We start from the raw sequence: 138,504 nt of genomic DNA on the forward strand, positions 1-138,504 counted from the left end.
ATCCTTACATTAATTAAATTGTCAAAAAAATTAATTCTGGGGTACAGATGAAACATAAAAATTGAAAATAGAATATAATTGAAAATTTTCCTAGGTCATGGTATAAATGAAAAAAAGTTACAAGGTGGATGGGTTTTTACATAATTAGGCCTAAAATTTAATAAAGTAATTATAGAAAATGTATAGGTAAGTTGGCAGAATTATTTTATCTTGGCAAGAGCTTGGCGTTTGTAATTGTGGCCGAAGCATTAAGATCTCAAATGTTGATAGAGGAGATGTTATTCAAAGACTATCATCATGTCATGATATCGGAAGTTCTTCCTTTAATGATGATAGAACTATTTGGGTGGTAGCTTATTGAACAAAGGATTACTTTATCCCCTAAACTTGGCACAAAGTATCAAAAACGTCCAAATTGAGAAAAATGGATCGCTTTTACCCTGAACTTGGCAAAATTGGTACAAAAACCCCCTCCCCACTCTCACTCAAGAGAGTGAGATACACTCTCCGGTATTTAAGGTGTTTTTTTTTCTAAAATGGTTTTTAATAGAAAAAGGTTTAAAATGGTCCTACTTTTTTTTCAAAATTTAAAATTAATACCTAATAACTAAAAAAAACAATTAGAATCCCTTTAATTTAAAACCTTTATATAACAAATTAACCCTAAAAATTTATATACATAACAATCTAACCCCAAAAATCAAATTTTTAACAAAAAAAAATCTTAAATTTTTCCGGCAGGCCGCCATTTTTCCCCGCCGGCCACCCGCTTTTCCGGCTGTTCTTCACGGATCGTGAAGAACAGAGCTCGTTCTTCACGATCCGTGAAGAACAGAGGTTCTTGACGAAGAACACTGTTCTTCGTCAAGAACAGAAGCTGTTGCTCCTTGCCTGCTGCTCCTCTTTCCGGCGAGAAGCTTCTCGCCGGAAAATTTATTTTTTTATTTTTTGATTTTTTTTTGGAAAAAGTTCAAAAAGACCCTCTGATTAATTAAAGTATAATTTTGATTATTAATTAGAGTTAATTATGAGTAATTAGAAACCCACTCTCCAATTAAGGTGCCACGTCAGCATAGGGGTGTTTTTGAGCCGGTTTTGCCAAGTTCAGGGTAAAAGCGATCCGGTTTCGCTAATTTGGACGTTGTTAATACTTTGCGCCAAATTCAGGGGGTAAAATGATCCTTTGTTCATAGCTTTTTTTACTATATTGTTACTATAATTGGGTGACCCACTGGTGGCTAAAAAACCCTTCTGGGTGACTATTTTTACAGTATCCTCATTTATTTATAGACTAGCTCACTCAGCTTGTTGAGAAGCCATATATTTTTGTAATTCTGACAATTTTATTAATGGAAATTAGCCTTTGTTAAAAAAAACAAAAAAAAATTATGATCGTTAGATCTGAATTCGAGCAAAATTTGAAGCGATTTAATTACGAATTAAAATTTCGAGTGGCCCGGAAATTAAATTTGAAATTCGTAATAAATTTTCAAGAAGTTATGATAGAATTAAAGAAATCAGTTTGTTAAATTGTTATGAGTTGAAGATTTTGAATTGCTTGATTAAATTGCTAGTAATTTATCTTTGAATGAATTGAAGAAGAAAAAGAAAAAAAAGAAAAAAAAATAGTTGTAACCACTGTTTTAAAAACCGGACCAGTTGGTTGAGCCGGTTAAACCAGGAACTGACCAATGATCCGGTCTAAAACTGTAAAAAAAACAGATCTTTTGGCTGAACTGAGTGAGACCGTATTTTGTCGGATCAAACCGGTAAAAATCTGGTGAACCGGAGAATGAACCGGTAAAAATTGATGAACCAAAATTTTTAATTTTTTAAAACTTATTAAACTGGTTGAATCGGTTAAACCGAGAACCAGTAGCCTCACCGGTTCGGCCATCGATTCGATTTTTAATACGGGCTATAATTAAAACATGTAAAGTATATATAAAATATAAAAACAAACAGGCAGATGAAAAGAATAAATACATGACACGCTCATATATATAAATCAAGTTGAAATTTTGAATTTAACAAATGCTAATTTTCTCGTCAAAAAAAAAATCTGATATTTTATCTATTTAGGTAGTTTGCAAATTTGTCCTTAAATGTACAAGTTTTACTTCATAAATGTACAACAAGTTTTACTTCATATGGATGCAGATAGGGACGTTCAAATATGGGTTATATAACCCATGAACTTTGAAGGATAATCTACACAAATCCTCCAAAAGTGGTCTTATCTAATATTTTTACCTCAGGTTTTTGGTTTTTGCAGTAATCTCTCAATAAAATAGAAAAGTTTACACAATTCCCTCATAACCCAAAATAAACTAAAAAAATATAACAAATAGGACAATTATAACCCCTGGCATGAAACCGTGTAAAACAAAGAGAATATTTATGCTTCTTCTTAACTAAAACATAAAAGAAAAACTGAAGAACTCCGGCGCTATTATAATAGTCGGACCACGGTGGTCGGACCGGCGGCACGGTGGTCACCTACCGCTGGAGAGATAAAGATCCATGGCCGGAGAGAGATAAAGAGAATCGGAAATACAACTTCAATTGATATATGCAATTTGTTCTTTATATATATACTAGTCATTCAAATGGAAAAAAAAATCACCATTTGTTTGATATGTTGCTTCTTTCACCGATGATGTAATTCTTCCATTGTATTGCTCTATTTTGTTGTAATGGCTAATCCTACTGCCATACTGTAGTCCGAAGCTGAGTTCGAATCGTTGATAGCAGGGATTGAAGATAAAATTTGAAGCTGCAGATTGTGAAAAATTAGAGTTTTCGATTTACATCTCTAGATCTAGGATTTATCTTTTTAGGCAATGTGCATTTGGTTGGTTTATAAGATAAAAAGAAACAACAAATCAATGGCTGGGTTTATTGAATCTTAAATTGCATGTTATGTGTTTGTTGAAATGTGTATACGAAGAATATTTGGCTTTCTTGTTTGCTTGTGTTGGGCAATACCAACTTTTTTTATGCAAAGACTAATAACAGTTCAATTGTTATACTTATTGGCTAAACTTTTACTAGTTCATTGCATTTTTGTTATTTATATTCTATAGTGTGAGTTTTTCTAAAGGTATATGAAAAGAAAGCTTAAAGAATAATTTCAGCTATAGGAAATATCATATGATATTGCAGATTTCTATAATTTTCATTGATTTTCTCATTTTTCTTTTGCCAAATGATTGTCTCATAATTAATTTAATTGTGATAAATTAGACAATTAAAATGAGTATTATAAAGGGTTTTTTTGTGGTGCGTTTATTTTGGCGTTTGCTGAGCATTTGATCTAGAACCGACCAATTCTGACAGATTAATTTTGATTATAAAGAGCAGTAAAATAAATTTTATTAAAAACTGATTTAATGTAGTTCAGTTGATATAAGTTCACATCAAGTTCACATCAAGTCGATTTTCGGTTTTATACACTGTCTACTTATTGGCTAAACTTTTACTAGTTCATTGCATTTTTGTTATTTATATTCTATAGTGTGAGTTTTTCTAAAGGTATATGAAAAGAAAGCTTAAAGAATAATTTCAGCTATAGAAAATATCATATGATATTGCAGATTTCTATAATTTTCATTGATTTTCTCATTTTTCTTTTGCCAAATGATTGTCTCATAATTAATTTAATTGTGATAAATTAGACAATTAAAATGAGTATTATAAAGGGTTTTTTTGTGGTGCGTTTATTTTGGCGTTTGCTGAGCATTTGATCTAGAACCGACCAATTCTGACAGATTAATTTTGATTATAAAGAGCAGTAAAATAAATTTTATTAAAAACTGATTTAATGTAGTTCAGTTGATATAAGTTCACATCAAGTTCACATCAAGTCGATTTTCGGTTTTATACACTGTCAAATACATTTCATTTAAAAAGAGATATTCAATTTGTATATTAAACTAAATCTCAAAATTCTCTCGATATAAAATGTCAGTTAAAATTGTAAAGAGCAGCAAGACAAATTTTATTAAAAATTGAATTAATGTAGTTCAGTTGATACAAGTTCACATCAGGTTGATTTACGGTTTTATAGACTGTCGAATGCATTTCACTTAAAAGCGATATTCAATTTGTATATTACACTAAATTTCAAAAATTGTCTCTATATAAAACATATATAAGATTGTAAAGAGCAGTAAGATAATTTTTATTAAAAATTGAATTAAGGTAGTTCAGTTGATATAGGTTCATATAAGGTTCACATCAGGTTGATTTACGGTTTTATAAACTGTCGAATGTATTTCACTTAAAAGAAATATTCAATTTGTATATTATACTAAATCTAAAAATTCTCTTTATATAAAATGTATTTGAGATCGTAAAGAGTAGTAAGATAAAATTTATTAAAAATTGAATTAAGGTAATTCAGTTGGTATAATTTCATATTCGGTTCACATCAGGTTGATTTTAGGTTTTATAGACTGCCAAATACATTTTAGTTAACAGATATCCAATTTGTATATTAAACTAAATCTCAAAATTCTCTCTATATAAAATTCAGTTAAGATTGTAAAGAGCAGTAAGACAAAAATTATTAAAAACTGAATTAAGTTAGTTCAGTTTATGTCAGTTAAGATTCTAAAGGAGTTTTGAAAATTAACAATTCCTCTGCATATTTATTGTGTAAAACACGATTCCATTCATTTCATATTTATATAGGTTCACATCAGGTTCACATTAGGTTGATTTTTTGTTTTATAGATTGTCAAATATATTTTAGTTAAAAGAGATATGCAATTTGTATATCACCAAATCTCAAAATTCTCTCTACATAAAATGTCAGTTAAGATTGTAATGGGCAGTAAGACAAATTTTATTAAAAACCGAGTTAAGGTAATTCAGCTTATATAGGTTTACATCAGGTTGATTTTCGATTTTATAGAGTGTCAACTACATTTCACTTAAAAATATATTCTATTACGCTAAATCTCAAAATTCTCTCCATATAAAATTCCAGTTAAGATTGCAAAGAGCAATAAGATAAATTTTATTAAAAACTGGATTAAAGTAGTTCAGTTTATGTCAATTAAGATTTTAAAGGAGTTTTGAAAATAACAATTTCTCTGCATATCTATCATGTAAAACATGATTCCATTCATTTTATATTTCAGAAAGTCTAAATTTTCAGCTGTTCATATTTAGAATATGTCTCAATCCTTTCATAAATATAAAAATCTGTGTACTCTTCCAATACTAAGAACAAATTTGGCTCTAAACTGTAGACTCTAATTTTGGCTAAATCTATAATTATAACACAAAATTAATATAAAACAAATAGCACAATTAGAATTGTATTATCATCAATTACTACAATAACATTCAGTTTAATTAAAGAGAACAAACAACCACCACAACCAAAAATGGCTATTTTCACTAATGAACCACCACCACAAAGCACCTGAACTCTAACCCAATCTGAACTCCACTTCTTTCCTATTCTTTTTTTTTTTTTTTTACCAAAGATAGAATTCATTGATGAAGAGTAAATTACATTGGAAAGTCATATAACAAAGTTAATATATGATCTTTCAATTTTGATCTAAAATACTAACAAACAACCCAAGATACAAGCAAAAAATAAATCGAAATTAAGCAAATCTAAACATCGATTCCGCATAAAAGGACCGAACAAGAACTTAAGAGTGAAGTTCCGTTGGAGCGGGTCTTCGATTTGTCCTTCCGATTTGACCGGCAAACCGCTTGATCCGTTGAAGCTAAGTATTTCCGATCCTCATCTTCAATGAAGTTCTAAAAAGTTAGAACAATACCCATCCAAAATTTTTAGATCTACAAAAAATTGACTATGAAGCTTGAACAATCACTTGAGATTCTTGATAGATCTAAAAACACACACCATAAAAACATAAAAACATAAACTTTCAAGCAAAAAAACACTAAAATCCATACCGAAAAAGCTATTAAACGGATAAATTTATTGAAATAAGGCTTAAGTTTATAAAAGATTAAACTTTTATGGGCGGAGAGGAGGCGATTTCCGATTGAGATCGGAAAATCACCTCCTCCCACCCTTTAAGAGATGAAGTAGAGAGGAAGAAACTCTAATTAAAATATCGCCATCTTACTAGTCACCATCGATCGTATAATTTTCAACGAGAGTGTTGGTTTCTACTGTCAAACCTACTCTCGTCCATCCTCTCATCACCACCGCTGCCATCTTCTCGCCGGAATTTCATAACCTCAAAATTTGACGTTGATCTAACTTAAAACGCCACCTCAAATGACAGCCACCACAATCATTTGAAATTAAATTTGATGCTCAAGAAGCTGTAATTAAGAAACCGTAGTACCTATGGCCGATTAGAAGTAAAGAACGATGGGATTAATAAAGAAAGAAGAAGCAGAGATTGAAATGATTTATACAGTGAGAACCTCTATCATTGAAATAGATCTTTCTCTCCGATTTGACAGTCTGACCAGCACCGCCGTTGATGCCGTCGTTGATACCATTGGCCACCGTCGGTCGGGTAACCGTAAACTAGAACATAGTCCCTTGAGTTTTGGTTGACGGGACCAGGTAAGCAGCACCTGTAGACACACATGACAACCATTTCTAACTCACAAGTGAGGGGTAAATTAGGACAACGATTATATTGAGGTATACTATAGAAATAGATTTTAAAAATTGAGAGATTTCTGCAAAAAATAAAAAGCTGGGTCACTAACATAAACTTTTGAATTTTTGGGTTATATGGTATAATTTTCTCAACTTTGAATTTGATAGTATTTGATAGTTACAGAGGCCCATATTAGTCTTACATAGCATTGAAGTGGGCTTCATTTAATCACAAATTTCAAATTTACGATGTATATCCATTTTGTTGAAGCAGCCTAACGGTCTTCTACACAATTTCCACCGCACTGTAATCGCCACTTGCCCAAACACAGACGAAATTTTAAAATTTAGCTTTTCAATTTCCAGTAGCACAGAAAAATTGAAGAAGGAAAAGAGATGGGAAATGGTACAAAGACAGAGGTAGCCATAGAAATTTCACCGTCGCCGTCATCGGAAGACGGGACGCCGCTCCGACCGATATTTTGCCTGAAAAACAAAATGGATACGAAGCCATTTGATGATGCTTACGACTGTTTCATACTCGATTTTGATCAGCAAGACTCTCCTCTTAATCGCATTTCTCTTTCTTTTCATGATGACGATGATCTCGCGGTAGTTGCTGAAAAGGGTCAGGTTAGGGTTTCTTTTTAATTCGCTTTTATTATAGTCTGCGCTTCGTTAATTAGTTTAAAAATTGGTTAAATTTGTTTGTTTTACTGTAATTTATAGGTAGCTTGTAGAGATTACCCACATTCAAGACATCTCTGTGTGAAGTTTCCATTTGAGACAACGCCTCATGAGAAATTCTGCCCACTGGTGATTTCACTTGATTTCTCTCATTTGATTTGTTAATAGCTATGTAGCACGGAAACGGAAACGGAAACGATAAAATAGAAAACTAGAAATGAAAAAAATAAAGAAATGATATTTTTAATAAGTAATTAAAAATGTAGGATTGTATAAGTTTTCGCGAAATATAGATTAATATGATTCGTTTGATTTCTCTGTTTTTGATACAAATGTGAATATTGATTGATTGAATGACTGAATAATTGATTGATAATAGTGTTATTGCTACGTTTGCGATTTGGCTGCACCGTGCAAGCTCTGGAAAGATCCTAGATCGGCGCATTGTCATGCTACGGGAAACGTTGATGCTTGGAAATCGGAGAGGAGGTCGAGAAGAAAGCAGCAGTCTCCACCCTCAAGTTCAAGTGAATGGAGCTCCTGACTCTATTGTTCATTCTGATCCTTTTTTTTGAAGGCAATGGGTATGTAAAACATGATTTATCAACTTGGGTTGCAAATTCTGCTGTCAGTTAATCAAATTCATGCTTTGAATTTGATTCTTTTTGGTAATATAGGTAGTTTTAGTGTGTGGGATATTACTGATTTAAGGAGAATTTTGTGCTCCTTCACTTAATTTAGATGAGAAGAACTCTATTCAAATTTAGTTATGTTCAGTTTTAGTATGTGGAATATGACTGGTTTGAAGGAGAATTTTGTTCTCCTTTGCTTAATTTGTATGAAAAGAACACTAATCAAATCTAGTTATGTCTGTAGTTACCGGGAACTTGATGGTACATGTATGGAAATAGGATACGCCACTTATGTTTTTCCAGCGAAACAAAGGATATTTCAATCGGACGAATCTGTATGGTCCGATATATCACACAAGTCGCACTGGAATCGTGAGGGTTAGGATACGTCAATCTAAATGGAATCGTGAGGGTAGGGGGTAGTTAGTACGCCAATCTGGTAGCACGATAACTTTGACTATGTTGATTTTTCGCTCCTATAACTTTAAATATCAGGAACATGATCTAATTGTTAATGCACAGCAGTTGGCTAAACTGAGTTAGTAGATATGAAAGATAACGAGCAAATCAAGCTAAGAACACAAACTTGATAAATTTACTATTATCGGTTAGCAAATTCTTTGTATTTTTAATTTTTACATCATCTGTGTTAGTTTCTTCGTTTATGCAATTTAAGTTTGCAAGCTTTCATATTAACTCTAAGCAATTTATTTTGAGCATGACCTTGAAGTACTTTCCGGATAATTCAAAATTTTTAATTGTTTAAAGTTGAAATCAGATTATCAAATTGAGACTGTACTCTCTAGCATACCTGTAAAAATTGCATGTGTTCTGAATAAAATAAATTGTTTTGACATGCCTATTTTTTTTTTTTGTTGACATGCCTAGTTGAACACTGTTATGTCATACTATAAATTATTGGGTTAATGTCAAAAAAAAAATCACGAACTTTACATGTTTTCTCATTTTAATCATGAAGTTTTAAATTTTCTCATTTTCATACACGAATTACCACTTTTTTTCAAATTATACACGGTGTTGAGGTGACACTCATTCATTGGTGTAAAATGACCTTCACCTCAGCGAATTACATCAATGGAACCGTGACACCTCAGCATCGTGCATGAATTTGAGAAAAAGTGGTAGTTCATCATAAAAATGAGAAAATTTAAAGTGCATGATTAAAATGAGAAAACATGTAAAGTTCGTGAATTTTTATGACATTACCCCTAAATTATTTTGACATGAAGGTGAAATATTTTTTGCTCCTATAACAATAACAATAGAAAAATACTTTCATTCCTGATATGATCGAATATTATGTATATGTTAAAATACTTTGAATACTATTGAAATCAAAAATAAATGCAATGTATATCAAAATATTAGATATATTGTAATTTTTCTTATGCAACTCGCAATTAATTTTAAAATATAGTAAAAATAAACTAAAATTTATTAATAAATAAACCATTGTAAAGAAATACATTAGTTTATACTTTAGACAATTTATAAAAACTTCTAATAAACATCAAACAGATATAAAAATAAATTGTTACACTTGCATATAAGGATGTAGTCATGAATTGAAATTAAGGGGTACAAAATATAATAATTTTTATGTAATATATAAAACTTATTGAAATGAAAGAGGTCGTCCTGTAATATTTTTTTTAGATAACAATGAAAAATTAAAATCGATTTTATTTATGAATTTAATAAAAAAATCAAGGGGAACAAATGTCTTCTTTATCCACCATGTGACCACGTCATTGCATACATAAAATAAAAGTATATTTATATACACTAACAACACGAAATGTATTATATTGTAATAACGCTACACGTACATAAAATAACTATAATTTATAAAAATAGATATAATATATATCAAAAATAAAATATGGTAATTATATTGTAATTTCTCTTTGTACCTCCAAATTAGGTTTTAAATATACTAAAAATAAGTTCTAACAAGAAAAATATTAATTGTTTTTTTCATTTTTAATTGGGATTTTTAGACAAATACCTATAAAACACCAAAATATTCTCAACAATACCTTTTGACCAAAATTAGTTAAAATTTACGGTTTGACTAAATATTTTTATAAAAATACTTTTTTTATTTGCAAAAATACGATTTCAGTCTACTAACGGTTTACTAACGGTTTACCAAAAATCTGTTCACTATAAGTTCACTAACAGTTTACTAACAGTCTGTTATCGGTTTACTTAAAAATCAAATTACTATTTTTTAGTTCTAAATTATAAAATGTTAAAATGAACTATTACTTAATTTACTATCAGTTTACCAACAGGATTATAAAAAATGCATTAAATTAGTTTCAACTTTTTTATTTTTATTTTACAATAAAAACTAGTTTACTCTAGATTTAATTAAAAAAAATTTTACTAATGGTTTACTAAAAAAGTTAAGTTAGTTTACTAACAGTTTACTAACTATCAGTTTGCAAAAAAAATAATCAGTTACTAACAGTTAACTATCTGTTTACTACCGATATATAAAAGAAACTAAATTTTAGTAATTAAATTGAAATATATAAAGTTTACAGCCATCTATAAAAGGAGTGATAGTTTAGGTATCCGATAATCAATTACCTATAAAAAAGAGATGCTAAACAGTAATTTGTTTATTAATGAATTAAGGATCTTGAATAGTGGTATAGCAGCCTTCTGCTTCTTTGACCTTCGAAAATTCTATAGCTTCTTTTAATGGTTCAAACCAACCCAAAAACAAGCTTTTAACATAAGGCAAATTAGGAGCCAACATTTCCTTCACTAAACCCTTATATTCCTCCACCATTCCCTCCCATGCCTCAGTCTCTTCTCTAATTTGCCTCCTCAATAAATTATACTTCGTTTCTCAATAATTTTGAACTCCAATTTCACCTCTTTATTAGCTACTTTATAAAACTTTTGAAAAAAGAGCTGAAATCCAAAGTGGGTCTTCGATAAAAACTCTTTTAGGTGATTCTTGATGCAAAAGTTGGTGATTGTGGTTAGTGGGTAATTCAAAAATTCAAGCTTTTGACGGTTTTTAATAGGGTTTTCTAGAACCGTGGCCGGTAATGAGCGGCGCCGATTTGCAGAAGTGTAAATTCCAGTCACTGTACAACTTCGGAGATTTGAAGTCGGACACAGGTGAAATATCTGCTGGATTATCTGAACTTACACAACCAAATGGAGAAGAAACAGCATGAGCTCCCGCGACAGAAACGGGAAAAGCGGGCGCCGTCGAAGAAGGGCAAGAATCTCTGCTAATCGTATTTATTAATTTTATTAACAGTAAAATTAGAAAACAAAAGCACAAAAATTGAAAGAAATTGAAACTGTACCATATTTTTGCAACAAAGCAACCCGCGTCGTAATCTTGAGAATATTTATGGTTTTGGCGGTGTACTGTCTAATTACCTCTTCTTTTTTTTGAAAATGGGCTGGAGGCCCAGTTAGAAAAAAGCCCTTTCCCTTACCTATCGTAAACCCCAAACACACAGCAATAAAGCAGAGACACCGAAAGGCAGATAAAAACAGAAACAACTCTATCTATCCCTAAACCACCTCTTCTCACTCGTCTCGTCTCTCCGGCAGTAACCATGTCTCCAGCTCCCGTTGTTGAGGTTGACGCCGCTAAACCAGAAGTTTCCGACCAGATCTCTTCTCTCGAAGAAGTTGTCACCCAGAAACACCTCAAGGTTCTTTCATTTCTCTGTTTTTACTTCACTTTAATCTTCTCTGTTGTCAACTTTTCAATTCATTTTTTTTGTTTGTTTTAATTGTCTTTAGAATGAGGATGAACCTGTTGTTGAGGACGTGAAGGATGATGAGGATGATGACGAGGACGACGATGACGACGATGATGATGACGACGATGAGAAGGACGATGGTACTCCCGGTGAGTTTTTTGTTTTTTTCCTTTTTTATGTGATTATGGTGATAATAGTTTTTTTTCAGTTCTGTTGTGTTTGGGCGAATCTGGGTTTTTTTGCTTGTTAAATTTGAGTTAATATCTACTTAATTTTAGCTCTTACTTGACCTTGTAACTATAGATATGCGGATGATTATAATTGGATAATTTTGGGGAAATGTTTCGGAGCTCGGTTTTGATTTTGTTGGTGTGCCTATGGCTTTGCAAAATGTTTGGAATCTGAAAATGTGATAGAATGCTAAGAGTTGTTAAGTGCATTGTCTCACTATTCAATGCTAAACTGATTCCCATGGTGTGGTGCCTATATTAATTGCCTGATAATTGGACTTGGTAGAATTTTCATACAGTGCCAAAAGAGTCATAGAAAAGTTCTTTTAGCAAAATGACAAGTAGCCATACTTTTAGTTTTTATGGGCTTATTAGTCGTTCATCGCTTTAAACATATCGTCACTTTTCTTTAGTTCACATAGAGTGGAAATATTAAACCCGTGAATTTGATTTTAAGACTTTTGGATGGTTGTCTTGTTCTATTGCTTCTCTTAGAGTTGTTGGAGGCATTCACTTGTTTGGTTACTGGAAGACAACTTGTTTTTGGCAACGGTTTTGCACCTTTGGTTGGGGGAATATTGTAATCTGTATGTTTTTTTTTTTTTTTATATATCTTAGATAGTTTAGAAAAAAAACAAACTAGTTCCTAAAAATAAGTAAATTTGTGTATTTTTGCACGGGGAAATGCATAGCATGCTCACATCTTGCCATGGTTCAATTCGCTTGTTTATGTGGTTATCATTTATTGTCTAGACTTCTGGACTGGCAATTGCTTGCTTGTTGCGTCTTGTCTGGTGTCAGCTCATCTTTTATGTCTAATATTATAACAATCTGTTCTGACAGATGTACAAGGCAGATTCGCGGCTGTTTTTTAGAGATGCTTATAATGATCTTATTAGAGTTTTTGTAAAAGGCATTTGTCAATTTAATCAGTTTCATGCATTTCCTTGTAATTTAAATGGATGTAATCTTGTTTGTTTTTTATTTTTCTGTCTCAAGTTACTTATTAGATAGTACGATGCAGGTGCCAATGGGAGCTCAAAGCAGAGCAGAAGTGAAAAGAAAAGTCGTAAGGCAATGTTGAAGCTTGGGATGAAACCGGTTACCGGTGTTAGCAGAGTCACCATCAAGAGAACCAAAAATGTTAGTTTTCTTTCGGCATTGACTTCATTTAGTTTCTTTGCTTATTTGGTCTGTGTTAATTTCCTCGAATTTCTTGGTCTTGCAGATTTTGTTTTTCATCTCAAAACCAGATGTTTTTAAGAGCCCGAACTCTGAGACATATGTCATATTTGGGGAAGCTAAGATTGAGGATTTGAGCTCTCAGCTGCAGACACAGGCTGCTCAACAGTTTAGGATGCCAGATATGGCATCTGTGCTTCCAAAATCTGATGCTTCTGGAGCAGCTGCGGCGGCCCAGGCTGATGAAGAAGAGGAAGAAGTTGATGACACAGGAGTTGAGCCTCGAGACATTGATCTAGTTATGACACAAGCAGGAGTACCGAGGGGCAAGGCTGTTAAGACGCTCAAGGCACATGATGGAGACATTGTTAGTGCTATCATGGAGCTTACTACATAGGTGGGTTTTAAATTAGCAACCAGATTGTTTTATCCTGAAAACTTGTCTTATGCCATGTTCTTGGAACATTTAGTTAAAAATTGTAGTCAAATTGGCTCGCTTGTCGTCTGGCGACTGAATTATTTGTCTTCCAAACTTGCGAATTTTGTGGCGATTCAGTTTTCGAGCAGTAATATCAGATTTTTTTAGTTTTTTATTTCCTAAGCCATCTCCAACTATGTGCTAGTCTATGGATCGAAAAAGATTTGGATTGGAACAGCTTAAGAAGAATTTGCAATTATAATTTTCAATCAGTATGATTTTGCAGAGCCATTACTGGCAGCATCCCATTTTGTGCAGGGCAAGAAAGTATTTTAAGTTTAAGGCACCATTTGAATTGAGCAATTTTAAATTAAGAGTTGTATGAAATTTATAATTTAAATAAAATCAGCTGAGTTATTAGAATTTATGGATTATTAAAAATCCATCTCTCTTCGTGATTTCTTTAAGTTGGTAGCAAATTTTAAATTCATTATTTGTATGGGTGATAAGTTATTGTAGTGTTTGATTATTTTAAAATAAATTATAAAATTTATTTACTTAAATTTTACTAATTTTAGCAAGATATATAAATTATAAATTCTGAATTCAAGCAATAATCATTCTATGTGCTTTCATTTGCCAAATTAGATGTGTCATGTTCCGCATTCTAAGAGTTCGAGATGCAAATTAAGCTTAATAAAAAAAAGGAAACTAAAAAAAATACTTGTCATTACTCAGAGGACATGTAAAATACACTACAAACGAGTATCAAATGATTTTCAATATAAATTGATTTATGAAGTCTAATGTAAATTGTGTGAGATGTTAAGTAGTTTATTGTTTCATGAATGAAAGCTATATATATTACATTCTTCTGTATATTATGTATAAATATATAAAAAATTGAAATATTGGAGTAAACTATAAAATTGTTAAAAACCAATTTATATATATATATTTATTTACACTGATTTAAACAGATGCAAACCAAAAATTCAATTCATAGAAGTTTGGAAGAGTGGTCAATCCAAAAGTAAAATAGCTCAGTCCAAACGAGGATTATTTATAAAACCATATCTAAGTAGAGAGTAGAGAGTACTAATGTCTAGATTAAATTAGAATTTTTTTTATGTTTATTATCAAATAAAAGAGTTTTTAATTATTTATAAAATGAAAAGTTCTTTTATTGTATTTAATGATTATATATTTACTTTCATTGTATTTACAATAAAATCAGTTACTATAAAATTATAAAATTTAACATTTTACAATGCTGTGAAACTCATAATATATACAATATTTAATAGTTTGCTATTTTTTACAAAAACAAAGAAAGAATACAACATATGTTGGATGTTATTTAGCTCCAATGAACTAGGGAAAACTACACAATTCCCTCAAAATCACCATCCTATTATATTTATACCTCAAGATTTTTCTTTTTGCAAAAATCTCTCAACTGATCTAAGATCTTTGTAAAAATCCCTCATAACTAAATATACAGCAAATATAGACAAAATAATGACCATTATAATCCTGTTCTAATTTGGTGGTTGCGAGAATAACCGTCACCAACCACCAGAAATCCGACGACTTAGGAAGCACTTTGATTACTGTGGTAATCACGCGAAACCATAAATCGCGGTGTAGAAATCGTCTCATTTGCTTCTGCCATGGAGGCAGATCTATGAAGTGAGCTCAAACAAGAATGGAAGAACAAATTTTTTGAAATTGAAAGCGAGGGAATGGTATAAAATCGGAGAAGATGAAGCAGGTTGATGACGTCAAAAGGAGTAATGACATTATAAATGAGGTGGTGCATTAACTGTTAACATTTTGATTTTCCAACACTATGTGAGAATTCCATGTGACGCGCACTCTTTGGAAATATCAAAGGACTAATGGCATTATAAGTTATAAAATGGTTTTAAATACATTATTAATTATAATAGATTAATTTTAATTTTATAATCAATGTACTAAAAATTACTATTAATTTATTTTAAATTTTATTGAGTCGGCATTGAGTCGACATTTGAATTTACATTAAATTTGTGCAAAACGCCATAAAAAATCTTGAAACATTATTTCCAAACTACTATTATTTTATTTTTGATGGTATAAATTTTTTAAAAAATAATTTTTAAAACAATTATTAAATTCTGAATCTTAAAAGAAATGCTCAATTTGTATATTACATTAAATCTCAAAATTTTATCTATATAAAATATCAGTTAATATTGTAAAGAGCAGTAAGATAAATTTTATAAATAAATGAATTAAGGTAGTTCAGTTGATATAGGTTCACATCAGGTTAATATCAGGTTGATTTTCGGTTTTATAAATCGTCATATATAGTAAACCTAAAAGAGATATTCAATTTGTATAGTACACTAAATTTTAAAATCCCCTCTATATCAAATGTTATTTAAAATTATAAAAAGCATTAAGACGAATTATATTAAAAATTAAATTAAACTAGTTCGGTTGATATAAGTTCACATCTCTTTCACATCAGGTTAATTTTCGGTTTTATAGAATGTCATATACACTAAACCTAAAAGAAATATTCAATTTGTATAGTACATTAAATTTTAAAATTCTCTCTATATCAAATAGTATTTAAAATTGTAAAGTGTTGTAAGACAAATTGAATTCACATTGAGTTCACATTAGGTTTAAATTAAATTTATTAAATTTTATTTTGGTTAAAATTTTTATTATTTACTTTCAATTTACAATTAATTTATTTGTCAATTTATAAAAGGTTGATTTGTGGTTACAAAAACAAATGATATATTTTAAAAAATATTAAAAGATGTTATTTGAAGTTTACTTCTAGTTGATATTTAGTTGATATTAAGTCCATATTGAGTTGATATTAAATTTACATTAAATTTACACATACTACCACGATGTGTAAATTTAATTAAGGTAGTTAAGTACGTTCACATCCGGTTCACATCAGGCTGATTTTTGGTTTTATAGACTGTCAAATATATTTCATTTAAAAGAAATATTCAATTTGTGATTACACTAAATCTCAAAATTCTCTCTCTATAAAATGTTATTTAAAATTATAAAAAACTACAATATAAATTTTATTAAAAATTGAATTAAGGTAGTTCAGTTAGGTTCACATCTGGTTAATTTCCGGTTTTATAGATTGTTAATATATTTCACTTAAAATAGATATTCAATTTGTGATTACACTAATCTCAAAATTTTCTCTATATAAAATGTCATTTAAGAGTTTAAAAAGCAGTAAGACAAATTTTATTAAAAATTGAATTAAGATAGTTTAGTTGATAGGTTTACATCCGGTTCACATCAGGTTGATTTTTGGTTTTATAAAGTGTCAAATATATTTCAGTTAAAAAAAATATTCAATTTGTGGTAATACTAAATTTTAAAATTCTCTCTATATAAAATGTCATTTAAGATTGTAAAGAACATCAAGACAAATTTTATTAAAAATTGAATTAGGGTAGTTCAGTTGATATAGGTTCACATCCGGTTCACATCTGGTTGATTTTTGATATTATAGACTGCTAAATATATTTTATTTAAAAGAGAAATTCAATTTGTACATCACACTAAATCTCAAATTCTCTCCATATAAAACATCATTTAAGATTGTAACTTTATGATAAACTTTAATTAATTCAATATTTATACCAAATAAAAAGTTAAAAAATATGATAGCATGTATTATGATAAAATGGTAACTTTTCTTTAATAATTGTAAAAATATCAATTTAACATCATGACTAAAATGATACTACTTTTTACATCATCTTCAACCTCTATTTTTTTCTTTTCCGGTAAAACAAACCATTACTAGAATGCACAAGAAGGGTTGATATAATTCAATCATGATGTAAGTTAGTGTTCAATTTTTATTGCAAAATCTGTAACATAGCATATGTCTTTTAATGTATATTTCAGCTGCTAATTCTCTTCGAACATTCACTAAGACGGCCAAATAATGCGTTTTATAGTAAGACATTGCATTGACCCAGCTTCAAATGCCTTCTTTTGTATGTTTAGTATGTAGTAATTAATTAACCTGCTTTCATGATTAATGATTTCTAATTGTAATTAAAAGGACAAACAATGTTGGACAAAGAGAAGAAGGGTGTCAAATGACAACCACGTCACTGCTGTAAATCTGCTTAATTAGAGCCACTTTGAATTTTCTTTTTATTGACGGAACATTAGGTATTAATTAGCTAATCTGTTGTATTGATCTCTGATTGGAATTTAACTTTGCAATCTTTGATGGTATTCCTTAAATTTCAAAAGATACATTCAAAATAGTAACTACAATTCTACAAATCTCATTTCACTTGATTTAAATTTCTTTAGAACAATATACAGAAAATTCTATTAAATAGTATCGGAGGGAACAGTGCCGGCGGTTTGGCTACCAACCACCACAAGTCTAGCAATCCGGCCACCGACCACCAAAGGTCCGGCTACTTGTTCCCATCTCTGCATGATAAAGAAATTGGGGAAAAGTAAAGTTACAGTAATGGAAAAGTGAGGGAGAAGAAGGAAGTGGGGCCGGAGAAAATGTGGAGAAATTAACTAAATCAGGTACACAATAATAATAATAGGAAGGGTTAATTTAGTAACTTCTTACTGAAAGAGGTAGAGCTGAAAAGGAACAATTAAAAAAAGGGGATTTTTGTCAAAAATATTATGTTGGGTCACTAACATAATATTTTCAATTTTTGGGGTATATGGTGACATTTTCTCAATGAACTATTTAGCTTAAATCATAATAGAAAATGTTAGCTTTGTATCTTATGCAAAATAATTAAGCTCTGAAATTATGTTGAAAATATAAAAAGTATAAATTGTTTGTTGATATTTTATTTGTCTAGATCAGTGTTCTAAAAACCGGACCGGACCAACCGATCGAACTGGAATCCAATTTTAAAACAGTAAAAACCGGAATTTCGGTTGAATCGGGTTGGAATGGATCGAACCGGCCAAATCGGATAAAAAGAATTAGCGACGGATCTAAAATCCCAAAATGTGTCACTAATTTTAATTACATTATTTAAAAAAATTATTAAACCTGTTGAACCGGTCCAGTTTGGTTTTTGAAAACACTGGTTTAAATAATACTCCCTCCGTCCCGTAAAGATAGAAAAAGCGCCCATTTTACAAGAATTAAGAAAGTAGTTATTTATAGGTAATTTGTGATAATTTGTCTAAATTACCCTTTGTAATCAATTAGTTATGTACATTTCCCAAAGCCACTTTACTAAATATAACACTTACAACTTCTTTTTTTTATTTTTTCAAAATATGCATTTAATGTTTTATGATAAGTATGTAGGGGTATTTTGATAATTTTTGACTTAACTAATTCTATTTTTTCTATTTTTATGGGACTAAAAAAGGTGATACTTTTTCTATCTTTACGGGACGGAGGGAGTATTGTTTCTACATTTAATACGGTTTATCCGATCGTTGTGCAGATCAACTCATTCATTACAAGTAGTATTTCCTTTCGCAAATTTAAGATAATATTCTTCCACAAACTGTAAAAACAATTTCACTCTTTAAAAAAACAGTAGTATCTATTTGCATCCAAAAACCAATGTTCTAACTCCTATCAGTGTGATCCTTTAATAAGGCAGTTTTTCCAAAATCAAACCAAAAACTTTGATTTGTAATATGCCAAAAATAAAATTGAAACCTAATCAGACTCTGAATCAGTTGAAGGATATTCTCCATCACTATCATTACTACTACCATAGTCATCAATCCAGGGTCCATTGAAAAACCGAAGCTTCGTGCACCTATCTTCCAGATCACCTTCCAGCCTCACATTCCAGCAGCCTCGAATGTCAAGGTGTGATAGAGCCTTACACTCGGTGAGGATTGCGTCGAGACCAGAGTCTCCGAACGTGCCAAACCCGAGTTCAAGATGCTGAAGCCCTGGCATTATATTGGCAATGGCCATTGCCTCAATATCATTAGAGCGGGAAGCGTTTCCTTGCGCCGGTCTCTCCCACTCTGGTGGGGGCATATTTCTCCTCAGATGAATCAAGGATTTGCAGTTCTTCCCCAATGCTTCAATACCTTTCGATGTGATCTTCAAACAATAGGTTATGTCTAGAACTGTCAAGTGTAGTAGTGAGGCTGCGTGCTTTTCGACTATCTTGTCGGTGACTTCACTCATCGGAATCTGCAGTACTTTGAGGTATTTCCCACTATTATAAAAGAATAAGACAAGACATTCAAATACACATACTATGGCAATTCAGGATTCATTCAGGTAACTATATATATATATATATATAAAGCTGTAGCAAGTTCTAAAAGTTCTCAAGTCCCAGCATCCCTAAAAATCAGAAATAGAAAATCTTAATAGTCACCTAAACACTGATGTAGCAGTAGTACTGTAACGAAAATTCTAAAACGGGAAATAGCGAGACAGAAAACAGCGGAACTATAGTTTTTCTTACAAAAATGAATTATAAGAGATCAAGTTTCGTAGTTTCCGAAGTGTTTCTGAAAATGAAAATCAGAAATACAAAAGCTTTCAATAGCCTAAACATCAATGCAGTACAAATATGGTAGCAAAACCACATTTTTTATAAGAATAGCTCAAAATATCGAGTTTCAAAGTTTTAGAAACGTAAAACTCGAGATGTTTCCGTGCAACATCGTAAACACCCTTTTGTAAGGTTGCAAAACAGGGGATAAGAAAGAAAACTTCTTCCCCAAACAATGTTTCAGCAACTATTATGACTACATATATAAATGGCGCTCCAATTGACAAGACTTAAGAACCTACTTAACTTAATCTCAACAAAACAATGAGAGCAACAAAGGAGACATCAAACAACAAATTCAACATCAAAATTAAAAATTAAAAAAAAAACAGAAAGACAAACAAATTAATATCCTGTTCAGAGCATACAATAAGACATGTTTAAGTTTTATTTAAAACTAAAACATCTCAGTTTCCCAGATTTTAGGTTATAACCTGACTCTGTTAGCTATTTTAGGATTTGCATCAGACTCCATGTCCATACAAGAAGGTTGTCTTTAAGAACTTGAAACTCTTTAATATTTGAAAATCTTGAAACCCTTTTGAAAACTTTCCTTCCATTAAAATGGGTTCATTTCATTTCATTTTCTTTTCGTTTTAAATGGACAAGAAACCGATTTCTTTGAAGAAAAGTCACAGCTTTTTACAAAATAAAAGTAAATAAAAAATGGCGCACCAGTTAGCAGCAAAAGCAAAACCAGCATCCCCAAGCTTGTGTGCAGACAGCAAGCGAAATGCGCCTCTACTACGCTTAATGAGCTTACGCACGGCCGAGTCAACTCGATCAGCGGACCGAAACTGACGGCGACACCATTGTTGGATGTCTATTTCAGACCAGCAGTAAGGTCCATAAACACAAGCCAGCCATGACTTACACACCAATGACACGTGTCCTACTCTCTCTTCAGCTGGGATACGGACTAGTATGAGTGCCAGTATTTCAGGGTTGAGCTCCTCCCACCTGGCGGAGGCCGCGGTGGTTAAGCTGCCGTTTCTTTTGGGAGAAGAAAGAGTGGCCATTGTGTCTGAAAATGTAAAACCACAAAAAAGGTGTCACCTTTTGTTTTCTGTATATTTCGCTTCTCTGTCTCAGTCTGTCGGCTAATAATCATCGACGGTCCTCGACCTGTACCCTTAGCTTCCGTAAACCCCCCAACCTTTCAAAAGCTTCCCTAAACCCCTCAACCTTTGTGGCGGCGCCATTCACGGTCCTTATGGACGAAAACACCCTTACAAAAAAAAAAAAAATTGGCGGCTGGCGGCGCCACGTCATCTGACATGTCAGAATTTTTTAAAAAAAATGAAAGCCCCAAAATACCCCTAAAATAAGCTAATCAAACCAAAATTCAATCATATTCGATCCAACCAAACCAAAAAAAAAATGAACCAAACTAACCAAACCACCATCCACCATCCACCCGCCGCCGGTACAGTCGCCGGTCGTCATCTCCGGCGACCATCTGTTCTAAGAACAGATCTGAAAACCCAGATCTGTTCTTAGAACAGATCAACAGATCTTAGTTTGTTCCGTTCCCTGCTATGGAGTGATCTTTTCCTGAAATACAGGTATCAAAGTCCAATACATGTGAACTCTTAAAGTCAATTTCTGGGCTGAAAGTAGAGCCAGTGGAGAATGTCGCATCCAAATTATTTGTTCAGTGCTCTCGGCAGAAAGGACTGATAAAAATCTACAGACATTTACTTAATTATAGAAGTAATGTACACAAATTTCTTTTGAATGTTGCGTTTATAGTATCACTTTCGTCCTGTTTGTTTGTGCAAGTATGAGTATTTGAGAGATAGAGAGAGAAGACTGGTAAAGAGTTTCTATACTGTTTTGTCTGGTGTATTTCAAAAGTAACAAACACAATCAGATAGAGACAAAGCAAGAGCTGGTTTTACATGTGGCTTTGCATGATAGAACAATAAATCACGCCAATAGACCAGTGTAGTGATCTGTCAATTCTATACAGTTAATTTCAAATCCTTTATTAACTAATCACATATTTGCTGATGAAACACTGATCGTTATCCCGTTTACTTATTGCAGAAAATGTATTTAACCTTTGCAGTTTTCCTAATCTGGCTGGAATTAAATTTAGGAAACTAAGACGTGGATTCCAGGAGGTAATGTGGTCGTTCAGGAAAATAGCATCCAACGGACGATCAAACAGATTAGAAGGAACAGACCCTTCAAACTCATTAAACCGCAGATCCAAGTACCGTCTTCTCAGTTCGTCTGAGAAGACGAACAGATCTGTTCTTAGAACAGATCTGATTTCCAGATCTGTTCTAAGAACAGATCACATCTGTTCTTCAAGAACAGATGTGAAATCTGTTCTTGAAGAACAGATCAGAACAGACGGTGGCGACCGGAGGTGGCGGCCGAGGTGGCGGCCGGAGGTGGTGGCCGGACCGGCGGCGGTTGTTGGCCATATGGTCTGATTAGGCTGTTTTGGGTTTGGTTAGATTAGACTAGGGTGTTTTGGTTTGATTTTGATTTGGTTAAATTAAGGGTGTTTTGGGGTTTTTGAATATTTTTGGACCTATGATGACGTGGCGCCGTCAAATTTTTTTTTTTTTTTGCGCCGCCAGCCGCCAAATTTTTTTGTAGGGATATTATCGTCCATAAGTACCGTGAATAAGCGCCGCCACAAAGGTTGGGGGGTTTAGGGAAGCTTTTGAAAGGTTGGGGGGTTTACGGAAGTTAAGGGTAAAGGTCGAGGACCGTCGATGATTATTAGCCCAGTCTGTCCTTTCGTTTTTCTCCTTCCTCCATAACGTTCATGTAAATCATTTTTAATTTTATAAACTAACATTTGAGTCCCTAATTGAAATGTTTGTGTCTTTTAAGCCCCTGGAGAGTGGAGACTTTTTAAAGACAAACATTTTATTTGGGGGGCTTCAATTCAAACCTAACTATAAGTTCGGATTACATCAAACTGAAAAGTTCGTTTCGGTTCGATTTAGTTAAAAAAGGCAAAATTTCATATATTTATTTTTTAATTTAAAAATTTAAAAATTATTATCTAATAATTTTTCATGTATATTTATTAGTATATGTATCTATTGTGTGAATTTTATTATTTATGTGTAAAATGTAACTAAAGAAAAAAGATTAAAAATTAAGGTACAAATATATACTCCCTCCGTTCCACTCTAATTGACAAAATATGGAGTTTTTGGTATCCCATTCTAATTGACAAAACTAACATAACTATAATTTTTTTTTTAATTTTCCATCTTCACCCTCATTTAAAGTCATGTCTTTTATGGAAAAATGGTGAATATTTAATGAAATTTTGACTAATATACTAATAGCATTAATTAGCTCTATTATCAATAGAAGGGTATATAAGTAACTCTCTATGTCATTTATTAGTTTGTATTGGTTATTATAATTTAGTTATTTTGTCAATTAGAGTGGGACGGAGGGAGTATATATTTATATTATTATAATTTTAAATCTATTTTTTAATTTTTTGTTCAGTTTTTCATTTTTGGTTATTTCGGCTTTTAAAATGCCCAAACTTAATTAAAAACCCAAACACCAAAATTTTAAACAATTATAAACCGAATTAAACCATATTCATTAAATAACCAAACTATAATCACAATTGCATTTCGGTTCGATTTGGTCTTATAGTTCGGTTCGGCTTTTACACTCCTAATTAGAGACGTCCTCATCAGAATAAAAAAAAAAAAGGCATCACAAGAAACAGACCATAATTTATTCATAATCATAATTTGAAAAGTTAAGAGGCAATACAATCCTTTTGCACGTTATTTTTTCCCCAAAACGGCTCAACTATGGCTATTAATCACTCTACAATTAGTTCGAATTTCTCCAGCAGAACCTGTCAACACATCAATTTGACCCATTTTGACCATGGCTGCACCAAATTTGGTCATCCAAAGGACAGGATATCTCGCATTTTGAACCACTTGGCTTGCTGAAGATGGGTTGGTCAAGAGAGCCTGATCCGAAGTGAATAACCCTCGGTTCGAAAGGACATCTACGTAGTAGTCTGCATCGGTTATGGTTGGACTCGATGGGTTCATAGGAACCACTGAGTTAGAGTTTTGGCCACCTTTTGGGCATTGCTGCTTTAACCTGTTTGCATACGCGGCATCTAAGCTTGGATCTTGACTAACCGTTGCACTGAAATTGTATAGTCTGTTGGTGAATGAAGTGCAGTGCGATCGACCTATGGTGTGTGCTCCTACATTGGCAACCAACACAAAAGTTTAAGTTATAAAATAGTAGTGCTTATTGATCTATCCATGAAGCCAGAATCGTTAGTAATCGCCGGTCAGCCATACGGGAGGTAATTAATGGCCACATAAAAATAGTACTTAATCTAGTTTATATTTACCGGAAAGTGTAACCATTTCTGCTTGTGAGAGGCCCTTGTTTGCAAATGATTGTGTGAGTTGATCCACAGTAAATGTTGGAGGAGGTAAGTTTGAGGACGTCTCCGAAGATACAGAAATTCTGCCATCTCTTCTTCCCGCTGGTACATCATATCCAACTCCTCCGGTCTGCATATATAATAATGAATTAAAAATATCATTTCCACATTTTATTTTATTTTATATAAAAGTTCAAGAAACATCTGTTATTGTATTATTTCATATGGAAGTATTCTTTTTAACATGACTAGAAAAAAGGATAAAAAAATTAATATAAAACTATTCTAAAAAGAAAAATTTAATGTAAAATGAATATAAAATATCCTAAAATAAAGAGTATGATTTTTAAAATAGAATGGAGAGAGTAATTAGTTAAGTGCTCCAATGATAGATATAATAAACTTATATTTTGTAATTTATTTTTCTAAAATATCAGTTAAAAAATTTAATCTATTATTGAGTATTTAATTTTTGTTTTAGATGAAAATATTGTTTTCCAACTAAATTAAACAAATTCGGTAAATTATTTGGACAAGAGTTTTTTTTTAAATGTGAGACGTAATTTTTTTTTAACCGAGATAGATGTATTAAAAAAAAGTGATCCGATATTTTAATTTAGTCAAAAAATACTGAAATACTTTATTTAAATAAAAATGGAAGTTACAGTATTTTAAAATAAATTGAAGGTTAAGTATCAATTTAAAATATAACGTGAAGTTTCAAATTATTTCTGGTATTTGAAACAAATTAAGCAATTTGTGTTAAGCTAATGACTCAGCCAATACATCAAAAATTAGTCAAGCTTGGCATGTTTGCAAGAAAATCAAGGGACTTGATTAAAGTAAACTTGTATTGGAGGGGTGCGCCAGGCCAGTGTTATAGTGCAACACACAGGCGACGCTTGAGAGCCCCAATAGCAAGCTATTGTGACGGACTCTCCCCCTTAAAAAATAAATTTAATATCGTGTGGGCCAATGACCCACATATCAGATATTAAACTGATAAGAACAGATACTACACTTGATCTTAGCCAAAAGGCCGAGAAAGGTATGATTTGTTCAGCAGTTGGTTTTCTTATTTATAGACTTAGTCCTCACTTCTTTTTTCTTAAGTTAACGATGTGGGATATTACAACTGTATTTCCCTCGGCCTCAACTACTCTATTTCCCTCTGCCTCAACCGCTCTATTTCCCTAGCAATCGGCTTCTTTATTTAATCACTCATCACTTGACTATTGTCAACCAATTATCGAATTTAATTATAAAAAAACAAGAAACATGGAGGATTAAATTGGGTTTATGAAGCTTGATATTCTCTGGTAATTAAGGCAAAAGCACTTGCAGTTATAGTTATTGTATTAAAAAAATAAAAATTGAAGTTTAAGTATCAAAGAATGTGGAGTTATGAAATTAATCCGCATATTAATTTACTCACCAACTCAATACTATCTCTTGCTGCAAATGCTATTATATCAGCACATGAAACGATTCCTTCACAAACATCTTCAAGTCTAGACTTGGCATCGTCAATCACTTCAAACCCTCTCAGACTAGGATTATTCGTCGGAGAGTCTTTTTCTGCCTTGTTCGTCGCAGTGGAGTCGATAAGTACCGATGCATCACATCCCTGATTCAATAACATAAAACTAAGTCAACAACTCAATAATTTTCTTACCATATATACAAGCCTAATTTATCTATTATATCTTTTTATTTTTAATATTTAACCGTTATAGTTGTATTTTTCTTGATATATTTAAGAAATATATCGCTTTAATATAATGTTCGGTTTTATTTTATAACTAATTGAATTCAAAAAAAAACTAATTGAATTAATGAACTCCGACCACTTAAAATCATATATTTAAGTCAACATAAGATAAATTCATACTAAGTTTAAGGTAAAACATATAAATGAAAAAGAAACAAAGATTACAACATTTCTCTTACCATTATATTTAACTCATTAATATATCAATCTTATTTAAAAAAATTATCGATGTACATTATTTAGTTGAATAAATGAAGTAAAATTATACTAATCGAAGAGAATAAAAAATATATTTAATAAATGAAAATTATTAATTACAAAAATTATCAAATTAGAGCTAGCTACTCATACTTACCCTAACAAAGCAATCATGAAAATGCATTCTAACAAGACCAGCAGCAATTCCTCGATCCTTAGCAAAACCATCTCTAACAGCACCTTTGACAATAAATTCAGCTAAAGTACAGGAGTTGTCATAAAATCCAACTTCAAGCTGACAATAAACACTAATTTGATAAAACAAAATAAGCATTATTGAAATTGTATATATTTTTGATGGACTCATAATTATAATTTCACTCTTTAATTACAACTTTATATTATGGCTACTGCTCAGCTCATCGGTATCATGTGACTATATAGTTGAAGAAAATCGATATTTAATTGAGGCATGCACATGCATGCATACCTAATTTGATTGCGATCTTAACTATGTAGTGCTATGTGAGAAGGTATTTGCCTAAAATGTCTTCGCTTCTCTATATTTTATTTGTCAAAAAAATAATATAGTTAAATAAAAACCTTTTTATAATCAAATATGGGGTTGGTCCTTATGATGCCAAATTGTTACCACTTTTCTTGATTTGATATTGAAATTGTAATTTACAACAAAGTTGTTGGAACCGGGAGAAACGCAATACATAAAAAAAAATACCTTCACGAGCCCAAAATAAAAACCACATTAGCGGCAAATGTACTCAAAAAAAATTATAGGTTCTAATTCAGGTTTTGGTTGAATTTTTTTTTAAGAAAATGAGATAAAATTTATACTGAATTTACCGATGAGCTATATCTCAAACGGTATAAGCGATAGGCAGCAATCTGCTAGATTGTGGAATCGATTTCTCCCACAAGCGTTCTCCCACCGCTTAATTATCAAAAATAGTAGAATGGGAATTAAATTTGGACAGTCGAAAAATAAAAAGTAAACTAGAAGTTAAGCTCGGACTGAATTGAAATTTTGATTCCGCCACTCTCTACAATTACAAATCAGACACCATATTCAACCCAAATTTTAAAATAATGGATTAGTTAGTTTTTTCCACATAAATGTTCCTCTATATATATTGGAGAATGGAGAGCGTATGTCAGAGAAATTGAAGCCACGATCTAACAGTTTGATATATAGCATTATACTATTTGAGTTATAGTTTATTGGTATTTATATTTTTATAAATATGATTTTTTTATCTCCCTTATTCAAAAATGGTATCTCAAATTTTATTTTGATTTCATGCAATTACCCTTGAATAATTAATTTATACTTATGCATATGCTAATGTGAGATACGGAAATAGAATACGTATATGCATCATCATTGTCTGAAATGCAAATTAAATTTACAGTATTATCATATGATATTAATTAAAATTTTGAAATTAATGGTAAGACGCGCTAATAACCCTGAAATGTGGCTGTTAGAGAAAACAACAATGGAGTCGGTTTCAGAAAATGATCAAATTGTTGAGTTGGATTATGACATGTTTACTATTTCAAAAAGAACACAACCCACTACCCTAGATTTGGACAAAATTCATACATCTTAATTGACTCTAATGTGAGAAAATTCAGGAGGAGCAGTTCAATTTTAATATTAATAAAATGCAAGTTACATCAATCTAATTTGCAATAAGGAGGCTAATAATCACCCATGGCACCTCAACTTTAGGGGTACGGGCGCTAAACCCCCTGATGTTTAAAAACGGGCGCTAAACCCCCTGAACTTTGAAGCGGCGCTCACAAAACCCCTTTTGCTCCAAATATAACGAAAATACCCCTGGCGCCGTTTTTTCAGTTAATTGTCAGTCTTAAAAAAAAAACTGACACTGCCATATCATCTGACACGTCAGAATTATACCTTTAAAATTTCAAACACCCAAAATACCCTTACTTTAATTTAGAAAAAGACAAAAAAAAAAAACTCAATCTAATGAATTAACCCAGCAACTGACCCGACCAATACCCCAACCCGACCGACCCGACCACCGCCGGAAAATTTTCCGGTCATCTTCTCCGATTTGAAGATGACCGGAAAATTTCCGGTCATCAAAAAAATTTGTTCCTCAGAGGAACAGATCGTCGGATCTGTTCCTCTGAGGAACAGATCGTCGGATCTGTTCCTCTGAGGAACAGATTCATCTCTGTTCCTCAACATGAGGAACAGATCTGCGCGATCTGTTCCTTGAGGAACAGATCTGAATCTGTTCCTTGAGGTTTTTTTTTTTTGTCTTTTTCTAAATTAAAGTAAGGGTATTTTGGGTGTTTGAAATTTTTAAGGTATAATTCTGACGTGTCAGATGATATGGCAGTGTCAGTTTTTTTTTAAGACTGACAATTGACTGAAAAAACGGAGTCCGGGGTATTTTCGTCATATTTGGAGCAAAAGGGGTTTTGTGAGCGCCGCCTCAAAGTTCAGGGGGTTTAGCGCCCGTTTTTAAACATCAGGGGGTTTAGCGCCCGTACCCCTAAAGTTGAGGTGCCATGGGTGATTATTAGCCCAATAAGGATGATACCAGATCAAATAATAGAATCAAAACGATGAAGTCAAATTTATTCAGTTTAATATTGTTAAAAAGTGTTAAGAGCATTCTCAATATATATAGTACTATCTTCTATAGCAAATTACTATAGAAACCCTACATATGTTGTAATCATAGTTTGTTAACTTTTATTTGAAAATCAAACAATTTGATATCTCAGTTTTAATTTTACAAACAATTACGGCCTTCTGTTAAATTTGGATACCAAACTGTTAACGAAATTAAAAGTGAGATAACAAATCATTTGAAAATGAAGTATCAAATTGTTAATATAATTGCAAGTGAGGTACCGAATCGTTAACATAAATGAAAGTAAGGTAACAAATATCTGAAAGTGAATATTAAAATATTAACGGAACTAACAAAAACTCCTAATTGTTAATGGAATTAAAATTAGGTATCAAATTGTTTGATTTCCAAATAAGAAGTATCAAACTGTGAATTATGACATATATATGAAGACTTTAGAATAATTTGCTCTCTCTTTTATGCTAAATTTAGCATAAAAAAATAGTAGAATATTATCGTTAGTATAGCATTTTAATTTTTTTCCTCATTGCAAAATGAAAAATATTATTATAAATACTTTGACAATTACCTATTGATTTTATTATTTTTTCTATAATTTTTTTCAATTATTTATTTAAAATTAATATAAATTTTTTATATAATAATGAGCTTTTAAAAATATTATTAAAAAAATCGATGAACTATATAAAAACAAATTGTTTTATGTTTCTTTATTATATTAGCCTATGGTCTAATTAAAAAGATTAATCGATCGAGATTGTAAAAATAAAAAAATAATATAAAATTTTAAATTGAGAAAATAATATGTTAATTTATAATTGAATTTATATATATTCATTTCTTTTTTATATAATTGGGAAAGAAAAGTGCTTGTATATACTAATATTTTAGTAATTTTTGTTTAGAATTCTTACATTTAACTCATAATTCAGGCAAAAAAATTAAAACAACATCAAAGTTCGATTTCAAATTTTAAATCTTTCAGTTATTGAAGTCATAAAAAAAGTAAATTTGATGCTCAGAATAAATAAAAAAAGACAAACAAATATATTATAAAAAGATGAAAGATTAGCATAATTAAATTGATCAAACAAATTATAACTAAATTAACAAATTAGAATAGAAACCAAGCTGTGATGCGGGTTTTTCCAGTCATATATAGAACCCGGAGTTAAGCGAGTTTGGTCCCCACCACTACTACTACAATGAGGGAAGTCTAATCGCTCCCATCAAAATCTTCTTATGGAAGATATTTTACACTTTGCTCAGTGCTTTACTTTATTTTACTTTCGTTAGACGGGATGGTAATAAAATTGTCCATCTTCTTGCTCGTCTCTGTCGTCGAGTGATGAATATGTGATTACGGAAGATGCTCCTAATCACATTTGGTCGTGTATTATCGAGGACTGTCCTCTTTTAACTTCCTTTTAATATAAGTGACTGTTTATTGATAAAAAAAAAATTGGACTCAATTCAGTTTATAAATTTTTAAAAAAATCAGTTTATTTAATCAAACCAAACCGAAGTAGAAAAAAGACTGTCAAACTATCTAATTTAGTTAGATTTGAAATACTTTAGAAGCGCCGCTATTGCCACAACATTTGATGATGACAGAGTAAAATATTTTATTTTAACAAGATCATCAGCCTTTTTAATAATATAGAAATGGATTCAAATTAAAAAGAGGATAGTTTTGTTAAAATAAAAAATATTGTTCCGACCTTATTAATTATTGCTATGTTAATAATAGCGCATCCATACTTTAAATCCTTATAAATTCAGTTCCATGAACTTTTCTTTTTGTTGCAAATATTCAGTCCAATTCAATTCGACTGGAATGTACACCCCTATCAGCAACAAAGAGAACGTGCAACAGATTTACGTACAAGAGAATCAGCATTTTACAAGGGCCTGAAAGTAGACATTTACTTATAGTTCAGTGACATGCCGAATGTCTTAAAAGCTTTATACATACAAACAGAGCATTCAACACTTCTACAAGAAACCCAATCAAATGGATGTCCAATCACATTATATACATCACATTAAAGCCGAAACACATTATCCATCATCGACATGACAAACATTAAGGATATCGCTCCAGATTCAAGAATTCGGGCATCCAAGTTCCTCCAACAGGACATGCTCCCAATCTGAAGAGCCATCACCGAAACCAGTTTGAGATTGATCCCCAGGCTTGTCAATAATGCGAGATGGGCAATCCTTGACAGTGAAACGGGATTTCTCGACAGTCAGTTCTTCTTCAGTAGGGTTACGATCATGATGTCGCGAGAGAGGCTCCATATTTAAATCCAGAATACCGTCCTCTGATCTATCTGTACCAGTTGCCCAACACCCTCGCAAACCAGCATATTCCAGGTCAGCACTTTCTGTTCCAGGTTCTTGCCTATTCAAGGAAGTAGAATTGTCACCCCGGTCTTTGAGGATACGAAATCTTGCCATAACTGAAGCTTCAATATCATCTACATGATTAGTTGAACTCAAAACTGGGGAATCCTGGCTGCATATGTCTGGCTTTTGGCCATCTTTCTTCTCGCGTGCAACCCATTCAACGTTGTCCGGACCTAGAGAAACTTGAGAACTACACATCTTACCTGCAGAACCCAAAATTTTGTCCGCCAATGAAGTTTTCACAGCATCAGAGCTGTTGACCCGGCATTTTAAGATATGAAACCTAGCAGCAACATCATCATCATAGCCGCTTTTGATTAACATAGACGATGACTCCGGAATTGAAATATCTGGAAGATGGATATGGTTAGCATTAGATGCCATCTCGAAACTTGTGCATGGTTCAGAAGAAAATTTGGACCTCGAGGGCTTGTCCTCATCCTCAGATGTTTCTGGTAAACATAATGTAACCAAACAATTATTTAGATGACGTAAGCATGAAAGTCAGATTCAATTGAAGAGAAAGGTAAAAGCACGGAGATTTTAGGTTAACCAGTAGTGATTGGAGAGTCGCATTTCTCCATCCCGCTCTTCATTCGATTAAAGCGAGCCATACAACTTGCATAAAACAATGAAGCTTCTGCCTCAAGCCAAAGATTCTTGTACAGAAGAACTTGTGGCTCTGTCTCTTCCTCATCATGAAAATTCTCAGCAAGAGCCTTCTTTATAGCCTGAAATCCAGCACTCATGGCAAAGAAATTCATCTTCTTTTCTTCTTGTCCGTAATATGGATGTGCAAAAACCGAACCAAACCAAAAAATTTGGCTCGGTTTGATATTATAAAAAATCTCAGTTTGTTTGGTGATGGAACTTGGAAGTAAAAAAAATTCAGTTCACCTTTGATATAAACGGAACCCAAAAATTCAAACCGAATTGAAAAACCAACGAACCAACTTGTGCAGTTTGGTTTGATTTGAAATATTGAAATCCTTCTAAATTTGTATTGATTTGATTTTAGTAAAAATAAAAGTTTTTGTTTGGTTTGAACCAAATGCACACCCCTGGTCCATAATAAAGCTAATTTAATGCTTAAAGCCTTAATTTAAACTATCTATCAGTATCCCCAAACAAAAGAGAACAGGAAAATACGTACCTGGGCTGGGTTATCAACTTTCATTATGTTTGCATCAGATCCGACATAAACATAATTAGGCAATTTCTGATCATTATTTCCAGAAGCAACATTATCCTCCTCGTCAACATGCTGACTTTTGAATGAGGCTTGAAAGTTAAAAGGATCAGTTTTGGATATCATAAAGCCATTCTCATTTGTGCCCTGAACAATTCAATATTCAGCATAGCAAAAAAAATATTGAGATATTGTCAAGAAAGGAATATAATAATTACATTATGAAATACTATACTAATAAAAACCGACAGCACAGTTTACTTCCATCAACAAAATTCTAATAGAAATGGGTCCTAAAAGGGACATTTAGACATCTCCTGTAATGGATACAATAATTTCTTTATCAGGCTCTCTTTTCTATTCACTATTATATTTTTGGGAAAGAACATTTTGAAAGCCTAAAATATCGATCTAGTAGAATGTTTTGTGTTGCCATCAAGTATCTATGAATATAGAACTGCGATCAAATTCATTCACACTAATGCTGAGCTAAATTCACTGTACTTGACTGAAACAATCGGAAAAAAACGAAGTACTATGCTTTGCTCGGTACATGATGACACCTGCAGCACCACGCCTCTCTTGCTCCCTCTCTCTCTCTATCCTTAACAAATTAAAGTATCGGATGAACTTTCTTTGGTTGATTTTACAATGAAGATAAATAACTTATCCCTTATGTACTATGGTTTTTTTTATCTCTCTTCAAGACCTTTAGAACACACAGGATTATCACGTGCAGGGGGAGTTTGCTTCTGATCAAAAGTTCATAATAGCCTAGGCACTTCAAAGAAAAAAAATCCTACAATATTTAGGCACTCAAACTACATTTATCAGCAATGCCTACTGACGAAAAGAATCCAAATATTTTCATGTTTTTTCACCTTTGATCAATTATTTCAATTAAAAGTTTTATACAACGGGAAAAAATGGACATCATATTAATTATGATAGAGAACTTCTTAACATTTGATTTCCTTTACCCCCTCTTATCCATTCCTTTCTCTTTGCCAAGAGCTGATATCCTACCCCTCCTTATTACCGTCCTCCCATTATCCATCTCTTATAATCTTCTTTTTGTCAGGTTTATATCGAGGAGAAAGTTAGAGAGGGTTGACAGAAAGAAAAATGTCGGATGTTGTTTACATGGAGAACTCAATTAGCTTAGAAAGAGAGAAGACAAAAAAAACTAAATCTATCAAATTAAATTTTAAATAATCGATTAATAAAATACTATTATCTGTTTTTATAAAGTGCAAATAACCTTCAAAATCATGAGAATTTCCCAAAACAAAATTATTTTTCAAGGATAAAAAAATTGAAAATGAAGAAGTGGTAAGTTTTTTTGGTCACCGAGTCTTTCTAAGCATATAGTTTGTTGCCTATCTAAGAACAAAGTCTTAGCATAGAATTCAAAACCCACAGCAATTTAAATTAACACAAAATAATAAAATACCTTCTGAAGCTTAGAGGACTTCTCAGAAGGTTGAGAAATAGCTCTTTCAGGAACTTTTGAATCATAGGGTGAGTTCATTTTCTCCACTTTCTTTAACATACACGATTCAATATTACCGATAACATCTTTAAGAGCCTCAGAATCTTCTTCCTTCAGTTCACATATATCATTTGAAAAATGAAATACAAGCAATTCTGACAAGTTCTGCATTGTGTCAATCAGTGTTTTAACATATGTCTTCTGTGTTGCATCTCTCCCATGAACTTTATTTGGCATACCAGAAGCACTGTCTGCAGAAGGTGGTGAATATAATACATTTTCTATTGCCTGGAACGGCACATGATACGAACAGTCATCAGGATCGTCTTTCATATTCATATTAAAATCAGCAGCACCAATAACTGGAGCACAATTACTTTCAGTTGTCCATTTACACCCTTCACAACTTTGTTGCTCATTGTCGGGTAGTTTACTATCAGAAGTATCAAACGATTTGTTATATAAGGTATCATCAGCACTCTGAACCTGATGGAACGGGCTCGATTTTCTGTGATCAGCTCCATTCGCATTAGGACCGATTTCTTCTCTATGAAACATATGGCCAACCAAAGGTCTTGTCATGGATGGACTTAAATGATTTTCTAGAACCCAACCACCATGTTGCATTGGCTTTTCATTTGTTTTTTCAGGTGAAATTTTTACAGCATCATTGCAACTAACAGTGAAAGTTTGATAACCTTGACGGTCTAAAGATCTGCAAGCTTCTAACTTTTTCCTATTTCGCGGAGAGACTGACTCGGAATCTTCAAGCTGAGAAAAATTAGAAAACGGAGCCCCTTTCCAGCATGGTGAATCCACAGCAGGATTGTGATGATCCAGACATTCATTATAATCTTTTACAGGATCGATGGCTTCAGTTTTGTCCACTAAGCTTAATCCATCTAGACTTGTATTCGGAACTTTGTGGGTAAAGCAAACACCCTCCTTGGACGAGCCTTGTGTCCCAGCAAAATGATCAAAAGTGTCCATAGGAACACTTTGATTGCTTGAAAAAACTTCATTTATTGCTGAGGAAAAATCTGCAGTAACTCGATCAGCTTTTCCTAGGTGGAAGCTGACTTGGCTGGGATCATAAAAAACATTGCCTTTGGAAGTTACAAATGGACGAGGCTCCACCATAACAGATGGATTATTGCCAGAAAAATCTTTAATATCTCCATCACTCCTAGAATTTTTATTTATAAATGAATTTGTACCGTATACTGGTGGTTTAATGACAACAGCAGGGGAAGAATTCATGACTGTTCCAATAGCTCTTGAACTAGCATCATCCCTTGTCAAGAGTTTTTCATGGACAAGTCTTTCATGTGAAGTAACTGATGGTTTCTGGAACTGGTATGGCCACTTCTGGTTCCAGGAATTAACAGTTTTTATAGATGATACCTGAGGACAGGTTTCTGGAAATGGTAAAGTGGATGCCATGCTTGTAGGCGTTGGATAATCAGTAGGTACGAGCTTACTATTTTTTCCTGGAAAGGAATTATAATCCAACTTTCCTTTTCCTGCAGACTCAGCAACTTTATCAATTCTTATAGAAGCTTCTTCATATTTGCTTCTGCTGTCAGATGCATAAAATCCTGCCAAAGTAGCAGTTACAAAGACTATCATAAAAGGAAAATATCTTGAATTTTAAAAGGAGAAATAAATAATTGTATAAATTAAGCTCAAGAAACATCCAAAAAGCAAACCGAACTCCCCAGAGAAATAGGTAAATGTAGGGTACAGGAGTTTAGATGATAATGGTTAATTTAGAATGTTCTCCTTATCAAAATGACTATTAATTCAAGATAACAGGTAACGAGAAGTTATATGTACACGTATTGTCAATAAGATGAATGTCTTCATAAGCAACCAGCACTGGACTGCTTGCATACTACAAGAATACATAGTATCGAATAAATCGAAAGAAGAATTATCAGAACAATAAAACAAGAAAGAACCATGTTGCTGATGATTTTTCTTTAATGTGACCATCCTTCAGTTGACTGATTGAAATGTCCACAACATGCTTTACATATCTTTGGTGCCAGCAGAATGTGAAAGTGTATTGACAGTACTCATTTCCAAAATGCAAACATCTCTCCTTATGATAAGTCATGAACAAGATGGAAAGTTTTCAGCTAGTACTTGTGTTAATAAGGGCGAAATTACTATTGATGGTCATTACAATGAAACCGGAAAATGCCCGTAACTTTCTGTTAGTATACGGAAGTAAATTCTCTAAAACTTTTCTTTTAATTCCAGTTCATTAAGAGCCTTAACCTTCCCTTTTTTTTCTGCTCTATTGATGTCATGGATAAATGTTTTTTAAGGATGTCATACAAATAACAAAAGAAGATGAGGCCAAAAGTAGCTCCAGTTCATTAAAAGTTGTAGAGCCTGAAAATGTGATAGTATTTCATAATCTACATTTTTTCAACTCATATTTTTATTAAGGTGGGAGGTTTGTAATAGGTAAGCAGCCTAACCGTCACAGACGATTTGGATGCAAGGGAAATGAGCATCAATGGCCAAAACAGGTTTATAAAAGTAATTAAACAAAAAAATGATCACAGAATAGATAAAGAAATGTTACTCACAACAAGAAAAATCATATAAAAAGTAGGAACATGAAAAAATAAAAACTTCGTGTATGATCCAGCTAAAGAAAAACAATTAAAATAGTTCTGTAATGGCATTACTATTCATGTTTACATGAGCATAAAATACTGTAATTTGGATTTATGATGACAAGAATATTCACACATGTATACCTTGATTCATGGAACTCTCTTTTGGGCCGAAAATCTCATGAAGCTGCATTGGTTCACTCTGCTGACATTCAGTAAGGCAATCCCACATGCCACTCCACTGACCAGACAAGCTTTGACCATAATCCTCATGCGTGGAACCAATAGACGTCGCAACGCCAGAAGTAGACAGCAAATCATAGCCAGAATAACTAGAAACTCCTAAGGAACAATCATTTCCCATCGCATAAGACGGATAATAAGGTTTAGCCTCAAGAACACTAGCCGATTTTTGGCCGGACAAAACAGCATCAGTCGAGATCGAAACACGAGGGTCCGAATTGGAGGAAAACATATTATATGCATTAGAATCGTAATCAGGTCTCGAATTGGACGCCCAATTGCGCGTAGTGAAATAAGAAGCAGTTGGTTCAGTTAAATCAACAAGGGGTTTGTGAACAGTAACAGTAAAAGGAGGAGCTAAGGCTGATAAATTTGAAGATCCTCCAAAATTATTTGACCCTTGACCCATCATCATCTCATCAACTTAGGAGCTAATTCAGTCAACTGATCACAACCTAGAAAGTAAAATTGCTTATTAATTGACAATTGTAAAGAAACTAACCAAAATTTTAAAGTATAATAGGATTATGAGCAATAATTAAGTATCAAATATTGATGATTAAGCTGATAAATAAGAACAAATGAAATAAAATTGAAAATTGGGAACGAATTAAAAGTCTAAAATGGATATAAGTAATTAATTGTTGTTACCTGAAAGAAGAAGATTGCCGGAAAACGGAGCGGAGAGAGTGTTTTATCTTCCTACGCCTCGAAAGTAAAGAGAAAAAATAGCATTTGTTCAACGAAGATTTCTATTTTATTTGGTCATTTTATTGTTGGGCCACTTTTGATTTGTTGAAGGGCCCGTTTCTTAAAAAATGAGAAATTTATTAAAAAAACATTATCTTTTTAATTTTATTGATAAATAATAGAAAACGAATCCTATCATAACTATAACGGAACCGAGTCGCTTAAAACGCTCCGGAAGAATATCAGTTCTTGTCTAAAATACAAAAACCTGATAACATCGGTGGCCGAATTTTGAAATTCGCCATATCTGAAGATCAAAGGAAGAATCAGCTGAATTCCTAGGATAAGCTGGATTTCCCGAGGTCTCAGAGAAAGCGACGCGCCTGAGAGATTCTCCTAAAGACCGGATCTACAAAATATCTTTCATATCCGGATACAAACTTCAACTTAGGAAAATAAATTTATTAAAGAATATATTTCTGAATAAGACTTTTTTTTTTAAATAAGGAATCTCTTTCCTATTTAAGGTCAATCCCTACTAAATAGGAATCACTTTTCTATTCGAAATCTACTATGTATTCTCTTAACCTTTATATAAAGAGTTTGAGATATGCTTAAAAACACAATTACATTCATATACTCAAAACGTTACTCAAACCTAAACTAAATTAACTATCAGAGAGTTAATCGGACAACAATCGTCCGGTTAGCTTCTATCCTATTTTGCAGGTTACAAACTGGATCAGAAGGCAGAGTCCACCAGTAAAGTATACTTTCATTTTAAATTAAGCCTAATGAGTAAATATAAGGAATAAGTTCATTTAGATGGTACGCGATTTCAATTTTTAACAGAAAAATTTGCTTAATATTAAAAGATTGAATAAAATTTTGAGAAACTTTCCCAGAATATTTCATTTTGTAATTTAATTATAGCGGTATTTCATTATCATACCTTTTTTTAGTCAAAATGACCTTCTTAGTCTTTTAATTATAAAAATATTTTTTTAACTTTGTACATTTGACGTTTTCATGGCGTCTTTTATGTCATGACCCAAATCTCACGCCCGAGACCGGCGCTAGGGAATGGGAGTGATAGCTCCGAAACCCGTAGCAAGCCTAAAAACGTAAAATAATCTTTCGCAAAATATCATATGTCATGCATGACAGACATAACCACGTGTCATGCACAAAGATGTCAGATTATATATTTCCTCTGCCAATCACAAACCATAATAACGCAGCAAGCACAAAACGTTCATAATTTTAAAACGTTAAAGTTATATTTACAGAAAACCGTTTGATACAGACTGAAATACAAAACATCTATCTACTGCAGCTCTAAGAGTAAAGTACTGTTTCTTTACATACTTTTAAAATATCAGACTTCTGGAACAAGGATAGAAGTCCGCTGCTTCATAAACTCTTTTCACCTGAGAGGGAAAACTGTGAGGGGTCAATATATGGGAATATACTGAGTGAGTTCATATATTTACTAATAAATATTCCTATAAAACATAAACAACACAATAACCTTTAAATCACATGTAGCCAAGTACAAGATCCGATTGAAACCCTAATCCTCGAACATGCCAAACATATACAATCAAATCAGACTAATCCAAATGGTCCGACCCGGGAGTAACAATAACTCAACCACGTCAGTCGCGATCAGCCTCTTAATCCCAAGTGGTGGGTCCAACCCACTAGATACGGGGCTCATGCTACTCTAACCGAGTTCACTATCGTAGACATTCATATATAACAAACTTCAAAATTTGTATTCATAATCAAGTTTACAGTTGTATCAGATCAAAACTGGTGATCACGCAGCCCTATTGCCGCCCAATAGGTAGCACGTTCCATCGGATCAATACTGGTTTCAAATCAAACATATATGCAATTCATATAAAAACTTCGCATTTCAAATATTCAATTCAAAAGTAAAGCAATATAAAATATTTGCTTGCATAAATACTTTAAAAGTAAATTTATATAAACTCACTAGAAATGCTTATCCAAAATACTTCGGTGCTCAGAAACGTCAAGCTTCCCGAGCTCCTGGTCCAGCTGCTTCTTTCCTCGCCGGATCTAAAACAATTTAAAACAATTGACTCACATCAGAATTCTATTCTAAGATTGACTCTAGACTCAAGACACGACACACTACTCTTATTAACCGTCGTGCTTCTTACGTGTATACTCCGATAAACGGTATCTAACTTGTTTTCGGTTCGCAAATCTCTCACTAATCAATTCTCGATTAACCTCGTTAGGTTAAACGACTCAGCTAATCGATAACCAATCGATCGAGTACTAATCGATTTCAATCACGTATCGCAAATACGGAAAATTTCTCAGAACGGGTCAATCGGTGGAATCACTGTGCGTGCGCACGTCTGTCTGTACGCCCGCACAGTCCTGGAAGACTGTGCGCCCGCACAGTCTACTGTGCGCGCGCACAGCCACGGGATTTCTCCCGGGCTCGTTTTCAACGTGCATCTAACCAAATTTCGCATCCTAAACACCTAAACAACGCTCAATCACATTAAAAACTCGAAATCTAAACTCAAAACGCTATAAATCAATCCTATAATCGTTAAAATGATAAAACCGTTCCGTGGCCTAAAACTTTAACTCGACATATAATCGAATTTACCAATCCAAACGATAAAACGTTAAGCTTACCGTGATTCGCCACTGAAATACGATCGGTTCGAGTTATGAAACGTCGAAAACGGACGAGAAACGAAAATCGAACGATAAACCGTAAATTACCGTCGATGGAAATGAAGAAAAGAGAAGAAGCTGAGAGTGAGGGTTCTAGATTCTTCATCCTTCTTATCTCATTTCATATATAATTTGCATTTTGATCCTTGAAACTTTTCAAAAGTTGCAATTTAGTCCAAAACCTATTCGCGTCCAAATTTTAAACGGTCTCCGATTGACTTGAAACTTTTACCATAAATACTATAAATTATTTCGCGGACTTTGAAGAAATAATTATTATCACAGGATTTATAATTTATTTTATATTAATTTTCGAAATTATTTCCTTAAATCCCGTTAATACGCTTAATAAAAATTATTCTAAATTCCCGATATAATTAAATTAAATCCTTCTTAATTTAATTTATCGGAATTAACGACACGTGGCACAACTTAATTATCTTAAAATATTTGGAGTATCACATTCACCCCCCCCCCCCTTAAAAAAAATTCGTCCTCGAATTTAAAACTTAGCCACGTACCTTGAGTGAACAAGTATTGATACTTCTGCCTCATATCCTCTTCTGTCTCCCATATGCATTCTTCTATGGACCGACTTCTCCATAGGACCTTCACCATGGGAATCTTCTTTGTCCGTAGTTGTCGTATTTGCATATCAACAATATGCACTGGTTGCTCTTCGTAGGTTAATTCTTCACTTACGTCCACTACTTGCGGTTGGATTATTCGAGAGGGATCTGGTAATATATTTCCGAAGCATGGAAATATGAAAGACAAGATGAACTTGAGACATCTCCGGTGGCAAGTCTAACTTGTAGGCAACTGAGCCTATGCGTTCTATGATCTGATAAGGTCCGACGTATCTCGAAGCTAACTTTCCCTTCTTTCCGAAACGAATCACTCCCTTCACCGGTGATACTTTGAGAAAAAAAAATCTCCGATTTGAAACTCGATGTCTTTTTTTCTTGGGATCCGCATAGCTCTTCTGTCGCCTGAAAGCAGTATTCGGACGCTGCTTTATTAACGGTACTTTCTCAGAAGTAATCTGGATGATCTCTGCTCCAGTTAGCTTTCGTTCACCGACTTCATCCCAACAAATAGAGGATCGACATTTACGCCCGTATAATGCTTCATATGGAGCCATCTCAATGCTCGAGTGATAACTGTTGTTGTAAGCGAATTCGACTAAAGGTAGATACGTATCCCAACTACCTCCGAAATCTAATACGCATAGTCGAAGCATGTCTTCTGACGTTTGAATCGTTCGTTCAGACTGGCAGTCCGTCTGAGGATGAAAAGCAGTGCTGAAATTTAACCGCGTTCCTAATGCTTCTTGTAAGTTTTTCCAGAAACGAGAGGTAAATAGAGAACCTCTGTCTGACACGATTGATACGGGAACTCCGTGTAGGCTCACGATCTTATCGATGTATTCTTGAGCTAGCTTTGCTGCAGAATACGTCGTCTTGATAGGTATGAAGTGCACTGACTTCGTTAAACGATCCACGGTTACCCAGATGGAATCAAAACCTTTTTGCGTTTTGGGCAATCCTACCAAAATCCATCGTAATATGTTTCTATTTCCACTCGGGGATGGCCGCTGATGCTCCAATTTGACTTGCTGACAAGTCGGACATTTTGCCACAAATTTTGCGATATCTTTCTTCATTCCACTCCACCAATACGTTTTCTTGATGTCATAGTACATCTTCGTAGAACCAGGATGAACGATATAAATCGTTCCATGAGTCTCTTTCATGATTTTCTGTCTCAAATCCTCCATGTCTGGTACACACAGTCGATTGCCATATTTCAATATCCCGTTAACGATACTAAAATCTTGGCTCTTTTCTTGTTGCACTTCCTCAATTAGATGCTTTAATTGAGGGTCATCGGCTTGTAACTCTTTAATTTTATCTATCAACGTCGATCGTATTGTTAGCTGAGCCATCAGAGAGAGGAAACCTCGAATTCGACTCCTTGACTAAACAATTGGGTGGTTGATTTGTTATTCTTCTTCTTATTATATCATTACTATATTCATGGTTGATAATTAAAATAGCAAAATACACATTTTAAACTTACTTCTTATATATTATTATTATTTTTAAATTCCGTGGAATACATAATCAAGAAAAATGAGTATATTGAGATATTAAATTGTATGTTGCAAGCATTCAATTTTGTAAAACCCAATTTAAAAAAAAATGTCTTGTATTAAACGTTATTTTTTTCAGTAATCACAATTGGATCATTATAAGGCTCCTCATATTTGTTACAATTTACAGTTTGATACTCCTTATTTGAAAATCAAACAATTTGATATCTCAGTTTTGATTTTATAAACTATAAGTCTCTTCTGTTAAATATAAGTACCAAATTGTTAACGGAATTAAACATGAGATACCAAATCGTTTGAAAATGAGGTATCAAATCGTTAAAAGGATTAAAAGTGAGGTACCAAATCGCTTACATAATTGAAATTTAGGTATCAAATCGTTTAAAAGTAAATATCAAATTATTAACGGAACTAGCTAGAAGGGCCTTTTAGTTTAAAAAATATCAAAAAACTGAGATATCAAATCGTTTAATTCTCAAATAAGAGACATCAAACTGTGAATTATGACAAACGTGAGAAGCGTTAGAGTAATTTGTTCTATTTTTTTTCATATAATAGAAAAATTGATACAATAGACAAAAACAAAATAAGAAAAAGCCATAAGAAAAGTGTAGCTAAAGATGAAACAGTGTATCAGTAATTAGTTGTTGCCTGCTGACTGCTGTTCTTATCTCAACCACAAATGCTAAATACAAAGCAAATATTTGAACAACAAAATATGTAACATGCAAGCTGTTTGCTGTAGGGACAATCCAAAATGTCTATTCATTGTATTTGTTTTCGTTGCTATTTCATGAGGCTGTAAATGAATTACTTAACATTTAATTGAAAATCAAGAATCAAGAATCAAGAATAAAAAAAACCAAAAAACAAGAATTAAGAAACCAGAAAAAAATCATATGAATCAGAAAAAAACAATAAAAGAAGTGGAGTCTTGCATGGATGAAGAAGATAAACGAAGCCCATTGAACAAAGGATCACTTTACCCCCTGAACTTGGCACAAAGTATCAAAAACGTCCAAATTGCGAAAACCGGATCACTTTTACCCTGAACTTGGCAAAACCGGCTCAAAATCCCCCTCGGTGCTGACGTGGCACTTAATTGGAGAGTGAGTTTACTAAAAATCATAATTAACTCTAATTAATCACACTTAAATACTAATTAATTCTAATTAAATTTTAATTAAAGTAAATAACATCAGGGATCTTTTTGAATCTTTTCCCTAATAGCAAAATTTTCAATTTTTTTTAATTCCTTCAACAGATTGGCCGGAAAAATTTCCGGCCAATCCGTTGAAGGAGAACAGACCCACCGGCGGGTCTGTTCTTCAAAAACAGACCCACCGGCGGGTCTGTTCTTGACCCGCCGCCGGTGGGTCTGTTGTTACAGACCCACCAACAGACCCTCCGGTGGGTCTGTTAACAACAGACCCACCGTCGGGTCTGTAAACACAGACTCGACGGTGGGTCTGTTGTTAACAGACCCACCGGAGGGTCTGTGAACTTCAGACCCGACGTCGGGTCTGTTTGCAGCAGACCCGACGTCGGATCTGTTAATAACAGACCCTCCGGTGGGTCTGTTAACAACAGACCCACCGGTGGGTCTGTTTTGAACGACCCACCGCGCGGTGGGTCGTTAACGAGGAGCAGATCTGCTCCTCGTTTTTTCGAGGAGCAGATCTGCTCCTTGCTCCTCAGCCTGAGGAGCAATCCTCAGGCGAGGAGCAGGCGAGGAGGAGCAGTTCCTCCTCGCCTGAGAAGAGGAGCACTGCTCCTCTTCTCAGGCGAGGAGGAGCTGCTCCTCCTCGCCGGAGGTAATTCTTTTTTTAAAAAAAAAATAATTTTTTTTGTAAAAATTACAAAATGGTCCTCTATGTTTTTAATTAACATTAATTTGATATATAATGTTTTAAAATGAAAAGGATTTATTTGTATTTTTTTTAATTATTTGGTATTAATTTAAAATGAGTTAATAAAGTTAGGATCATTTTAAGCTTTTTGCCTTTAAAAACCACCTAGGGCTGGAGAGTGTATCTCACTCTCTTAGGTGAGAGTGGGGAGGGTGGTTTTTGTACCAATTTTGACAAGTTCAGGGTAAAAGTGATCCCGTTTTGCTAATTTTGACGTTTTTGATACTTTGTGCCAAGTTCAGGGGCTAAAGTGATCCTTTGTTTGGTCCTCCGACTTTGTAATAGCCGCTCTGTAATTCTTGCGACGGCCACCGTGTAATACTCTTCCAGTAGCACCGCCATGATCGACACTACGATCATGTTTTCTTTTCTAGTTTAATTTCTATGATTGCGTATTGTGGTAGGAGGAGGATTGAGTTGTTGAGAAATTAATGAAGAAGAAGCCAAATTTATAAGCTTAAAAGCAACCTTTTTTTTTTCTTGCTTATCTAACATTCCTTATTATAATGTGGCATGTAACCCGGTCCAATTAGAGATAAGTTTTTAATATTGAAATTATCAATTATGAGTTATATAAGTGGAAATATAAAAGCTTTCACTAATTGTTTGCTTCAAGCAAAAAAATTGTTTGGCTAAATACTTTGACAAAATACATTTTTTTTATAATCGGCCAATTTAAAATGTTCGTGGAAAAAATTGAACCATGACATAGCACGTTGTCCAATATTTATACCGTTTGATAAAATATATTTTGGGATCTTTATATTATAACATTTTAAAATTGATTCTTTTATTTTTATTTATCTAGATTGAGTTCCTATATTTATAATTTTACCTTTTGTCATGGAAACGAAGTGTGTACTTCAAACACCATAGGTGCAATGAGATAAGAAAAATTAAATAATTTTTATATTATTTTTTTAAATTGAGTCACTACGCTCATATTTTTGTAGTTAATATGTTTTTCAATCAATTTTCTTCTGTTTGATTTGACCGCTACCATTTTTTATGACTGAGGGTCAAATAATTCAACTCCAACTATTTTGATCAATTACCGACAATATTTTTAATTTTTAGGATCAATGAAGGTAATTTTTTTTGATCAATTAAGAACAAAAATGAGTCATTTTAGCATCTGAACTTATTTAAAATTTGGTCACCAAAGTGATAGTTTGACTACTTCTGTGTCTATTACCCCTAAAAGCAGATTGCAAAAATACTCTGTCCAAATTTGTCTAAGAAAGACAGAAAATGCAAATTCATTATTAAAAATTGCAGCGACAAGCCACGATTTTCAACACCTAACATGGATAATTAGTGACTAGCAAAAATGTATTTCCCTAAAAAGAAGTTGAGTAATAAAACTCATTAGACTAAATTCAAAGAATTGGTTCCAACTTCTGTACAACAAATTATATAGACAGCATAAAAGGAAAAATGATGCACATAAGAACATCCATATATAGCCGAAATGCTTGAACAACAAAAATAATCAATCATTTGCATTCGGAATTGTCATATTAAAATGACAATTGAAAATTAAATATAAATTTTAAAAGATTACCAAACTATATTATTTATTTTAAAATAAGTATTAATTTACATGACATATGACATAATTGTCATAAATATTCTCTAGTTAATATTCTAATTCGTATGGCTATGTCAACAAAATTAGATTGGAAATGTTTTTACGACGAAAACTAACATTTAATATCACTTTTAAAATAATTTGAAAGTCCAGTCACCTTTTTTAATCCCGATATCATATTGACAAACTCTATTTTTTCAACATAAGAAGAGCAATTTCATTGAGTCTTGTGAGTGCAGAAAATCTTCGCTGGCAGACTCACCCACCATATCAAGTGCGCGACGCAAGCCGGACCGGATTAGTCAGGATGAAGCCCTGAAAACCGGATGGACAACCAAAAAACAAAAAGAGCAATTTCATTGACTATTGACATTCAGAATAGCAGTTGACTTATAAGGAAATTAAAGAATGGAGACATAATACAAAGGGAGGAAGATTAATTAATCATTATGAATGCCAATTAAATATAAAAATTTGCTAAAAAGATAAGACTCATTATGTTGTACTATACAATGATGTGCTTATACTTTCTAGCTATATGCCCAAGCTGCACCTTATTTATCGAGAAATTTATATCAACTATTGAATAAACAAACTAATTGACCATTCAGAATTTTAAGTCTCTTATCGATTGCATTACGATCGCTAATTCTTCGGTATATCACCACCGGCCTATAACTCCGACAAGAATTCTTGCACTTGTAGCCATCAACTTCATTATCATCATTTTGCATCCTCTTCCTTTTCCGGCCGCTACTTTTTCCGTTTCGGAAGTTCCGCTCCGTTAACCACATTCTTAGAACGATTTTGATAATAAATTATAACTGAATCAAAATCACTTAAAAGTTGTTTATTATCTCCAAGAAAATCACTAGCAACAGTTTTCCTCAACTCCCATTCAGTAATTATACCTTGGCTATAATTGTACAAAACCCTCAAGAACTGCTCGTATAATGCATACTTGTTCGATTTATCGTTACCTAAGTAATCTTTAACCCGACTACAAAAACTTAAAGTTTTTTTATAAAAAATTTTACGATCAAGAAGAGCAGTAATGGCATGAAAATTCTTTGTAAAATCTTTGATTAAGTCATCATAGCCGTTAAGAATATGATTAACCTGGTAAATAATATCCTCAATATCTTGTGCACTGAGATTGTCATGATTAAACATTACCTCGTGAATAAATAGTTTATAACCACGCGTATTTTTCCCGAATAATTTTCTAACCTTATCAAGAAATCTTGAAGCTTCAGAATCTGTAACACTTACACAAGGTGTTTCAGATTCTTTCGAAAGAATAGAATTCAAGTTCGTAAGCATTTTTCCGATCTTCTTCGAGTAATTTCTTTAGGTTTTCGCTACGAAATAGAGATTGACAAAACTTTTCTGTGGCTTCTCCAGTTCTCTATGTTCTACTTATTTCACAATCTTTATTTATATAGAAAAAACTGAGTTCTTTCAGTATTAGGAAAGAAATCCTAAATCAGATAGGAATTTGAGTACCAGTCTAGAGAAAACTTGGGGATTATGTAAATAGTAAAAATCAGTTGAAGAGTAGGATTTTAATCCGCTTTGATAAACTGACCTTGGAAAATATAATCCTTCTGGGAAACATATTCCTAAAACCTTAGGGTTTAGCATGTTTTCTTCTCTTATATAAACCTGCCCTACTCAGTTTCAAAGTATATTATTTGGTTATACGAGAAATTAATTAATCTAGCTAGGCTGTTCTAAAATGGAAGCAAATTTCTTTGTGAGGAAACTATCTGATTTACATGACAAATTCTTGGAGACCGTTAATCAGCTTTCTCATCGTCTCTATTATAATGAATATGACGATTCAGATGAAGTTGACAACACTTCAGACAATTCGGACGATTTAGATGAAGAAGATTATGACAAAGCTGATAATTCAAACGATTCGGATGAAGAAGATTTAGATGAAGAAGATTCTGAAGAAGTTGATCATAATTCGGACGATTCTGATGAAGAAGATAAAGATGACGAAGTTGACAATTCAGTCGATTTAGACGATCCAGATGAAGAAGATTTGGACAATTCATACCACTCAGTCAATTCAGACGATCCAGATGCAGAAGATTTGCACAATTCATACAACCCAGTCGATCCAGATGAAGAAGATTTGCACAATTCATACAACTCAGTGAAGTGTATTACTGTTGATGATAAGGAAGAAACAAAGTACGTACTGCACCAAGAGTTATGCCATACGCATGAGCCAAGAATTTTTTCGTACGTAGTGGCATATATTAACATTAAAATCTTGTATAGACCAGAAGTAACCAGCGTCCGGGGTTTTATCTATGCTATGCGTTGCTGTACGCCCGGTGGAAGCCTCCTTATCTCCGGCCAGGAGACGCTGGTGGCTTATGATGGCACCATTAAGTTGGAGAGGTCAGTTGTAGGTGTTCCATCACACGGCTCGCTGCTCATTGGAGCTGAACAGCTGCGTGATCAAGATGATAATCTTCTTTTGCGCACCGGAAAAACTTTCTTTATTCCGTCGTATCCGGGAGCGACGGAGCCTGAAATTATTGGGGATGGCTGCCAGCTCCAAGTTGAGGTCAAATGGAGTCCAGATAGGGTTTTCAATTAGTAACTATTGGAGATTTGTTAATTAGATGTTTTAGCTTAGATAGTTTTCGTCGCGTTTTTTGTGTTTTAATGCCTATGAATTATGCTCCTCCTGGGATAATTTTTTCAGGTTGTCCACTTCTGACATTAATTTCTGCATTCTTTTTATGATTATGTTGTTTTTTTTCTTCAAGTTGTTTATCTAGCGTGTGATCATATCTAGAAAAATGATATGAACTGCAAATTTAGTTGTGTTGCTCTTAATCATCTCCTTTTCAATCTTATTTATGATATTTTTTATAAGCAATACATACTCATATTACTATTTTGCTCAGTATCGATATATCAATGTGCTGCTTTGTATGAATTCTCAAGTGGCAAAGATTATTGTTGAACTATATGCGAGTTGAGCTTTTTAAAAAAATCGCTAATGCGGTCAATTCTAGCCAACCTTTTTAAAATTGCTAGCCTATTTTTGAGAAGTAAATGTTAATTCGCGCTAAACAAAGTTTTAGTGATGAAAACTTTATTTTATATATATATATATATATATATATATATATATGCTATTCTGATTTTTTTTTATCTTTGATGAAGTTCATTCAATTGGCTTACATATATTTTCTTTTCTCTGATGAAAAAACATAATCTTGCAACGCAAGAAACAAACAAACCAGAAAATTAACCAATAATATTGCAGCCTGTTCACAGCACTTCTGCAGATCATCGTTCCACACAGTCCAGCAGCTACCCGGGATTTCCAGCAACAATATCATTTTAGTACACTTTTAATTTTAATTCGAATTCCTATGTTATTTATTTTTAAAAAATACAAAGTTTAGTTTTATTTCTATTTCAAAGGGGTTTCTACACTTATCTGTTTTCTATAAAATAAATTTTATTTGGTGTTTGTATTCAAACTTTTTCTTTCATTTTAATATATGGTTGCCAGAAGAATGATGTATATTCTATGAGGGGGTCAATTAGTTGAAATTCTCGGATGCATTCTTTGATTTCTCGACTCCAATTTTTAATTAAAAAAAATAGACCAAAAATAAAATAATGGTAGAAAAGGCCTTATTTTAATGGAAGTTTTGGTACATTGTTAAAAATAATCCCACATTATTTAGGAGAACAAATATAAATGAGCTTATAAGTGCGAAAGTTCAACCACATACTCTCTCCGTCCCAATAGAGTTGTCCACTTTGAAAATTTTTTTTGTCCCAAAACTCTTGTCCACTTTCAAAAAGCAAGTAACTTTTACACTTAATTTTTCCATATTACCCCTATTTAAAATCCACTCATGAATAAATTAAAAGTAAATTGCAAGTGGATCCTATATTAAATAGGGGTATGACAAGAAAAGTAAAGAAAATTTTACAAAATTTATAAATAATAGTAATTGCTTTTTTTTAAACTGTGTGATAAAGACAAAGTGGACAACTCTATTGGGACGGAGGGAGTATTAACTAATTCTAGTTATTAGATTATGTTTGAATCTAAACACTTCCAATAAACATGTGGGTTGTTACGTTTTCACCAATAATTAATAATTAATTACTCCTACTAATTAATCAAAAATATAGTATTAAAGCGGGTCTGACCCGGGTTCTTAATTAGTCACAGCGGCTCGGTCCGGTGTTGCCGCTGCGTATAGAATCACAAATATTACAGTTTAAGGGGGAGTTCCATTTTCAAGTGACAACAAATATTACAGTCTAAGATAATCTCACATTACTTAGCAGAACAAATAGTTATTAGGTTATGGTTAAACCTAAACACCTCCAATAAGTATGTGGGTTGTTACATTCTCACTAATTTATAATTAATTACTCCTAGTGTCTCCTACCAATTAATAAAAAATAATATTTTTAATATACATGGCAACCGAGTTTTACTTATTTTCGTATATACAATAAGTTTTTAAATGAAAATAAATAAAAATTAATTGTCACGTAATAAAAAAAATAAATTGCCATGCATATGTTTTGGTCGGAAAACCTTATAAAAATAAAAATAAAATTTAGTTATAAAAATAAAACGAATTAAAATTTGCTATCTAAATTGAAGTAAAGTGATAGTTTGAACATCCCATAATCAATTATCCATATATAAGTAAGTAGAAAAATAAGAGAAAATCCGGACCACATAAAATATGAAATAAACCAGCAACTAATTAACTCCTTACTGCATAACAATGGCATTCTCAGTTTCAACAACAACTAATTATTTCAACTGTCACAGCTCTTTAAATCTACCCTCATCGCCGTTCAAGCTCCCTCCGTTCTGGCCATGGCAAAAGGTAATATTTAGTTAATTATAATTTAAAACCATTGTCTGTGGATAAGCATTGTTAATGGGTGGCATTGGCAGGTGAAGATGGGTCCGATGAGTGTGTCTCCGATGGGGTTTGGGACATGGGCATGGGGTAACCAGCTTCTTTGGGGTTATGATGAATCAATGGACTCTGATCTTCAACGGACTTTTAATTTCGCTGTGGAGAATGGGATTAATTTGTTTGATACTGCTGATTCTTATGGGACTGGTCGGTTTAATGGCCAGAGTGAGAAGCTTCTCGGCAAGTTCATTCGTGAATTTCCTGGTCAGTGCAAATTTTATGATTAACCCCTAAAGAATTTGATGTATTTGGTGATATAATGTTTTGGTCTGTGTTAATTTCTTTTGTTCAATCGATATGGGATATTTTCTTGCTTAAAACAATTATTGAAGTGCTTAAGTTAATTGGTTCTCTGCCTTGTTAGAAAAGAAGACGCGAAATAACATTGTCATCGCCACAAAGTTTGCTGCATATCCATGGCGTGTAACACCAGGGCAATTTGTTAAAGCTTGCAGGTAGTACCACATTCTGGTGTATAAGTTTCTTGATCATGAATGTGTAATGTTTCTACGCAACGCGTTTCTTGATCATGAATGTTCTGTTTCACTCGAACGATGATTGTTCTGTTTATACTCGACGAGTATTGAAATTTTGAGGTGATCTGATAAGAAGAATGGTTCTGCAGGGGTTCGTTGGAAAGACTGCAAGTAGAGCAAATAGGCATAGGCCAGTTACATTGGTCTACTGCAAATTATGCTCCTCCCCAAGAATTAGCTCTCTGGGATGGTTTAGTGGCAATGTATGACGAGGTTACCATACTTTTATTACAAATAAGATAACTTATTTCTGCTACTAAAAATGAGGTGATGGGTTGCAAAAATCCCTTCACCTTTTTTAAGCTATATTGCACGGAAACTTGTTTAATACTTCCTTTTCGTTTTCGGAACTTATGGAACTCCAAATTTATAACCTATTCTTATAAGAAATATCGTTTCTCATAGTCCTCCTTATAGTGTAACTTTAATGTGGCTGATTTTTACTCGTTGGAAATCAGTATTCATGTTTCAGTGTTTCCATTTTCGAGCAACATAGTTTTAACTATGAATGAGTTTTTCTTGCTTTCTATAATTTTTTGAAGTGCTCCACCAGAATCAATCAAATGAATCTCATAACTAAATTATAATTTAGGGTTTAGTTCAAGCAGTTGGAGTGAGCAATTACGGACCAAAGCAGCTCGTAAAGATACACGATTATCTCAAAGCTCGAGGAGTACCCCTATGTTCAGCACAGGTACTGTTATGTGTTATTACACTAGGATATGATTAAGCTTCTAAAAGCATGTCATCACTGTAATTCTTAATGCAGACTGTTTTAATTGCATTTGCCAATCCTATCTCCAATTATCCTATATCAGGTGCAATTTTCTTTGCTAAGCAATGGAAAAGATCAGATGGAAATCAAGAAAATATGCGACTCTTTAGGAATCCGCTTGATTGCTTACAGCCCTCTCGGACTTGGATTGCTTACCGGCAAATATACATCATCCGCACTACCTCAAGGGCCTAGGTACACTTATTCGTTATACATTTACTAAACAGTATATTCTTATGATACGCTGTCATCAATTACCGCAGACATTTATTATGATATGGAATTTCCAAAGTACTTAAATTGTAAATTTTGACACTATTATATCTATAAAAATTATCGCTTCTATTTTTTCAGGGGCCTGCTATTCAGGCAAATTCTTCCTGGATTGGAGCCTTTACTAAGATCACTAAGCGAAATTGCGGAAAAAAGGCGTAAAACCGTGCCTCAGGTGGCTATAAACTGGTGTATTTGTAATGGTGCTATACCAATACCTGGAGTCAAGACAATCAAACAAGCAGAGGAGAATCTGGGTGCGGTTGGATGGCGACTGAGTTCAGACGAGTTGCTTCAGTTAGAATATGCAGCTAGTGAATCTCCCCAGAAAATGATCCAAAACATATTTCAAACCAGGTATGCACAAGCATAATGGTATCATCATCACCAACTATTCTTGTTTCTTTAAACAGCATTGGATTTACTAGTTTATGTTTTTCTCTAACAACAGGTGACTTTGGGTGAAAGTGAAACATGGATCATACAAGATTGGAAGACAGCTGATGTAGAGATTGTAAATGATAAAGTTTTACAATTTTAGGAGATAAACATTTACGTGACTGAAACTTCATTTAGAAGCAATATCAAATAACAAGAAAGAGCTTGAGAAATTCGGCATGGACGGAGCCCAAACATTACCATCATATTAAGAGTGAGACCATATTTGTTGATTTTCTTAAACTATTGCTATAATTTTTAAAGGCTTAATGCCTTAAAAAAAACCCGACCTTTCATCCCCTTTTCAGTCCTATCATGATGTTGAAAAATTGTCAATTTTATCCTGTTTGCATTTTTTCATTTCAATTGTACCCTTAAATATAAAATTGACCTTTATTTATTTGACAAAAGTTCAATATTTTTTTTTAAAAAATGGTCAATTTAATATAAAAAGTTAATGTAATGCAAAAAGGGTCAATTTAGAGAATTTTTGTCAAATAAAAAAGGCTAAACCTATTTTGAGGTCCCTAAACTATACATTTTTGGTTTATTAGGTCCCTTAAATTCTATTTGACTTCTTCGAGTCCTTAAACTTTCATTTTTTGGTTCATCAGGTCCTTCAACTTTTATTTTCAAGTCCCTAATTGTTTATTTTTTGGTTCATTGGGTCCTTAAATGGATCTTTGTTTAAGGACATAATAAATCAAAAAATAAAAGTTTAAGTACCTGAGAAAGTTAAATAAAAGTTGAGGGACCTGATGAATCAAAAAATGAAAGTTTAAGGATTTGAGAGAGCCAGATAAAAGTTGAAGGACTTGATGAACCAAAAATTGAAAGTTTAAGGACCTTAAAATGGGTTTAGCCAATAAAAAAAGATCAATTTTATGCTTTAGGGTATAATTGAAATGAAAAAATGTAAAATAGGGTAAAATTGACAGATTTAAAACGTCAGGTAGGATTGAAAAGGGGACGAAAGGTCAGGATTTTTTAAGATATTAAGCCATCTTTAACTCCTCCTTACATTTTTTTCAAAACTACCTTGCGGTTCGATCTATCTTCTTCGTCTGAATTAAAGGCTTGAACCGTGAGAGAGCTTTTCTGAAACTAATTGCCCCGGCAATTAGAGGTTCATGAACACAATTCACTACAACACTAAGATAAAAAATATTAAATGGCTAAGTGAAAATTAAGATAAATATTAGGGCCATTTTTGTAATTTTTCTCTTGATAAAACTCCATTATTGTCAAAAACCATAACAATGTAAACGTGTCAAGTACTTGCATAGTTGATCACGCCAACACATCAAACTCAAAAAAAACCAAACTCACCTGGTCTCTCTCGGTCTGTTTCACATCAAAAAAAAAATCACAACTTTCAATCAGAATTGTATTCGTGTATGGCAACATCTTCACTCACCTACTCCACTCTCTCATCCTCAATTCACAGACTTTCTAAATCTCACACTAAATTAATCACTACCCACATTCCATTTAACCTCAGCAAAGTCAATCACTCTACCAACGTCTTAAAAACAACGAATTTGGGTGGTTTTGGAACATATCATAACAGATTTAGTTGCAGAACTAAGTGTTCGATGATGTCAACGGCTGCCACCACCGAGAAGAATAAGAAAGAAGTTGAGGTGTTTGACTCAGAGGAGGATCTTGCTGTTTCTTTGGCTAAGTATACAGCTGATTTATCCGACAAATTTGCTAAAGAACGAGGTTCTTTTTCTGTTGTTCTGTCCGGTGGTTCGCTCATTAAGTCACTCAGGTTCGTTCTCATTTGCTGTTGCTTTTTTGTTCAATTGGGGTTTTTGGGTTTTGATTTTTGTGATGTGGGTGCAGGAAATTAGTGGAGCCTCCTTATATTGATTCCATTGATTGGTCGAAATGGCATGTTTTATGGGCTGATGAGAGAGTGGTGCCTAAAGATCATGCTGACAGTAACTACAAACTTGCATTTGATGCTTTTCTCTCTCGGGTAATCTTCCTTTCATGCCTGATTTAATAATTCATATGATCATTTGGGATTGAATCCAAAACTTTGTTTGTTGTTAATGCTGTATAGAAGCTTGAGTTCATTTGTTCAAAGACTTGATGATAATCTTAATGCACAGTTTTGAAAGATTTGTTGCTCTGTATGCATAGGAGAGGAAAATTGATGCATCTGTTTGATCCTTATTAGATTGGTTCTATTTGAGTTCATTAGTGTTATAATACTTTGTGTATGGAACGTTTTCATGATAAATTCTTCATTATGGATGTTTATCTTGAATTGGAAACTCATGCCTTGAATTTCTTGGTATATTTCTGTGTTCCTCTTGATGTTTGAGTTGGACTGGCTTTCGACTGCCTTGTGATTATAGGTATGCTAGAATATGCCACTTGCATAATTAAGTTCATCTATGCTCCACTGGTACGGGCATGGCGGTTCTTAATCTTATTGTTTGTCCTTTTTGAGGTAAACACATTGGAAGTCCACTGAATCTTCTTTCCATTTTTTGACGTTGTTATAAACATGAGGTTATGTGGTGATCATGTTGCTAACCCAATGACAATGCAAGTGCTGCAATTTTTATTTTTATTTTTGCACTCGTCACCCGAACTTGTCATTTGTAACTACTGCTCTTCAAATGTATCAAAACATACTGGTCTAGGGTTCAAATTGTGCTTATTACCTGTATGTTTATCATACTTCTAATCTGGCTGTCCTATGAATGAAATAAGAGCTCTAGATTGATAGATTCACTTTCTTTCTTGGACCTTTATGTTCATTATCTATGTATTTAAAGTACAGCTCTTACTTAATTCTATTAACACTAATTCCTTTTCCATTCTCAAAATAAGCCTCCAAACAGAATAAAAGAATTCGATTAAAGCTTGGATAGTCAGTTTTTTGTTCACTATAAGATTTAAGCCAGCCTAGTGGTTCATGCAAAAATTTGATAAAACATGGATAAATAAGTTTTGATGCAGTAAGTAATTTATATTGCCATCTCCAGTGGATGTGTGTGTTTATGTGCGTCCAATTCTCGGTGCAGTGGGTTTGAATTTCCTTTTTTGATGGCATAGATTCTCTTCCAAACAACAAACTAGTAACATGAAGTAACAGGGGGAAACATAAGCTTCTCTTGGAAGACCATTCACATAAAACAAGCAGCAGCAGCACAATCTTTTCAAAGACTTCTTATTGATTTCAGTTATTACCTGTCTATTTGTCAAACTTTAAAGTCTAGTGCTTTTGCATAGTTCATATTAGTTAGTTTAAGATTCATTTTCCATGACCATTTTCAGGCGCATCGCCTCTTTAAGTTAATGAAATCGTCTTGAGCTCAACTAATTAGAGAACTTTATGGACAATCTGCAGTTCATTTCTCATACTTGCACTTCCTGTTGGATGTTTATTCCAAGAAATCGAGAAAATGAAAAAATTCATTGACCAGCCATCTTTAGCAATAGGATGCTAAATGTCTAATATTATCTATTTATAACGGAAGTCTCATATATTTTACTTATCTACATTCTTACTTTATCCTTGTTGTTTTGGATGAGAAATAGAAAATAAGTTGAAGGCACGGATAAAATAAGATTGGATTCAGGAAGGTGACTTGAATTATATCTAGTTGGATATGTGTCTATTCAACTTTTTATGCAATGAGCTATTTGGAAATTCTTTTCTCATAGGCTTCACGACTAGAGAGAACCTATTTATTTTTAGCACATCCATTGCCAAAGTTCACTCGGATGTAAGGCTAGTACGTTTGGGAACCTTTTTGATGAAGCGGTAGGGCTTTAAATGAAAGGCAAAGCATCTTCACCATTGACTGTTGGCTTAAATCTTATAGTGAACAAAAAAAGAAGTCGTTACAATTCAATCCAACATGAGCTTGCAACATTTTCTTTATGGCCATGGGTAACCCCTTTCTCAGGTGATTGTATTTGCAATATCTAATAAAATGTTTTGTTTTTCAATTTTTTGGCAGGTACCAATTCTTCCTGGTAATGTTTATGCCATCAACGATGCACTGTCAGCTGAGGGTGCAGCTGACGATTACGAAACTTGTATTAAACATTTGGTAAACATAAAGGTGGTAGATGCATCACCGAGTGGGTTTCCAAAGTTCGATCTTACGCTCTTGGGTATGGGCCCCGATGGGCATGTAGCTTCACTGTTCCCCGGGCATCCTCTTGTCAATGAAAAAGAGAAATGGGCAACTTCCATCACAGACTCGCCAAAACCACCTCCAGAGAGAATTACATTTACTTTCCCTGTGATAAACTCGTCAGCATATGTTGCTCTCGTGGTGTGTGGCACAGGTAAAGCAGATGTTGTACAGAAGGCATTGGGAAAGAACGAAAATCCGGATGTGGTGCTGCCTGTTCAAATGGTTTCACCTGAAGGAGAATTGAAGTGGTTTTTGGACAAAGGTGCAGCTTCAAAGCTGTAAAAATGGAAGTTTGAGCATCATAACATCATGTTCTGGATTATGTAATATCAGTCATAACAAAGGAGTAGCTGAATTTTCTTTCTTTTGCAGATCTCAGTTACCTAATAAAAAGGAAATGTGATTATTTTCCGCTCCATAAACTGTTTTTCTGAATTAGATTGAAGTTTATTATGGTTTGGTTAAAATAGTTGAAAATATTGGCTTAGATGTTTTTTTTTTGTATAAATGATGATTATATTAGCACTACCACGGTTGAAGGCAAAACGGGATGGCTTAGATGTTAACGAGTAGACAATTTCAGTTTTGGGTTGGCTTTAGGTTTAGTTTTATATTTTTGATTAATCAAATCAGTGGAAAAAATGAATTTTACAATGATATTATACTTAACAATATATATAAATACATATTTATATTGATTCTTTTATTGAAAATACAATACGTAAAGCATCTTCAATAACACTTTATAATAGAGAGTATCTTTCACAAAATAGAGAGCATCTCAAATATAAAAAATATAATTTTTAGTTTTAAATCAATAGACTCTTCAATTTATAATTTTTTAATCTAATTTAGTTTTATAAATATCAAATAATATTAATCTATTTATTTATAATTTATTTATTTGATTATTTGTAAATATTAAAAATAAGGTAAAATTATTTTCTTAAGAGCAGAAAATATCAAAATTATATTATAATTTAAATTTTTATTGATAAAATTTGAAATAGAAAATGGATTTGGCTCTTTATATGTGGAGAGTGAAATTCACTCTTTCCTCTATATTTAAAATATAAAGAATCTATTGGAGTTTAAATTTTTTCTTAAATTGAAAAGTTTTACATTTTTAAAAAATGCGCTGGAGATGTTCTTATAGTATAAATTAAAGCATCTTAAACCATTTGTAAATCGAAAAATCAGCCATAAGCCTCAACGAGCGGTCCCTGAACCCCGCTCCGCTCACACCTATACACAGACTAATTGTAAATAATACTCTCTTAAACTCAATATTGACTTAAGCATTAGATGTTCATCGGGCAATCACCATCCAATCAGCAGTTTAATCTCTGTTTTGCAAGTACAATTCGTTGAAAAGACAAACTCTATCAATTGGCACCGTCTGTGAAAAAAGTTTGACCAAACTTCAAATGGAAAAAGGCTTTCTGAACCAAAATAAATGCACATTGAAGGATGAATTCCAACCGAAATGACCCCAAAAACAAACAACCATCCAAAAAATCTAAAAATCCTTCCACCTCACTGTCTACCGAAAAAAAAAACTAGACATCACGAGGCTAACCTCACTGGCAGGAAGTTCAGGCTTGAATCCCTTGAATTTGACACCTGAGTACCGAACTCAACAAATAAGGGGATAAAACCCTATCACTTTTTCTTTCTTAGATGGGTCAGGAAAACCAACTCATATGGTTGTTTTTCCAGAAATCTATCACAAGATGCTATTTGATATTTTTTTCTTTGAATGAGATCTCAATTCCAGCGACGGTTTCATTAGATATCTTACAACTCCTTGGTTAGAACCTCTAAGAGGTCCAAATGAGTCCCCCAGTCACTGGATCTAATCCTCCCCGAAAAGTAAGAAATTCCAACTCCGTCATGTAGGATGGAATCATCAAAGTCTTTTCTTTATTTTCGATTTTATTTTCTTCATTTTCCATTTTATTTCCTTTTAAAATTTCGAAATTAGAAAAAATTAGAAAAAAAAATTAGAAAAAACGTCTAAATGTGGATCAATACCAGCAAAAATATCTCTGAACAAAGTTTGACAAAGATGGTGGAAAAATTTTAGTCTAACTTGGACAAAATAGTAGAGTAAACAAAAAACACGACATAAGTGCATATAGAAAGCATCAACCTTCAAATGACTATATTCGTGACTTTTCCCACCAACCGCATAGGAAAAATTTTGAGACATCAGGAAGAAATCAAGAAAATCGAGGAAACATTAGTCGAAATAATGGAGACGAAGAAAGAAATTAAGAAGTTCGGAGAAACACTGGAGATGAAGAGAGAATTTCAGAAAACCAAAAAATACCGGCGAAGACTAACAAACACAGACTCCATCAATTTAAAAAGTATTATGGTAGTTACTATACTATATATTTTGTAATTATTCCCCACGCATAAAGTAGTTGAAAAATATTAAATGTAATTTAATGATTTTAATTTTATTTTAAAGGTAATTTAATGTTTTCATTTAAGTTAAAATTATTGTTTTTTTAATAATTAAATATTTTGATTTTACAATTAACTGCTTTGTTAATTCTCCCTCTCTCTATCCGTATTATTTTAAATTATTATGGATGGAGAGAATATTAAATTTATGAAACAAAGAACTATTTAAATAAATTTAGATGATAAACATCTAATAATGAAAAAGTTAGAATTAATAAAATATAGTTCTTGATCTATCTATATTGAATTTCGATTTTGAAGACGTGCAAGTAAGTGCAAGATTAAAAAAGCAATGGGACAGCCTTGTGTTTATAAAGTCAATTTAGATCCAAAATTCTCAAGCTTATTTTATGAGAAATACACATGTCATTAACATTTTTTTATTAATTTTTATCCACGTGGCAAGGTGTATAATAAGACAATTGAAAGAGTCTATCCGTACGCTGTAAAAATTATATTTACTAGTGAATTAGCCTGACAAGAATATATTGGTTATCTGTTTACCATAGTACAATAAAAATATTGGCTGAACTAGAAACATAGACTAATGACTAAAATACCCTCCATCCATTTTACTTGATTTTTAAAATAGAGCATTAAAGACTCTTCTAGAACATAGGTCTTAAATATTTAGATAAACAAAATTAGTGGTCTTATGTTCTCATTAAAAACAAAGGATTTAATGTATATATTTTATAATACAAGAACCTCAAGTCAAAAGAATAAAAGTGGAAGGACCTAAAATTGAATTATGCCTTAATAATACAATCTGAATGTGTAAAATGTGGCTATTGAAATCGGCCCCGTGACAAATCCTGACAAGAAAAAAAAAATCGAGCCCGTGATATGTCCTGACACGAGCTATCATAAAAAAAAATCCCAAAAAAGTGAAATGTCCTGAAACTTCAAAACGCAACGAAGAAAATATGTTCCACCAAATAAAACAAACACACAAAACAAGTTGAAGATACACAATAATTGTCTCGTCCCAATTTAATTAAAAATGATTTCCCTTTTTAATATCTAAGATTGATTGTTATTTCTATTTGTACAAAATAATTTAATTAATTTTCTTCCTAAATACCATGTTCGATACGGGACATTCTTACCTAAATCCGATCCATAAAAAAATCATAAACCTATCCAATGAGATGTTAGAAAAATGGCAACTTACAGAAACAACCAAGTTTTCCAATTATTTAACTTTTATACGGCTACTATTTTTCTATCTCTAAACTACTGTACACGGAGCATATTTTTTCTTTTATACGACTACTGTACACGGAGAGTGCTCCTCCGACGAGGAGTAAATCTGCTCCTCGCCTGAGGAGCACTGCTCCTCAACGAGGAGCTGTCCTCCTCGTAGGAGGAGCAGCGGAGCAGACCCTCATTTGGGTCTGCTCCTTTAATGGAAAAAATAAAAAAAATCAGTTTAAAAAACATTTGGTGAAAAAAAATATCCCGACAGCGGTTTCCGGTGGATGCGGTGGTTTCCAGTGAAATTTTAGCGGTTTCCGGTGTGAGTAGGGGGTTAAATTGATCTGGTTTTATATAGTTTAAGGGTGGTGATAACCACTCTCTTTGGGTGTTTTTGATATAAAAACGCAAGTTACGGATTAGTTTGACCAAAAAACAGTAGAAATAACTCTTTTGATATTTCGTGCCAGATTGAGGGGGTGAATTGATCCTTTATTCTAATTTATACAATCCAAATGTATAAAATGTGGGTCTTGAAATCGGCTCCATGAGAAATCCGTACAAGAAAAGTAGGGGTGTCAAAATGGGTTAGCGGGTCGTGTTCGTATCGTGTCGACCCACTCTGTTGACACGATTAGGGTCAACACGAACACGACCTATTTAACTAATTATGTCAAAATTCCCAACTCTAACATGACACAAATTTTAAACGAGTGACATGACACAAATTTTAAACGAGTGACATGACACGATACGATTAACACGTTAAGATAAACGGGTAACACGATTAACACAATTACACGGCTAACACGACACGACTAACACGACCCACTTAACATTTACAAAATTTTAAATCATATAAATATAATTTTAACCCCAAATTTATCAATCATTATTCAAATTATAAAATTTTAATATAATTAACTTTATTTATATATTAATTTAATTAATTTAATAATTTTATTCTTATCTTTATTTTTTATATTTATAACTATTTTATTTTTATATTATTATAAATAATATAATTTGTAAACGGGTTAGGTGGGTTAGATGGGTTTGCGAGTCAACCCGTGACACAATCCATTTATTTCGTGTCATAAAAAGGTTGGCATGTTTTCGACACGAACCCGCTAAACCTCAACTCGAATTTGCCAAACTTACGGATTATGCGAATCGTGTTATCGTGTCATGACCCATTTTGACACCCCTAAAGAAAAGCAATCGGCCCCGTGATAAATCCTTACAAGAGCAATCATGAAGTAGAAAACAAACAAATATCCCAAAATAGTGAATTGTCCTGAAACTTCAAAAGCAACCAAGAAAATATGTTCCACCAAATAAAACAAACATTAAAAGGATGCCACATAGACTTATTATGTGTGTACTAAATTAATTAATTAATTAGTATACAATATAGGTTAATAATCTAATAAGGTTTCATATTCAGATTTAATGATTTTTATTTTATATTAAAATATAAATATAAATTTAAAATCTGAAAAGAAAATCATTATAATTTTATCATTTAATTTTAATTTTTTTTGTTTAATTTCGAAATAATTTTCGTTAAAAAAAAAGAGAAAAATCTCATGAGGATGTTTTCAGAAAATTGGGGAGACGTTTACCAAAAACGTCCAGTTATTTTTATTTTTTTTAGTTAATTAAAAAAGAAAGAAAATAAAAAAAGAAAACATTACTTAATTATTTAGAAATGATATTTAGTAATATCATTTTTTATTAATAAAATAATTAAAAGTGCTATGATTATTAAGAGAGCGTCTTATTAACTACCATATTTTTTAAGATGAGTAATACTATGAGAAATTTTTAGGTAGACTCAATTTACCACATCATCCGTGCACTAACCTATCATATTATGACACATCATTAAAACAGTGACACTATCATAATTTTATTTTTTATTTTTTTACAGTTTTGAATAGTAATATTAATAGATTTAGTTCGCAGATGATGTGATACCTTTTTTGGAATACTAGATAAGGCAAGATGCACGTTGAAAATGCACAGTAATTGTACTTCTATAATTTAAAATCAAGACAAAAGGCTCACTTTAACTCCTGAGGTCATACCGAAAGAATTAATAAGACCTTAAGGTCGAAGGTAGCTCACTTTAGCCCCTGAAATTGTTCAAAATGGTTCACATCGCACCACCATTAGTTTCTTCCGTCTAAATGATGACGTGACCTTTAGAAAAGAATTCAAAAACATCCTTAATGTTTAAAATATTTACCAAATTTATATTTATGATTTTTAACCATTTTCAACCTCTTCTTCATTTAAATATATTTAATTAAATAATATTTAAAATTAAAATATTTATCGAAACAATCGAAACTCAATCAAACATTTCGAAACCTAATTAAACGTTTCGAAATTCAATCAAAACGATCAAAATTTAATTTAAATCTAATTCACCTACCCGCTACTACACACCAACACTTCTGTAAACTTCGGTAAAAAAATTCCAACCAAAACTCAAATAAAAAAATTAAAATAAAAAACTTTAATAAAAAACAATATTGTTTATTCTCCTTTTCTACCGACCGCCGAAATTTATTTCCGGCGATCTTCTCCGCCCTACTGTTCTTTCCATGGGAAGAACATGAAGAATCTTGTTCTTTCCATGGGAAGAACAGATTTGTTCTTCCCACTTGGGAAGAACTGTGACTGTTCTTCCCAAGTGGAAAGAACAGTTCATGTTCTATCATGGGGGAACAGCCGGCTGTTCTCCCATGGGAGATCCGGAGAAGACCGTCGGAAAAAAAATGTCCGGCGGTCGGTAGAAGGCAGTGAATTTTTTTTTTTTGAAAATAGACTCGAAAAGAAAATTGGTTGGTTTTATAAAACTTTGATTTTTATTTTAGTTAGTTTTTAATTAAATTTTCATTGGTTTAATTGAATTTTGATTTGTTTAATTGAATTTCGATTGTTTTAATAAATATTTTAATTTAAAATATTATTTAATTATTGATATTTAAATGAAGAAGAGGGTGAAAATGGTTTAAAAAAGTTATAAATAAAAAATTGGTAAGTCTTTTAAACGTTAAGGATGTTTTTGAACTTTTTTCATACGTGCCACGTCATTTTGGACAACTTCAGGGGTTAAAGTGAGCTACCTTCGAATTTAGAGTCTTATTAATTCTTTCGGTATGATCTCAGGGGTTAAAATGAACCTTTTGCCTTAAATCAACTTGTAAATTCGATATTCTATTTTTATCTATAAAACGCCATCATACTATTCTATTTTAACACATCACCTCAACAGAATCATTTACTTCCCCAAAGAAAACACAGAAGCAAAGAGCAGCAAGAGCAAGATGAAGAAAATTGTTGAAGTCTCCGATACAGAGGAGGCCGTGGCTATTTCCATGGCCAAATACACTGCTCATCTGTCCCATAAGTTCGCTAAAGAACGAGGCTATTTCACCGTCGTTTTATCCGGTGGTTATCTGATCAACTCCCTCAGGTACATTTTTTCAACTTTGACTGAGCTATACCTAAAATTTGGGTTTTCTTTTTAAAATTAGGGTTACTGATAATTTTATGGACGTTGGAATTTCAGGAAGTTGGTGGAACCTCCTTATATTAATTCCGTAGATTGGGCAAAATGGCATGTTTTTTGGTTGGATGAGAGGGTTGTGCCTTTGGATCATCCTGATAGCAACTATAAGTTGGCTTATGATGGTTTTCTCTCTAAGGTATACTATGATCGGTCCTAAATTTGATTTTGATTCTTGCTGTGAATAAATTTCTTGTTGTTTGGAGTTTATGATCATTATCAGTGAGCTTGTTTGGAGTTTATGATCGTTATAGCCCGGATTTGCCAGGCATGTGGGCCTGCGGGCAGTGAACGTGGCTTTGGCTCGGAGGAGTGAGTCCTTCGTCACAAAAAGAAAAAAAAACCCTTTTATGACTAGAAAAAAGTTGTTTATGAAAGAAACTCATTGAGTCTTCTGTTTTTGTATTTTGTTTTTAATTTCAAAAGCAATTTGAAACTCCGAAACCTTATATTTATAACCAATTCTTACAAAAAAAATATTGTTTTTCATTTCCTGTTTGTGACGATTCTCCTTTTGTCATTTGAGTTTCTATGCTACATAGAGTATAATTGATGTGTGTAAAATTGAAAATTGATAACTGAATATGTGATTGGAGGAGGATCTGATAAAATCATTTTCTTATGCGCTCGTAATGTGATACATTAAAACGGATACATTGAAACATTAGAAATGTATTTCTTTTTTTTATAAGAATAGGCTATAAATATGAAATTTATAAGCTTCATAAGCATCTTTTTGGAATAAAATTGTAACATTATCTGATATTGATCTTTTGGCAGGTACCAATTCCTTCAGAGAATATTTACCCCATTGATGGCACCCTTGCAGCAAAGGGTGCAGCTGAGGAAGCAGCTGACGATTACGAAAAGCGTCTCAAAGATTTGGTTAACAAGAAGGTGATAGATCTCTCATCCAGTGGATTTCCAAGGTTTGATCTGCAGCTCTTAGGAATGGGCCCAGACGGGCACGTAGCTTCTCTGTTTCCGGGGCATCCTCTGCTACAAGAAAAACAGAGATGGGTGACATTCATAAGAAACTCTCCGAAACTACCTCCGGTCAGAATCACCTTCACCTTCCCTGTCATCAACTCATCTGCATACGTTACGATGACAGTCGTCGGTCCTGGTGAAGTTGATGCAGTGGCTACGGCACTGGGAGAGAATCAAACTTATCCTCTGCTGCCTGTTCAAATGGTTGCTCCTGAGGTGGAATTGAAGTGGTTCTTGGACAAAGAAGCAACTTCAAAGCTGCCATAGAAATGCACAATATTATGAGTTGCTCACCTAATACTTAATAATAAGAGCAATTTCATGTTGTGGTATTTCTTGTTTGTGGCTCAGTCCATGTACTAGATTATGTAATAATAAACAAGTAGCAAGGCTTTCCTCCTTGTGTTTGATTATAATTAAGAAGATATAATTAAATGAAGTAGAGAATCTCGTAAAATATTACTAGTACAATAATTAAGAAGATATTAGCAAACTATTACAATTTTACTAGTACAATAATTGATTTAATTGTTCAATTTATTTTCTGTTTAGATTAAATCAAATATAAATGAAAAATATTACATTAACAAATTTTAGTTTATTTTTATATAATTTAGTAAATAAAAATAATTCTAAATAAATAATTATTATAATTTACTTATGTATTATTCATGTTTTTATTTATATTTGGAGTAATTTAAACCATAAATAAATTGAGCAGTTAAATCAACTTTATTTATATCAATTAAGTTGTTTTTACCTATAAAATGAATCATTTATTTCAGAAATTTTATCTTTTTTGCTAAAAAAATTAGTTCGCATGATCTTTTATGCTAAAAGTTAAAACTGAAAGGTAGTTAAATGAATTTATCCCCTTAAATAATTGTGGGAATAAAATCATAGTTTTAAAGAATTTCTAATAAGATTGTTGTACAGACGAAAATATAAGTCCACTTTAACTAATAAATGAGTCTATTTTCTTCATAAAATTACTTGTAACTACTAATGATTAACAATTTACAAAGGTATTCATCAAAAATTAATAATTTATAAAGGTCATTTATTCAAATATATTGTTATTGAATAACAAAAATGGAGTTGGTTTTTTAAAAATTAGTAAAGCATTAATTAAATTATTGTTAGAATGCACACATTTTATAATTTTATATTATTTTTATAGGAATGATCTTAATTTAGTAGTAAGTCTAAACTGAAAAGGGCCGGTTTTGAACCGGTTCAGCCCATGGCCAGGTGTACATAGAAGGTTAAATTATTGATAAAAATCTAAAATTTAAAGGTGATTGGCATCGCGGTAATTCTACCGTGTCATCTTCTTCAATGTGGTGATATTACTGAATTTAATCTTCTGACAGTCGCAATCGAAAAAATAAATAAAGATTTTAAAGAAGAGAATCCAAGAACATTGTCGAAACCCTAACCCTAGCCCACACGTCAATCATTTCCTCTACATCAAGGGAGAGAGAGAGGTGAAAAGGAAGGGCATTCCTCTCAATTTCTCTTGGATCCGAACGCATAATCAAGTATAGATGTTCAACGCCGCGAACAACCTAAATGGAATTCCTCACGCCGGCGGCGGTGGTTTTGGCGGAGGATTCTGGTGGGCTGTTGCAGCCCCTCAATCTAGAACAGCTGTTGCCGTCACTGCCTTCGCCGGAATCGCTGTCTTTGCCGCTATTTTCTACACTACCAGTAGGTAAATTCATTCTTAAAACGCTTGTAAATATGGCTTTTAATTATTTGTAGTGGCTTTATTTTATTAAAATTTACTAGCATTTGCGTATTTATGGCTCTTAAATTTCATTTGATAAATGAAATGATTGATGATTTAAAATTAAAATAATTGTAGGTTTCTTATTTATAGGCCTTCATGTTGAATTTTATTGAACTGCTTAAAATTTGGAGTAGGAATTTTTGAGAGCTAAACATCCAATTTTAAGAGTAAGCAAAGGTGTTACAAATAATGTCTCAATTTGCTATCTCTTGTTTTACCATTTTTAAATCTACTTATGGTAGTTCTTCTACATTGTAAGTGCTGGATTTATGCTACTTTATGAATGCTGCTGCTGATGATGATTGATGTTTCATTTCAGAGGCAATCTTAAATCACCTTGGTCCGGTAGGAAAAGAAAACATACCCTTTCTCCCGAGCAATGGAAAATTATGTTTACACCCGATGGGAAACTCATTGATGGTGGAGCGAAGTTTTTAAAAAAAGTTCGAAGCGGAGTGAGTAATATTTTTTTCCGTTCAATTATGTATTGCATGCTGTTTTATGCAACTTTTTATTACTAATTTTGATGTTTCTCTTATAGGGTATAGATCCGAGTATTAGAGCAGAAGTTTGGCCATTTCTTCTTGGAGTGTAAGCATGTTCTGACCTTATTTTTTGCTACGTTAGTGATTTCTTTGCTTCCTTATATTTCAGTTGTTTGTACATGCTTAATATCTTTTAGTAAGTATCACCATGTTTGAGGAGGTTTGATCCTTGGTATGTATGTGTAAAAGGATATAGATTCATTTCCTCATCAAAATACAATTAGCATTATTTAGGGTTTTATTTTGCTTATAATGTTCTAGCATGCAGAATTTATATCCTATCTGTTATTTTTTTTCATCTACCTTTGATCCCATGGTTTCTGCTTTCTACAAACCTACCTATCCTTTTCTTTTTCCATTTATGAGAGTGTTTCCTTGTGTGACAGAAATGGGCCATGTGCTGTTTTATTTTTATTCAGTTCTGCCATCATGCCATCATATTCTGCACTTTGTTTTACTTCTTATGTTCTCGAGTCTTAAACATTAAATTTCCTTATTACTGGATAATGGTGGTATAGAAGCATTTTGATTTATTTAGAGAATGCCATACTGACGTTTTTTTTCTCTCTTTCAACAGCTATGACTTGAACAGTTCCAAAGAAGAAAGGGATTCAATAAAAAGGCAAAAAAAGTATTTTTTCAAAGCTCATTCTAATTGTCAATTAATTGTTATAAGTTGTTGGCAAATCACCATAAGTTGGTTGATAGTTTGTTAGCGTTAATACAATGTTCTGTTTTTACGATTTTGGTTCTTATCCTCGTGCTTTCCTTTTACATTCTGTGCTTACAGGAAGGAATATGAGAAATTGCGTAAACAGTGTCAGCAATTACTCAAATTCTGCGAGGAAAGCTCTAAGTTGGATGACAGTGGTGAAGAAAGAAAAAACAAGGACGAAAGAAGTCTTGTCCAAGACACTGATTCTTCTGGTTATGAAGAAGATAGTGCCAGGGAATCTGTTTCCAATGATGAAAAAAGTCAAGATGTTGAAAAATCCGCTGATCCCTCCAGTACAGTATTGGAAGGCGATGATAATTCGGGGAAGCACGTCACAAGCACTGATTCCTCTGTGCCAAACAATGGCTCATCTGATTGTGACTCATCTGAAGTCATCGATCCAGCTTCTTCTTCTTCTATGGAGAGCAGAGAAGAGAATGAGCCTGATGCTTCTTCCAAAGAGAATATTTCTCCTTCTGCCAAATATGCCCCTGAAAATTTTAACACATGGCAGCGGATCATTCGTGTTGATGCAGTACGTGCCAATTCAGAATGGATACCTTACTCACCTTCTCAGGCTTCAGTATCAGAGGATAGAGCGCATTGTTTGGCTGAAGCTGTAGGGTTAAAGGACTATGATCACCTAGAACCCTGCCGAATTTTCCATGCTGCTCGCTTAGTCGCTATTCTTGAAGCCTACACTCTCTATGACCCTGAAATTGGATATTGTCAGGGCATGAGCGATCTACTTTCTCCAATTATTGCTGTAATGACAGAAGATGATGAGGCTTTCTGGTGTTTTGTGGGTTTCATGAAGAAGGCACGCCACAATTTTAGGCTCGACGAGGTTGGGATCCGGAGGCAATTGAATATTGTATCAAAGATTATCAAATGCAAAGACTCGCGCTTTTTCAGCCACTTGGAGAAGCTCCAGGCTGAGGATTGCTTTTTTGTTTACAGGATGGTGGTGGTGCTGTTTAGAAGGGAATTGTCTTTTGAACAAACGATTTGTCTGTGGGAAGTGATGTGGGCAGATCAGGCAGCCATCAGGGCTAAAATTGGTAAGTCAGCATGGAGCTTAATAAGACAGCGTGCACCGCCAACAGAGGATTTATTGCTATATGCCATTGCAGCTTCGGTGTTGCAGAGGAGGAAATTGATTATAGAGAAGTACTACAGCATGGATGAGATTTTGAGAGAGTGCAATAATATGACTGGGCAACTTGATGTGTGGAAGCTCTTAGACGATGCACATGAGTTGGTGGTCAATCTGCACGACAAAATAGAATCAACTTTATGAAGGGTGCTTTTCGAGCTTGTCTTATGTTGCACGGAAATGGAAACGCTGGATTGGGAAATGCGAAATGGAAAACAATGGAATTTAATTGTTTACAATGATAGGTCATCAATATAAAATCTTGGAGTTCGGACTTTCGGAAGCGTTTCCGAAAATGAAAATGAAATATGGAAGCGTAGGACTCGATAAGTTCCATGCAACATAGGAACATAGGCTTGCCTTCTACTTTATGCTTGATTCTTTATGTTTAAAGGAAATTCAGTACCTCTCAGGATGTTGTTCAAGACACGAATTCAAGAGGCAAATTCATTTCCAGTTGAGTTGCTCAGTGCTCGAATGATATATTTGACTGCTCGTCCGTTTTTAAGACGCAGCAGCGCCAATTCTCTATCATAGCATGTTAAACAGGTAGGGATTGATGAGCAACAATGTGTAAAGTATTGATGGTGGAACTATTCAACTAGGGCAGGATCACTTGCTTGTAGTTTGTGATTAGATTTAAGTTATTATGCAGCAATGCAATGTTGAAATATCCATTTCTGATATGCATAATGGTTGATTACAGCCTTACAGGCAACAATCGTGCTTATTCAAGCCTCTTGCCAATCAACAGTAGCACAAGTCCTTTTTTCAGCAGAAGATATGATATGATTGATAAAAAATTGACCGAGTTTTAAATTCAGACACTGTATCGGACTAGATAACTACAGCAAGCACGACATTTTGGCTATTTATTATGCCACCCAAAATAATCTATTGCATAAAATTCAAAAAATTAGAAAATTACAAGAAAACTCCATTAACAATTTTTTGTTTTTTTAGCAAAGGCTAAAACTTTCATTGATGAGAATGAAAATTATATAGATGAATGGCTTTTCAACAAATTAAAAGAACTATTTTAAAATAATGATGAGAGCTGTTAATACAGTCATTGATTAAGGCTTTTTCAATCATTAAAAGGTTATCCAAAACATATATAGTTCAAATTGAAAATATGATCTTAAAACCGTTTGATTTTTGAAGCTTCAAACTTTTCAAATCCCATCTTCAATATAGATCCATAAGTGATCTCCCAATTTTTAGATCTACAAGAACATAGATTTAAAGTTCGAACAGATCAAAAAGGAGATAAAAGACTTCAAAAGTTTATTCAATCAAAATAAAATTCAAACAAATCTGAGCTGTAAAATGTCTAAATCTGTAATTAATTTTTCAAAAGAAACGCAAAACAATTTCAGATTCGACGATGTCTTGTAAAAGTTTTACATTTAGAGACAAATTCACAACACAGCACTAAAAATTGATAATATATGGTGCGCTTAATTTCTTAAAAAAACCCCACCTTGCACTTGACCTTGTAAAAACATCATTTGTACCCAATTTTGGATTTTTATATTAAATCCCTGCCCAAAAGCATTAAATTGTACTTTTTTTAATTTGGAAAAGAGTTCAAAACATACGTTTCTATTTTAAAAAGTACAAACAAATCCTTAAACTTAAAAAATAATCAAATACATCCAAATAATTAATTAATTTTTTTAATTTTATAAAATAATAAAATAAATTAAAAAAAAATCCAGAACCAACGAGGAGCCGCCGCCGCCCCGCTCCTTCTCATTGGAGAAGGAGCAGCAGCTCTAGCTCCTTCTCCAACGAGCTGCTCCTTCTCCAAAAGTGAAGAAGGAGCGGCGGCCGCTCCTTCTCCAAAAGTGAAGAAGGAGCGGCCGCCGCTCCTTCTCTGATGAAAAGGAGCGGCGTCGGCTCCTAATAACTTTTTAAAAAAATTATGATATTTTTGTACTATTAATAACATTAATATCTAATTAGTATATAGATTAAAAATGAAAGATTGTTTTAATTTTTTTTCAAATGAAAAGAGTACAATTTAATACTTTTGGTAGAGATAAATCATAAAAACTCAAAATTAAGTACAAATGTGTTTTTACAAAGTCAGAGTATAAACGAAAAAAAATGCAAAGTGGGATTTTTTTAAAGAAATTAAGCCTATATGGTGAGGCACCGACAACCATTTATTTATTTTAAAATGTAAAAGTGTTGAAAAGAAAATTAAGGTAAAAATTATTATAGAAATTGAAATTGTCAACGGAAATAAAATATCAAAAACAATTATTTTCAATTAAATTGTGACAGAAAGGAAGTAAATCTGACGATTCAAACCAAGACTTGCGCTGTCCATCCGGTCAACCTCTTTATACAACCAAAATTTTGGTTGTTGCATTTTGACCGGTTCAGCGCACAGCCCTAGTTTAGTATGACAAATTCCAAGAAACAAATTATAATCAATAAAAGACCACAATATCAATGCTGCATTAGGAAAATCAAGAAAATAAGAACACTAATTGTCATCCATCGAAGAAAAAATAAGAACCCGCTTATGATCCGACAGACGCAACGAATGTCCTATAACCAATCAGAGTTCCATAATTTATTGTCCTAGTAAAATTTTTGACACAAGCCATTGCGGGAAAACTAGAAAGATAAATAAAGTTAAAAAACGCAACTCATTTGATCCACAGTAATCCCTTATAAAGTAAAGGGTACTGATATGTTCGTACGCCTAGTCTTTCTTGGTGTAGTGACGGACTGCGAATGCTAGGCCTAAGATTAAAAGAGGCACTAGAAACTGCAAGATCTTTATCAAAAACTCTGAACTCTTATCTTGATTGTAGCTGGTTTGTGGTTTAGGAATGTGAGTGCGTCTTTGAGGAAGACTGGTTGAATCAATTTCACCGATGTAGTATTTTTCCATCATGTCTCTGGCAGAATCACTATGACCCACGTCTTCAAAATCATTTGTAGCGTCTTTTCCTGCAATCAGCAAGAGCCATGAATAATCTCAAGCAAGGCGTTGTTCGGGTTGGTTGAAGATGATATACTACAAATATGAAATTACCAGTTGAGGACAATAAAACATCATCTCCCCCAGGATGATCATCCATGAACGGGGTGACATCATAAACCTGAATACAGAATGACGATGAAAAAACATTCAATAAATCAATAAAACAAAAAGTACTATAAACTATCCAGGCATTTGTGAGCACTGCATGTCACGGGCGTATCATACAATCAATCTCATGCTAATTGAACAGAACAAACCGCGAAAGATCCACATTTGATGGAAAGAAAACAAAAGGTAAATGATTCCTGTTTACACATTAAGAATTAAACATGAGCGTTTGGTAATGAAATGAGAAGTTCCGCTACTTTTCCATCACCATTGATCTGTCTGCAAGTGTAACTTACCATTACCAGTCAATCAATAATGTTTCAAAGGCATCCCAATTATTTATGCATATAAAATATCATATGATTAGTCAGAACAATGTTGAGTCATCTATTGACACAAAACAGCGACAGTGGGCCCCAAGGGATCATTCAGCAGAAACTGAAATTATACTATTATTTTATGGTATGAGCTATACACATAATACAAACCAAATTGAATGACGATTTATTCATAGTTATATTTTGATTACAAATCCTTTGTCTTCCACGGCCAATACAAAAGTTTGCCAATGAGAGAACCAAAAAATAAGTTGGTCACGGTTTTATGTAGTGAGTCAAAATAGTGAAGTGTGCTGCGAGTACTCTGTGGTTGTGCAAAGGTCACAAGCTAGACCTTGCTGAGTTTCATGCTTGTATCCATTTTGCATTAAAAATTGGGCATAATGTCTTAAGATGCTAACAATACTTTCAAGATCGTCACATTAATGGCGATATTTAAAACTTATTCGAATTTCCTAACAGGTCAGCCACTAACCGAAACAAACTTCATTTAGACAACAAAATGACATTTTATACATGAAAAGGTTATAAAAACAGATGAAAACATGACTTAAAAATAAAATATGCCTAAGATCTCTTTCTAATGAATGGAAATTAGACAGTCAAAAGTTTCTGAAGAAAATAAAATAAAAAGGAATTCAATTCAACATTAGAATCTAAAGAAATACAAACCTTTCCGGAAATAACAAGCCAACAATCTTTGAGCTTGTTGTGGTTTGCAACCTCATCATATGACAGAATCTTCGGATCTGACGCCATTGAAAATCCTGAATACACAAACAATTTAATTTCTATAACATAGAATTAAACATATAAACACACCAATACAAATCAAATTAACAAAAAAAGGGATCTAAATCAACCAAATAACAAAATTAATACCAATCACAGAGACGGAGAACACAAGAAAAATAAAAGGGCAACAGAAAAGATTAAAAATTTATGGATTAAAAGCGAAGAAAATCAAGAATTGTGAAAAGGGTGAACCTGCTAGAGAGAAGATTTTAGAGAAATGGAACTCTTGGTTTCTTGTTTTTGTCAGCAGCTTATTTCTCAAAAACTGTTATTCGGCTACTTCCAAGCATTTATTTGCCAAAATTCTTCAAAAGCTAGGCGTTATGACTTTTCTTTAATTTACTATTTTGTCCATAGCTGACTAGGGGTACTATGGTCATTATTTTTGCTCACTTTTCTTGCCATAAAATACTTATAATGCACCGTTGATATTTAAAAAAAAAAGAATAGGCACTATTGATATTTATTAGAAAAAGGGCACTATTGATGTTTATAAAAAAAACACTGTTATTAGTTTGGTAATTTAGTGGCTTGGAAAGAAGTATGCAAGATGAAAAGCGAAGAAGGTTTAGGGGTGAAAGATATTGCTTTCTGGAATAAAATTGCTATTATGAAACATATATAGAAATCGATTGATGTTAGAGAATCTTTCTGAGCTTAGTGAGTTGCCAAGAATAAACTGAAGATGTTAAGTTTTTGGGGAATTACAAAGCCATTAATAGCTAGCTGGAGTTGGAGGAACTTGATCAAGTTGAGGCAAGACATTAAAGGTTGGTTTGAGCACAAGTTGGGGAAGGGGGAATTGTCTTTCTGGCATGATCCATGGCTAAAAGGCAAAGTCATTACTGAGCTGTTTCCTAACACTGTTATTGATGAGTTTGACATTCCAAAACATGCTAAAGTGAAAAATATTGTGGGGGGGGGGGGGGGGGGGGGCGATTGCCTGACCCAATGACACTCAAATTGAAATTTCTTGGAATATGATAAAAGTGATAAAGGAAACTCTTGACTTAAGTTTCTTCCTATTCTATACCAATATTTCCTCCTTAGGTTAAACTATTTAGTCTCCTGTAATGTTGTAATTAAATTCCTTTTTAGAATAGTTTTCCTATTTCAATCAATTTGGATACTGAGGATAGTATTACCTGGTAGCATAATGCTTCAGGCAAGTTCTCGGTTAGCTCAGCCTGGAAGTGTTTCAGACATGAGCATACTAAAGTAATTTGGTGGAGAAATGGAGTCCAGGGTACATTCCTAAGCATAGTTTCATAGCATGGCTTGCCATTAAAGGAAAGCTGAGAACTAGAGACAAGTTGAAATCATGGGGCTGTGTTGATGATGATGGCTGTGTGTTATGTAATATTGGAACAGAATCTTTAGAACACTTATTTTTTAATTGCAGGGTGTCTTCTGTTGTGCTGAGAAATATCTTGTGTCAACAGAATCTATCAAATATGGAGAGGAAGAAACAAACCCATTTTTCGAAGGTGTATGACATTTTGAAATCTATTCGACAAAATATACTTCTGAAGCTATTTTCCAAAAAGAATAGCTCTGAGATGTTTATACAATTATATCATAGATGGCATAGTATAAATTAGTTGGGTCGTTGGTGACCAAATTGTGTATTTTTTAGTTAGCTTGTTTGAGCTGGTGTTGTGGATCGTTTTTTAGCTTTAATATAATCTCTCGTACCTTTTACCAAAAAAAGGCACTATTGATATTAAATAAATAAACTTTATCATTTAAAAATATTTCATTTTTTAATATTTTTTTATAGTCCTATCGTTTTAAATCTTCAATTTTAACTTATTTTTTAATTTTCAATTTCAATTGTAACCATTTGTTAAAATTGTAGTAATAAAAAAATTCAACAAAAATTTATGAATAAATGTGATTTAAGGTGGTAGTTATGAATCGATAATTAGGATTTCGTATGGTTTATGTATACGGTTATATGTATTTTTATTCTATTGTTTTATTAATGTTTACTAGTAAATGTACAAACTCACTAGTTTTAACTAACGTTTTAAAGTTGAACCATTTTCAGGTATTGGTTCACGTTTTTGAGATTGATTTCCGACTTTGTTATTTACGGAAATATTTTTGGAATCTTTAAGTTGTAGTCTTCTTACTTCTAGTAGATCCGTAGTAGCAGTAATAGTGTATTAGCAGTCTGGCGTCTCGACCGCTAGGTATATTTTCAATGATATCTATCAGTGCCGGAACCAGGACTCCAATTTAGGAGGGTCGGAATTTTTACATTCGGCTATTTAAAAAAATAAGCGGTTGTAAAAAAATTTAAATGTGTAAATTTTTAGTTGTAGAGGCAGTTTTAACCGCTCCTAACACATGTAAGGGCGGCTATAACCGCCCTTACCTGAAAATTCCAAAAATCTGTTTTTTTTTAAATTTTTTTTCCGGTAAAGAGGGTCGGCCGACCCTCTTCGACCCTCCCTAGTTCTGTCCCTGATATCTATCATTTACTTTTATTTACATTTAGCATGTTTTCTGACATTCGTGTTTACATGAAGTGATTTTTTATGGTAAGTAAAGTATGATTTGAAAAACATAAAGAGCGCGATAAGTGAATTTAAGAAAGATATATGCACGAATCGGAAAAATTAATATCATTTATTGGTAATGAGGCACGTGTAACAAAGAAAAATAAAATCGGACTGTTTTTCATACATAACGTGATAATAATTGACGAAAGAGAGAGAAATAAATTTTAAATATGGTTAAATTTGATATAACAGGTTATGCATAGTACGTGGAGTCGATAAATCTTTAAGCTTAATGAAATGGAATCATTTTTTTTTAAGAAAAGAAGTAAAAGTTCTCTCTCAAAATTTTTCTTCCTTCTCTTTAAAAATTTCTTCTCCATTTTCATATTTTGAATGGGGGGAGAAGGTGATTTCCGTTTAATCGGAAATTACCTCCTCTCCGCCCATAAATAATATATACTCCCTCTGTCCCATTTTAATTGAACATATTTTCTATTTTAAGTGTCTCATTCTAATTAACAATTACTATTTATAGATTATTTTTCACACTACTTTTCTCTTTTTACCCTCTTCAATTAATGCATTTAGAAAGCATATTTTTAAAAAGTTGTGATGCATTTAATGTAACGTGAGGATATAAAAGTAATGTTACTAAAATTTCTTAAATAATGTGCAATTGAAATTTTCTCAATTAGAATGAGACGGAGGGAGTACTACATAGTTTACTCTTATTTTCAATAAGACCTCTTCGATTTGAAGACTATCGCTCCGGTAAGGATCTTATCTTCTTTTGTAAGAATTTCTTTGTATTTTGTAGAATTTTGTGGCTTGATTTCTTAGATCGTTGAAGAATTTTTAGCGATTGTTCGAACTTTCGAGGTAATCTCTTGTAGATCTACGATTTGAAAACTATTAATCTATCTTATTAGAATTTCATTGACAAATATGATCGGAAATACAAACTTTCAAGGAACAAGCGGGTCGTGTATGGTCGGTCTATCGGAGTAAAGGGCATATCCAAGTCCCGCTTCAACGGAAGTCTTGCTTCTCGTTGCGTCAAAAATTTATACAGAATCTATGGCTAGATTTGCCGCTCTTTCGATTTACTTAGCTTGTATGATAGTTTTGTTAGTTTTCTAGATCTATTAATTGAAAGATCATATTTTAGTTTTGTGATATGACTTTCTTTATGTATTTTAATCTTGATTAATTGGACTCTAACTAAAGGAATCATTTTTTGTCCAAAAAAATCAAGACTAGCAAGTTACAATTTTACCCAGAATTGTGCTCAGTTGACAAAGGGTAGTTTGGTGTAAACCATTTTTGTGGTACCAATGCTGAAAGAGAAGATGGGCCAACAAAATGCAAAGTCGTAAGGTAAATTGTGGCGTGCTCGGCGAGTCAGTGTCATATCAGATTCTTGATGACTTTTTGGAGGTAAAAGTAAAAACTATTGTAATTTGTAAGTTTAAAAAAAGGGTCCAAATATTACAGTAAATTAAAATTTATACAAAAATCACTTGAAAGTTAAATGTTTTGGACAATTAAATTTAAATCTAATGGAACTTTAGGTAGAGGAAATTAGGCCCAGCACCACCAAAAGTCTATTTAATCTCACTTTCACGGACACGCATCTTTTCTTGCAAACATACCTCACGCATTTTCTTCCTATATTTTTTACATTTATATTTGATTTCTTTACCGTCGAAGATATTGAAAAATACGATTAAGCTTAAATAAGGCAATAACAGTCTTATTCCTCTTATATCAAAACTGTTAATGCTTAGTGGAGATTTTAAGTGGGTTTCGTTTTCTTTTCATGTTAAGTGATTTTTATATTTTTTATTTCAATTTTGTTTATGCTGTAAAGGTGTAATCTTCTTGTGGGTTAGATTTTTCTTTTGGGATTGTTTGCTTTTGAATTCTTTGTTATTTATTCAACCCGATGAATTATAATTTTAAGTTTTACTGGTCTATATTTTATTATAGAATTTCATGTTTAGAGTTTTCTAGAGCTTTTCTATATAGATCTCTTTTACACATTCCCATAATTTTTATTTTTGAATGCTTAAAAATGGATTGCTTCCTAATAGTTATTTTTTTTTGTTTCTCTTTAAGCTGCTTGTGCCAATCCGGAAAGAAATGTCACGACAGCTTGAAGAATGAGGTTGAATGTGTTTTGTCAATGCAAAACTCATTGATATATTTTTATAGCTGTTATAGGAAAATTGCTAAGAAGGTGTTTGATGAAATGTCACAGAGAAAACAGAAATCTCAAAAAGTATTTATGTGTTTCAAGTTAAGGTTAATACACTCTCAAAATGTATCAAAGTGTTTATTATATAATTTTGAAGTTATGGTTGATACACTATAAAAAATATATTTATGTAAACTAATATTAGTTTATATTTATATTAAATTTGTAGTAAATATTTTTATAAACTAAAAGGAACTTTGTTATATAAACTTTTAGATCATAAACAAATAACTTTATGTTGAAGATAACCGATAATATTAACTAATTAAAATTCACATTTATAAAAAGTAGTTTGTTTTTCCTAGTAACTTGAAAATGAATCGATAGTAATTTTATTTTTTTAAAAGTTAGAAGAGGTTTACTAATAGATTATCCAATGCTTACAAAATTTCATTCATAAGTAATATATTATGTATTATTATACGATCATTGCACGTTTACTGTTACAAAAATTTCCAAAAAAGTTTACTAATAGGTTTCCTAATATTCACCAATAGTAAATCAAATTGTGTAAGTATATTTTTTTACTATAATTTTGCTAATAGAATATTAAGTGTTTACTAACAGGTTATCCAATGGTAATTAATAGATATCAAAACGATTCACCAATAATAACACTTTATATCAATATACTATACTATTAAGTACCCAGAGTTTTAAAAAAAGTTTCATAATAAGTCTCCAAATATTCACTGATAATAAAACAATATTTAAATCGGAAAACTATTGTTTTACGTTTGTTAATAGGTTACTAAAGATTTACTAAATGGTTATCAAATATTTTTACTGATAGGTCACACTTTCAACTATTAGGTAACCCAAAGATAACCAATAAACATCACTAAAGTTTTCTAATAGGTTTCCAAAAGTTAACCAATAAAGCTTATTTTACAATTATTTAATATTGCTATAGATTTAATTCAAATTGTATTGATAGATTACCAAATGTCAATTACAATTAGTAGACCATTATATTGTTGTTTGTATATGATATAAAGGTTTATCAAAAGTTTACTATTAGGTTACCAAATAGTTACCAATAACACACTTTTTGATGTAGGAAAAAAATTAAGAGCATGAAGTCACAACTCAATAAAACTTTTCGTTCCAATGATGCTACAACAGAAATATCCAAATGGAAAAAAAAATGGAGTCTCCACCTGAAAGAGAAAAATCAAACCCGTTATGTTTTGTGATTTTATTTTGTATTTTAAAGTTGTAATGATTTTGTTGTTGGTTTACCAATGGTCTACTAATAGTATACCAATAAATTCAATTTCAGTAATACTGTTAGCAAACCTTGAGCTGATCGTTGGTAAATTTATAATTAATTTTTTACGATGTTCTTAATTTTTTTATATAATTTTTTTCACTTGTGTATCTGTAATGATTTTGTTGTTGGTTAATCAATTGTTTACTAATGGTACACCAATAATTTTAATAAATAGTAATAATTTATTTTAATATTTTATAATTTAAAAAACAAAAAATAGTGATTTGATTTTTAAGTAAACCGATAGTAGACCATTAGTAAAAGTGGTCCATAATTGCAAAATTGGAAAGTTTATGTTAAATATGTCAAAATAAAAAAATTATATTAAATACCAAAAACACTCAAAAGTTAGTGATTTTGGGTGCATTTATAAGTCTAAATTTTATAGTTATTTATTCAATTTAAGTAAATCCATGGTGAACTTTTGATAAACTTAATGTAAAATATTGAAATTTAATTTCGTATATTTTAATAAAGTTAATGGAAAACTGGTAGTAAACTAAGCGAAATAGTTTAGTATAATTTTGTAATTTCAAAAATAAATTAATAGTAGAATTACTATTTTTAGTAAACTAAAAGTAAAATGAGAGTAAGTTAATAGTAAGCTTGATATAAAAAATAAAATTGGATATTAGAAAACAACTAATTATCAATTAAACTGCAGAATAACTAATTAATACTAATTATTAATTACGTCACAATAATTTATTATAGCTTTATGATTTCGAAAGTAAACAATAATGAATGTATTTTTAGTAAATTAAAAATAAAGCTATAGAAAACTAACTTTAAATTAACAAAAATAGAAGTAGATAAATTGAAATCAATTTTGTGCATGTTTAGAATACCGATAGTAAACTGATGATTAAATTAGCAAAATAATTTATTTTAGCTTTAGAATCCAAAAACTAAATTAATAATAAACATTTTATAAGTAATAAATTAATAATAACTAAAATTCAATTGTATTAATCTTAAAGAGAAAAAACAAACAGTTTGAAAAAACCAAATCACATCAAAATTGACATCATTTTACAAGATTTTGAGTTCAATTGAATATAAATTTTTATATTTACTCCAAACAAGGTAACCAAATTAAAAAAACCTTCTTAATGTATATATTTTATGGAAAAACTGAAACAAAACTAAGCCTACACATACATAGCTATAAAAGCTAAAGCCACTTAACCACCATTATCATAGGTAATAACTTTCTGGTCTTCTCCCCAAGCTGTTACTGCAAAGTTCGAAATTGAATCAAATCAGATCAACGCTTCGCCTATCGTTGCCTTCTCTGCAAGCTCGTGAGGTACATTGTTTGAATATGGACGCATTTGGGAGACTTGAATACAGATGATGCCTGCAATTTTAGAATTCACATATCAATAACCAATTAAATTTTACCATTTTCTCTATCAAAGCATATGCTAATCAAGTGATATGGACATAAAGAAAATTACTGAAAATAAAGGGTAGAAAGTTGTTGAAAACAGAATGAAATAGATTATAAATTAGTAGAACATACCATCTTCTTCAAATTATATAATCTTCAAAAGAATCCTTTTTAACTGATCATCTTCTACAAAATAGTAAAACCTATCCCTAAAAACGAAAAGCCATAGCTTCATCTCCATCGACATCACTATGGGTGATTACAACAACATCGGTATGAACTTCTTGATTTTTCTGGGTTGCCCAGATCATACCACATTGCCATATTCTTTCTGGTTAATTGAATTTGAAAGAGATTATCGTCAAAATCGGTTGTAAGAATCTCTGATTTTGGCTTTGTTATTTAGGGAGGAATCTGTTATCTTAAGAAACCATATTTTTCGAAACATAAAATTCCATTTTTGCAACAAATGTTATTCAAATCGTAAATTTCAATTAGATTTAGTCAATAGGTATTTTTGAGAATATTTAGGTGTTTGATAGATATTTGTCTAAAAATCCCCTTTAGGTATGGGACCAATCTAAAATGAAAACCATTAACAAAGGGACATCTAATCTAAAAAGAGCTCACTTTATATAAAAACTACCACCTATTTGTATTCTTACAGAATCTTAAAAGAATTAATGTAAGAGAAAACAATTTATAGCAAAAAAAAATGAAATTATTTTAACTCAATATTAAAATATAATTTTAATTATTGTTATATTATATATATAAACGCTAGACAGTAATTTACTAGCTCGAGGTTTTTTTTCTCCCTCTAATTATCAAAAGCAAAATGTTGAATACTCATATATATTTTAAATATTTTATTTTTAAGATACAATTTCTATTTAATTACTTCTAATAAGGATATGGAGAATCACTTTATTCCCTATAAGGAATGGTCAACAGCAGCCCGAGCATGAAGGTTAAATTTCTACTGCCGGCCACAGATTTTCCTTTTTAAATATTTTTAAAGGCAAAGAAAAAAAATACACAGTTTTATGGTTAAATTTTTATATATACTCAGTCTACCACGTCATCCATAACTTAAACCTATTAAATAATAACACGTCATTAAAATGATGGCAATTTTGTAAATTTGTTTGTTACTTATTTACACATTTGAATAGTAGTATTATAAGATTGCTATCATTTTAATGACGTGTCATTATATAATAAGCTTAGTCTACAGATAACATAGTGGACTGAGTCTACCTAAAAAAATTTCCAGCTTTATGTTTGAACTTTTCAGTTTTTGTCATTACGTATCTCAATAATTTTATTTGATTTCCACGATTGGAAAATCATCCACTCCTTTGAAAAATTTATCGAAAAACCAGAACTTGTTTACAGAATTTATTAATATTTTATATATATTATTGTTTACACTGGTCCAAAAAGAGCTCATATGGGCTAATTCGGGTTTTTGAGCCCAAAAGCCATCAACTATCCTTTTATTCTTATCTTAGTTTAGTAGTTATCTTTTTGTGTCATTATCTTATTTTTAGTCATTATCTTAGTTATTTAGCTTAATATTTATCTAAATAAGAGATTGTATCTCACTAGACTAGGTTTTCTATTTTAGGATTTGTCCCCTATAAATAGCTAGCTTTAGATTTGTATTAGCGACAACTCAAATCAATCAAACAAATACAACTTCAAACCCTGTGCTTTTTTATCCCCAACCCCCGCGGTTGGTTAATTTAGGAGTAGGAGTAGTTTAAACAATAATCTTGCTTGGGTTTCTTAACCTCCAGATTAATGTTTTAATTTAGCTTAATCAAACCCTATTCAATTTTTTGGACCGAACCGGTTAAAGCATCGAGCTGTAAAATACCCATCTATAAATTCAAAGATTCGAGTATGGAAATATTTTCCTGCGAACATCTTTTGGCGACTCCACTGGGGACGCATTTATGGTGAGCACAAAAACCGGAACTACGAAGAAAAGTTATAGGTGCACTCGTTCAAGTAGCCGAGTCCAACCCGAAGTAGATTGCACATATTCAGGCGATCCAAATTCAGACTTGAAGAAGATCGTGACAAATGACGACAAGTCAGGGTTACAGCCGCAAAAGAGGACCGATGCACCTCCCGCTGTGACAATGACCGTCGAGTTTCAGCTGCAAAAGGGGACCGACGCACCCCCCGCTGGGACGACGACCGTCGATCTCAGAGTCAAGCATCTGAATCAAGTACACGAAGAGGAGACAAATGATTATGTCTGCAACCTACCTCTCTCTCGCCCCTCACTATCACGTGCCGATTTCATAACCATGCGTAATGGGTTAGTCCAGAAAAAATCGGCGGATATGTGATGAGGCGATGAATCAGATGGAGGGAGCCATCAAAATAATTTAAAGGGAGAAAAAGGCGGATTTCGATAGTTTAACGAGTGTAGTGAAATTATTGGTGAAAGTTTTGTCAGGATAATATATCGCTGAGACTGCCAATAAAAAGGCCGGATTTCTCTAAACACCGAATAAACTCGGGGTTCGAAAGATATCGGCCAAGCAAAGTATCAAATGCGAATAGGCGATCAAAATTGGAGCCTATCATGAATGATTATCAGTGTTTTAAGAAAAATGATCGGCCAAATTTCTTGTTCAAATCAAGAAATCTAGACATGCCCGGGATAAATCAGATTGAAAATTCCATCATACAACAAAAGACATGTGGCCCGCCAAGTTGTTCAACTGAGTAGAAGCATGCAGTAATGTTCATTTGTCCATGTAAGAATTGAAAAGAAAAGTGGGCCAGCTTTCATTTTTTATGAGCAAACAGGAGCAAGAAAGGATAAAATGGAGGAGCAGTAACTAGACAATGACACGGCTTGCACCTACGATCGGCCAAAGATTTATAATTTTTGAGTTTATAATAATAAGGCCAATCAATTTTATGTGCTGGTTACCGAAATCCGATCGGCCAAAACAAATGCTGAGCGATAAATTTGATTTTTTCGGTCTAAGCGACCGATCACTGGATAATTTATGGCATACGATATATAAATACGTCTCTTTACCTTTCTTGACATCCAGCTAAAAAGACGTGGGGGGCATTGTTTACACTGGTCCAAAAAGAGCTCATATGGGCTAATTCGGGTTTTTGAGCCCAAAAGCCATCAACTATTCTTTTATTCTTATCTTAGTTTAGTAGTTATCTTTTTGTGTCATTATCTTATTTTTAGTCATTATCTTAGTTATTTAGCTTAATATTTATCTAAATAAGAGATTGTATCTCACTAGACTAGGTTTTCTATTTTAGGATTTGTCCCCTATAAATAGCTAGCTTTAGATTTGTATTAGCGACAACTCAAATCAATCAAACAAATACAACTTCAAAGCCCTGTGCTTTTTTATCCTCAACCCCCGCGGTTGGTTAATTTAGGAGTAGGAGTAGTTTAAACAATAATCTTGCTTGGGTTTCTTAACCTCCAGATTAATGTTTTAATTTAGCTTAATCAAACCCTATTCAATTTTTTGGACCGAACCGGTTAAAGCATCGAGCTGTAAAATACCCATCTATAAATTCAAAGATTCGAGTATGGAAATATTTTCCTGCGAACAATTATTAATCAAAGACATGATAGATATGTATAAACTATACATAAAGGGAAGTTTATTCTCTTATATTACATCGATTTTCAGAATATTTAGACCATTATTTTATTTTGTTTTTATGATTAAATTTTAAGTTTATTTCATTTTGATTATATATTTTAGACATCGTTTTGATTGAAGAATCTTGAAGGAACAAAATCTATGCATTTTGCATAATTCATGAATTTCACAGTAATTCATTGTTTGGTAAAAAAAAACATGACAATCAATAGATTCCCAAATCTCCTCATGCTCTAAAATCTTTCGTTTAAATTCGCACCTAAGAAGTGAAAAAGTTAAAATCCATTATTTTTTATAAATGGTGGATTGCGCTAATATTTAATTACTCCATATATATTCCTATAAATCCATGAATTTTATATACGTTCCAAATGGTGAGATTTATAAATCCATGAATTTTAAATTTAATTATCTATATATATTATACTATTTTATTTTAAAATTGATCTATACATTCTTTATTTGTTAGAATTTTATTTGCATGTTAAGTAACGCTTTTTAATTTTTTTTTTTATGAAGTATTTTTAATTTTATAGTAAACTAATTTACATTATATTATTATTTTAAAAAATAAAATAAATCATGGTTACTCATATGTTTGTTTTATTCTTATGCATATTGCATCATCCAAGACTAGATATAAAATGACTTGAATTAAAATAAATTATGGTTAGATGTAATTAAATAAATAGGAGGAGATGAAATGTATGGCAGTCAAGAAGACTCTTATTACTAATAGTATATTTTGTCTAATAATAGCATGGATCCGCTGTAGCACAATGGTTAATTTCACATGAGCGAAATCCGGGTTCAACTCCCGGCAGCGGAATACTTTTTGGTTAATTTTAATATTTTTGGGCAAAATGAATATTTATTTACTAAACTTGTATTCATTTTAAAAAAATATTTACCAAAAAAAGAGTAATTAGAAAATAACCAATGATTCTAGGATTTATTTTCAAGGGGTATTTGCAAAAAAAAATAACCTTATTTTTCATGTTTGTAGCGATTTAAACGTCTTGAGAGCTTTTAGTTTTATAGTATAATTTAAAGTTCGTTGAGGTTTTTTAATCAACGTAGAAAAAGATCGTCATTGACCAATAAATTTATATGCTTTCTCAAATAATTATAGAAAAAAATACATACAACAAATAATAGAAGATTGAAGACTAAATGATTGACTCTAAGTTTAAATTTCACAGAAATGAGCATACAGAAGACATCCAATCCAATTCTGACAAACCAAATGAAAAAAATGAAACAAGAAAAATGAATTCAATTCTGTAACTAGAAAATCTCCATTCTCTGTGGAACTGGGGTCTTAATAACCTGTAATATTTGCACCACTTCTGCCATGGAAGGCCTGCTAGATGGAATCTGAGAGGTACACACCAGAGCCAATTTCAGGACTGGCAAGACCTCATCCTCAGGATAATCTCCCATGCTATGATCAACACAATCCAAAGCATTTCCTTGTTCAAGTAAAAACCTGACATGATCATTTAATATTACCACATTGTCTTCACCATATTCGATTGGCCTTCTACCTGTCACAAGTTCAAGAATCAGAATTCCGAAACCATATACATCACATTTCTCATTCACCCTCAAGCTCCGGCAAGCTAGTTCGGGCGCTACATAAGCGCTTTGGAATCTACTACTTATCGCATGCTTGTCGAGCTGTGTCAGGAGTCTGGCGAGTCCGAAATCTGAAATCTTTGGATTGTTATTCTCGTCGAGAAGGATGTTGTTTGGTTTTATGTTGTAGTGAATGATCGGTGGCCGGAAAGAATGATGCAAATGAGCGATGCCCTTTGCTGTTCCGAGCACAATTTTAAATCTCTCAGACCAAGAAAGCGGTGGTGTGGAAGGTAACCTGCCGTGGAGTTTAGCTTGTAGGCTTCCATTAGGTAAAAATTCTGATACTAATAGCTGAGCCTGAGGAGTCCAGTAATATCCTGTAAGTGATACGAGATTTGGGTGCTTTGCTTTTCCGAGTATTCGAACTTCTCGATCAAAGTCTTCAGGATTTTGGATAATGTTTGATGTTACAAGCTTTTTGATTGCTACAATTCTGCTTCCTTGTGAACCACTCAATGGAACCTTGTAAACAGTTCCGAATACTCCTTCTCCTATCTCAGAGGCCTTGTTAAGGAGTGATTCAGGATTGGTAATATCATCAGAGGATGATTTCGTACCAAACAGGACAAATTTCCCTGTCGATGCCAGGTTTCCGGACCTTGAAGAGCTCGAGAACAAGCTTTCCAAGGCATGATCGACAAATGCAAGCCTCTTTCTTACCGATATATTCAGAATACTTATAACAACCACGCCAATCACAATGAACACAGATGCTGAAATTGCAATAATAGCAGAAACACTGAGGAGCATGCGGCGATGAGGTTTTACCGACTCGGACGATTCATTTTCAGGCTGATGATGGATTTGGTTTCCGTAGGTGAAAGGATCAAGGACTAATGGCTTTGGAACATTCATTTTACATGGTCCTTTGAGCAACGGCGAGCAAATCCCTAAATTTCCCTGCAGAGCACTCTGATCCAAGCTTGGAAAAATACCTTCAGAGGGAAGCCTTCCTGTGAGCATGTTGTATGATATGTTCACCGCGAGCAGATTCTGTAATTTCCCAAGCTCTAATGGTATCTCTCCGCTGAGTTTATTCGATTCCAACTGAAGAATCTCGAGCTTGTTTAGCTTCGAAATGGACTTAGGAATCGGACCGCTTAAACTATTATGCGACAGGCTCCTGCAGAATAAATGCACATATTGTAAGCAACAAGTACACAAAGGGAAAGATTATGTTATACAAAAATCAGAAGATTGAACCATTCTCTGTTGCAAGGAAATGGAAAGGCTGAAACGAGAAAATGCTAAAACCAAAAAGCAGCAAACCGATATTTTTTATAATAGGGAAGTATTCTATGTTGCATAGAGATGCTAAAACGAGAAATGCTACAGCAACAAATTACAAAATGGTGAAACATATTTTTTAAGAGTAAATTATAAATATAAAATTTTGGAGTTTCATAAGCATTTTAGATAACAGAATTAAGACATTAAAACATAGGACTCGCCAAGTTTCCATTTCTTCTTTCCAGAAATTCTTATGAAACTCCGAAATTTTATACCATGTTCTTAAAAATATCATTTTCCCGTTTCCTGTTTCAGCATTTTCACATTGCATTCCCATTTCCGTGCAACTTAAGCTTTAGTCTAATGTGGAGGGCTATGTGGTGTCCACATTAGGTCTCGAGTTTGAGTCTCAGCATCTCCTCGAAGATCGAAAAACATAAGAACAAATCAAATAGTATGTGTTAAAACTTGGAAACTTACAGCAAGTAAAGAGTGGAGCAGTTTCCAATCTCTTCAGGAATTGGTCCAACTAAAGAATTTCCATCCAATTGCAGAATGCTCAAGCTACCAGACTCGCATATGTCCCCAGGGATCGAACCAAATACGAAACTATTTCGCAGATCCAAAACTGCTAAGTTTTGGAAATATCCAACCTCTTGGGGAATTCTTGATTGAAGATTATTCCATGACAAGTTCAAGTATCTCAAATTTGAAGAAAGCCCCATTTCTGCTGTAATATTTCCTGTAAGACTATTTCTTGAAAGATCAAGTGTCTGAATAGAACTATAGAACTGACTCGAACCTGGTGGGATCGACCCGAACAAATTATTGTCTGAAAAGTCTACTTCTTCTAATCCAAGATCAAACAAACCCTCTGGTATACTACCATTAAAGTTGTTACCTTTCAAACGAATCACAGACAACTCGCTACATTCAACCACCGTCGCCGGAATTTCACCGGTCAGTTTGTTATTACACAAATTGATAAAACTTACAGACTTCAAATTACTTATAGACAATGGTAAACTTCCTGTAAGAACATTGCTAGAGAAATCCAAATACTCCAGATTGCTAACTTTACCAATCCATTGAGGAAAATCACCACCAAACATATTATTTGACAAATTAAAATATGTCAAGGATCTTAAAAACTGAACAGAATCAGGAATTACACCAGTGAAAAGATTATTACTTAAATCCAATCTAATCAAATGTACACATAATCCAATATCAACAGGCAATGACCCTGAAAATCTATTACCATGGAGGTGCAACTCTTTCAAATTATAAAGATTGGATAACCCAACAGGAACAGATTCTGAAAACTCATTATTTGAAAGATCTAAAGTTCTAAGGTGACTCAATGACCAAATCCCACTAAATAATTCTGAAAAATGATTATCAGAGAGATTAATACTGTTCAAAGAAGAGCAATTTGCTAATGAACTTGGTAATGGACCTTGAAATGAGTTTCTTGAGAGAGAAACAAAACGAAGAGAGAACAAATTCTGAAACAAATTATCAGGAATTGGACCAGACAGCAAATTATCAGAAAGATCAAGAAATTTCATGGAAGAACTCAAATTAACAAACGAAAACGGAATTATCCCTGTCAAACTGTTATGACTAAGATTAAGTTTTTCAAGATTAGGAATTAAAGAAATATCATGACTAATTTCGCCACTAAAATTATTGTTCGACAGAGATAATACCTTCAAATGCTGCAGTTTTTGAAGCCCTTTACCTAATTTTCCTGATAATCCTACCCCATCAAGTAAAACATGAGAGACTCTGCCATTAGGGTTACATTTTAGAAACTTCCAAGAACATGGGGAGTCATCATCCTCACTCCATGAGCTCAGGGAAGAAGATGGGTCGTTAAGATGTGACTTGAAGACTATGAGGCCGAGTACGTCGTCGTTGAGCTGGATGGGAACTTCATTGTTGGCCATGCATGAAGAGAAAAAAGTAGAGGAGACAAGAAAATGTAAGAAGAACTGAAGAAAAGACATGGTTAACGGTTCTGTTTTGGTGATTTGGTGATTGATTTAGGTACAGAAACATATGAGAAAAAGAGAAATGATGAGATAAGAAAATCTAGGTGTGTGTTTGAGAAACTGTTAGGAATTTTGTTGTGTTGAGTGTGGATGAGAGTGATGTTCCATGACAGTGTTCACGAGACGGAGAGAGAGTGAGAGTGAGAGATCACGGGAGAGTTATAGGAAAAAGCTTTCTTTCTTGTCTTTGTCTCTGTCTTTTTTTTAGGTAAAAGGGTCAAATAGGCCCTTCATATTTGGCATGAGAAATTAGCTTTCTGTGTTTAAAAGGATGCTAAAATACATTTAATGTATTCTTAAATATTTATATGGATAATCGGGTTGAGTTGAGCTCCAGTTTCAACTATTTTATCGAGTTTGAGTTCGAGCTTTCAAGATGATAGTCGGTTGGATTTGAATCGGCTTTCGTACTTTAAATTTTAAAATTAAATCGACCTTTAAAGTTATTATAATCAAAACCAAACCAACCGAATAAAAAAAATCAAAAAATTAAAATCAAACTAATCGAATAGTATGCAAATTCGGCTGTTATGGTTAAAACCGACATAAATGTAGGAAAAAAAATTTAAAAAAATCAAAATTTTAGATTATTCCGTTAATTTGGATAATTCAAATTCAGTTGGTTTGGACCGGCATTTTTTTGTCAAATTTGAATCGAATCCAAATTTAAAATTGAAAAATCACCAGTTCAACCGGTTAATTTAATCGGTCGTATCTTGCTCGCCCCTAAAATATTTGAAGCTAATCATACATGAAGGACGAATTTAAACCTATTCATACATGAAAAGTGTATTTAAACTTGTCATACATGAAGGAATTATTTAAATTTTTTCATTCATGAAGAACACATTTTAACCTTTTTATACATACTAGAATAAAACATTGACAACATATTTGAATCACCTCAGTTTCAATAAACCACGTTAGATTCCACTTAAGTAAAAATTGACAGTTAACAGCGTTAGGAGATGCTTATCTGAGCTTTCAAAAAATGGCAAATTTTAACATTTGTTCAAACATAAAAAGTCAATTTGATCTTCAGACTAAATATGGAGGGTACATTTAACTTGTTCTCTTTTTTCATATAAATATATTTTTGTTTATTGTAACAAAAAATAATATGCTTTTTATTTACTTTTTAATTCTACTCAAGAATTTTTAAACATGTAGTTGTTGAGAATTCTCACATGAATCTAATTATACACGTGATTTTTTTTGTCAAACGACACATAAAATTATGAATCATTCACTTATTATACGTGCGACACATGATAACAATAAATATGATAATCAACTAACGAATTATATAACACTAATTTACCAAATAATATAATATGGACTGATAGTTTATCACGTTTGTTATTTTCATGTATGACAATAAATAGATGGTATATAAGGCATAGTAAACTACTTTTACTATGATTGACGATATGAATAAAAATTAATAAAATTATTAAAATATATTAAAATATATTTTTTATAGTTACATCTTTTATACACTAAATTTCACTGGTCATTATTTAATGCAACAATCACTTTCATCCAATTTTAATAGATAAAATATATTTAAAGTAAAGAAAATTCAAATACATTAGATCGTGATTACTCCCCTCTCTCTTTCCTGTTTCGGCTCTCTTTTTCGACTCTAATAACACTATCTCTCCTTCAGACAATCGGTTATTAATTGTAAAAAATAACTTTTAAATATCTATATCCTTATCTAATCTTATACTATTATTAATTTTTAGGCTTAATCACCAAAAAAACTTTATCTTTTAGCCCTTTTTCAAATGCACTCTGACGTTGCAATTTTGTCAGTTGCACTCTAATTCACACCTTTAGTTTTCAATTGCACCCTCAAGTACTAAATTGATATCTTTTTCATTTTAAAAAAGTTAAAATAAGTCATCCATTTTTAACTTTTTATGTGGAAAAGAGTTCAAACGAGTACTTTATAAGGATTTTTATGAATTTTTCCCGAGTGAAAAAAGTCCAATTTGATTTTGAGGGTGGAATTGAAACCCAAATGTGCGAATTAGGGTGCAACTGATAAAATTGCAACGTCAGGGTACAACTGAAAAGGGGCTAAAAGGTGAGGTTTTTTTGGTGATTAAGCCTAATTTTTATTTTCTCTGATTAAGAATCATTCTAAATTTTTATTATCTTATCTCTATTACTAGAAATAATTACTAATAAATCACTGCCGGCTGCTCCGACCAACGAGACTTGAAGAATCAAGAACAAACAATATCAGATCGAATAACGGTGGGGGACACCAGACATTTTCTCCGATGATCTAGTCAGTATTTGAGGAAAGAAAAGAAAAAAAGAAGAAGCTGTAGAGTAAAAAAAATAAGTACCTTAGGATTTGCACGTAAGGTGCCTTGTATAGGTTCACTTGTGCAAACCTACCATATCTGATTATCTCTTCTTTTAGTCCTCACAATTCGGTTAGCTGAGGTGGCAACTTTTCGTTGCGTCTCGAATATCGAATGAGATATGAAAAGAACATTTTTTGTGTATCAGATTTTGTCTATGGTCCCAAGAAGTTTGTTAAGAAAATAGTAGCTCAGAGATTGGAGGAAGTAAGGAATGATACAGACTATAGGCCGAGCTAGTGCGACAATTTTGTTCATCGCATCGATTGTGTTTTGTACCGAAATAGCGTAGTTCTTTTAGCTCGTCCCGGTCTACAGATAGCGTTTCGGTATATTTCATAATGAAGGTATCTCACTCCGGATCCTTTAACCATCTAACTTAGTGAGTTATCTCATTGAGATTATTTTACTATCTTTATGTGACTAGCTATGTTATTGATTATAATTATTTTTCTATCCTCTCTTACATCTGGCTTTATCATCAATAAATGTCACACAAAGGGATAGAGAGTGGAAATAATTGGAAGCATGAGGCGAACACAGAAGATGCCGGGTGAGAGCATGTTGGGGTGACACACATTTTTGTTTTGTCTTCTAACCAAAACACTCTTAGCTGTGACCTTCTTGTCGCTTCTTTCGGCTTTTGTCCTCAAACTCAAACTCAAACTCAAACTCTGCTCACATTTCAATAATTTAAGCCAACAATCATTTCCGGAAGGAATGAATGAATGTTTTTGAATATTCGGTCCATCAGATTCCTAATCTCGCCTATCAATATTGCTAAATGCATTTTAAATGGCAACTTATTTCTATAATTGGATATTTATACATTCACAGCAATTGGTTTAATACTTTATTATACTCTCTCCCCCCCTTCACCAGCTCAAACAAGATTAAAAATACAAATATTTTGATCCTAACATCAACCCCTCCCATTCCCCAATGTTGAAAAATCAATAATTCATAAATCTATAGTTCAATGAAAGATGGTTTTAGCCCTCTACATTTTAATTTTAAAAGATTTGAACTATATAGATGAAGGCTTAAAACATTAATAGATAAAGTTAATTTTAAAGTTTGATTAACATTATTATATTCTTTTCAGAAACAGATAACTAATATACACATTTTACAAAAACTGTACAATTCAGTAGTATAAAACTTTCACGTTGGACTTGATTGTAAAACTTAAAAACTTTCTTTTACGATACATCTCTAAATTTATCCGTCATCTAAATATCTGACCTGCATTAAAAGGGAGAACATGCACTCTACAGAAGCTACTTATGGATGGAAAAGATGGCTTACCATTTCAAGTAATTGTAAATACATGGCCTGTACAAAGATCGGACCAAAGTTCTTGAAACACTATGACCTTATTCTACATCATCTAGCTTTCAACTCAGACTAATCATAGTTCAAAAGAGAGCATTCAGAAAAATCAGCACGAAATGCGACGCTCGATGTAAATAATCACAAGTATGAATCAAGATATCCATATGTATGCTTTCTGTTATATTGAAGCAAACTTGCATATGTCCGGTCCCAAATTCCTACGTATAACGACTCGTCATCTGGGCTTATCGATACTCCTGATATCTCACCGAAGAAATCAATCTCTTGCCGCATCTTGTAGTCTGCTTTAGTACTGTACACGTGAACAAAATCTGCAGGTTCAGCCACCGCCATGAACTGTCCGTCAGATGAGAAGCGAATGGATCGCACAGCACCCAAGTTTCCCTTTAGGACTGCAACGGATGTAGACAGGTTTCTGATATCCCATACTCTGCAAGTTTTATCCTGATTACCCGTCGCAAAAACATGTCCATCTGGGTGCCATGCAGATGCAAATGAGAAATCGAGGTGACCCTCGATTGTGGCTACAGTCTGCAAAACCATCAAATAAGATTCATAATCATGACACCACTCTCTTTCCAAACATCAATAGGGATGTGCAATTGAACATTTAGTACAAACAAAACCAAATTTACAATTTAAATATTTAAATTGAACCAAACCACTCCGTTCAGTTGACTTTTTGGTTTGATTTGTGGTAAATTATTGTTTTTTCCAAAAAATGTAAAATTAACTTTAATCCCATGATGGAGGAATTTTGTTTAAATGAAACTAAAGTATCATTGAAGAAAAGTGAGTTCTTTTAATTTAAGAGAAAAACAATGATTTTGACCTAACATCAGGGGTGTATTGTAATAGTAGTTACTGTTTTTAAGGATCCCTGTAGGGGTAGCATATAAACTATGAAAAAATTTCTTTAATCAATTTACGGAATAACCAAAAGGGATTGGTCTTGAGAATTGATACGCAGTTATAAGCTATAGGATATTTACAAGGAAAGCTGCCGACTTAGACGAATCAATAAAATGCTCTTCACAGTTACTTGTAGAGGTTTGCTATCAGAAATATTATAGTTTACCCCGCCTCCTTTAAATTTTTCATGCATAAATATAAATCCTTTTATATTTTGAAGCAACCCGAATTATATCCGTGCACATTAGACATCTATCTATATTTGTAGGTTACTCAATCATTGTATTCTAAGTTCCATTTTCAGGACTTTTTTGTATACGTAAGGGTTGTATATCTTCACAGTTGTAGAATGCAAGATGAGACATACTTCAACTATTTCTAAAACAAAGCATAGGGTAAGAAACGAATCCGGCTAATATAGTTAACAATATGCTGATGCAGGGTCACATTTAACTTCGCAATTGTTCTTGATTATCTAGGACATTAAAGAAAAGAAATTACAACAAGAGCCCGTACCTTTCCATTCTGTGCATCAACTAGCAATCCATCTCGGTGATCACCAACAACTCCTATTAACCTACCGTTAGGGCTCAGTGATGTATGCTGCATCAGGATAAAGTATTCTAGTCACATGCTGGAAGTTACAAGGAAGTCATGGCAACAACAAACTAAATAAATAAAATCAGGCTACTCAAATCGCATGATTTGAGTAATAAACTTCATAGGTTCTAGAACTGTAAAATTTTGGGGAAAAGTCCAATCAACCATCCAACAGCTTTACTCATTTCAAATAGAGTCATGTGGTTATTTCCAATGAGGCACCCTGTATTTTGCACTGTTTGCATATAGAAATATTTTGCACTACCATTATGATACATCAGCATATTCATTGCCACAGTAGCAATTTTAATGGCTCAAGATATGTGCTAACGTTGCAAAATACAGAAACATATTTGTTGAAAGAGAAACCACATGCCTTTAGATGAAAATGGCTAAAGCATAAGGTAAATTCTATGTACTTCCCCTTGATCCTAACTTTTTTATTTACATTAGCTATACTATAACTATTCAACCTACCTATCTCATTTAACTCCTTCGAAACAAAACCGAATTGCATATGATTGAACTCTATGTTCAAATGAACAGAAAAGTCTATGTAAATGATGGGTGATGATGATGTATGATAGAGTTTAATGCTAAAAATGCTAATCGTATATACTATTTCTTAACATTCCCGCATATTTAAACAATAAAGTGAAAGCTCATATCTCCCGGACAAGAGACATCCTTTCTTGTTATTCCTTAATTAAAGGTGAAAAAAATCAAAAGGTTCTCATGCATAAACTGGAAAAAGACAAATACATAGTTAAGCAACTTAGTAGTTGCCTAAGTTCTTAGAAAAGCTCACATTCACTGGCCAAGGGAAGCGGAAATGATTCAGAAGCTGAAACCTCTCCATGTCATATTCTCTTATCCCACCATCGTTATTGGATGCCGTGAAATGAACTCCACCGCTGCAAAATTTGTTTCCTTATATAAACATACTGATTGGAATGAGAAATTACACTTGAATAACAATTAAATTCTACCTCAAGCTTTCATAAATCTCAATAGCATTTGTGATTGCATTATCATCATATGTTGTACGCGCACAAAAGCTAATGCCTTGTTTATCCAAACACTGCAGCAAAAGATAAAAAAAATCAGAATATTAATTCATAAAATAAACATAAAGTACACATCAAAAACTCCAATTGAGTTTAAAAACTGATAATGTTAATAACAGATTTTTGAACAAACCATGAAGCATGCTCCAATATCTGAACCCTAACATTATAGTTCTCAAAAGTTCTTATGGAACCAGATTTTATTTTTTTAATGACAAACCACATGTGCAGCATGAGTATCACAAATAAACACAAAGCCCTGCTGAAGCAAAATTTAAAGATATTCTTTAAAGTTCTTATGGTTCCAACTGTGAGGAATCAGAAGAATTTTATTTTTTTAATGACAAACCACATCTGATGCATGAGTATCACAAATAAACACAAAGCCCTGCTGAAGCAAAATTTAAAGATATTTTAACCATTGATAATCTAGAGACAGATGGGAGATTTTCCCCCTTAAAAACCTGAAATGACCTGTACAATTAAAAAAATCGGTGCTCAGGTAGCACCTTCAATTCTCCCTCACATATAATAAAAAATCGATATCTATACCGGACTCTGTTTTCTTGAGCTTGTTGTTCACACTTTTGAGAGCATACCAAATTGCTTCAAGATCAATGGGCGATAAAAGTCGAGCAACATGGTGAGATTATTGGATATAAATTAGTGGGATGGTCTGGAAAGGTTATGACGAGGATGATATCTGATACTTTGTAGTGTCCAAGTAAGAAAACATTATTGAAGGGTAGTTAAGTAATTTAGCAATATCTGAGGAGGTTTTAATTATCTCGGTGCCACTAAAAAATATGAGCTAAGAAAATCAGAAAGTCGGTGTAAGATAAAGTTTCATTCATCTGTCCTTGATGTAGGCACATGACTAACTAAATTATCCTCATATTCCAAGTATAAGAACTGGACACAACCAAAAAAAATAAAAACCCTTGTATATTAAGCAGTTCTAAAGTTGAATAACTCATCTCCATATAGTTAGAAGTCCAAATTGTTCAACTATAGCCATCATACAAACCTAACAGCCTTGTTTATATGACGTATGCTTTTCCTATCACTGTGGCAAACACAAAATCTATATCTAAATATAAAACTGAGAAGGGAGAGAGCATGAAGACCGAGATACTGGTACAATATGGGTCTATTCAGCATGCGTCAAAAAGGTTCTAATTTAACTACGCTCTTTGGTCCATTGAAGGTCCTATGACGCATTAAACTAATTTGTCTATTTCAAAGGCTAAAGGGGAGTTATTATAGGAAAATATGAGTACTGAGAAAAGGTATGCAACCGAAAATAACATGAGAACATAAAAAAGTTATTACCAAATATTCCAAGAAATTAATATACTAGTTTGTTAATTATGGCATGCAACATAGAAACTGTAAAAGAGCAATGATAATGGTTTCGGAATGCTCACTTTGCATGTAAGCTCTCCTTGGAAACCCCCTGCAACAAGAAAATTATCTTTGACTGCTAATGTACTAATTTGAGTTTGGGTGAATCCTTCTAACAAACTTCCTGCATATTTCTGCATTAACAAAACAAGAGTTAGCAAACAAATAATATTAAATGCAACTATGTTTGACCTCAGCCATAAATAGTGCATGTGCTTGTGATTACATGGGAGAGAGAATGAGCAATAAATAAGTAAAAACATACTTTATTAGAATATGTAGTAAATTTCAAACTCAAATAAAAGAAACCATAATACCTCAGAAGGAGCTACATGTCCTGAAAAATTGATGACCTCGGACAAATTGGAAGATAACGATGACCAGTGCATGACGGAATAATTAGACATGAGATATACATCATGTTTTGAAGTTGCCCAAACCAAGTTCCTTAGCTGAATAGCAATTAGACACAAGAGGGAAAGTTAGTATCAAATACAACACAACTTAAAATGTAAAGAGGAAAGCAATTACTTAAACAAAATAAAAACAGAGCATATAATCCCTTGTAGCATTCAGAAACTGCACAAACCTGAAAATGAAGAATTGTAGGCTTAACCAATCTAGTGTTCAGAAAAAATTCATAGTAGTTTCCGCCCTTCTCCATTTGTTCACACTCCTAAAAGAACAACCGTAAAATCAATACAACTATTCCCTTAACATATTCTCAAACTAACTAAAAACAGAAACAATGGCAATCACAAACCTTATCTACAACTTTACTAGAAAAAGGAATGTTCTCGTAATTTTTATACTGTTCAAGCCTCGTCAATCTATACTTATCCCGAGTTACATTCAATCTTTCCCACGGTATACCCTGAATGTCTTTCCCCTTCCTAGCTTGCGCAGAGGACGTATCAGTCACCTTCGTGAGCTTAGATCCAACAAACGGAACAAAGTAAACCCATGAAAACAAAATCCAAAAACTAACGATACAATTCGGACAAAAAGATAAGCAAACAAAATACCAATTCATAATCATCTTCCTCCATTTCAATACTGCCCTCTCCACCATAGTGATCAATCTCATCGCCTATTATCTCTCCTTCTTCGTATATATAATTGAATTCGCCCAACTGCTGCGACATCCTATATTTGAAACTGCTATCCTCTATAGGTATAATCTCTTGACAATCTGTAACATTTAGCGGAATCATAAAACCATCACAAAATCATTCAAAGACATAAACTTTATTACAATTCGAAAAAGCCCACAAAACTATACATGAATCTAACTATGTCAAAACTGAAAAGGACACAATCTCTAACCAAATCCAATTGAAACAAATTACTGGGTATTGCATAAAACACAAAAAAGCATCAAAAAAATTACCTGAATTATGGGGAGCATGAAATGAAGAGAAAGGGTAGAAATAAGTGAAGAAAAACTAATGATAATAATTATAATGTCGGCAAAAACCAATTGCTTTTATTGATTGAAAACGCACGCAAAGGAAGCCCAACGCCACCCCATCATCTGCTTGGCTTATGTAAAGCTTGGTGCTTTTGATGTTTATTATTATGAAGGTGTGTGTGGGGAACTTGAAAAGATAATTATTGAAAATTTGGAGAAGATAAATAAATTAACCTAATAATCATAAACAAAGAGAAAGGAGAAGAAGACGAGAGGAAAGTTTCGATATTTTGTTATTGGGTCGGTCCTACTATTTTACGTGGCATGACATGAATTGATAGTGATTTGAGTTTCCCATTTTGGAGGCTATCAATTTGTTTAATCTCTCTATCTTTATCCAAAGGCAAAAAGTGCATATAAGTCCTTCAACTTTTAATGAAAGCGGATTTAGTGTCTTTACATTCTAACTCGGTTCAACTCGATCTTTAAATTTATAAACTCTCCGTTCAACTTGATTCTTAAATTTATGAAATCGGTGAAATAAGATTGCTTCTTTCAGAAAATAAATGGAGTTAGACTTAAGTCTATGTTTGGTTCAGAAAATAGGTGTAAAATAGAATAGTTCTTCCGTATAAAATAACAATTCTTTACTTTGGTTCATGGAATAAGTATTTTATAGTATTGCTTCCATGATTTTGTAAAATAACTCCTTTCAAAAATTAAAAAATGGCTATTCCATTTCTTATGAAATAGCTATTTTATTCCATGAACCAAACATGATCTAAAAGTTGATTTGCACTGATTTCATGACTTTAAGGATAAAACTTAGAAATAAAATACTTTAATTCAATCCAATTTATAAATTTATAAAAATCGGTGCAGATAAACTATTTCCCTAACGGGAAATAAATAGAGTTAGACTTATTGATTAATTTGTACTAATTTCATAATTTTGAGGATCAAATTATACTGAGTTAAAATTTAGAGATATAAATGTACTTTTGTAAAATCTAAAGAAATATCTGCATATTTTACTGAAGAGTGTATTTGTATCTTTTAAAAATTTATTTAAAAAATAAAATTATTTTAAATATAATGAATAATTAAAAATGCTAATTTAGTTGTATATTTAATCTTCTCGTCAACATTTCTATTACCGGAAATATAGGTTAATATTTTAATTTGCCAAAATATAAACAATTAGTGATTGAGTTTGTTAAATTTCAAAGTTCATATTTTATTTATTGATCACGCTAAATTCATAATTTCATTTATATTTAATCCTTATAAAAACTATATAATCTCTTTTTTCTTTACTTTTAGAGATGAATTACTTTTTGATTTCTTTTTTATTAACAAAATTTTATATAATTAAATGGTATTTATAAATTTTATAAAATCTTTTCTCTTTATATTTAGATAGGAGATATTCTATTTTTTTAGTAGATATAGACCTATTTTAATTATCACCAGGGTTGGCAGGGTTTAATTATTAGTATTAAACATTTTTTCAATCAGGCGAAGAACATGCGAAAATTGTGGGTCGAACCCACATCCTCGATATACAGCAAGTAGTGTGATCAAACCTTCAAGTGTATACTTTTTGAATACTCCCTTACTAATAAAATTTTAGATATTTAAGTAGTATTTATAAATATTATAGGATCGCTTTCCTTTTATTTTTATTTTTCTAGTATGTCTCTAGAGGTTATTTGTGTATTGGGCGTTTGGTAAAGATTTCTCGGTCGCGACCTTTGGCCTAGAATAACCAAGGGCATAGATTGCTTAAGTGTGGGAGAAATCAATAAAATTATTCATTTTATATAATGCGTTTGAATTGTTTAGGTTCCTGATAAGCTTGTTAAATTTTTAATTTGTGCTTTTGTGCCCTACTCAAGTTGTTTTTTGATAAGTAAGTGGGCAAGTTAAATTAAGCTCTTTTGATTTGAATAAAAATGCATACTACTCATTCCTGATTCAATATTATGAATGAATGAGAACATGAGCTTGGATTGCTTTAACATGAATGATAAAGTGGACGTTAGTTTAATTAATTTATCGGCTTAAACAGACTAAAAAAAAATCAAATATTTTTTACTCTTTGTAGTCCTAACCAAAATTTTAACTTTGCGAACATTCGCTGCAATTTTAGCAAATTCATTCCGATTGGATTAAAAATTATTAAAATTTGAAGCTTTGATTAGAATTACAAAAGGTCAAAAAGGGGCTACGAATTCCTTTTCATCATGATTTTATGTCGCTTGCAACTCAAACAAATTGGTAGTTTGAGATAGGCTTAATACTTGTGCGTGTCTCTGTACTTTTAATTTTTTACACATAAGGTCCCTACACTCCAGCATATCTATTATAAAGCCCTACACTTCTGAAATCAGTCGCCCGTGGTCCCTCAGTTAACAGAAGATGGCGAGTGTCTTTCACAGACTGTTATCTGCGAATCTTAAGCACACCCATTCGTCCACCTCATCATACAGTTGCCACATCACTTAGGCACTTCAACTATCTCATTTAACCCAAAGTGAAAAACGCTTCAAGTGAAAAACAAAATTCATTGTTTAGATTTTGCCCTAATTCATCTTAGATAGAAACTGATTTCCCCTCAATCTAACTCTAACCCTGAAGAAAAACAAAATTGAAGATTCATTTGCTGGTGAAGGTTGCAAGGAAATTGATAAACAGTTAGCAATTGAAGAACCCTAATCGACGTGAAGATGAAAAAAAAAGTGCAAGGAAAAAAGTTACTGCGATTTCTGGAAAAGAAAAGGACAAAGGAAACGTTATTGTGGTCGCACCAGGTTAATTTTCGCAATTGAAAGCGTTTGGGTTGTTGGGTTTTTGTATTTTGATTATTTGCTGGTTGTTAGGTTAAATGTGAATGGGTTAAATTTTTCTGATTCTTAGGTTAATTTGTAACCTGCGAAATGCTTGTTATGCAAATGGTCCCCATTGCTGTGTGTTAGGTTAATTGTTTAGATTTTCTTTGATTCTTATTGGTGGTCCCCATTGTTGTCTGCTAGGTTAATTTTTTAGATTTTTATTGCTATTATTGCTGGTCCCAATTGACATCACCTAGGTTAATATTTTTATATTTTCTTTGCTCTTATTGCTGGTCCCCATTTATGTTGCTAAAGTATGCATTAGTGGTTGTATGAGACCAATTTTTATCTGCCTTTTTTGTCTGCTTTTTGTAAGTTAAAGTATGCAATGTTTGTGTTTGTTTTCATTTTTGTCTGCCATTTTAGTCTGTTATGGTTACATTTTTGCTCCTGTGTTTGAGCTTGTATTTATATTATTTGTTTGTCTGTCTAGGTAATGACAGGTTGGAGGCAAAGTTTGTCAAAATGATTTTATTTTATGAGGGTAGAATACAGATGAATGAGGGTACTTTAGCTTATGTGGGAGGGATTCAGGAGATAGGTGATCCCATGTTTAGCTTAGACAAACTTTCATATTTTAACATACTGTCATATCTGCATTACTTTGAGATAGAAAAGGGGGATTTATATTTGAAATCTGATAGGATAGAGTTTACAAAATTTGAGAATGACAGATGTGTCATTCCCTTTTGGAAACTGCTTCTAGACAACAAAGAGAACAAATTTTTTGTCTATGTTGATTATTCAAAAATATTAGATTCTCAGGGCATACAATCTAGCAGAGAGGGGGATTGTGAAGCTAGTGGCAGTGTGCTAGCTGCACAGGTAATAGATGTTGGGGAAGACTTGACTTTTGATGATATTTGCATAGATATAGAAGATCATAGTGATGATGATGAGGTAGAATTACAGGAGGCTAGGAAAAATGTCTTAGAATCTAGGCAGGATTTAGCAGGTTTGGCAAATGCTAGGGCAGGGGATGACATTGATGTACTAGGGGCTGGAGATAACATTGATGAGGTGGCTGGGGATCATATTGATGAGGTGGCTGGGGATCAGATTGATGAGGATGCTGGGGTTATGGATGAGGGTGAGGGTGAAAGGGAGGTACCTGAACCTAGGACAGAGGTGGCTGGGGATGAAGAGGGAGATAGTGACTCAGCAGACTTAACTTATGAGAATGAGAGTGTGTATTACAGTAGTTCTAATGTAGGTAGCTAGTTTAGTGAGAATGAAGATGAGTATGGTGATGACTCACAGAGGGAGGTGAGTATACGGGTGCAGTTTGATACCACTACTGAAATTCCTCAGTTTGCAGTAGGCATGTTTTTCAGTAACTTAGCTGAGGTTAGAGATGCAATAGCCAGGTATGCAGTGATGAAAGGGATGTGCGTTAGGTATGTGAAGAATGATCTACAAAGAGTGAGGGTTAAATGCATTGCTGGCTGTCCATGGTTGATACAAGTAAGCCCTCATAATGCAGACCACAACTGGACCATTAAGACCTACAAACCTGACCATAGATGTACTAGAAGCAATAAAGTGTCATTTTGTGACAGTAATTTCTTAGCTAAGAGGTACAAGACCATGGTGACCAACCAACACTATATCAAACTTAGTGACTTTAGGTCCATTGTCAGGAGTGAACTAAAGCAGAGTGTTAGTTTGAATGTGTGTAGGCATGCAAAGACCAAAATTATAGCTGAATTGATGGGTTTTTATAGGGAGGAATATGCCATGGTAAATGACTATGCTGAGATTATCTGCCATACCAACCCAGGCACACATTGTTTTGTCAAATCCACTTCTGAAAACCCTGAGGGAAAACAAGAATTACATAGGTTTTATGTGTGCTTTGCTGCCTGCAAAAAGGGGTGGGTTCAGGGTTGTAGGAAAGTGATAGGCATAGATGGGTGTTTTTTAAAGGGGATTTGTAAAGGGCAGTTACTGATAGCTGTGGGTAGAGATGGCAACAACCAAATGTTTCCAATAGCTTGGGGAGTGGTGTTGGTTGAGAACAAAGACAACTGGAGTTGGTTTATGAGGATGATTCAATATGATCTAGAACTTGAAGATGGAGAAGGATTTGCAGTCATATCAGATATGCAAAAGGTATGATATTGTTTTGCTACCTTCTGTTTTTGTATGTGCTTTGTGATTGTGGCAAGTGTTTGGACTGAAATGTTGTATTCTTCTGTTTCTGTATGTGCAGGGTCTTGAAAGTGCTTTGAAAGACATACTACCCAAGGCAGAATACAAAAGATGTGCCAGACATGTATATGCTAACTGGGCCAAAAAATGGAGGGGTGATGAGAGAAAGAAGGCATTTTGGAATTGTGCAAAGGCAACTATAGGATCAGATTTGAAAGTCAGACTTAAACACCTAGGGACTTTAGGGAAGGATATAGCAAAGGATGCTTTAAGTTATGACATTGAGACATGGTGCAAGGTGTACTTTGACACATCAATTAAATGTGATGTGGTTGATAACAACCTAGCAGAGACATTTAATGGTTGGATTTTGGAGCCTAGGTGTAAGTCTATTATTAGTATGCTGGAGGATATAAGGATCAAGGTGATGAACAGGCTGTGGAACAAGAGAGATTCCATAAGGGGCTGGATTTCAGATATTTCACCAAGAGCCCTACAAGTTATTGAAAAGAACAAGCTACTGCCCTTTGAGTGGGAGGTGGAATGTAATGGGGATGATGCATTTGAGGTGGCATGGCTTCAAGATAGAAGGAACAAGCATACAGTGGACCTTGTCAAGAGGACCTGCACTTGCAGGGAATGGGACTTGACTGGGATCCCTTGCAAGCATAGTGTCACTGCTATATATGCCAAGCGTGGCAATCCAGAGGCCTATGTACATGCTTATTACAGCAGAGACACATACATGAAAGCTTATGCTTATACCATCCAGCCAGTTCCTGGAAAGCAGCACTGGCTTCAGAGTGAGAAGGGAACAATAGAGCCACCACCCTTCAAAAAACTACCTGGAAGACCCAAAAAGAATAGGCGAAAAGAACCATTTGAAGTAAAGAAGAAAGCCAAGCTTTCACTTCATGGGAGAGTTATGACATGTGGAATATGCAAGGGAACTGGACATAATTACAGGAGCTGCCCTCAAAAAGGAACAAACACTCAGGTAATTCTCAAACACTCAGCTTATATAAGATTGATTGTTAAACTATTTGATAACTTTTTGTTTATGGTTTCAGTATAAGCCAAGGCAGAATAAGAAGAAACAACCACAGGCAAGCCAACCAGAGGCAACACCTTCACAGCAAAACACAAGCAGAAAAAGAAAAAGGAATCAACCTTCTGTAAGTTTAATATTTTCATTACACTTGATGGTTTGGTTGAGGTGTAAGTTTCTGTTTGTATTTGGTTGAGATATTTAATTGGGTTAGATGCAATATTTAATATGTCATTTATTTGTTTGGTTGCAGGTAGATGCCTCCACCACTGTTGCTGCACGTGCAAAGCTAAGGTCGAGGATAAGGCAAACTCAATGAATGGGAAGCATCTTTTGTTTCTAGTAGGGAAATTTTTGGTATTGGGCAGTGTTTAGTTTTTTGGATAGTTTTTGTATAGGACTGTGTTTTTGGTATAGGGCAATGTTTTAAATGCCCTTGTTGGTAAATTTTGTGAAATGTGTTGATAACATTTCCATATGGCCCTTAGTAAAGCATTGATTTGCTTTTGAAAACACTTTTTATATAGAAAGGATCTAAACAATATAATTACTTTACCTTTTCAGTAAAAGCTATATTTTTGTGCAATACATGTGTATTATTAAAGTTCAATAGAAAGCAACTGCTTTTGTGCAATGCAGGTGTTTTTCAAGCTAAAAAGGTTCATATTTACAGGTCATTTTCAATGCAGAATACTTGCAAAACTATAGGTCATTTTCATGCATTTCTATTGCAAAATCAAAGGGCCCTTTTTCATGCAAAAGTCAAGCAAACATACTAACAATATACCAATTCAGATTAACACTAGAATAAGATTACCATTGCAATGACATCAATATTCTTACAAATGTTAGCAAAAAGAGAACATCAACAGTCTTACAATCCTAGCAAAATAAGAGCAGTTTCACAAAATACAATACATTAGCTACCAAAATGAAACTAGAACTGCCCCAGCTTAAAGATCAAGGCCTAGCGATATAATGCATAAAGAACTGCCCCAGCAGTAACTACCCCACATTCATACAATCCATAGGTCAGCTTTGTTTTGATTTTCTTGGCTTGTGCATGGTGCAACTGCACTTCCTCAATCCTCTCCTTCAATGTCTCCACCTCCATCATTTCCAGCCCCATTTCTTCCTTCAGAATTTGGTTCTCATGTTTGTACATGTCAACAATCTCCTTTAGGGCATCAACTTCTCCCTTCAGTGAACTATTCTCTAACACCTTAGCTGCCAAATGAGCTCTGACTTCACCAGCTTGTAGAAGAGCTGCATTACGTTCGTTTTGCAAATGAGTCACCTCCATCTTCAAGTTAGTGACCACCATATGTGCGTAGCCATCTAAACCTTTGTCAATCCACTGAAAGAACTTACAATCTGGATTCTGCAATCAAGTATCATAGATGCATATCACACAACCAAATCAGCAATGTACAAAAATCAGCAATGTACAAACCCTAATTTGCAATAAAAACCCTAATTTATGACAACCCTAATTTTACACTGAGCTCAAAACCCTAAACTAATAACAACCCTAAAGTAACAACAACCCTAAATAATAACAACCCCAATTTAACACTGAGATCAAAATAAACCATAAATAAAAGCTTACATTTGGTTTTGGGCAGCAATAGAACCTCCGGCCTGGATTTTTCTCAGTGGTTGAGGTCTGAACTCGCGCCGGAGTTCCACAATCACACAGAACAACGCCATCACCACTACCACCTTCCATAATTAGCTCTTGTATTGGTGTTGGAAGCTCACTACGGGACCAGACAGGGAATGGACACTCAGAGGGGTCAGGTTTGGAGAGGAGAAGAGGAGACTCAAAAAAATACGCTTCCGCCATGTCATCTGCCACATAAGGGATGTATTTGACATGTAAATAGGTGGACGGAAGTTTGTAACGGCGTTAGCACTCGCTTGGTGTCGGGGACCACGGGCGACTGATTTCAGAAGTGTAGGGCTTTATAATAGATATGCTGGAGTGTAGGAACCTTATGTGCAAAAAATGAAAAGTGCAGGGACACGCACATGTATTAAGCCTTTGAGATATGAATATGCAAAGTAAATCAATTATGTCACTTGTTAAGTAACCGAGTGCTATCATGAGCCCCCATGTTCGTATAAAATGCACTTGCGATAATTAATAATTAGACAAAATAGAACATAGAATGTACTTTCAAAATTATATTATATAATAGAAACTATAGACTCCAAAATGCTTAATGTCCCTATAAAGATGTTTGACTGCATCACTTGAGAATCAAATTTTTAGTGATGTTAATCAAATTTTGAGTTCAATAAAACTATAGTATAGTACATATGAACTACTTGTATAATAGTCTCTCTGCCTCCAATTTATGGAGAACTGTTTTTCCAATATTGAATCTTGCTAAAAAGGTTGTCCTTGAAAATCTGGTCAGCCTTAAGTTGATCCTCATTAAAAAAATTGTCCTGAATCCGTGCAGCACATAAAAATCATGTATCAAATGACACGGGGCTTACTTTACAAACTTCCGTATTGAATCCACAATCCATTAACAGCAAGAGCCATGCGTGCTGCTGTTCAGAGAGACGATCCTTGGGACCTTTAACTTCGACGAGCTTGGCTTCTCCTCTGTATTCTTCATAGAAGCGCCACAAGAATAAATCTGGCATTCCACTGGACCAGCTACGATAGTCTTGGGCAAGATGCCTGCAGAGTGAAGCCAAACAAGGGCCTCCGATGCAAGTAACAGCAGCACGAACTTCAGAGAGAGAAAACCGACCCCAATTGACTCCTCTACAAGATGTTCCTGAATTTAGTTCCCATGATTCGATGATGATCTCCTCAGCCAGACCATCATGAATTTTCTGCAAGTGAGATTCTATAAGAGTCTTTCTTGCTGTGTAGAAGCCATCAGTCTCCAAGTCCAATGGGGCAGTCTGCAAGATACAAAAAAAAATTGTTTTTCTTTTATTCTTAGAAAGAACGAGGAATATGCATTTATGAAATTGTGTCAAATATTGGCAAAGGCAAACAAATGCGTTCACTTACATTAGTGAAATGTCATGTAGATTTAGGAGAAGAACCCAACCAAGACCAAGAACTACATATTAAAAAAGACACGCAAAGTAGAGGGATGTTGGTATGGATTTTGCCAATTATTTTAATTTAGCATCTGTTAGCATACGACGAGCTAGCCTTACTTCCTAAGTTCTGTTAATCTGTGGACTTTTCAACCCCATTTTTGGTAGTAGAGGGATGAAGTAGAGAAATAAAGTTGGACAGGTAATAAATAAAAAATACAAAGTACGGGGACCTTATGATCAGTTTTGCCATAATGTTTTTCAGAAGATCTCATCGACTTAAGCTGTACCCCTTAGGCATGCCCTGGCTCTGCCCCTACTCACTGTTTATCTCTTTTTTATCTAAAACATGCACCTCGTAAGTTACCAAGTAGAAGCTTAGCATAATGACCCCCCTTTTCTTGTCTCTCCTAACATTTAGAATTCAATGCTAATGCATGATGCCATATTATAATTTACATTTTCTGCTCATGAAAATATTCCTGATCCTCAGAAGTTTTATTGCTACAAAATTCTAAAAAATAGGGACATGACAAGGTTATCTTTACTTGTTTGCATTCTATTTAGTAGTTCCTAGAGCAGATAAAACTGTTCAGCTTGTGAACTTTCTGAAATTTTTTATGGTAAATCATCCAATTGCCGCCATTTTCATCCTTAGATCTTTGATTATATTACACAAGGCTAAAATGTGTTGTTCAGGGTAAACTTCTACCTGATCTAGAGTTTTAATGCTGAATAAATAAAAAAAATTGCTATGAAACAACCTAATAAAGTAATAAGGCACTACCTCTTAATTGTTATGATTTATTAAGAACATGGTTAGACTAAATTGGGGTTTGAAATCACCTTTTTAGAGTTCTACGGAGAGAGGAGCAAGCTATGCTGCAAATGTTTTGAACTTTGATTAATTTAGTATAGAGAGTAATTGATGGTAGAAAGAAGCCCTTTTTCTCTAAAAATCTCTTTTTGTTGGATTGGTGGTTTCTTTGAATTGTGTAGCAACTAGCAAGTACTTATTTCATGCATACATGAAATTTTAAAATAGCAGGCTTTGCCCATAAAACTTGCTAAAAGACCAGATCTTTATAGATTAGTACAAATGCCTACCTGAAATCTGTTGAGGAAGACATTTGGTACATCTGAAAAAATAATGCCCCACATAAGAAGCCCGAAAATGGTCAACCAAATGCCACTCTCTGCATGAACACCTTGCCATCCACCTCCATCGCCAGCATAATATTGCAAAGCAAGCTGCTCTACTCCACACTGCTCCCCATCTTCTCCATAGAACCTACTCTTCTTTCCGACTTCACTGTTCAAAGGTCTCCCCTGAATATGAACCTGAAAGAGAAAAGCAGTAATTATAGGTGTCAAAAGTATGCCAAATGATGACTCCAATTTCTTTTGAGATCAACACAGAAATAAATCAAACTATTACCTCCTTGATCTTCCTCTTCATGGATTGCGAGAAGCTGGGAACTTTCCAACGCCTTGGAGGCTTTCCCAGGCGAAGAACTCGCTTTTGCAATGCTATTCTTGAACCAGCACGTACCCATGGATCTGATAAACCATCTTCAGCAACTAAAAGACTGTCATTGGGGCAACCTATATGCTCCAAATCAATTGATAATCTCAGTATCCAATAACCTCTCCTTCTATCACATGGAAAACAAGCCAGCAATCTCTTCAACATGCCAATCGCATCTTGGTACCTGAAACATATTTTTCTTTTTGCTGGATGATAGGGACAGATGTACGAGTATAAAATACACAAAACTATATGTATAGCATAATGAGTGCATTGAGGTGCCACTTCTATATTTTTTATATGAGAGAGACACCCAGATGCAAGACAAAGTTTAGTATGCCGTGAATATAAAAATGCAATACCTGCGCTCATGCTCAAGAAATGAAATTCCAAGAAAAACCACTTTTGAGTATACCCATGATGCTGAGAAGCATGAAAGAGTTGCAACCGCTGTGTCAGAGGTCATAGATTGAGGTTCTTTTGCAGTAGAGCTTGATAAAAAGGATTCAGCTATGTTTATGCATCTTAAGACCAAATCATTCTTATTTTCCTCAAGAGACTCATCCATTATCTGTGCCACTTCAATCGCCTGTAACACAAGAGTATTATATATGGTAAAACTAACAAAATGGATATCCATAGTTTATAATAACAAACATAGCACCTCTTCATAAGCTAGAAAATTACTTCGAGTTGAAAAAATATGTTCTGATATAATGCAGTTGTACGTTGGATACTTGACTATTCCCAAATCAACTAGTAAAAATGCCGATAGATCCTGCTCTCCATTCATGAAGAAAAGTCTCTGTAGATGAAACAAATTTTAAAAATTAGTTATATGTAAACCAGAAATATAATATGGAATACTTTCTTCAGGGTGTTACAGGAGGAATGGAAGCCAAGGAAGCACCTCAGCACGCCAAATAAGGGATTCAGCCTTTGAAGATATCTTTATACACATTCCTGTTCGATTGAAAACTTCAGTTGGTAGGAATAAGCTGCAGATAGGATACCGAAAGAAAATACGAAATTTCAGATACTTATTAACATGTACATTGGAAAGCATGAAAATTAATCGGATGCTCATACCATGTTCCATCTTTATAAGTTGACAAAAGATATGCAATAATTTCCTGTTTCCTTCCCGACTGAGTGCCATTCTGAACACAACGGAGCAATCAAAACTAAATACTCCATTAGGCATCAGAGAAATAACTAAACTATCAGAGAGCACTTGCATCAAAATCCACTAAGACCATTAGAAAAGGCTTTGTTCATGCAGAATGGTTGCATCTTTGATGTTGTAGTGAAAAAGATAGTTTATAGCAGATATATCTACCTTGCTTTCCCTATACAAGTGAGACTTTGAAAGCCCATAAAAATCTCAGGCATACTGAAAACTCACGAGCACCGACAAAAACTGCTGAATGGCTTCACAAAAAGCTAATGCCCTCAGGTAAAAAATAAAGCCTTCATCTTGAGGGAGTGCTAATGGGTCCTTTATAAGCAAACACACACGCTTCTATCATACTAGATCAGCTTTTTCATAGGCTGACTTTCGTTTTTCTATAATTTCCTTTTTCCCCAATCTTTCCTTCAAATCTTTCCCATATTTTGATATTTTAGACGCAAAGTCGATATTCAATTTCTTCGTTTTTGGGAATTAATTATTAAAATTTAATTAGTCCTTGTACTGCTTCTGTTTAGCAACACATCACTGCACATTTGTTGTTTCGGAACTTCTGGTTTTGCTACCATTTAGAAGCTAGTTTGCTTGCTGTTTAAAATTTGCTAAGAAAAATGTCCTAGTTCGTCGTATTCATTAATAAACATATCAGGACAAGGAATATTCTCCCCCTCCCCCTCTCCCTCTCCCTCTCCCTGATATATCTGATATAAGCTCAGGGGGAGGGGGAGGGGAGAATATTCCAAATTCAGTTAATTGCTTCCATAGACAGCCAGCAACTTCTCTAATTTTTTCATTCTAATTATCTGATTCAAACTTCTAATTACAAAGGCTCTTCTTTAAATTCAAACAATAAGATTTTATCAGCTGCACAAGATAGCGCAATGAGGAAGATGTCGGATTCTTTCTTGCATCATGAAGTCTCTAACACTTGAAGAATAAGTTTTTACGAAATACCTAGACCTACAAATAGAAGCTTCAACATTTATTGCTTTCTAGTCTTCTGCGATAAAAAAAGAAGTATGCTAAAGTAGAGACGTAAAATCAACACTATCAATACTAAAATATGTAACTTTTTAATTCACGACTTCATTAAAATTACTTAAATCATTTAAGAAATAAAATGACCACAAAGAAATTAAAGTTTCTATAACAGCATTCTGGCTTTTCATATTTTAGAGCAGCAAGCTACGCTTAGCACCACTGTAAAGTAACTATATCACAACAGGAATAGTTAAAACAAGAAAACAAGAAGTTTCAAAATTCCATGTCCGCAACAAAAACAAGAAAAAGACAGCACTGCGATGACCAATAGTATAATGTTCAAGCAAGTATACAAATGAAAATGCATGGAGAGATGATAATTTGAAGGACAAGTATCCAGCATGTGTTATCAAAAATGCCAACACGTCTTATTTTTCAAACACCATTGAATAATTTCATAACTAGGATTTAAGAAAAGATGTTTGACCTTTAGTTCCACACAAAAGACTTCTGATAGTGTGCTCTTCCAAAGCCTCATTATTTTACAAGCATAAACTATGGTTATAACCAAATTAGAAGGATCCATGTAATTCTACATATATTTTACAGTACAAAAATGACTGAGAATCAGTTATAGCATTGCAAATTTTCAATAGAATAGTAGATTATTTCACAAATACTGAAACCAGATCAAAGTACAAACTTTTCTATTTTAAGTTTTTTATTTATAAAATAAACATGTGTTTGCTAAATTAACAGCAATTTCACGCAGATAGGCATACATTTAACCAAATAAATAGATTTTACAGTAGTATATATTAATGCCAAACAATATAAAAGAACCCATAAACGAAAATTTCAAGTGAATATGCTCTAATAGGTCAACATGCAATGAGGAGTAAGAATAATGAAGGCTTAGAAATCATCCATTATGTGATCTAGAATCAGTTCAAGCTTAAGAGTCAGGAATGTGATGTATCGAGTAGGTGAGGATTATCAATGAACAACTTTTAAATTTCCGAGTCTTTATGTACATTACTAATTAATTGCTCCTCCATCAAAATCCCTACTTGAGAAACATAATTCATGAAATACTATGGAATCAGTAAACTATAAGTAGAACGCAAACACAAGCAAAAAGAAACTGATGGAATGGATAAACCAATTGCATATGTGATGAAGTTGAGCGGGACTACATATACACGAACAAAAATGAGTAATCCAAACCTTCTTAAGCATGCACAAAATTTCACGTAGCTCAGACTTGGTAAGCACATTCAAAATTTCTTTAATGTCACTGTTTGGTAGATTTTTTGAATCTTCAAACGAATATATATAGCCTGTTGCTGCAACCAAAAACAACCAAATATATATCAAAGATCTGATTTAGTATAAAAGGTAACATAAGCATGGCTCAATCATGAAGAATCACCAGAAAGCTCCTTGATTGCCTGCTTAGTATCAAAAACTTCTGGGTAGATAATATTAGACAACCGGAACCATGGGCCTAAGACAAAAAAAACGCCAGAATAAAGGACGCAATTAATCAAGGCATTAGATACAGTGCAATAGATATTTCACAAACAAAAAAATCAATCCCTCCCTGCATGATACCAAGAATTTGATCAGCACTAAATCTAAGAATTTGATACATCAGCACCCCCTAATAAATACTCCCAGCTAAGCTAATGCATCCAGCCAACCCTTCTATCCAATTAAAGTAAAAACAAACATATGTGGGACAAACAAAACTAAAGAGCTTGATATATGCAATAAGGCCATAAGAGAGAATAACAAGTACGAAAGACAACATAATCCATGCAACAGCCAACAATTAATTTACCAAGAGACCACCCAAACCCAGTGTTTGATCTAGTATAAATCAAAAATTATTAGTTCCATTGTCCTCTGCGAACCATGGGAAATAAAAGTACACTTGAGATTAGAGATTGAGTGCAAGTCCAAAAAACGGCAGACTCCAAACTTAAGAAAATAAAGTGAGATAAAATAAATTACCTTTCCGTGTGTAAAGTCGAACAAAAAGCCTCTGACTGTCATCTGAAAGAAAAACAAATGATTCTGCCAGCAGAAAACGTAAAAGCATTCAAAACCTGCTGACAACGAGAGTTTAGAAATACAAGAGAGATATCAATGCCAGATATTAGAGCCCTTACCCATGAAAGTTTTCTCACCATCAGTGAAAAGGTGAGGGTTGCCTCTCAAAACCTCTTGAACCAACAAACAAAAGTTCTGTTGATATTTTGTATTACTACTTTCGTAACTTTTTGCAGATTCAACTACATGAAGCATGTTTCTCCATAGACACTTAAAAGCTTCAACTTCACTATGGTCTCTATCACCATGTGACATCACTTTGCAGCACACAACCTGAATTGGAACAGCATCAAGAGAACTTTTGGGTACAGAAATCACATGTCCCTGCAACAAATAGCAATGAAAGTAGATGATAGTGCAAATAAGAGTCTGAATGTTATTCATTGTAATGACATCCAAAAGCTTAAGGCTAGTATAGATGTAGAGTTATGAGAGATCAGTTCACAAAAATAAGTGTACGCTAGTTACTTAAAATCTGAGACTGGCAACGGATCAAATTTATAAACTCTTATTATAGAACTCAAGCTTAAGAAGGAACAATGAATTAAAAATGCAAAAAGACATGCATGCTAAGTTTTTGAAATGTCCTTAAAAAGCATAAATATTTCTTTTCACGTATCCCAATATATGCATGATAGAATGTATATTTAACTCAATTCCGCTGCCTATTAATTTACCATAATTAATAGACCTCTCAACTCAACTATAGTGAGCGCCATATGGTTTGCAGATTTATAGCACTTAATTATCAGCAAACAAGCATTAATTTAAGCAATGAGGCAGAAGACTAGAAGAAAAAACTTATAATAATAATTGCAAAAACAAAGGGGGAAGCAAGGAGGAAAATAAATAAACCATGCTGTCTTCCTGATTAGATAAGTATTTACATATAGCATTCTTTAAACTTTAATTCAAGAGGATTATACATAAGATATCTTCAGTGCACTATAAATATAACTAAGAAATGAAATGAATATAATCTCAGCTTAAAGCTTTTCTGAAACTGCAGAAGTTGATACCTCAAAGGCTAGAGAGTACTTCTCAATTAACGGAGATAAAGACTGAGCTAGTTCTCGGGGAAGGAAGCCAAGCCCTATACAGAGTGCAGAATCTTCCAAAAGAACCTGACTAAGAAGAATCGCAGAACCTGTTCAAAAGCATGCTTTTTATTAACCCAAAATCTTGGGAGAAGTAGGAAGAATACACACCTTAATTGCATTTGGGTCCTTCACATTTTCCGGGTCTCTCAAAAGACAGATTCTTTCCCCAAGGTTTACTTCCTTCTTAACACTAAACCTACGGCCGACGATGAAAGTTTCAAAAGGCGTCGCCAATATACCATCCAAAGTTGTGGTTGAATCAAATTCAGACACACCATCTTTCAATGTCAATGAAGGAGGATCAGCATGGAAATTGGTCCTATGCCCATCAAATGATTTCTCCGCTTCACTAGACATGCCATTTTCAACAGAAATAGGTTCGATAAACAATGGCATTGCTTCACAAGGATTACTATCATCATTCTCAACAGAAATAGGCTCGATAAACAATGGTATCGCTTCACAAGGATTACTCTCATCATTTTCAACACCGGCAGCAACAGACTTAATCGAGCCAGTATCAATGTCGTTCTGTACAACACTACTACTTGCTTTCTGTAATTGTGAGCAAAAGTTGAGCTGATGTAAGGTGCGTTGAGTCAATTTTCGTCTTTTCCCACTAGATAGACATACATCTGGATACAAAAAGTTTAAACACTAACATAGTTTAGCTATAAAAAATTTGTAACAATTAGAAATATTCTAACACAACACTAAGGACCCTTAATTATAGATGTAACAATTAGAAATATTCTATTAACCATAGTAAATTAGTAATAGTGATGCTAATAGTTAAAATTAAGCAACACAAACAGATATAAATACCTAAATGCGAGTTTATAACGGAGTCTTCGCCGCGAATTCGGGTTCCGCAAACAGGGCATGATACCCAGTCATCAGTTGTTGTTGTTGTTGTTGATACTTCATTTTGCTGAATTTGTTCATCTTCTTTAGCAGTATTGTCCTAATTCAATGAATTAGTGCACAAAACAACGCAGAATAAACACAATTACAGGAAGTTTTGGTACTGCAATTAACGGAATTTGATGAGTATTATTGTTATTGTGAAATCAAAGATAATAACTATGATTTTTACCTGAAGGAGTGTGTGACGATTGGGAAGAAAACGACGGCGTTTACCTATCAGTCGAATCAAGCTCTCTCTTCCTGTTAACATTTATTTTTGCGAGAAAGGAAGTAGAACTGTAGAAACGTATTTGGCGGGGATGCAACCAAATGAAGAGGCTGGAGGGAAATAATGCGAAGGGGCTTGTGAGTTTTTTTTTTTTTTTTTTTTTAAGTCCATAAATAAAAGGCCTAATCACTCAAAAACCCCTCACCTTTAAACATTTTTTCAATTCCACCCCGATGTTGAAAATTTGTCAATTTTACTCACTTTTAAATTTTCCGTTTCCAATTGTACCCCAATATTTTAATTTTTATTATTTTTTTTACTTAAATGATGAAATCATTCAATTAATTAAGTCTAAACATGAAATTAAATTCTTTTTTATTCAAAAAAGTACAAATAAGTATTTTATTTTTAAAAACTAACTAAAAACCATAATCAAATTAACACTAATTTAAATTCTTAATTAATTTAACTAAATTTAAATAAATTTTAAAAATATACAATTAATATATGCGAGACATGGAGAATGTTTTAAACAAATTTTCAAACGCAAAAGACGTTAATTTAATTTTTCAGGGTACAATTGAAACACAAAAATGCAAAATAAGGTAAAATTGACAAATTTTCAACGTCAGGGTATGATTGAAAAGGGGCTAAAAGTTCGGGGTTTTTTAAGACATTAGCCCTAAATAAAATTATAATAATTTCGAAACAGTTACAAATGTAAGAAATTTTAGAAATTACTGAACCATTTTCGATGATTTGATATAAATTTGGTATTATGCGCTGGAGTATATATAGTCTGAATCGTAGATTGTCTTATAAAAATAAAAAATAAATTAAAAATTGTTTTATTAATCAACAACAAGTGCGACTAGAAAGTCGTCTTAGTTAACGTCGAACAATACAAGCAATGTGTACTTTATGCTTGGTGTTCTTTTATATTAAAATCAAATAATGTTATTTTTGAATTTTATTAGCATTAAAATTAAAACATCTAATTAATTTTGAATTTAAATAAACAGATACCAAATTGTTTTTTTTTTAATTTTATGATGGATAATGTAAATAACACTAGTTTAATATGTAGATAACCTAGCTATATATAAATATTCAAAAAAAAATCTAGCTATATATAAAGGTTATGGTCCCCAAATCAAGTTGTTGGTTATTTTATTCTACTTTCTATCATCGGAAAGAAATAAAAGACCGCTTGTAGATCTGAAAGACTAATTCATATTTAGATTATTCTTTTTATATGACGGATTTCAATGTGCTTCTACTTTCATTATTTATCTACTTCTTCATAATTTGACATGAACTTTAGTAATGAGTTTGATTTCTTTATACTAGGACTAGATCAAACATGGAGAAATAGTGATATTAGAATCAAGAACAATAGTATAAATGACAAAAAGAACAAGAGTGAATTGCATATGAAAAAAGAGGTAATTAAGAACTGAAATCAAAAATTCAGTTTTTAATGCTCACTTTGCTAGAAGCTTTATCTAATCTAATCATGGTTATCAATTAAGGTTTGACATTGTTGGCAAAGTTTAAAGCACATAGCAATCATCAATAGAACAAAAAAAAGGCAAAAAAAATACTCCCTCCGTCCCACTCTAATTGACAAAATATGGAGTTTTTGGTGTCCCATTCTAATTGACAAAACTAACATAACTATAATTTTTTCATTTAACTTTCCATCTTTACCCTCATTTAAATTTAAACTTTTTATGAAAAGATGGTGAATATTTAATGAGAATTTGACTAATATACTAATAGCATTAATTAGCTTCATTATCAATAGAGGGGTATAGAAGTAATTATCTATGTCATTTATTAGTTTGTATTGGTTATTGTAGTTTAGTTATTTTGTCAATTAGAGTGGGACGGAGGAAGTATTTTTCTTCAAGAACTATATAGTTTGATGAGTTTTTTCATAACAAAAATAAAATTGATGATTTTTTTTTGTCAAACTACTTATTTCAATTAAGGAATAAAATTATGTCTAGACCCAAGTTTCCCATGCATACTTGCTCAATAGTGAGAACCTCACTAAAAAATTCTCAAGCTTTTTTTGGTTCGGGAGCAAGGGTACTATTGGCGACCCAAATTTTGTAAAATATCATAATAGTTTTCAAAGTTTTTCTAAGAAAATATTTTAAATATCTTGACCCCTCTGAATAAATTAGAACGCAATTTTAACAAAAATTTACAAAAAATTATGAAACAAAACACAATAAGTCTTTGTTAAACTATTTAAAAATAATGTAAATGCAAAGCCAACTTATTCTTTACTTTATGATAAAATATTTAATTATATTCTCAGCTATAATGAAATTAATAAATATATTATTAGTAGAAAGATTGACAATATGGTATAGTAATTTCATATTTTGAATCAATTATATCAAAGAAATAAATTGAAAAATTGAAAGGTTTAATTTATAGAAATAAGATATCATTCAATATTTTAGGTTATTTTTACGACAAAATAGTCCATATTCGGTGAAAAAATTCATAAAGTTTTTGGTAAGAATAAAAAAGTTAACAACATCAAAATTTAAATTAAATTGTTAGGTAATTTTTCAAAGTTTATAAATTTTTTGCAATTACAAATTAATCTATCATAAATATAAATCAAACAAATAAAATTTGTTTTATTTCATCAATGAGACCCTTCATCTTTTTTATTTGATGTCTAAACATAAATGATATTAATTATAAAATTATTAGACCAAACTATCAATATAATATTAATTTGTACAAACTACTTTATTAATTTTTTATTTTTTATAATAAATTTGTTAATTTTTATAGTTATTATTTATGAGTGTATAATTTAAATTTAAATATTTTGAACTTATTTATAAGTTTTAAATTTTTATAAACTATTTATTTAATTTATTTAATAAAGAACAAACAAAATTTTATAAAATAATATAATAAAATAATTTATTTAGCTTTTTTAATTTAGAACTATTTGTTTTTGCAATTTACATTTCTCCTTTCTTCTTCTGCCTCACATGGAAGTATAAAATGTAAAGCAAATTACTATGAGACTCCACCTATATTACAATTAACAGGTTCATCCCTTTATTTGAAAATTCTATTTAATAATCCCTTAGTTTCAAATTTGTTAACTATAAGATTATTTTGTTAATTTGAGTTCCAAATCATTAACGGAATTGAAAGTGAAATACCAAATCGTTAGAAAATGAGATACCAAATCATTTAAAAGTGAGGTATTAAATCGTTTAACAAAATTAAAAATGAGGGAGCAAACTGTTAATTGACGGAGAAGTCTAATAGTTGACAGAAATAAAATTGAGGACCATTAAATAAGATTTTAAAACAAGGGATAACTAGGAGGCCTCAGCGTAATTTGCTTTAAAATATACTATACTAGAACATTGATAGCATTTGTAATAAGGCAAGATACAATTCTTTTGCTCTTTAACTTGAATCCCACATTTAAAATTTTCTTTTTTCCAACTATATCAGAAAATGTGTACAAGGGAATATATATATATATATATATATATATATATATATATATATATATATATATATATATATATATATATATATATATATATATTACTGAAATTAAATAAGTTCATTAAATAGAGACTAGAAAAAAGAGTACACAATAAAAAAAATAGAAGCAAAATGAAATTATACATGAATAAAATCTTTTCCTAACCACACACATTTTGCTCTCGTACACTGAACTTGAGTTGATGAACATACAACAAAGGTGATAATAACAACCATCTCAGTCATACCAGAATTGACAGATAAAATATGATTAAGGTAATGCAGTATAATACAATATAATACATCTAATGCAATGAGAATATTGTACATAAAATTTCAGCGAGAAAAAAAAAATAGTAGTCATTTTGAGGACTTACTATATGCCGCTCTTTTTAACCGATGGAGGCCAAGACAATCTCCTGTGGCCGGTGCCATCTTCCGCTTGAAAGTCGCCAACTTCACTGCTTTCATCATCTGCTTCTTGCCGCACAATTTCTTGTTTCCTTGCGCTTTTGACAGCCAAGTCATCTAAACTGGATTCATTTCTCCAAGGAGGAGGAGTTACAAAATTTGAATTCCTTACTGATCTTTGCGAAAGATCATTTGCTGGTGTTGTCGGCAAAGAGGAAACCGATTGGCCAACCCTCAAATGTTGGAGTGTAGCAAATGATTCTCTCATGGCAGACATTGCTTCAAAGAACCGGGTGCAAGATGCTAAAGCAACAGGAATAGGACGTAGCATTTCCTGCATGAAAGTAACGGAAGAAAGTGAAAACATGGCCACCGCTTCCCATGCGTAACAGATATCTTGAGAGCTTCAATGGCAACTGGCAAGTACAATTCTAATGCATATTATAAGTACGAGATAACACAAATATGAAGCACTATGAATACAGCACAAAGCCACAAGGGATTTGCGTCTCCGAAATTATAGTGTTTATATTACTATTAAGAGAAATGCTTCCTAATGGCCAACAGTTAAATATCCTTCAAAAATTCATTAACATTGTTCATGGTTCCAGAAGCTCAACAAATTAAATATCTACTTGATGATCATAGAAAGTCAACTGTCTTCTAGTGACAAAACATGTTTGTGTCTGAAACAATAGATTGTTTTATTAACAACAAACTGCAAACGAATCATGTTTGGTTTCTAAGGTTATCAATTCCTCGCATGATTTATAGTGGCATGGCATGGATGTTAAGTAGAAATAAAAAATGCACTAGATGATAGAAATCATGACATATCTAATAACAGCACAAGCATTTGTTATAAGCTCTCAAATCGATATAGGAGAAAATGCATAAAAATGCAAAACGTGTCCATCAGCATACCCCCCACACTGAAGGAGACTCCTTAAAGTTCTGACTCCATTGAAAATCAGAAACAGATGCTGTCAAGGCACCATAATCGCTGGCGGCCTTCATCAGTAATTCTGAAAATTGTTTCTGCACAAATGCAATAAAGGCAAAATATGCAATCAGAATAAGTTCAAATCATCAAGGAAAAACAATTTCAGCAACCCTGGCCAAAACCTACTGTAGAATTGCAACAAGGTTCAGAATTCGCAGCATTTTTAGTAATTGTGTTTTGTCAATAGCAGCAGCTTCTATCGAATAGGAAAATATTACAACCTTAACTGCTATATTTTCATGCTGTGTTTTATTTTATGGTTTACTTATTCCAACAGTACTTCTGGTAAAAGAAAAAAGATTTATAGGACCTACACACAGAACATTTACTAAAGGCACAAACCTGATATTCAGCTTCAACTGGAATACAATCTAAAGAATATGGTTGTTGAAGACGAGCTATTATCCGATCCTGTCAAAAATTTGTGAAAATAAAGTTACAGAGTAGTACCTCTGACAACAGAAAAAATAATGCCCACAAAAAAGATTAACATTTCGCATGTCAGCAAACACATGTTTCTTGACTTCTTCTAAACTAACTCATTGTTTCACTGGAAAGCTGAACCTAGTCCAACATCATGCATGGATAGCAGCTTGAAGAATTCAATTCGCTAAGATAGATTCCCCATATAAATTGATATAAATTACCCAAGAAACACTAGATAGATTCAGATCTGAATTGTAAGCATATACATATGCATAGGCCTTGAATTGTAAAAAGCTTTCCAGCAGTATGAAGTTGGCAAAGTAAAATTTTATCTGTTATGCATGGAAAGTGTTCAGAGTGACAAATAATAGATGATTGTCTAAATTATCTCAAACAAGTGGATGTCCTCACGATTCAAGTATTCCATAAAATGGGTACTAATAAGTAAATAATTCTATAAATAGTGTCAATTGGTAAACAGAATTACGACTCTTTATCACACATCTAATTCTTCTTGAAATTACATTGCAAAGTCGATGGGAAATATGATGAGTAAGATCTGCACACACTCAAGCATGAAACTTTCATATCTTCAGGCAAGTGCATTTATAACTGCATTGCTGTGCCGTATTTACCGATCCAAAATGCAAAAAAGTTACGAACTTTTACCTTATTCTGAATCACATCTTTCAGTATAGTAGTAATCCTGGCCAAAGTTTCAATCTTCTTCTCCATTTCACTAACATGGGTCAAATTCGCCACATTTTTATCATCCTACAAAATTTCACACCACAAAAGTCAGTTTAACAGACCAAGCGATCGACAAGTCATACAAAAATCAGCAGTGTATCGATGCAGAACATACAAACATCCATACATCGTAATTGCAAAAAACCCAATTCAAGCTCAGCATTTTACCTTGCGACCTTGAAGTTCAACTTGTAGGTCAGCTATTTTTCTTTGTACGCTAGTTAATTCTCTTAGAACCCTAATTAAATCATCACCCTTCTCGCCAGTACTGGTGGATAAGTTATAAATTTCCTCCTGCAGAAAATTGAAAATGCAACAGACTAATTAACACACAAGAAAATGGAAGGGTAAACGAAAATGCAAAATGAAAACCTGAGAGAGAGGAGGAGCGACAGAAAAACCGAGATCGGCGGCAATTGAGAGGGCGTCGGACATTCCTCCGATGCGTCGGATTGGCTTCTTGCCCACCCATGTAGTGTCGCCGTTCGCCATCGTTGGTTTTAGTTTTTCTTGTTTTATGCAGTGTTGTTGATTATCAGTTGATGGAGAATCCTTTAGTTGATTAGTATTTTTGAAGGGAAGTTTAGTCTTTACTTCAAAAATAAAACTATTTGTAATTTTTATCTCGTGAAAAAATTATAAAAAATATCTTACGTTTTTTTCAGATTTATATTTTTGATATATATATTTAAAATAACTAATTTCACATTGCTATGCACGTGGCTCATAACGTAAATCGTCGATTTATATATTAATTAAATTTATTATAATTATATTAATATTATATTATTTATAATTAACATCAAATTGATTAGAATTTTTATTATAAATAAATAAATTTTTAAAATTTTTAAAATTAATTAGCATTAATAATATTTATTTATAGTTTATTATAGGGTTAATTCCATAAAAAGTCACGATCTTTACTCGAATTTTCATTTTAAATCACGAGTTTTAAAAATTGTCATATAAAACCATGACCTTTCATTTTTTTTCCAAATTTATCACCAAATCAATTTTCTGTGTATTTTTGATGATGTGGCCACCATAATCCGGCAGACTTGAAAAAAAAATGAAAGGTAAAATTCACCGGAAAAAATAGTCGGTGATAGATTTAAAAGAAAAATGAAAGGTTATGATTTTTTATGGCAATTTTTAAAAGCCGTGATTAAAATGAAAACTTGTGTAAATGTCGTGACTTTTTATGGAATCAACCCTTTATTATAACGGCGTATATAAACAATTGATATTAAATTGGTTAGAATGTTTTTTAATTAGAAAAGGTATTTATGACTATACCAGTATATTTAAAATTTCTTTGTTCAATAGAATAATACAATTTTGTTTTTTCAAATAGAACTTAATTTATTTTTATTTAAATAGAACTCTATCTTTAATAACGAAATGAGTATATTTTATCATCCTACATAATTACACACCACAAAAGTCAGTTTAACCGACCACGCGATGTGCGGATCTATTCCAACAAAATCTGAGACTTTGGAGGCGAATGCTCGATATTTCTTTTTAGCATAACTGTGATTTCTTCTTCAATTTGGAGGATCATTCCGACTCCCAAGTTCATTTTCTTCTCCTCATTAAGCTCTAATTTCTTCATCTCGCCCTCTGGGGTGGTTTCTTTTTCTTCAATATCATGGTTTACAGTAACGATTCCTTTTCTAGTAGATATCTTCATTGTGAGAGCTTTTATGCTTGTTATAGCCGCTGAGTCATGGAGGAATGGCCTCCCCAGGATTGCATTGTATGGTAGATCGATATCCATGATGCTAAATCGTGTTGGTAACTCCTCGTCTCTTCTTTCCCTTCCTAATTTAATATCACGAATGATTGTTCCCATTAGCCTAATGATGGATCCACCAAACCCAGTTATTGGGATAGTGTTGGCAAATAATCGCAAGTGTACGATATCGCGCAAGTAACATAATTTGGAAGACCAAGTATCGATCCCACAGAGACAATGGACTTAATCACTAATTTCAAATATTCTTTAATCAGTTAGCTAGAAAAATCAATAAGATTTTATAATTTAATTAAAATAATATAAACTGAAAACAAATAATAAAATAGGGTTTAAAACAATAAGATTAAAAAGTTTAAGGATTGATAATCCCAAATAAATAAGTAAAATTATGGAATAGGATTTCTTAGTGATTTTATCGCGAATCGAGCTATTCTAAAGCACCAAATCCCGCTCTCTCAAGCCTCAAAGATTCAAATAAAATCACAACTTAATTAAATAATCAATTATTAACTTGCTCTCACAATATTAAAACTGAATTAAATAATCAAATTATAATTATGAAGCAAACTCAACGACTACCTAAATTCCAACCCGCTCTCACGGCGTTTTTCTCTAAGTTCTTAATTACCTATGTCTATTTAATTAACAATCTCTCAATTAGTTAACTAAACACAAACTCATGAACTAAGTAGCTAATTTAATCCAAACAATAAGATTAATAATTAAGACACGAATTAACACTAATCCATCCAATTCAAGTAATTACCAATTTATAAGTTCATATCAACCCTCGAACAAGGGTTTTAGTCACTCATATTAAAACTGAAACAAAACAAGAAGGATGATTAAGAAGAAAGCATAATTAAACAATACATATCGGAGTTGTCAATTTCGGAAAGAATCGTCTTGATTAAGCTTGAAATCTTCAACAATCGTCTTGTAGAAACTAATTATAAACTACTTATAAACTGCTGGAAAAAACTAAACTAAAAGCTATTTAATGAAAATTAAATTATAATTAATGAATTATAATGTCTAATCTATTGATTGATTTATTAATTAATGCTATTACAATGCCTTTATAGAGTGGAGGTAGTTTTGGAGTCTTCAAATTCGTTTTGTAAATCAAATTTGTAATAGAAGTTTCGGTTGGAGTCGAAGTAGGAGAAATATCCAAATTCAACTCTGATACAACCCTTTTTTGCATGTCTCGTTCGAGACAATGCATGTCTCGTTTGAGAGATGCCTCAAATTGAAGTTTTGAAGCAAATTTCGTACGAAAAAGCTGTCACTGAGCTAAATTTCGAAGGTCTCGTTCGAGACCTTAAATTCTCGTTCGAGACATGATTCCACCTGCAAAACTACCAACTTCAAAACTTCATAACTCGATGTAGAAAATTCCAAATGAGTCGGTTCTTGAACCGTTGAAAAGTTTAGGATGTCTACTTTATTTCTTATGAAGAACATAAAGTCATTTGAAATCTTTAAATGCAAAATTATCAATGAATGTGTCGGGGTCAGATTTTCATGTGTGCAAATGTGCTTTTTTCATTCCCAAACTTCACGACTTCGATCTAATCCACGATTTATACTCTTTATCGCTCAAAATGTTCCATAATCACTAAATAATCCCTGAAACACTAACACACACCATAAAGCATAAAAACACTAAATAATGTAAGAATAATACGATAAAAGCGATTAAAGACGCTTAGAAACGACTCGGAATATAGGAGTAATTTTACTCCTATTAGATAGCGTTCCTTTGTAGTTATGCAGAGACTCTTCCGAGGCTTTCGTAAGCTCTCTTTGTCATTAAATTATTTGCGATCCCTGCATCAATCAATATCCCCTCAACATTCTTGTGCTCGATGATCATGCCTACAACTAGAGCCTCGTTATGTGTCTCGGTAATTCTTTCGAAGTCTTCATCGTCGAATGTTACCGGTGGTGGTATTCTGGGTTCCTGAATCTTCTGTTTCTTCTTCGGCGGGTAACGCGGTGTGCTACTTACTACACTAGACTACTGCGGATAACTACTATTGCAGCGCTACTGAACAAAGTAGATAAAATACCACAATTCAGACGAGGAGACTCAGAGAAGCAAATAAAGTGAAGTCTCGTCCAAATAGACATGTAACGAATCTAAAAAATAATTCCACAACGTTGGTCAGATATACTGGTGAGTTCTTGTCGTTACAAATAAATATTACATAAAGTTAAAAATGTTTTATATTTAAAAGGCAAAAGGTCTGAAAAACTACCTACCTTTTAATTTTTTTTCAATAGCACCCTCACCTTGTAATTTTTTTAATAGCACACTATTTCGTATTTTTCGATTTCAATAGCACCCTAAATTTCAAAAAAAAAAATGATTGTATTATTATAAAGATTAAACTTTTTAAAACAATTAAATTTAAGGGTCATTTTATACTTTTTTCTATTTGGACAAATTCAAATAAATCCCTTAACTTGAAAACCTTTCAAAAAAAATCTAAAGAAATAAATAAATATATTTATAATTTAATTTAAAATTAAAAAGAAAAACCAAACCCGCTCCGGAGGAAGACGAACAACTCGTCTTCATCGGAAGACCAGCAGCTCGCTGGTCTTTCTCCATGGAAGACGAGCAGCTCGTCTCCGGATTTGGCCACGAGTCTAATTTAATTAGATATTTATTCATATTTTTTTTTATTTTGTGAAGAAGAGGGCGTTTATGTATAATTTAAAATATTGTAGAATATTTAGAACTTATGATATATTTTTTTTTGAATATTAACCAAATGAAAAAATTTCAATTTGATGCTTTAGAGTGCTATTGAAACCGAAAAATACGAAATAGAGTGCTATTGAAAAAATTACAAGGTCAGAGTGCTATTGAAAAAAATGAAAGGTGGGCAGTTTTTCAGCCCTTTTGCCTATTTAAAATAACTTTATGTATTTTCGAAAATCTTTGAAAACATTTTAAAAACAATTGAAGCTTGAACTCGCACATAACATATTTCGACAAAGACATTTCATATCACTAAAAGTCAACCATTCACTTTGACTTTTATGTCGAAAACACAATTCTCAATTTCATCCATCTAATATTGATGCAAAACTAACCAAAATAATCATAACATCTAGGACCGATAGTATAACTAATAGATGCAACATATACATATCATACATAATCTTATGGGACTGATAGCACAGCCAATTAATCAATCATATTTATCCGAGACCGATAGCACAGCCAACCGGTCAACATATTCACCTGAGACCGATAGCACAGCCAACCGATCTAGCATACACACACAATATTATGGGACCGATAGCACAGCCAACCGGTCAACCATATTCACCTGAGACCGATAGCACAGCCAACCGATCTAACATACACACACAAAATATTATGGGACCGATAGCACAGCCGACCGATCAACCATATTCACGCCAACCGATCTTTCCTAATCGCCTGAGACCGAAAGCACAACCAACCGATCTTTCCTAATCGCACGAGACCGATAGCACAACCAATAGATCTTTCCTAATCGCCTGAGACCGATAGAACAACCAACCGATCTTTCCTAATCGCCTGAGACCGATAGCACAGCCAACCGATCTTTCCTAATCACCTGAGACCGATAGCACAACCAACCGATCTTTCTAATCACATAACATCGATAGCGACGCCAACCAATGAAATATACATTCATAACCTGACATCGATAGCACATTCAACCGATGTAACTTATTCACGTTGTTCTATTTGTTTTAACAATTGTTACACATAATACACTTGAATTCACCAATATCATGAATTCGTGTATCTTAACAACAATCACATCCAAACATAAGTAGATGCATAACAGTTCTCAAAACTATATATATATATACCTTTTTATATTCAAAATATTTATATATGTATATATATACATATAATATATACAACTAGAGCATCTAGGCACATAACACTGCAACACCCGTATATCATATAGTATATTCAAATACTTGACTTTAAATAAAATAATAAATTCTATAAAATATTTTTTTTCAAGAAAATATATTTTAATATATAAAAGTACTTAAAATTCCATTTAATAAATTTTTAATCTCATTATCCGTGCATATTTAGCATATAGTCCTTTTATGAAAAATACTCAATATGATTTATAGTATTTAAATAAATTATCAATTTTTTTTTGAAACAGACCAACCGCCGCCACTACGGTGGCGCGTGTGGCGTATGCGCTGCCTGTCAACGGTGCTGGTTCCGAAACTGTTTTTGATTGAAAAAAATTTAGTCACCTTCTTTACTTATTTTCAACAAATTAAACTCACCAAAAATCCATCTTTTCAAAATCATAATATTTTGAAACTAAGTTCAATATTAAGCTAATTAATGTTAAATTAATTAACACAAAACCAACTTAAAAAGAATAAAATCCAAGACATAACCATCTACACTCAAACTCAGAATTGCGTCCATGATTTGATCACTCCGGTCACCAAATTCCGGTCACCGAATTCTGGCCGAATTTCAATGGGCTTAAAAAACCGCAAAACGGCCAAAAAATCATATCTAATTGGTTGGGGCAATGTCCATCCGATTATCAAATTCTATGTATTGGCTGATCAATCAGCTTTTAATTAATAGAACTTTTTATTTCAAAAAAAAAGGGCTAAAAGGTGGTTTTTTTTGGGTGATTAAGCCTTGAGTTTTAGTAGTACAAATAAAGAATTGAGAGCCATTGTTGTTTGGTCCTGAATTGGCCACTGATAGAATACCTTGTCCATTGCGCTTGAACTATAAATTCTCATCAGGAAACTATAAGCCATAAATTGATTCACCTCTTGTCTCATTTCCTCTTGTGAAATCTCCACCTTGGCACATGAACCTCGGAATGATTCAATGGAATGTCGAGCCCTTATAGTGCAATGGCTTTCCGGACTTACCAAGATTTCGTATATATCATCACAATTATTTCTATTTGATATAAAATCCACCTAAAAACATAATTACATACCAAATAGTTAAATGGTAATCCAATATCCAAAAAAAAAGTGACAAGAAGAATTTGCAACATAGTTACTTAATTTTAGTCTGAATAAGAATAAGAAAAATGCATATGCATCAACAATAAATTTTCGGGAGTGGCTCCTCTCAAATTCCCTCCACTGCTCGTTAGATGCGTTACACCTCAACATTGATTGTTTTTTTAATTCTCCTCATAGACATTTGCATACCATTTGTTTCTTTTAATTTTCACAAGATGAATCCTATTTTTATTTTTTTATCTTAAATTTCTCTGCAATTTGTATATTTAATATACTTATTAATTTTAAAAATATTGTACTACTAAAAAGAAAAGAATAATATCAATTTTTTTTCATTGAAACAATTAATAGTCCATTTTAAAATTAAATTTAAAATAGTAATATTGTAATGTTAAATTAAATTTCATGAACCTTTGATATTTTAAATTGAATCTTAATACTATTTAAATTATCCTAAAATTTAAAGATAAAAAATAAAAACAATTTTGAAATTCAATTTGATATCAAAAATATCTCTATTTTTATTTTTTTGTGAATTGCTTCAGTTTTTTTTAGTTGGAATAAAATAATAAAATAAAATCAGTTATAGAAATTTAGTACAATTATTAAAAAAACTAGTATTATCAAAATAAATAAATAAGAATTTAGGATTTAAAATGTAAAACAAAGCATATGACATTAAACTTTAAATCTTAATAAACTACTGTTGGATTAATTTTAATGAGGTTTAAGCCATCTAACAATATAATGGAGAAAAATTGAGGAATTATAAACTTGAAGGGAGACACTCCTATGCCACATAGGCAAAAATGTTAGAGAAAATAGACGAAAGTACAAATTAAAGTTTAAGGACAGCTGAAGAAGAGAGAAGAAAGTTGGAGGACTAATAGTGAAAATTATCCCAAATTTATATAAATTCTCAGCGACCTGAAATTCTACTCGTCTCCCTATCGAAATACTTCACCATTCACTTGAGGTAAGTTAAAGTTTTTGTTTTCTTTTCCTAACCAATTGCTTTGCTTATGAATTTGTTTCAGTTGACTATTGATTATTTAAAAAATTATTTAACCGCTGCTTACGATTATAGAAGGACTAGGATGTATGAATTTAAAGTTTTATTGTATTTTGTAGGTAAATTATGTCCAAAAGAAAGGTGACAGGTCGTAGTCCATGGCAACGGGATGAGAAGGAGGCATCTTACAGTGTGTTTTTTTTTTTAATTTTTTTTTATATACATATGTATGTGAACTGAAGTATACTTTTTTTTACCGTGCTTTTGATTTATATTTAGCTCCTCAAGAGTGGGATTGCATGAAGTATAATTTGAGTGATTGCATAAAGTATTCTGTGGATAAACCCATGTTTGCTATATATGATAAAAACAAGACCTTGGATATTTACACCAAAAGAGCTGCATTGCGTGCTGCTCCGTTCGTTGTCGCGCTTGTAGCTTATATAGGTATTTATAATTATGCCAATTAGTGTTTGCGCTGCTCATGTTTTTGTTGTGGTTATGTTTGTGGTGATTGGTTACTTTCTCATGCTACTTAATCTCTTCAATCTTATTAATATGTATATGGAAGTGTGTTTTGCTTTGATCTTTGCTTTTTTTGTCATCTTTTTATCCCTTCTTTTACCTAATTTCATTTTGATATTTCTTGTGCTGTGTTGATTTATAAAGGTGAAGAGATGTTGTATCAGAGTTCTGGAACTATCATTGAAAGTGATGATGTCAGCAGTGTTATTCTCACTTCTGCTAATCTCATCAGGTGTCCTCAAACAAAAACTGTTGCACCAAATAACATTAAGGTCTGTCTATATGTATTCAACTTTTTTCATCATCTTGTTTCAAAGATGCTTTGATTAATGTTATATATATGCTTGCTGTTTGAGTTGAGATGTATGCTGCATTGTGTTTGATAACCATTGTATTTTATAGGTTTTTGTGTACCTTAAAGATGGGAGATCGTTTCTTGGCAAAGTTTTGACATTCAACTCTCATTATAATATTGTTGTCATAAAAATTCAATCAGATGCTCCTCTACCAATTGCATCGCTAAAACTCTTAGATGATTCTATCACGATTGATCCGAGTGAGCGTCATTTCCATGAAGAAAAAACATTTCAGCTTTGGCCACATTCAAAGACACATAATCTTATTCCCGGAGATAGATTATTTGCCCTTGGACGCTATTTCGTGAAGCCTTATGACATCATGATTGCTCCTGGTGAATTTTGGTAAAGCAAATTGAACATTTTTAACGCTTATTCAGAGAATCGTATCATTAGTTTTTATTTTTATGTGCATTAAATTTATTTTAGTAGTCAATAATGGGTTTACTCTCATATCTCTCTTACCATTTCTAGTTATTGTTTCTTTCTTGCTATTTGTTTCAGTCTTGATCGTTGTAATTATGAGTGCAAGGAGCTTTTTATGGCGTCTTGTAGAATCACAAGAGTAATCTCTCTCACTATAATTCTTTCTCAATTGTATTTCTGTAATAATATTGTTCTCCTTTTTTGTTTATTTTTGTATTTATTTACTGAAAATTTTACTCGCCTACATCATTTCATTAGTTTATGTTGAATATAATGGATTCATTTGTTTGCATAATTTACATTCTACTACCATATAATATTCAAATGTGATAGATTTTGTGTGATTTTTCTTATTTGTAGTGTGGTATTGGAGGGCCGCTTAGCAACTGTAATGGGGAAGTCGTTGGAATCTGTTTTTATGATTGTGCATGCACTCCTTTCTTGCCAATCAATCTAGTATCTAAGTGGTGGAACCAATACAAGAAAAATGGGTAAGTTTTGAGGCAATTTCTATAAAATTACACTTATATGATTCAGTGAATTTATTTTCTTAATATTTAGTATACTAGTCTGTTATGTTTAACGTGATTTTGTAATTTCTTTGTCTATGTATGCAACCATTATGGTTGCGTCATTCATTGCTTCTAACCTACTTCAAAATAATTTATTGACATGTATCATGAATGAAGCATATGATATTCAAGTAGTGACTTTATCTATGGTGTAAATTCTTTAGTTTTATCCTTTGACCTCTTATGGGTTAAGGAAGAATTTTACTTCTTAGTAGTTAGAGTTTAATCATAAATGGCCAAACTGTCTTATTGGGGCCAACTCAGTTTTGATAGTAATATTGGAACTCTCCATCCATGCAATATTTGAGTTTTAAACATAAGTCTTGCTTCATTAGTTGGGTATGTGATTGGTTTGCATTTTGTATAGTTCAACGTATTTTAGTTTGTCTTGCCTATGAGTTTGCTTCGAGATACATTTTTGTATTCTCTCTCAATTCTTTTAACATCTATTAGGAATACTCTCTTGTAGGCCCGTCAAACCAAGAAGACTTTATTATTTTTATGGTTTTTTAACAGATTTAGGCTTGTGAATTCAGAAGTTCCATAAGCATTATATGTTGCATTTGTCAAGTCAACTATAGTGCCCTTAAACAAGAGTTTTAATTATCATGTATGTTATTCACTATAGAGTTATTATAGATGTTGCCTAGCTAATTGATTCTACTTACTTTACTAATTACAAGTCTATATTAATTTATAAGTTCTAAACATACATAACAGAGGAGAAAAATGGAGTGGATTATTATATTAAAACAAAATGCTGCTGCATAAATCACTCTTAAATCTTAATGTCTTATAAGATTTTGAGGAAACTGTTAAAAGCAATTCACATGAGTTAATTTATTTTTATAATTTACACTTGTCGATTGGCATGTCTTCGTTATATTATTTAGTGAATTTTGTCTTTGTGCTATGATGTGGTAAAATATTAACCTATCTCGCTTATGATCTGAATTCAAGATACGAGACTTGTTCAAATTGTGAATGTTTGTGCTTGGTAATGCTTTTGCTTTTTATACATACTGAGTCATAAAAGGTGTCCAACGGAAGAAGATTCAGTTTTATGTCTAATGTCTAACCATTCTTATGTAATTGTCAATGTTTTTGCTTAGGGTAACCCGTCAGCCTTATGTTGGAATTGAATTGACCAACCTATATGTGGCCGAACTATATGTTATGGAGGAAATCATTCAAAAATTTCCCAACATCTGTAAAGGCGTATTTGTTGAAGAGGTGTTTTTTCTTGCTTTTTTTTTATTAATTGGTTAATTTATTTTTCCTTGATCAGTATCATGAAAAGTGTAAGACTGTGTTACATTAGAGTTACCTTAGACCTAGATTTTTAAGATGTTTTCTGACTCATTTATGCAATATGTGTATAAGATAATTAGACACTCTGTAAGTAAATAGTAATATCTAACAAATGAATGTGAACATGTTTATACACGCATAAACAAACTGCCTGTTTTTCCCCCCTACAGAATGCAAGGTAAGGTAGTGATTAATTTGCAAACAAAATGATTTTTACTGCTGAACTTCCATCAAAATCTTATTGTGTTGTCGTATTAGTTTCATCTATTGTCCCAATAAGCATTTGTACCGTTAATAAATTACTTATGTATAATTTTTGATATATCTTGGCATGTTGAAAGAGATGCATTCCATTCTTGTTTTAGTTTCAGAGTTGAGGTCTGTAAATATCTCTTTCTTCTTTGTTGATTGTTATTTCTACCTTTATTTGTCATTCATTCATTTGGAGTGGTTTGATGGATATTTCCATATAACAGAGTCCAAAATCATCCACATAAGCAGTGTGTAAACGGCACATAAGTAGCGTGTAAACAATTGCTTTTATTTTTGAGTACGTAAAGCTCCGTGTGAGTTTGACTTGTTAACTATTTTTGCTAATCGGATGCAGATGCTTTAATGAATTGTCAATAGGTTATACCAGGCTCTGTTGCTGATTTTGTCGGGTTAAGACCAAAAGATGTTATAACTAAATTTGGTGGAAAAACAGTTCATGGTTTCTTGGAGGTATTATTACCTTTTATCATCATTAGTAACTTAGTCTTTTTTGTTTTGCTAATTGGATGGGGTGTTTGCAGAAAAAATAAAATTAAAAGCTTGTTCAGTTTCCAGTTTGATGCAGTGTTCTGTTTTATTTATTTTTCAGCTGATGAAAATAAGTACCAATTTGGAACATTTTTTATGCATATGTTAGTAAATTCTTTTTGTTTGTTGTTGTCTGTCTGACTAAATGCATTTTTAATCAATGTTGTCAAACCCGACTTGACTATTGAACCTATAAGGACCCTGAAGGTGAAGGGTTAGATGTTCAACTGGGATCAAACTGATTTTAAATAATTGATAAATTTAATAGTTATATTATATATGCAATTCTATAAGACACAAGTACTTTATATGATGAATTTAGTCGACTCCAAGCAATCTCTTTGAAAAAACATACACCTCTGATTATTGAGTGAATTGATCAGAAAAAGACGACTTTTGCGCCTTGTAATTACGTTGTGCAGTCGTGAAGTTTCGAATGAGTAAACAATTGAGTTTAGAATGGAACATTAGGTTAAATTGCAGAAGAAACCTGCCAATTCCAGTTTATTCGGACCAGGTTGTACGGGCCAGCGAGTACCCAGATGGGTCAACCGGTTTTGAAAAAAAGAGGGTTTTAAAGGCATCCTGCCCTGAGGCACCGGTTGAACCGGTCGGGCCTGGTCGGGTTTGACAACAATGATTTCCATAATCTAAATGGTATATTTTTGTGTACTATTTATAATCCACCTTCTGCAAGTGATAGACAATGCACTAATGGTAATGCTCACCTCATTCACAATGTGCATTATCTATATTTTATTTGCAAGTGGTTTGGCTTAAGAATAGTGTTGATATAATAATATTGTGGAAGTCTTTGGCTGCTCAGGATGCGGGGGTTTTATTTTATTTTTTCAAAAAGGAATAGTTGTGCTCTAAAAAAAAAAAGGTATAGTTGTTCTCTCAAAAAAAGAAGGTCTAGTTGTTCTCTCTAAAAATAAGGTATAGTTGTCTCTAAGTCTCAAAATAGAAGAGTTCAGCCAAGTATTTTTTTTCTCTTATCACTGTCTTGTTTAAGGTGTAATTTTCTAAAAATAATAATGAGATTTTGCATCATTTTTCCAGAATATGGGTGTATTATAGCCGTTTGCTAGTTCATTAGTATTTATTGGGCTTGCTGCTTGACTTATTTAAGTAGCACGTTGAGATACAATGCGCTTGACATAAAATTTGTTTATTGCAATTCAATTCCTTCGAGATGCACAACCTCACTCATGCTTATTCCTATTCTTTTTTTAATCTATGTTGGTGTCAGTTAATTGAACTTATGTGGGATAAGGTTGGGGATTCAGTGGACCTTGTTGTTCTACGAGCAAGTGATGGCGCTTCTTTGAATCTCTGCATGCCGGTGGAAGAGGTCACACCAGATAAATCCTATAGGTAAAATCTCTTATTCCAAATTAAAAAAACATAAATGAATCACCGAAAGTGTGACTCGATAAACATCATTTGCTCAACTTATTGGTTCCCTTACAGGTGAGGTGTACCTTTTCATGTTGCGCTTGATAATTCTTGTTTTGCTTTTAGTCCTGTCCCCTTTCAATGATAATATAATGGTTTTTTGCTTTATTGTGAATATTAAATATGTTGCTGTGTCAGCTGGCCACTTTGGGAAAATGCACGGTAAAATGCCGGAAGATAGACACACTGCCAGTTAGGACTTAGGAGCACATATAAGGTTTGTGATCTTTAAAGTAATTACGGATACTTCCATTGAGGTTTTTTAAATATGATGTCTGCTCGCTTGTATTTTTCTTTTGTGAGGGTGACTATAGTTCATGTATATGGATATTATTATTCTATAAATGAGACTACTCATGCTAGGCCAGGATACATAGTTCATTTTATGAAGTCTTCCAACATGTACATTTATTCATGTTACATGTTGAGAATAGCGCAATTTCGTTCTTTAGAATAATAGCGGCGTTTTGCTTGATGTTGTAGATTGCCATGGCTGATAGGAGGCTGGAGAATCATTTTGATAGCAGGTCGAAGTGGGAAACATGTTCAGATAATTTTTGCAAGTGCGAATTCCGACTTGTATATTTTGATAGGAAGCGAGTGGCAAGAGGTGGATTAAGGCCTGTTGAAAGCAGATATTTATCTATGATATATATTCTTATGAATGATATTTATATATTTGTATATATAAAACTATTAAAAACCTTGGTTCTAGCGTTTTAATGTACTCTGTGCAATGTATGGTTGAAGTCTATAGATTTGGAAAAACCCTTCGCACCTACAGATAAGTAGCAAGATTCAGCAAAACTGTCAGTCCAAAGTTATAAGAGTTGTCCGTTTGAAAGAGAACGTGTTTTTGATTATTTTAGCAATGTGAAAATTTACATATTAATAAGTTAATTCAAAAATAAATGTAGCCGTTTTTATTCAATAATTTTAATTTTTTAGCTTTAAAAAGTGCGCTCAACCTATTACTAATAGCATATTTTCAGTTCTTTCATTCTGCGTAAGATTTTTTTAATGGATAACTTTTGGTTATAAATAATTTTATATTCTAACTCATTAATTATTTTATTTTTTATTAATTTTTTTCATTTCAAAAATCGTTTTTCATTCTTTTAAACTGACAATTCAGTAGCGATATTTATAATTTTCTTAGTTTTAGACTATATACTCATCGTATAATACTATTTAGTTTTCCTAAAATATCCTATAATTTTTTTTACGTTTCATATATGTATAATATAATAAGTATAGACAGATTGTAAATATAATAAGTATAGATAAATTGTAAATATAAAAACGCTTTCAAATACTATGAAATCATAATTAACTCAAAAATATATTAATATTAATAAAAGGTGCAATTTTTGTTTAAAAATTTAAATAGCTGTAGTGCAATAAAAAATATTGAAAAATAAAAAGAGTAAGAGTAGGATAATTACTAAAAAGGTAACTATGAAATATTAAAAAATATAAAATAGAGGATAGTTAATAAAAGATTGTTAAGTAATTTGTATTTAAGATTGAAGTGCAAATATAACTGGGGGAGGGCGAAAATCTCCACCCAAAAAGTATCACAACTGAACACTCATCCGCTGAATCAATTCATTTATATTTTGGATTAATCCATTTTGTTCATGAACTTTACATTTTAATTTATCTGATCTGTGAATTTTTATTTGATCTTATCTGGTCTTTATACGTTACATTTTTAGGTTATGTGATTCCTGAACTTCCATTTGATCTCATTCGGTCTCTGAACTTTACATATTTTAGTTTATCTGGTCCCTAAACTTTCGTTCGTTTGAGGATTCGAAGAAAAAAAAGAATCAAACATCAAGGATCCGATAAGATCAAATGGAAATTTATAGATCAGATAAACTAAAAATGTAAAGTTTTGGGACCAAATAAAATCAAATGAAAGTTCAAAAATTAGACAAACTAAAAATATAGAGTTTAGGGACCTTATGATGAGTTAATAAACTTCACCTGATTTGAAATAGAGTAATAGTAATAGATTCTATGTCAAAAAAACATAAGTAAACCAGAAAGGAGTTTTGGCTAGAAACTTTGAATTAAGATAGGAATACGCTAGGTTGCACAAAAAATCGTTTTTGCGTTAATTCAAAGCCCAGAAAGGTCCGTTGAGCGCCTCGTGGCTATGTCATAATAGATCCGAACTACTCTCTTGATATTCTAAAGTAACAAATATTATGGATCAATTTTTTATGAGGTAATCCTAATAAAATATTAAACGTTTGCGGGTATTGTCAGTTTTAGCCAAACCTTTCAAATTCGGCTAGTTTAGCTAATTTTAAAATATTTTGAATCTTTTTTAACGATTCGTGAACCAAACCTAAAAATTCAAGGTAAAGTTCATCCCAAAATGGCTAAATTTTTCCGTTTCATTCACGAATGGTCGTAAAAGATTTCAATTATTTACAAATGAGCTAAACTATTCGATTTTGAAGGGTTTCGCTATAACTGATAAAACTGCAAACGTTTGGTATTTTATTGAGATTAACCTGTTTTTTAAAATGCAATAAATATTTTAGACTGGAGGTAATCTAACTGGTATGCGGGTAATATTTTTATATCTCTGTTAAAATTACAAACTGAAACATTTTTATTTTCCAAATCAAAAAGAGAAAATAAAAATCCATTTTTTTATATAATATCAATAAATGCTCTCTTAATATTTTAAAATAACTATTATGGATCAATCTTTTTAATAT

At 32.7% G+C, this 138,504-nt stretch overlaps 17 protein-coding genes and 1 non-coding gene across 22 annotated transcripts; 8 read left to right on the forward strand and 10 right to left on the reverse strand.

Moving 5' to 3' along the window:
• The first annotated feature begins 6,832 nt into the window (after window positions 1-6,832).
• LOC126687986 (RPM1 interacting protein 13-like) lies at window positions 6,833-8,130 on the forward strand. Its single transcript, XM_050382541.2, has 3 exons — window positions 6,833-7,243; window positions 7,340-7,426; window positions 7,677-8,130. Exons 1-3 carry the CDS (start codon window positions 7,007-7,009, stop codon window positions 7,839-7,841), a joined length of 489 nt encoding a protein of 162 aa, XP_050238498.1. The 5' UTR covers window positions 6,833-7,006; the 3' UTR covers window positions 7,842-8,130.
• Window positions 8,131-11,457: 3,327 nt separating this feature from the next.
• Window positions 11,458-13,690, forward strand: LOC126653467 (nascent polypeptide-associated complex subunit alpha-like protein 2). Its single transcript, XM_050347368.2, has 4 exons — window positions 11,458-11,642; window positions 11,734-11,842; window positions 12,948-13,066; window positions 13,152-13,690. Exons 1-4 carry the CDS (start codon window positions 11,544-11,546, stop codon window positions 13,500-13,502), a joined length of 678 nt encoding a protein of 225 aa, XP_050203325.1. The 5' UTR covers window positions 11,458-11,543; the 3' UTR covers window positions 13,503-13,690.
• A 5,490-nt stretch (window positions 13,691-19,180) lies between these two features.
• Window positions 19,181-21,177, reverse strand: LOC126653733 (F-box protein FBW2-like). The gene is made up of 2 exons (XM_050347666.2): window positions 20,774-21,177; window positions 19,181-19,753 (listed from the first exon to the last, which is right to left on the reverse strand). The coding sequence occupies exons 1-2, from the start codon at window positions 21,115-21,117 to the stop codon at window positions 19,237-19,239; spliced, it is 861 nt and encodes a 286-aa protein (XP_050203623.1). The 5' UTR covers window positions 21,118-21,177; the 3' UTR covers window positions 19,181-19,236.
• Window positions 21,178-23,806: 2,629 nt separating this feature from the next.
• On the reverse strand, window positions 23,807-26,892 carry LOC126686091 (peroxidase 5-like). The gene is made up of 4 exons (XM_050380118.1): window positions 26,636-26,892; window positions 25,945-26,136; window positions 24,474-24,639; window positions 23,807-24,320 (listed from the first exon to the last, which is right to left on the reverse strand). Exons 1-4 carry the CDS (start codon window positions 26,843-26,845, stop codon window positions 23,902-23,904), a joined length of 987 nt encoding a protein of 328 aa, XP_050236075.1. The 5' UTR covers window positions 26,846-26,892; the 3' UTR covers window positions 23,807-23,901.
• On the reverse strand, window positions 25,366-25,561 carry LOC126654341 (U2 spliceosomal RNA). Its single transcript, XR_007632591.1, has one exon. It is a non-coding gene; the product is annotated as a U2 spliceosomal RNA (small nuclear RNA).
• A 4,114-nt stretch (window positions 26,893-31,006) lies between the features above and the next one.
• LOC126686325 (uncharacterized) lies at window positions 31,007-37,847 on the reverse strand. The gene is made up of 6 exons (XM_050380361.2): window positions 37,747-37,847; window positions 36,997-37,550; window positions 34,184-35,820; window positions 32,695-32,877; window positions 32,095-32,272; window positions 31,007-31,993 (listed from the first exon to the last, which is right to left on the reverse strand). The coding sequence occupies exons 2-6, from the start codon at window positions 37,508-37,510 to the stop codon at window positions 31,236-31,238; spliced, it is 3,270 nt and encodes a 1,089-aa protein (XP_050236318.1). The 5' UTR covers window positions 37,511-37,550; window positions 37,747-37,847; the 3' UTR covers window positions 31,007-31,235.
• Window positions 37,848-50,880: 13,033 nt separating this feature from the next.
• Window positions 50,881-53,391, forward strand: LOC126686837 (pyridoxal reductase, chloroplastic). 2 transcript variants are annotated; one of them, XM_050381098.2, is made up of 8 exons: window positions 50,881-51,030; window positions 51,102-51,330; window positions 51,491-51,581; window positions 51,752-51,875; window positions 52,255-52,356; window positions 52,481-52,632; window positions 52,792-53,067; window positions 53,162-53,391. In XM_050381098.2, exons 1-8 carry the CDS (start codon window positions 50,926-50,928, stop codon window positions 53,163-53,165), a joined length of 1,083 nt encoding a protein of 360 aa, XP_050237055.1. In that variant the 5' UTR covers window positions 50,881-50,925; the 3' UTR covers window positions 53,166-53,391. The 2 variants fall into 2 exon arrangements, with proteins under 2 accessions (XP_050237055.1, XP_050237056.1); XM_050381099.2 differs by having other exon boundaries at window positions 50,925-51,030; window positions 51,496-51,581.
• A 1,028-nt stretch (window positions 53,392-54,419) lies between these two features.
• On the forward strand, window positions 54,420-57,804 carry LOC126686838 (6-phosphogluconolactonase 3, chloroplastic-like). The gene is made up of 3 exons (XM_050381100.2): window positions 54,420-54,922; window positions 54,997-55,132; window positions 57,135-57,804. Exons 1-3 carry the CDS (start codon window positions 54,546-54,548, stop codon window positions 57,597-57,599), a joined length of 978 nt encoding a protein of 325 aa, XP_050237057.1. The 5' UTR covers window positions 54,420-54,545; the 3' UTR covers window positions 57,600-57,804.
• A 6,400-nt stretch (window positions 57,805-64,204) lies between these two features.
• Window positions 64,205-65,995, forward strand: LOC126687474 (probable 6-phosphogluconolactonase 4; the record flags this gene model as incomplete). The annotated part of the gene is made up of 3 exons (XM_050382037.1): window positions 64,205-64,473; window positions 64,570-64,705; window positions 65,347-65,995. Coding segments are annotated over 3 exons (882 nt in total), but the record flags the coding sequence as incomplete, so codon positions are not given.
• An 859-nt stretch (window positions 65,996-66,854) lies between these two features.
• LOC126687354 (rab GTPase-activating protein 22-like) lies at window positions 66,855-70,485 on the forward strand. Of its 2 annotated transcripts, none has more exons than XM_050381895.1 (5): window positions 66,855-67,270; window positions 67,668-67,803; window positions 67,890-67,939; window positions 68,471-68,524; window positions 68,684-70,485. In XM_050381895.1, exons 1-5 carry the CDS (start codon window positions 67,104-67,106, stop codon window positions 69,906-69,908), a joined length of 1,632 nt encoding a protein of 543 aa, XP_050237852.1. In that variant the 5' UTR covers window positions 66,855-67,103; the 3' UTR covers window positions 69,909-70,485. The 2 variants fall into 2 exon arrangements, with proteins under 2 accessions (XP_050237852.1, XP_050237854.1); XM_050381897.2 differs by having other exon boundaries at window positions 67,174-67,266.
• A 1,729-nt stretch (window positions 70,486-72,214) lies between these two features.
• LOC126653641 (cytochrome b5) lies at window positions 72,215-74,309 on the reverse strand. Its single transcript, XM_050347577.2, has 4 exons — window positions 74,202-74,309; window positions 73,887-73,981; window positions 72,820-72,886; window positions 72,215-72,734 (listed from the first exon to the last, which is right to left on the reverse strand). Exons 2-4 carry the CDS (start codon window positions 73,971-73,973, stop codon window positions 72,484-72,486), a joined length of 405 nt encoding a protein of 134 aa, XP_050203534.1. The 5' UTR covers window positions 73,974-73,981; window positions 74,202-74,309; the 3' UTR covers window positions 72,215-72,483.
• A 385-nt stretch (window positions 74,310-74,694) lies between these two features.
• Window positions 74,695-75,610, forward strand: LOC126687475 (uncharacterized). The gene is made up of 3 exons (XM_050382038.1): window positions 74,695-74,910; window positions 75,108-75,147; window positions 75,255-75,610. The coding sequence occupies exons 1-3, from the start codon at window positions 74,695-74,697 to the stop codon at window positions 75,608-75,610; spliced, it is 612 nt and encodes a 203-aa protein (XP_050237995.1).
• Window positions 75,611-86,266: 10,656 nt separating this feature from the next.
• On the reverse strand, window positions 86,267-90,179 carry LOC126687111 (probably inactive leucine-rich repeat receptor-like protein kinase At3g28040). The gene is made up of 2 exons (XM_050381489.2): window positions 88,456-90,179; window positions 86,267-87,868 (listed from the first exon to the last, which is right to left on the reverse strand). The coding sequence occupies exons 1-2, from the start codon at window positions 89,985-89,987 to the stop codon at window positions 86,392-86,394; spliced, it is 3,009 nt and encodes a 1,002-aa protein (XP_050237446.1). The 5' UTR covers window positions 89,988-90,179; the 3' UTR covers window positions 86,267-86,391.
• A 3,515-nt stretch (window positions 90,180-93,694) lies between these two features.
• On the reverse strand, window positions 93,695-98,978 carry LOC126687171 (uncharacterized WD repeat-containing protein C2A9.03-like). Its single transcript, XM_050381598.1, has 9 exons — window positions 98,775-98,978; window positions 98,513-98,680; window positions 98,339-98,425; window positions 98,067-98,201; window positions 97,773-97,883; window positions 96,268-96,359; window positions 96,087-96,192; window positions 95,195-95,281; window positions 93,695-94,297 (listed from the first exon to the last, which is right to left on the reverse strand). The coding sequence occupies exons 1-9, from the start codon at window positions 98,961-98,963 to the stop codon at window positions 93,884-93,886; spliced, it is 1,389 nt and encodes a 462-aa protein (XP_050237555.1). The 5' UTR covers window positions 98,964-98,978; the 3' UTR covers window positions 93,695-93,883.
• Window positions 98,979-106,043: 7,065 nt separating this feature from the next.
• On the reverse strand, window positions 106,044-107,241 carry LOC126685722 (uncharacterized). The gene is made up of 2 exons (XM_050379653.2): window positions 106,863-107,241; window positions 106,044-106,634 (listed from the first exon to the last, which is right to left on the reverse strand). The coding sequence occupies exons 1-2, from the start codon at window positions 107,097-107,099 to the stop codon at window positions 106,221-106,223; spliced, it is 651 nt and encodes a 216-aa protein (XP_050235610.1). The 5' UTR covers window positions 107,100-107,241; the 3' UTR covers window positions 106,044-106,220.
• A 186-nt stretch (window positions 107,242-107,427) lies between these two features.
• LOC126687311 (fanconi-associated nuclease 1 homolog) lies at window positions 107,428-116,501 on the reverse strand. 2 transcript variants are annotated; one of them, XM_050381841.2, is made up of 15 exons: window positions 116,332-116,501; window positions 116,061-116,199; window positions 115,344-115,870; window positions 115,155-115,259; window positions 114,195-114,459; window positions 114,037-114,099; window positions 113,453-113,527; window positions 113,248-113,366; window positions 110,940-111,010; window positions 110,761-110,848; window positions 110,515-110,655; window positions 110,213-110,439; window positions 109,761-110,034; window positions 109,430-109,663; window positions 107,428-108,178 (listed from the first exon to the last, which is right to left on the reverse strand). In XM_050381841.2, exons 1-15 carry the CDS (start codon window positions 116,410-116,412, stop codon window positions 107,732-107,734), a joined length of 2,856 nt encoding a protein of 951 aa, XP_050237798.1. In that variant the 5' UTR covers window positions 116,413-116,501; the 3' UTR covers window positions 107,428-107,731. The 2 variants fall into 2 exon arrangements, with proteins under 2 accessions (XP_050237798.1, XP_050237800.1); XM_050381843.2 differs by lacking the exons at window positions 116,061-116,199; window positions 116,332-116,501 and having other exon boundaries at window positions 115,155-115,263; window positions 115,344-115,437.
• Window positions 116,502-120,155: 3,654 nt separating this feature from the next.
• On the reverse strand, window positions 120,156-123,061 carry LOC126654127 (AUGMIN subunit 2). Its single transcript, XM_050348192.2, has 6 exons — window positions 122,873-123,061; window positions 122,669-122,794; window positions 122,420-122,524; window positions 121,667-121,735; window positions 121,246-121,359; window positions 120,156-120,655 (listed from the first exon to the last, which is right to left on the reverse strand). The coding sequence occupies exons 1-6, from the start codon at window positions 122,990-122,992 to the stop codon at window positions 120,287-120,289; spliced, it is 903 nt and encodes a 300-aa protein (XP_050204149.1). The 5' UTR covers window positions 122,993-123,061; the 3' UTR covers window positions 120,156-120,286.
• Window positions 123,062-130,176: 7,115 nt separating this feature from the next.
• LOC126687157 (putative protease Do-like 14) lies at window positions 130,177-136,547 on the forward strand. 2 transcript variants are annotated; one of them, XM_050381571.2, is made up of 12 exons: window positions 130,178-130,281; window positions 130,437-130,507; window positions 130,597-130,764; window positions 130,987-131,114; window positions 131,245-131,543; window positions 131,703-131,763; window positions 131,985-132,115; window positions 133,309-133,429; window positions 134,138-134,230; window positions 135,561-135,685; window positions 135,905-135,983; window positions 136,250-136,547. In XM_050381571.2, exons 2-11 carry the CDS (start codon window positions 130,444-130,446, stop codon window positions 135,930-135,932), a joined length of 1,218 nt encoding a protein of 405 aa, XP_050237528.1. In that variant the 5' UTR covers window positions 130,178-130,281; window positions 130,437-130,443; the 3' UTR covers window positions 135,933-135,983; window positions 136,250-136,547. The 2 variants fall into 2 exon arrangements, with proteins under 2 accessions (XP_050237529.1, XP_050237528.1); XM_050381572.2 differs by lacking the exons at window positions 135,561-135,685; window positions 135,905-135,983; window positions 136,250-136,547 and having other exon boundaries at window positions 130,177-130,281; window positions 134,115-134,230.
• The last annotated feature ends 1,957 nt before the right edge of the window (window positions 136,548-138,504 follow it).

This window comes from Mercurialis annua, linkage group LG6 (genome assembly GCF_937616625.2).
Source record: "Mercurialis annua linkage group LG6, ddMerAnnu1.2, whole genome shotgun sequence".
Classification (NCBI taxonomy): domain Eukaryota; kingdom Viridiplantae; phylum Streptophyta; class Magnoliopsida; order Malpighiales; family Euphorbiaceae; genus Mercurialis; species Mercurialis annua.

Bases quoted from the DNA above. Each gene is read 5' to 3' on its own strand.
- LOC126687986 (XM_050382541.2), top strand. From the start codon at position 7,007: ATGGGAAATGGTACAAAGACAGAGGTAGCCATAGAAATTTCACCGTCG. The intron at 7,244-7,339 runs GTTAGGGTTTCT...TGTAATTTATAG, and splicing joins TAGTTGCTGAAAAGGGTCAG to GTAGCTTGTAGAGATTACCC. The intron at 7,427-7,676 runs GTGATTTCACTT...GATTGATAATAG, and splicing joins ATGAGAAATTCTGCCCACTG to TGTTATTGCTACGTTTGCGA.
- LOC126653467 (XM_050347368.2), top strand. From the start codon at position 11,544: ATGTCTCCAGCTCCCGTTGTTGAGGTTGACGCCGCTAAACCAGAAGTT. The intron at 11,843-12,947 runs GTGAGTTTTTTG...AGTACGATGCAG, and splicing joins GAAGGACGATGGTACTCCCG to GTGCCAATGGGAGCTCAAAG. The intron at 13,067-13,151 runs GTTAGTTTTCTT...TTGGTCTTGCAG, and splicing joins CCATCAAGAGAACCAAAAAT to ATTTTGTTTTTCATCTCAAA.
- LOC126653733 (XM_050347666.2), bottom strand. From the start codon at position 21,117: ATGGCCACTCTTTCTTCTCCCAAAAGAAACGGCAGCTTAACCACCGCG. The intron at 19,754-20,773 runs GTGCGCCATTTT...CTTTTATAATAG, and splicing joins TTTGCTTTTGCTGCTAACTG to TGGGAAATACCTCAAAGTAC.
- LOC126686091 (XM_050380118.1), bottom strand. From the start codon at position 26,845: ATGAGTCCATCAAAAATATATACAATTTCAATAATGCTTATTTTGTTT. The intron at 24,640-25,944 runs GTGAGTAAATTA...TTATATATGCAG, and splicing joins CAAGAGATAGTATTGAGTTG to ACCGGAGGAGTTGGATATGA. The intron at 24,321-24,473 runs GTAAATATAAAC...TTGCCAATGTAG, and splicing joins AGAAATGGTTACACTTTCCG to GAGCACACACCATAGGTCGA.
- LOC126686325 (XM_050380361.2), bottom strand. From the start codon at position 37,510: ATGATGATGGGTCAAGGGTCAAATAATTTTGGAGGATCTTCAAATTTA. The intron at 35,821-36,996 runs GTATACATGTGT...CTACTTTGGCAG, and splicing joins AGAGAGTTCCATGAATCAAG to GATTTTATGCATCTGACAGC. The intron at 32,273-32,694 runs GTACGTATTTTC...GCTGGATTTCAG, and splicing joins AAGTTGATAACCCAGCCCAG to GCTATAAAGAAGGCTCTTGC.
- LOC126686837 (XM_050381098.2), top strand. From the start codon at position 50,926: ATGGCATTCTCAGTTTCAACAACAACTAATTATTTCAACTGTCACAGC. The intron at 51,582-51,751 runs GTAGTACCACAT...ATGGTTCTGCAG, and splicing joins CAATTTGTTAAAGCTTGCAG to GGGTTCGTTGGAAAGACTGC. The intron at 52,633-52,791 runs GTACACTTATTC...CTATTTTTTCAG, and splicing joins GCACTACCTCAAGGGCCTAG to GGGCCTGCTATTCAGGCAAA.
- LOC126686838 (XM_050381100.2), top strand. From the start codon at position 54,546: ATGGCAACATCTTCACTCACCTACTCCACTCTCTCATCCTCAATTCAC. The intron at 54,923-54,996 runs GTTCGTTCTCAT...ATGTGGGTGCAG, and splicing joins TCGCTCATTAAGTCACTCAG to GAAATTAGTGGAGCCTCCTT. The intron at 55,133-57,134 runs GTAATCTTCCTT...ATTTTTTGGCAG, and splicing joins TTGATGCTTTTCTCTCTCGG to GTACCAATTCTTCCTGGTAA.
- LOC126687354 (XM_050381895.1), top strand. From the start codon at position 67,104: ATGTTCAACGCCGCGAACAACCTAAATGGAATTCCTCACGCCGGCGGC. The intron at 67,271-67,667 runs GTAAATTCATTC...GTTTCATTTCAG, and splicing joins ATTTTCTACACTACCAGTAG to AGGCAATCTTAAATCACCTT. The intron at 68,525-68,683 runs GTATTTTTTCAA...CTGTGCTTACAG, and splicing joins TCAATAAAAAGGCAAAAAAA to GAAGGAATATGAGAAATTGC.
- LOC126653641 (XM_050347577.2), bottom strand. From the start codon at position 73,973: ATGGCGTCAGATCCGAAGATTCTGTCATATGATGAGGTTGCAAACCAC. The intron at 72,887-73,886 runs GTTTGTATTTCT...TTCTGTATTCAG, and splicing joins GGCTTGTTATTTCCGGAAAG to GTTTATGATGTCACCCCGTT. The intron at 72,735-72,819 runs GTAATTTCATAT...TGCTGATTGCAG, and splicing joins TGTTTTATTGTCCTCAACTG to GAAAAGACGCTACAAATGAT.
- LOC126687475 (XM_050382038.1), top strand. From the start codon at position 74,695: ATGTTAAGTTTTTGGGGAATTACAAAGCCATTAATAGCTAGCTGGAGT. The intron at 74,911-75,107 runs GTGAAAAATATT...ATTCCTTTTTAG, and splicing joins ACATTCCAAAACATGCTAAA to AATAGTTTTCCTATTTCAAT. The intron at 75,148-75,254 runs GTATTACCTGGT...AATGGAGTCCAG, and splicing joins CAATTTGGATACTGAGGATA to GGTACATTCCTAAGCATAGT.
- LOC126687111 (XM_050381489.2), bottom strand. From the start codon at position 89,987: ATGTCTTTTCTTCAGTTCTTCTTACATTTTCTTGTCTCCTCTACTTTT. The intron at 87,869-88,455 runs GTAAGTTTCCAA...TTTATTCTGCAG, and splicing joins TGCTCCACTCTTTACTTGCT to GAGCCTGTCGCATAATAGTT.
- LOC126687171 (XM_050381598.1), bottom strand. From the start codon at position 98,963: ATGATTCCGCTAAATGTTACAGATTGTCAAGAGATTATACCTATAGAG. The intron at 96,360-97,772 runs GTGAGCATTCCG...CTTTTGCTGCAG, and splicing joins AAGGAGAGCTTACATGCAAA to TGTTTGGATAAACAAGGCAT. The intron at 95,282-96,086 runs GTGAGCTTTTCT...ATCCTGATGCAG, and splicing joins GCTTCCCTTGGCCAGTGAAT to CATACATCACTGAGCCCTAA.
- LOC126685722 (XM_050379653.2), bottom strand. From the start codon at position 107,099: ATGGCGGAAGCGTATTTTTTTGAGTCTCCTCTTCTCCTCTCCAAACCT. The intron at 106,635-106,862 runs GTAAGCTTTTAT...ACTTGATTGCAG, and splicing joins ATTGCTGCCCAAAACCAAAT to AATCCAGATTGTAAGTTCTT.
- LOC126687311 (XM_050381841.2), bottom strand. From the start codon at position 116,412: ATGTTAACAGGAAGAGAGAGCTTGATTCGACTGATAGGTAAACGCCGT. The intron at 110,035-110,212 runs GTATTGCATTTT...AATATGTTTCAG, and splicing joins TTTCTTGAGCATGAGCGCAG to GTACCAAGATGCGATTGGCA. The intron at 109,664-109,760 runs GTAATAGTTTGA...TTTCTCTTTCAG, and splicing joins TGAAGAGGAAGATCAAGGAG to GTTCATATTCAGGGGAGACC.
- LOC126654127 (XM_050348192.2), bottom strand. From the start codon at position 122,992: ATGGCGAACGGCGACACTACATGGGTGGGCAAGAAGCCAATCCGACGC. The intron at 122,795-122,872 runs GTTTTCATTTTG...AATTTTCTGCAG, and splicing joins TCGCTCCTCCTCTCTCTCAG to GAGGAAATTTATAACTTATC. The intron at 121,736-122,419 runs GTAAAAGTTCGT...AATTTTTGACAG, and splicing joins AAGATGTGATTCAGAATAAG to GATCGGATAATAGCTCGTCT.
- LOC126687157 (XM_050381571.2), top strand. From the start codon at position 130,444: ATGTCCAAAAGAAAGGTGACAGGTCGTAGTCCATGGCAACGGGATGAG. The intron at 132,116-133,308 runs GTAAGTTTTGAG...GTTTTTGCTTAG, and splicing joins AACCAATACAAGAAAAATGG to GGTAACCCGTCAGCCTTATG. The intron at 135,686-135,904 runs GTAAAATCTCTT...TTGCTGTGTCAG, and splicing joins ACACCAGATAAATCCTATAG to CTGGCCACTTTGGGAAAATG.